This window comes from Schistocerca americana, unplaced genomic scaffold, assembly GCF_021461395.2.
Source record: "Schistocerca americana isolate TAMUIC-IGC-003095 unplaced genomic scaffold, iqSchAmer2.1 HiC_scaffold_23, whole genome shotgun sequence".
In the NCBI taxonomy this organism is placed as follows: domain Eukaryota; kingdom Metazoa; phylum Arthropoda; class Insecta; order Orthoptera; family Acrididae; genus Schistocerca; species Schistocerca americana.
The window spans coordinates 2,912,808-3,056,986 of NW_025725939.1; positions in this window are offsets into that span (position 1 = coordinate 2,912,808).

Consider the following 144,179-nt stretch of genomic DNA (forward strand, 5'->3'; position numbering starts at 1 on the left):
CTTTGAGTCTATCCTCTCCTGACGTGTTTATCACCACCTTAATCAGCACCACCTCTTTCCCCGTACCCAGTGTGGTTTCCAAACCTCTTCCTTAGCCAATAACCAGCAGTTTAAGCTTATCAATCTTCTTTCCCTCCAATATAAGTCCTATTGTTCCTCTTTCTATGTCTCCTTCGACCTCCAGACTGCCTTTCACCATGTCTGGCATCCCAGGCTACTCCTTAAACTCCAGGGCTTTCTCTGTCTCGTTGCTTCCTTCCTCTCCTGTCGTCCCTCTTATGTCACTATCCACAATACCAACACCTATGCATTCTATCCCTCCATGAGCGTGCCCGAAGGCTCCATCCTTTTCCCTCTCCTCTATCACCTTTATGTTGCAGATACACCCAAATCTTTTCCGCCTCACATCTTCTACTAATTTGCTGCCAATTTGCTGATGACACCGTCTTTCTGGACCTGTATCCTCCCCTTGAACAGGGCCAAAGTATTCCTTCAAACCCACCTCAATCAGTTCACTGCCTGGTGCAACGAGTGGCCCTTCACATCAACTCTTCCAAACCCAGGTCATACCACCCGCACTTTCTGGCTCCACAATTTTTACCACACGTTTATGGTTGTCCTATCCACCTCCCTCATACCTTGACCTCGACCGTCACCTCACCTGGACTCCCCATCCTCTTATGATCCAATACAAAGCCCACAACAGACTCCACATTCTGAAACTGTTGTCTTGCTGGACATGGGGCCTGCATTCTTCCTTTATCCTTCACACCTACAAATCCTTGATCAGCCCCATCCTTCCTTATACCATAGTCACCATGATCTCTACCCCACCCATATTCAATAAAGCCTTCTAAATCCTCGAACGCCATGCACTCTGCCCTGCTTTCCACATCAGTCTCCCATCCCCGATACAAATCCTCTATCACATCAACCCCTTCCCATATCTTCTCCTTTTCCTCAAACACATCCACACCCTGTACATTGTCCACAGACTGGATTGCTCGGACCCCCTGTTGTCTCTTATCCTCCCTACCCAGAGCCTGTTGCTGTGCCTTTACTGTTGTGTGCCACCCTCTCTCCATCTCCACGTTCTCAGCCTCCTTTACTGACGTGCCTTCCAGTGCATACCCCTCCCAGATGATAAGCTTCGCCCTTATGTCTACTCCTCCTACGAACTCTAACTTCACCATCCACCCCCTCCTCATGGCTCCTACTCCCATTCTTTTGTCTTCCCATGAGTAGTTTTTTTCTCCCTGCCACGCGCTCTCCCTTTCTAGTGCATCTCTTCCGCATCTCTGCACTCCCTCCTGATTCGCCTTCTCTCTCCCTTGCTATCGCGCTCGTCTCCTGGCCCTTGCTATGCCCCGCGACCAATTTCCTTTTCCACTACCTTCTCTAGAAGCCCTCTACCACTGCTCTCTTTTGTCCCATCTTTCTCTCCTCTCAGGATGTCCCCTCCCTCGGCCGAATCCTCCTGGCACTGTTTAATCTTTGTCGTGTGTCCTTCATCTCGTGCTGTTGTTAAAGTGTCGTCGTTCTGGCGCTTTGTAATACTGTGGCCAACTTTTGACTTGTTTGTGTGACTTCCGTGTATTTTTATGTGTTACAAAAATCGCCAACTGTGCTTTTTTATCTTTATGTGGACTTTTTTAGCTGTCCTATAATTAACGTCTCTGTGTAAGTGTGTATTTTAACCCCCATTGTCTCTCCTTATTATGTTTTTATGTCTCCCATCTCATCGCCTTTTCTATGTTTTATCCATTTTAACTGTATCATTCGGTTGATGAGCAGCGGATTGTGCCAGCCCTCCCTTACCCATATGGGGCCGTAGGAATGAAATTACAGTATAGAAAAAAAATTACGAAAGGTGAAGTTTTGGGTTTCGCTAGTAACTCAAAGAGCTTATTTTGTTATGTATAGCTCTACAATCCCATACTGTTATACACGATCGCAATGCATTCCGTGTAAGTCCGAAACAGTATGACCAATATTACGATTGCCTAGGCATCAGTTTTTGTCACCAAATGATCCTAAATTTACATCTTTGGTCACAATATGCTAGGACGTTTTGGATGTCCTCAACCGTCAGCTTAAGGAGAGTTGTTATACATGCACGATCTAACACTAAGTTAAATAGTATTAAAAAACAAAAAATACCCATTTATTGCGTAATACATCTTACATTTCAAGTTGTAACCACTAATCTTAGCTCATCTAAATGAGTCTGTTATGTCATTTCATTACATTTTGTGACAATTATGTACATTTATTTTGTGATGCTTGTGAACTTATTCGTTATTATTCCTTCTTTACTTATTGCTCATATTGATTTTACATTTATATTGTACCTCACCAGTTACTGGCTAAAATTGTCTTCTATTTCGATTACTGACTAAAGACTACCTCTGCAACGTTTTTTACGATGTTACCTAACGACGCACTTTTCATGGCGTTAGTATGAGTATCTTTTCTATAAGAGTTACAATTTTTTTGTCAAATTTGTTCACGCGGTGTTGACATGTATTTAATCGCATTAGTAAGTAAACTTAATGTTTGATTCGCATTCTTCAGTCAATGCTAGCACCACCTACAGGCCATCGTTTACCTCTCGTAAGTTCAGTCGCCACACACTGTTTGGCACTGGTTCGATTCGATAGACGATGGGACTGAAAAATATGCCTACATGACATGAGATTTCTACTGTATTCAGTTCATGTGCTCGCTTTCGTGAACTTGTACTAAAATTTGTTTTTTATGTAAGTACGATACTATTTGGAACATCTGTGTACTGCAATACGTACTTAGATACACGCTTATGTATATTTTCTGTCATTACTTTCTTGTACAGTTCATTCCACAGCTTCAGTCTGACGATAAAATATTTAAACGCATGACGCTTAATAAAGGATTGTGCGATCAGGACTTCTCTACTTTCAAAAGTTGAGCCAAATCTGAATGGTCATCTCCCTCTACTATAGAAGTATTTCTAAACAAAATAATGGATAATGAATTCGGCAACACCTGTCTTTGCTTGTTTTTTGTGTAAGACCTTGGTCCTCTCTCTATCCATTCGGGTCCCGCCAGTAGAAACCAAATACCAAGAAAAGAAATCTTCTGCTAAGCTAAATTAATTTTGGAAGGCTTAACAGCAAGACCAGTGGCAAGAATTCGGCACAAAACCTCCTCCAGGTGTTTCAGATCTTGTTGGAAGGTAATATTGTAAATTACAACGTCATCTAAGGTTTAAATTTTACATCTCCGGAAACGTTATCCAAAAGTCTAGAGAGAACAGCAGCCCAAGTTGATATGCCAATTAGTGTACCGATAAAGTCGAATAAATTCCAATCCATACAAAACGCTGTCACCTGTCTACAGTTTTGGCTAATGGGGTCTGGTGGTAAGCCTAATTAAGCTCGAGAATAGAAGAATACCGAGCACCGGGAAAGCAGGTGAAACTGTGGTGCAAGTTGGATAGTGGCATAGATTCACGAACACACTTCTTATTTAATAGTATGATCAACCACCAGTCACCCATTGGAACTAGAAAGATAAGAGAGGTGTAAGGTGAGGTAGGAGACATAATAACCCCATCACAGATCATCCGCTCCACCAGCTGACGCAATATTTTCATTTCGGGTGGTGTCAATCTATATTGGGGTTGACGCACTGAAAATCGTCAGCAAGGCAGATTCTGTATTGTATCGTGTTGATAACACCTGGTTTGTCAATTAACGACTCCGAAAACTCGTCCAGAAGGAGCAGCATCGCCTCAGCCTCACAATCAACAAAATGACCTGCCTGAAATTTACAATCCTGCACAGTAACGGCGTTGGTTCCTTTGACAGGAAAACACTGGTACAACTTGAAGTTTTAGTTGGGGTAAAATTTAAAAGAAACTTCCTTTCTACATAATAGAAGACAGAACCAATACGCTGAATTCAGTCGCCGCCCAAAAGATCCTTAACCCTCAGCTCACAAGGTGTGGTCTCTCAATGGCGTGAAAATTTTCGAACTCTCTCTGTAAGTTCAGCTGTGATGGAATGCTTCTATACTGTTCCCAATCCCCCATAAATTGCCAACTTTACAATGTTTTACAGTCGGTTGCGTTATTGCGTTCTTTGTTTGTTGTTACACGTGTTACTGACAGGTGTTACGGTCTCCTAGATCTAGCCTCGCGAACGAAGTGCCTGTTTTCTTCAGTACGGTGTGTTACAAAATTTGGTCGCAGGAACGTGACACTTTTAATTTCCTCGAGTTTGATGAAATTGTTAGTCGGTGGATAGAGAAATGTGTCACTGATACAGGTCAAGAAATAGACGAAAAAGATGATCACAATTCTGCTGTGGAACAAGAGCATTATTCAGAGGAAGAACCTCAGGACAACTGTGGCGGGGATTTGTCTGTTTCTCCAATTAAATACTTAGTGTGTCAGTTAAAATCAAATGCAGTTCTGTAGAACCCAGCATTTAATATCCATCGTTGGGAGTGCAAGAAGGAGGCGTACGTTATCTTCGATCAGAAAGATTTTCAACATATAGTAATAAAATGGTATTTATTAAATACGAAGAAATACTCGACTTAAATGATGCTTCTTCATGTGAAATGTCCAGCACCATTAGACATTTGAAATTATTGCAAGTCCTGTAAAATATTGAAGTTCTGTCACTGTGCCTCTGAGTGATGCCCATGTAGAGTGCAGAAGTGGCCTATGATGCTTTTGGAGCCTAAATTCCGGAGACGACGGACGAACAGTGCAGCTTGTAGACTCGGCGGTAACTGGAAGCTGTACAAGACTCGGCGCACTGAAGAGAACTGCCTGCTATAGCTTTTTTTCCCCTCCTGTCTGGCATCCAGTCCCTCGGTGGTTTTTATTCTACATGAGTGCTCCATCGTTTCCAGCGTTTTCCTTTTTTTTTTTTAACTGTCTCGCTCTGTGTGATTTTTACACTTTTAACTTGTACAGGGGGACACAAGAGGGTAGGGATATCGAATCGGTGGACAATGTACAGTGTGCGGATGTGTTCAAGGGAGAGAAGAAGGTGGGTAAGTGGATGAGGTCATAGAGGATTCGCATGAGGGACGGAAGGCGTTGCGATGTGCATGGTGTTCCAGGATTTTGAAGGCTTTATAGAATCTGGGGGGATGGGGGGGGTGCAGAGATCCAAGCGACACTAGCATAACAAAGGATGGGGCGGATCGAGGACTTGTAGGTATGAAGGATGATGGAAGGGTGCAGCCCCCACATCCGGCCAGACATGTATCTATTGTGGCTTTGTGTTGGATCATAAGGAAATAGGAAGTCCAGGTTAGATGACGATCAAGACTGAGGCCAAGGTATTTTAGGGCAGGAGTGAGGTGAATAGTACGATCATAAATGGTTCGGTAGAAATCATGGAGATGGAAGGAGGGGGTGGTGCAGCCAATGACGATTGACCGTGTCTTGGAGGGGTTGATACGAAGGAACTACTGGTTGCACTAAGTAGTGAACTGGTCAAGGTGGGTTTCGAGTGTACATTGAGACATTTACCTTTGAAGGTTAAGATAAAGGGCCAGGAAGGTGGTGTAATCACCAAATTGGAGGAGATGGACAGGTAGGGAATGTTTGGGCATGTTGTCAGAATTCAGGAAATAGAGGGGAGGGGGAAGGATGGAGCCTTGGGTCACTCCAGTGGGCTAGAAAGTACAGGAGTGGGAATTGTGGATATTGACATAGATGGGAGGAAGGGAGAGCAAGGAAGCAACGAGACAGACGAAATTGATAGGGAGAGCATAAGCATGGAGTCTGAAGATGAGCTTGGGATCCCAGGCATGGTCATAGGCATTCTTGAAGTCGAGGGAAACAAAGACAATGGAGCAGCGGGAGTTAAGTTGGAGGGAAAGAGGATTGGTAAGGTTAAGGAGTTGGTCATTGGCTGAGAAGGAGGGCCAGAAGCAACACTGGGTAGAGCGAAGGAGGTGGTGCTACTAGTTTAGGTGGCGATGAATCTGGCAGGAGAGGATGGATTCTAAGACCTTACTAAACAAGGAGGTGAGGCATATGGGACGATAGGAAGAGGCGTCAGAGGGGGGTTTGTTGGGTTTAGGGAACAGTAGGACACAGTAAGTCTTCCACAGGTCAGGGTAAAAGCCAGTGGAGAGGAGGACGTTTTACAGGGTAGCAAGGGGACCAGGAAGGACGGGGGGGATTTCTTGAGGTGGCCGTAGGTGACATCATCGTAACCAGGGGTGGTGTTGCATTTGGAGCAGAGGCCGAGTGTGACGCCATGTGCGGTGATGGGAGTGTTTATATCTGAGAGGGTAACTGATCCAAGAGCTGGAAACTAGGAGCGAGCTGTGGGACAGAGATATCAGTTCATTCAAGGACGGTGGGGAAGAGGGGGTAATCAAAATGGGGATCAACAGGAATGAAGAATACCTCAAATAAGTGGGAAGCAAAATGGTTAGCCTTACTGAGGTGGTATGATTGTCGTGGAGGACAGAGTAATGTGGGTTGCAATGGCTACCAGTAAGGCAGTGGAAGACTGAGCAGTACTTGGAGGACTTGACACGGAGAGTGGAGTTGAGGCATGTACGTGTGTGGCGCCAGTCCCGGCGTTTCTTTGCTGTAAGAAGGTTCCAGATGTGTCGCTGTAATTGCCACTGGCGGAGGAGTGTATCCTTGTCACAGGTGTGGAGGAAGGAGCGGTAAAGCCTGCAGGATCCACAAAGAAGAAGGGCGGCCCGTGGAGGACACATAGGGTGGTGAGCTTGAGTGAGTCTGACCGGAACCGGGGCCTCCACAGCGTCAGTGATGGCCTTCTGGAGGAAGGAAGAGGCATGGGTGATGTCAGTGGCGCGGTGAAAGGTAAGGGTGTAACTTTCGACCTGTGAGGCAATGGATTCCCGGCTGCCACAGCTCAGTGCTCCGGTGTTTAACGGGGCATCGACCAATCTCCATCCACACACGTGATGCCCATGTTTGGCAGCTGCGGCCAGCGATAGTCCTCGGTGTAGTGCCAACCCATACAGCTGGTGCACTGAGAGTGTTCCGAGAGCGAATTATCGATTGTGATGCGCTACTGTCTGGAGTCGTGAGTACCATCACCCCAACCATTTTGTATGCTTTGATTTTGTACCTATTGAGAAGAATTTTTACGTCCAAATTTAAGCATTGGAATTTAGTTTTGTATGGAAATTTACTTGCTACAGACTCGTATAACGTTTCAGAAAGAGTAAATCAGTTCTCTAACAGTCCATTTATGTGTATTATTTTAAAAATCGCAAAGAAGTATGTGATTTTGTGTGATAAATAGTGAAATTCTACACGCTTTATTTAGAGGAGTAAAATAAACAAGGAGAAGTCAAGCATCACTTTAGTAATGCTTGACAATAACGAACTAAACGGGCCGAGAAAATCCTTGCACAGAAATACTCGCCTTACAGCCACCATTCATAAGCAACACTTACCCACTGGCAGTACGACATCCCTGCAAGACCGGTTGTAGGCTAGGAAACTTACAAATGCTGCGATTACAAATATCATACTCAAGCAATGAGAGGCTACTGCCTGAATCAATTATATCACACACAGGTTCCTGATTTACTACAGTGTAAACATGGGGCAAAAATGAACTGACGGAAGCTCTAATCCCGCTGTAGCATCCAATAGGAAATTTGAATTTCAAAGCGCCCGCACGCTTCTGGCGTCAGCTGGCCACACACGCGTTACATGATGTGGGACACCGATTCACCGACTGTCTGGGATCACCACAACGGAATTCCTGCTTGGTCTTAACCAACCCAGCATACCGACTACACTCTGCTCCCTGCCCACCGGTCGGTTTTTCTGACAACCGATCCCGGCCCTCCTTCCCACTTCGTATCGACATAACGAAAAGAAAAAAAAAAGAATTATGTTAACCACTAATCCGTCTAATTGCGCAAAAGCCATCGGCTTATTTCAGAGCTTTCAAGTGCAATCGATCTTCTGGCTTAACCCCATCGAGAATGCAGTAGCTCTAATCGCCTCCTCCTCCTCACTCACATCAATCTCTAAATCCATAGTGGCACTACAAACCACTTTTACACTGACGAGCCAAAGAACCTGGCACATCTGCCTAATATCGTGTAGGGCCTCCTCTATCACGCAGAAGTGCCGTAACACGACGTGGCATGGACTCGACTAATGTGTGAACCAGTGCTGGGGGGAACTGACACTATGAATCTTAAAATTAAAGTTTAGAACAGTCTAGATTGCAATCTTGTTAAAATATCTTTTATTGGGGTGAGTGATCGGTTTCGACTCTATGAGAGAGTCATCTTCAGACTCTGTAAAGATATATTGCCAAAGTAGTATAGACGTTATAATAAGCATATAAAATATATATCTAAAAATAAGGTAAATAGTAATAAGTTATAGCCAGAGCGGTGGATGGACACTGCTCGATGAGTTCCGTCGACCCTGGACGCTCGTGTAACAGCTGACTGTGCATGAATTACCACTCACCCCAGAGGAACTACAGAAAGACAGACTAATATTGAAGCAGACTGCTAGTGTAAATGATTTCAGTCCCAATGACATTGACTTCATGTTTAATAAGATACAGGATACACATAGTGCACCTGAATCCGGTCATCGAAAATAGTCCAAAACTACATACATGGGGTATATCTCTGATAAAATAAATGAATTATTTAAAATTACCGAGCTCACAATAGCATTCGTCACCAATAATCAGCTTCAAAATAGACTCAGACATAATATTAATCAAAAGAACAACACTAAATATCAAAATTCAAGAATGTATAAAATACAATGTGATGAGTGCGAGAAACAATACAGCGGACAAACTGGCCGTAACTTTGCTATTCGTTTTAAAGAACATGTGGCTGGTACCAGTCGTAGTAAATCCTTGTTTGGCCAACATTTGCATGACTGCAACCATTCCGAAGGATTAATTCATGCGAATTTAAAAATCCTTCACTGTGCCCCAAAAGGACCGTTACTTAATGCATTAGAGAAAATTGAAATCTATGCACATCGTAAAAGTGAACTCCTAGCTCTACTCAGTGAAAAGCTAGACTTTAGGGTAAAACATTTTTATGATCTTTTTGAAGACCTATTATAAAGAACTGCTCTTTTGTTTTCGTATTGATGTAGTTGTGGTCTTCAGTCCTGAGACTGATTTGATGCAGCTCTCCATGTTACTCTACCCTGTGCAAGTATCTTCATCTCCCAGTACTTACTGCAACCTACCTCGTTCTGAATGTGCTTAATGTATTCATCTCTTGGTCTCCCTCTACGATTTTAACCCTCCACGCTGTCCTCCAATGCTAAATGTGTGATCCCTTGATGCCTCAGAACATGTCCTACCAACCTGTCCCTTCTTCTTGTCAAGTTGTGCCACAAACTCCTCTTCTCCCCATTTCTTTTCAATACCTCCTCATTAGTTATGTGATCTACCCATCTAATCTTCGGCATTCTTCTGTATCACCACATTTCGAAAGCTTCTATTCTCTTCTTGTCCAAACTATTTACCGTCCATGTTTCACTTCTGACGCTTGTTTTATCATTAGTATTTTACAACTACGTTTTTAACTACGTGGATCTCATTTTTCTAATGGCTTTTATACTAAAAAGCACAACACAACAACATGTAAAATGTCACTTCACACTTTTCTTATTTTTTATTTTGTTATCCATATTTTACCATCAAAGGATGCTAGTCGTCGCTTATTTTTGATGTCCGGTTTGTACTTCGTCATAGCGGTATCAGGCACCTGGTTCCCACCGATCACCATACACATTCATTAGCATCCTGTTACCAATATTGGAACCTATACTATGTCCAACCTGACATAGGAAATTTCTTGTGAACAGATTTTAGAAAATAACGTAATTTTAAGCTTTTATGACGTATAATTTTGTCATTATGACGTATACTACGCTAATATTGATAAAAGGCGTCAAATGCTGGCAATTATAACCTTGTTACGGCACCATACATTGTCGCAGTGAGAATAAGACGCTATTTCCATGGCAACCGCGGATATATCTACGCAGACACTGTTTTCGTTGTCGAATTGTCAACCCTTGAGATATCTTTCGCAGTACCCAATAATCTCTGATCATCTGATGCCTACCTCACCGGGCTAGGGCGCCGTTTCCACGGCAACTATCGATGCACTTTAGTAACATCGTTCCGCTGTTATTACAGAAAAGTTGGTGTGGTTCCGCGATAGTACAGTTATTTTCTATGGCGCTGACATCAGAAGAGAGCTAAAATCTGTGGTGTCACCGCCAGACACCACACTTGCTAGGTGGTAGCCTTTAAATCGGCCGCGGTCCGTTAGTATACGTCGGACCCGCGTGTCGCCACTGTCAGTAATTGCAGACCGAGCGCCACCACACGGCAGGTCTAGAGAGACTTACTAGCACTCGCCCCAGTTGTACAGCCGACGTAGCTAGCAACAGTTCACTGACAAATAAGCACTCAGTTGCCGAGACAATAGTTAGCATAGCCTTCAGCTAAGTTATTTGCTACGACCTAGCAAGGCGCCATCACTAAGTTATATTAAAATGGAGATTATATCTGTACAAGAGCGATGTACACCAATTATGGATTAAAGTTAAGTATTCCAGCAGCTACGTACTTTTCTTTATAGCATTCATTTCGTATTCCGTTTCGGACCTCACGCCAGCCTGCGTGAGTTTAAGCGCGTGCATTTCGGCCTTCTCTAGCAACACAGTGTTGGCTCTTCTGCCAACACTACAAAATCCACGTAAACGCTGGGGCAACGACAGTATTTGGTGTAGATTTTGTAGTTCTGAGTTTAGAAAGCTGGCAGCATGCTCTAAGACTTATTTCATACCAATAAACCATTTCAATAGCATAATTTATATACACTGACGATTAATGATCAATAATTTACATTACGATTTACTCCAACTGTAAATGTTCCTTTATGGTTATGTTTTAAGTTATGTAATCATGAACGTGTTTTCTGATGATGTCCTACTCAGAACGGTGTCTGTGACCACCCCTATTAATACCCGTTCCCTCCATACACAGTCAGCAGTTGCACGAGCGTCGAGGGTCGACGGAACTCATCGAGCAGTGTCCATCCACCGCTCTGGGTATAATTTATTACTTTTTATCTTATTTTTATATATTTTTATATGATTATTATAAGGTCTATACAACTTTGGCAACATATTTTTACAGAGTCTGAAGATGACTCTTTCATAGAGTCGAAACCGGTCATTCACTCCAATTAATAAGTATTTCAATAAGACTGCGATCAAGACTGTTGTAAATTTTAATTTTAACTACTTTCAAGATCGCTGACTACGTTTTCTAAAATCTGACCATCTTGGAGGGCCGTCCATAAATCCGTAAGAGTAAGAGAGGATGGAGATCTCCTCTGAACGGCACGTTGCAAGGATTCCAGATATGCTCAATAATGTTCTTGTCTGCCGAGTCTGGTGGCCAGTAGAAGTGTTTAAACTCATGAGACTGTTCCTGGAGCTACTCTGTAGCAATTCTGGAGATGCGGAATGTCGCGTTGTCCTGTTGGAATTGCCAAAGTCCGTCGGGATGCACGATGGACCCGAATTGATGCAGGTGATCAGACAGAATGTTTACGTACGTTCCACCAATCAGAGAGGTATCTTGACTTATCAGGTGTCCCATATCACTGAAACTGCAGACGCCCCACAGACAGTGGAAATTAAAATGTCCTGTGGTGCCTCTCCTGCTCCAAGTCGGCCCGTCTGACGTCTTGCCACCCCCCCCCCCCCCACACCCTTAAATATTGATAACCTGCTATTGTAGCAGCAGTAACAGATCTAACAACTGCGCCGGGCACTTGTTGTCATATATAGCGTTGCAGACCACAGCGCAGTATCCTGCCTGTTAACATATCTATGTAATTGAGTACACATGTCTATACGAGTTTCTTTGGCGCTTCAGTGTGTGACATTCCTTCAGAGTGTCGCCACCAATAGGTCGCTATAATGCAGCACAGCATCTCGCAATGGTGGATGGAACACATTATGCGCCGTCGCCTGGGGCATAAAGACAAATCAGCAGCGGCTAAACACAGCCTCGACGAGGGGCGTACGTTCGAATTTGAGAAATCAGATATGTTGTGTAGAGTTAGTTGGTTTTGGGAGAGTATCAATAAAGAATTTAGTGAAATATGACTTCAGAACCGTCTCGTCAATAGGCGAGGGCTATGAGCTATAAGAGGGTACCTTCAGCTTAAGGTGGCTGATCACCAAAAATGTTCATTGATGTCAGTTTTCCAGAAACCTTCTCTATAGGCTGCAAAACTTGTAATCACGTAATGAAATACCTACCACCAGTATGCTTCCGTATTTACATTAGTTAATCCAGTTAGATTACAACTAAAAGTGAAGGATACTAACATAACCCATACTGTCGGAGAAATGACGCAAAACGGACTTAAGAACACAACCATTCTCTCTGTACGCATTCACATTTGCCAGATAGAAGGTAGATATCGCGTATAACGCAAACTGGCGTGGCCCATTAAAAGGGAAAGACAGACGAAATGCAAGTAAATATTCTCAAGCAACTGCGTGGCTGCAGTAATTTTATACTGTAATATAAAAACTTGGGACAAATACGTAGGAAAATAAATATTGCAATGAAACTGTCAAACATCTATCTAAAATGGAAACGCAACAAATTTAGACTTAAAAATACGTCTGCTTCAGCCTGATACTACTCAGCTCGCTACAGCAGTCACCTATAGTGTGACGTAGAATCGTAAATTTAAAAATCGTTAGCGCAGCAGAGTGGGAGGGCACTGCAGCATCCTGGCATGTGCTCTGCTTTCCAGATTCTTGACGCGCATGTGTCTGCATGTCGAAGGGCAACTAATAATAAGTAAACTAATTAATTGTCATTACCAGAAAGTAATCTTTACTATTAAATAAATGGATACATCTTAAACTTTTTATTAGTATATTAGTGTAATATGGGAATTTTAGTTTAAAGAAATAAATGAAAATTTAGAAGTGTCATGCCAGTCACACATTCGTTATGTGTTCTAGTAGAAGGTTGTCGCTCTATGCATTAAAAGTGCAAACTCCCTACTGGGTACTTCGCTGGGCGGTTATATTTCCGGTAGTATGCTGCGGGGTTAAATACCTGACTGAAGGTAACGTCTTTGAGAAAAGATGATGTATGGAGTAAAGTACGCGATCAAATGAATTGAATAGCAGAGAAAACGTATGGAAAGGCGTTTATCTCTTCGTATTGATTCCATAGTCCGTGCGAAGGCTGTTAAAGTGACAGTCGCCTGAAGAAAATCACCTCCGTCCTCCGCCATGTCAGTTTCTGACTATTTCCACTTTCTGTATAAATCATTCTCATCCATTACGAATGTACAGCTGAGTGATAGCCCAAACGACCAGCGTCGTTGGCCAATCGAAACATAGATATCTATCTGCCGCCAGCTTTTATGCCTTATTTCTGCGATCACAGCTGCAGAGGAGCATGGAGTAAGGACACAAAACCTTTAACTGTGGATCAAAGGGGCTCTCTGGAAACAGGTCAGTGCCTTTCGTAAGAAGTAATATTCAGCGATAATTACCACCCATGTTCCGTTTAATTGAATACTTTAGATGAAATGTTCGCCTCTGGCACTTTGAATTGCTGCTTTTAAATGAAGTTGATTACCATTACAGTGCAAAAATACAATGTAAATAGCACAAACGCCAGCTGCATTCTGTGTACAAGGAAAGGTAATGCAAACGGTTTCTTATCCAAATATCGAATGTTGGTTGCTGTACGTCGTATAACAAGGAGGACTGCCTACCAACACATCTGCAGCAGTATCATGACCTATCGGGTCTGCAGCTACGCAGTGTTACTGCACGCATTGGTTGGTATTCAACGATTGCCACGTAAATACGAAATTAGTACGTCTTTACTCAACACCACGCAAGATCTCAATGGTAGCATGGGACTAGAGCGCGAGAGAATTTGCGCGACCCTACAGCATCGCACTGCAACATCACGTGCCCTGAGTCAAGAAATGGGCCTGCTTCCAGCAAGGCAAGAATGTATAGCATACTGCGACGACATCTGGAGCATCATGGGACTGCAGCACGGTGACCATTGTTGGAGCAGTAGAGAGGGATACGCCAGTAGAGGTATGGCAGCAATAAACACAAGAGTGACATTACGGCATCTTTTGATACGAGTCTCTATTCTACGTGTAGTGGCTCCATGACGTTGTATCTAAACAAGATACTACAAAACTGCAGTCTGCCAGTTCCATCATGACCTACGATGATACTGTTCGAATGTAACAATTGTCCAGCTCAGCATGGTCTGGGATGCATCACTCAGTGATGAGTTACCGAGAGACTGGCATGCCGTCGTCATTAACCAACCACAGTGGTAATGAACTCCAGGACAAAGTGGAAGCACGATGGAATGACGTACATCTGTCATCCAACTCCATTTAGACCCGGTACCCTGAGAGTTTAAAGCCATTGTTGCCATTAGCGGTGGAAGCTCAGTGCTCTAAATGTCACTCTTTTGTTGTGTCACGGTTTCATTGCATGTCTTGTGGCAGAGTTTTTGTTAGATTAGCAGGAGAAAGAAGGCCGCCGATGCGTTCTTTGTCAACAAATTCTGGATGGCCTGGTATCACAGCAAAAGTCACCATTCAGGCCTTGCCATATACAAATTCACCTCACATCTAGGACTCACTGCCTCCATCAGAGCCGAACACTGCTGCAGTAAAGGAGACAGTCTGTAGCAATGCCGACCCGCGTTACCAAATGTCACGGCGCGACGCCTCGCTATTCCCTGTCCTAAATGACGAGATATGCTGGCTCAGAAGACCATTCGTGGGTAAAACCCCCATCAATGCTGCCCATTTTAGCCAGGCAGCATTAGCCACTGCCGGCAGATTTCCAGAAATCGTCAATGCCCCTCACCAGCCAGATATGGTTCATCTGGCTGCCACTACTGGACGTGGCCTCCACTGGCTGCTACAGGCCGGGTCTAGGTCCGATGCTGCAGAGCGTCGACCTGGCATCTTCAGCCAGGGGACCACCCACTGGCTGACTGCTGCCGACTTTACGACGTCCAGCCGAGAGATCGGGGTTCTCACCGCAGACTGACCGACTGATGAGTCACTCCTTCCCTACTGCCTGCACACTCGGCTGCTCTCTTTTGCTGGGTCACTTGTTCTGCAGGCCACTGTGTTGCTGCCCACGCTGGGGTATCTCAGCGCACTCACTGTACCGCGGCTGCGTCTCCTTGCTTCCTTAGGAGAGTGACCCCTGGGCGAGGAGCCTCACTTTGCACTTCTCCACCTGCCGAAGTACTGACGCCACGACTCCTCACCTGGGTCTAACGACACTGTAAACTGGCCTGTTAGTGAAGGCTGCTTGCTGAGTTCAGCACTTTACTAACACTCTGGGGCCAACGTCTGACACTCGTTGCTGAGAGCGACAACACATCCGCTATAACTAATGGAATAAATAAATGAATGTTTCTGCCACGCGTCCCTGACTTACCAAATGGCATCCCTTGCCTCTAATTCTGCTGTCCAAACAAAAAATACTCACCACCACCATAATCGGTAGCAGGGTACAAGAATACTAGCCCCATCCTGCCGCCACTCTGTACCTTGTGCGTCCTCAAATAATGAACAAATTTGATCAAATATTCTTCTGCCATACTGTATTCGTTCTGTCTCACTACAAACAGATTTAAATTATTTGCTATACTTCCTGTTCTACTGTTTTTAATGCCGAGCAGCATATTAGTAGTACTTAGAATATAGCCAACCGACCGAGTTAGTACAGTGGTTAGCACAATGGACTTGCATTCGAGAGGACGGCGGTTCATTCCTGATTTACGTTTTCTGTAATTTCCTTAAATCGCTTCAGGCAAGTGCCTGGATGGTTCCTTTGACAGGGCACTGCCGACTTCCTTCATCATCCTCCCCTAATACGATGAGATCGATGACCTCGCTGTTTTCTCTCTTCCCCTAAAGCAACTCAACCAGTATAGGTATGATACAATGAGTTCCTAATATCAAATAAGAAACGACCATACTTTCTTCACCGCCTCACTGTATTACTGTGGCTTGTATGTTTCTCTGATACTTTCATTGACAAACAGTCATTACTAAGACTCTTAGCAGGCTTGAACGTATGGAAACAGTTACCAGTTCACATCCAATTGGCTTCAAATCCTCCATCTGGGTAAACAACGCTAATGATCACTATAACTGGTTGTGAGGTACTTGATCCAAGCCCCATCCCCATGTTCCACTACAACTCTTGTGAGAAGTGCTGGAGCCACCGCCACAAATGATTACAGAATTATTTGGAACATGTCTACAGTCGCATCACACGTCGTCATCACGACTGTAGCGCCAGTCCAGAGACTCTTCTTTCGCCTTCTCGGGTTGATGGCAAGTGTGATGGTTAAACTTTAGTTGGCATTGGAATTTAAGGGTAGCGTATAGTATGCCAGAGTCACACATTAGGGTTCCTTAGTTTTGGGAGAATACTGGGGAGGAACATCAAGGCATGTGTCCTGTGTGGTGTGCACCATGTAAACTGTTAGGCTACAGTGCTTCCTGTACACTATCAGCCCCGGTGATGCGTTGTACATGCTATAGGCATGGTCACAATGGCTGCGACATCAGTCTGAATGGCTTATGGCCCGCCACAAGCATTGGAAGTAGTGCTTGAATCTTACTATCACCTATATATTAAGTCTTCATGTTGGTATTTACTGTTTTCTCCGATCGATTTTTGTTATCTCTATTGTATAAAAACCACGCAATGGTTGAATGAGGAACACAGACAGTTACCACTGAGGAAGCAGATCGGTTCTTGTAGCAGTACCTAGCTTATTTAAGAGAAGAGAATAAAGAAGTGCATAAAGAGTTGAGTACAGCAAAGGAGGAAATAATCTCGTCTTTTGGACTGCTCCTGGCAGGAGAGGATGTACTGGCATTTGTAGGTAATCTACTAGCGGTTGCAAATACGGGATTCTGGACTGATGCGCAGTTGTTAAAGATCATCAAGTTGCGTTACCACGATGGCTTAAGAAGCTAGGTTTGAGGAACTCAAGAAAAGTGGGTACAATGGTATTAGAAACTGGATAACACGAGGTTCTACCAGAGACATTCAACGTTGTATCACAAAAGCAGAAGGATTCTGTCGAAACTTGTAGATAAAATATGGAGGATCCATGTTGATACCTCCCAGTGGCCGTGCGGGATTAGCCGAGCGGTCTAGGACTGTGCGGCTAGTGGCGGCGGAGGTTGGAATCCTCCCTCGGGCATGGGTGTGTTTGTCCTTAGGAAAATTTAGGTTAAGTAGTGTGTAAACTTAGGGACTGATGACCTTAGCAGTCAAGTCCCATAAGATTTCACACACACACACACACACACACACACACACACACACACACACACACACCTATTAGTGTAGAGATAATGTTGAAGCAAATGGAATCATTCAAAAGCAAGCAGAACATAAACAAATAGTAGCGTTCATCTGCAGACTACCACGTAGTGCGTTAAGGAAGGTGAATGAAGTATTTCCGAAGGACCTGACTAATCCTGTTCACGTACCCAGTACACTGGAAGAAATAGGTATAGCGACAAAGGTCCTCGATAGGAGAAATGCATACTCTACTGATGTGAATTTCTATCGCTGAGAACGTTTGGGTCATATGTGAAAGGAATGTCGCCAGCCACAACGTATAAAATGTGGGCAAGTGGAACACTGGAAGTTGGACTGAAGGAGTAAGACGTACAATGGTAGAAGATGAAGTGCAAATAATCAACTGTTAAATGAGAATGGCAACTTCAAATCCACTGAGTGGCGTTCCCAGTAATATTTGATGCTGTAAGAAATGGGGCGTTTCTTGACTAGCACAACAGACAGAAGGTTCATATGTCAGTGGCGAGTCGACTTTACACGTTATACGTTGTGTGGTTTGAGGATTATAATGTGCAATCACAAGAATCAGCAATGTTATGTTTTTAGGTAGGAGTGGAACGATGGAAAGGTTGGGGATCAGGGAGTGTAGCCCCACAGAGGTGAAGGGTCCTGCACATCATGCTAAAGTTGATATTTGGAGATGCATGGTGGAAACGGAGAACCATTGTCACTATTAGAGGAAACTGTAGTCAATGATGTATAGTTTCACAGTTTATCTGTCATAAAGGAAAAACGAATTAAATTCCATGCGTAGTCGTTAAGGTCAGTTTATGTGGTAAGGTACCACATAATACAAGTGAGCTACTTTGAATGAATGTAGGAACAGAGCTAACTGCAAAATTATTGTGTGTGCTACAAACAGTGTGGACAGCTATGGGTATGGAATGATGATGTAGAAAAGTGTTGGGTTAAATTTTGGCTGTAAAAGGAGGTGCGATACTTATGCCGGTAATAATAGATATCTAGCGTGTAGTAACAAGGAGAAACGTACCCACCCGGATATCCGAGCGCGTTAATGCACCGCTTCAGTTTGCCGGGAAGGTGACTGAGTCTCAGATCGAATGCTCCTCGCTCTTCAGCCAGCCAGCCCAGAGGTGGCTTTTATGCGGTTTCCCACATCCACCGAGATAAATACTGGCCAGCAGCCTCTGTCCCGCGCCATATACCTGCTAAGTAAGCATTCAGGAGAAACTTCTCACACTTGAACATGAGCTGTACACTAGATGCAGACAGATCTGGTAAGCAGACTTTGTCCACAGGGAGTGGTGGCGTCAAGAAGGGTATCCAGTCTCCAACAGTTACCAACATTGCTTCAACCCACGTAACAATGTCGATCCCCTAGGGAACTAGTAAATGGAAAAAGTGAAGAGGAAGAATTAGGAGATACGCGGTATTTCAGTTCTGGTAAACGAGTTGGTGACCGTCTACTTCGAAATCGTTCTGCAAACCTTCGCCACACTTATTTCGCCGGCAGCACAATTTCCAGTAAGCTTGCAAACATTCATCTCTGCAAAAGTGAGAGTCTATCAGCAATAGGCTCTAACAATCTGAATTAAAAAACGGGACAAAGTTAAGATTCTTCACCGCCTGCTGTGGCCGAGTGGTTCTAGGCACTTCAGTCCGGAACTGTGCTGCTGCTACGGTCGTAGGTTCGAATCCTGCCTCGGGCATGGATGTGTGTGATGTCCTTAGGTTACTTGGGTTTAAGTAGTTGTAAGTCTAGTGGACTAATGACCTCAGATGTTAAGTCCCATAGCGCTTAGAGCCATTTGAACCATTTTTAAGATTCTTCACATGGTTTGACTCACCCTATAGATTTGGTTAATATTTAATTGTCAAACGTGAGTACTTTATATACAAAGGTAAAGATTACATTGAATGATCTCAGATTCTACAAAATCATTTGTATGTTATCTTTGTTAAGATAATATCTTACATGGGAATGTATTTCAACAACAGACATTTATAAAAGCATTCGAAAAAGTTCGATGAATTTTTTCACTCCGTCTCTTTGTTCCAAGCAATGACAGGATGTTTTGTCCAATATGTGAAACTTCATATTACATCTAAAATATTTAGTTGCCTATGTTTTTCACCAGTGGCTGGGACTGCCAGCCATTGTGTTATGTCACTGCCTGAGTTTCTGTAGCTGAAGGTGTGAACCAGATGAAGACAGTTTCATACTAGTGAATTTCACGCCTTCTATGAACACTGTTTCGAAATATTTCTATTAGTCCTGTGTATGTTATACCATGGCAACCGCATTTTAATTTATGCACTCCTGAATTGGTGAATTTACAGCGTTTTCCCCTAGATTGACAAAATTGCGTTTTGTTGTGAGTTCTGATACTTATTCTCAACTTGGAATTTTGAGAAGAACGGTTGATATTATCTGATAATTTCCCAATATGAAAAATATGTGTAGATTTGTGAAAAAATAGGCACTAACAGTGCAATAGTAATTGACACGAGAATGGAAGAGTAGTATTCAAAATAGTCTGTATAAAAAGAATCATCGAGTCTGCAACGAAAGTAACATCATTTGCAAAGAAAACTAAACCACTCACCCATTTGACACCTGTCACAATTAAAAATCCCTAAACGGTACTAAATATTTACTTGAGAAAAGAGAAAAAAATATTGCGCCATGATGAACCGACCCGCAAATGTAGGGTATTTTACACACCTACTCAGGCTGTACATACAAAACTCAGCATACAGTGAAAAGTTTGAGTGAAGTGATACAAAAAGCTACAGACGTCGACATCTTATCGCACCTAAAACATTTTCTTGGATGTTATCACCATGTACACCAACAGAAAAATTGAAGAGACCATTCAAGTTGTCGAACATAATACACCGACGTATCATAAGAGCAACGCAATAGTAGTAGACGAATTTTATTGCTTTACTAGGATTACAACTCTCCCATAACTATTCCAAGTTAAACAACCAAATACATGTACTAGAATATGGTTTAGTAAAGTGACACTATCTTGCTGGTCTACTAGCTCATATTTTACTGCACCATATTGAGAACTAATTTCCTTATAACAATCCCAAATGGATAAAAAATTCTTTGTAGATAACACACTAATATTACAAGAGCGATGAGAAAAATAAATATACTCCATTGAATTGAATAAATAATCCAAAAATATGAACAGTATGGAAAGGATACATCGCTACTCACCACATTATGAGGCGATGAGTCACAGAGAGGTTTCATCCGAAAGACTGCTAACATACTGAGCTTCAGAACAAAATTCTTCTTCTGTAATAGGAAACACGCCCACGTTCACACAGGTACAATCCACACAGACATGGCCACTGTCTACAAGCGCTGGAGCACGACTTAACGTGAGTCAGGCTTCAGTGTCCAGAGACAATGGCCATTACTGTGTGAACTGTGGCTCTGTGAGTATGTGTGTGTTTCCTATTTTTGAAGAAGAACTTCGTCTTTAAGCTCGGTATTTAGGCTATTTTTTCATTGTGCATGTCTGCAACTCAATGCCTCTTCTATATGGTACTGCTGTTATTCCATTATTTGATTTCATGCAAAAATAGATTTACAACTGAGAGTGAACATCATAATAAAATAAACCATTTAGATCTAACTTAAATAGCACTTTAGACGACTAAACAGATATTAAAAAGCTACACGTAAGTAGAAGTAAAATAAAAGACAGCATTACGGTAACAAGGAAACATGATAATAAAAAAGTTCAAGAAAAATTTGAGTTGCTAAACTTGTATATGGGAGGAACGGAATATGAATTTTCATTCTTCCAGATGATTTAGGTTTGCTAGGCTTATCTTGATGACTGTCGACAGTACTCCTTCAAGTGGCAATCTCTAACGTGTATAATGCGAGGTCTGTACTTTTCCCCATAACTATTCATTATTTCCACTTATTTTTCCTTCTTTACTGTCTTACTTATTTTCATTTATTTAGTTACTTAACCCAAAATTATTAAATACTTAAGGTTCTGTCTGAGATGCAAGCAAGACTCCTTAAAGACATTCATAACAGTAGACTTTGCAATGTGCTTCATAGGTGGTTCTTATGTAGCAATAATAATGGTTGTAGTAATTAATAAACTTGTTACGGCGAGGCCATTCTCATTAATTTTATTAAATGAACATAAGTACTTTGCGATGAAACAACCAATACTTACATACTTGTCATACTCAACAAGTTATGGGTGATTCGAGTTCTCAATTCCCACAATTTGCGATGTGTAGAGATGCGGCAACTGTGTTGGTTGGTCAAGTTTTTGTTTTGTCATAACTGTTGTAGCTTTGTACAGATTTCAGATGTAGGAAAATAATGACTATGACGGTGTTTCTAATCATGCCTATGGTTACTCTATCATTCTCCTAATCGTTCGTGAAAACAAGAGTTCAGGAAAAATCATTTGTCGTAGAAGTGTTCATGGCTGAGTTTACTCTGTTAATTAGTTCTATGTAGAGAATTATAGATTAATTCTTTATGTAATGCGAGCATCTTGCCTACTACAGCTGCATAACTTTTTCTTTCTTCTCAGGCAACAGAGGTATCCTGGAGTGCTAGCCGATGTTGACATGACGAATAGAAGAGACCTCTTAACATCTGCAGCATCATACCACGCCATCTGCAGGGTTTTCGGGCTGACGCCGTTCACAGTGGACACTGAGAAGTGTGAGCTACGGAGGACACGTGCTGGTACGCTATACGCGGCTGTTGTTCTTGTCATGAGCCTAGTAATAACAGCGCGTGTGGAAAACCGGCTGCAAGCTGTGAACGCGAGAAAAAAGGATTCCATCACCTTTGTGTGGTTGGTTGCTTATATCACGACACGCTTCGCTACCACCGTGATGACTGTCGTCGCAGATCTTTTTCTGAACACCCGCAAGTACCAGAGGATCCTCACTCTGCTGTCTTATCGGGACAGCGGCGTCTTGGAGTCTCATCTTTCCTCCAGTGGGCCAGTAAAGATCTCCTGCGTTGCAGTTTACGTCATGTCTTTTGCTCTGATTATAGCTGTTGTTACGCTGGATTGTCCGAGCAACGGCACCCTCTGGTCATTTTTCCCATTATTGTTCACAAATAGTATTGTACCAACAGCTGTTTTCAGGTACGTGGGACTTGTCCTTCTGGTGAAGGACGACTTAAGTCAACTCAACCAGTGTCTGGGAGGTTCGGATCAAATGATGTGCCAGAGCCGACCACTTGCAGACCGCTACCGGAAACTGAGGAGAGTCCACTCAGCACTGTGCCACCTGTCCCAGGAGGTTCTTTCGGCACATGAGACATTCTTGGTTTCATTCATCGTGACAGCACTGTGCACTGATTCTTGGAACGTTGTGGCGATAACCTTATCACTGCCGCATAGACGGCCAGAGGTGGTATATATTTTGGTTCTGTCGTGGCAGTCGTCGCATTTGTTAATGGTGATAGCTGCCTCGCACGCGCTGTCCAGGGAGGCGGCGCAGACAGCTCCCGTCGCGTGCCGATTACTCCTGGGTTCGACTCTCCGCTGCTCAGAAACTGTAGAGCTGCGCCACTTCTGCCGCCAGGCCCGCAGCCAGAGTCCCACTCACCGACTTTACGGTGTCGTTCCTTTGGATATGAGGATGTTGGTGGCCTCATTGTCTTTCATTACAACTTATACCGTGGTTTTGTTAACTTTCTGGGAAGCGTTCTCAAAAAGAAAACAGTGTGCTATAATTATTACAGCAGTGTTGATGAATATGGACTGTTGTACACTAAGATCGGTAACTGTGTTGCTATGAATACGAGCTTGTAAAATTCATGCCTATTAAATTAACTTTTACCTTAACCATAGATAGCTATTAAAACTCTGTAGTATTGTGAATGATGAGACCTCTCTGCTTGAAAATTTTTCCTTGCTTACTATTGCACAATACAACCAAGGGGTACGAGGATGGACGTATTCAAGTCTATATATCCTCCCAACGGTGGAAGCTGAAGGAGACAAAACTGCAATATTTTCTTCACTACGTTTAACTTTCACGCAAGGGGTAATTATTAATAGCAAGAAAAATGATTTACTTAGATCAAGATGTAAATTGCACGAATTTGTAATTATTGAGGCGTAAAAAGTCACTGCATTTAAGTGAAAGAGAAAAAAGGTCTGGAGCAACAACTGGAATGTTCTTAATGGGCACAGAATGTTGCAAGAGAGGCTATGTTTCTCAAAAGAAGGCGGAAGTTCGACAAAGCGGTGGCAATACGACACGGAGCTACAGGAACCAACAAGAGGACGTGGCAACACAAGAGTGCCACAAACACTATCTGTCCTAGGTGAATGTAAACGGTGTTTCGTCGCTGTCTTCTATCGCACGGTAATTATGAGTTACTGCAGCTCGAAAAAGCTACCGCTACTAAAATTATACTAGTGTTAATCTCGGACATAAAGATGACTACTACTCGCTTTGTTGCATAGAGAAATGGGACCATCAGAGTCTGATACGCCACGACAGCCTGCAGAAACCATCGTAAAACATAGTCAAGCATCAGGGAAACGACGTCCATATCGAGACCGTAATCAGAGTTATTACTTCCCTTGATACAACCCAATGTGTCTCACGCAACCGAATGAACCATTCTACTTTTGTATCATGTGACGTACAAATTTTCTCGTAGATGTCCAACCTTATTAAACAACTCTCACACCAAGACAGTGATTGTAATAGAGCTACAGACATTTAAACATAGGACAGAACTCGAGCAGGAAACAGCACAGAAAATGAATGTCAAAATGTGCACTGCCTTGGCAGGAGTGACCTTGACCTTGCTACACTCATCATGCACACAGTCAGAATGAGCCGCTGGGCGCTAAGATGATAAACTCACTACACATTACATTCACTTTCATCCTCAGAGCGTATCGACCAAACGAGGCATTTTTTACATCATACACTAATCTCACAGACCAAGACAACCACTGCAAATCAAAACTCACTTTCCAGCCTACTAGGACTGCAGCATCTCTTCAAGCAGAAAACTGTGTAATCACACAGCTCTAATTGAAACTTTTGAAAATATACGATCCACAACATGTCAGATCGTGCATACTCGACTTGCAAATGGATTGGATTCTATCAAAGAAGAATGTCACTCATTCAAAGAAAACATCATTAAATAAAACATCCGATAAAGGCTAAACATAACTTGCCTAAATCCTCTTACATATGATTCTCAGCATGTACTGGAGCTGCTCACTAATAGAAAAAATGCGCTCATAAACAAGTGTCACTGTGTCAGCTTCACAAAAAACAAAAGTTGTTTCTCTGCATCATCTCATTAGAACATACATTATTCACATAATTCTTATACCAGTACATCAAAATATTCACAAAAATCATATGATGTGACTTATCATTCATCAAATCAGACCTGACACTCCAAGAAGAAACTGCGCAATGTATGTAGAAAATTACCTCATTAGTGTATATGTGGTGTCACCGCCAGACACCACACTTGCTAGGTGGTAGCCTTTAAATCGGCCGCGGTCCATTAGTATACGTCGGACCCGCGTGTCGCCACTGTTGGTGATTGCAGACCGAGCGCCGCCACGAGGCAGGTCTAGAGAGACTTCCTAGCACTCGCCCCAGTTGTACAGCCGACTTTGCTAGCGATGGTTCATTGACAAATTACGCTCTCATTTGCCGAGACGATAGTTAAGTATTCCAACAGCTACGTACTTTATTTGCTAGACTCAAATCCTTTAACTGTTCCAGACCTCACGCCAGCCTGCGTGAGCTTAAACGCGTGCCTTTCGGCTTCATCACCTAGTGGCTTCGCTGTCTTGCCAAGTCACAACAGTATAAACGAAATGTAAGAAAAAATATGTATATGAGTATTACATATGGTAACTACATCTCTAATGTCATCGTGATCTTTCCAGCGCTGCACACTGTCTCACTCGTCCTCATAATTAACATCATTGTACACTCTCATCCGTAGTACTCCTCAAGAATACTAAATCCCTCATTACAAGTTGCCACTATAATAACAATAATTATATTGTGCAACAGCCGAGTCCAAGTCTTCCAAATCCACTGGCGCCAGGAATACCAGAAAAAATATTAAATTTGTGGTAATATTAATCAAAGAAACTTAACTAACACATAAGCAGGAACACTACATATTTTACACTGCATACCTGAATATCAGGAAATATGGTACCTCCACACTACCACACACTGAGGTCTTCACTTGGTCATGCGTAAGTTCTAAAGGTTCTAACACTTAGTGTTTAACTTGCCATTGACATTGACGTCATCGGAGATGGTCATCTCGTAACAGAAACAGATTCATGTTAGTTTGCAGGAATAAAATTTCGGTTTTGAAACTTTACTCCTTGTTGGGACAGCATGCACGAAACCGCTGTAGGTGGGGAGTCGCATCTCCTCACTGAACTTTGGACTGCTGGCTCCTAATTTATTAATAATCCACTTTCAACAACACCAGTGACATTTCAGTGTCAATAAACTTCACCAACACCCGTATACTGTAAGATATTTTATTTTATTCTGAAAGCAACTGGTCTTGGCGAATCATTTTGCCACATTCAGGACCCACACGCTTTTATCCAAATAAACGGACTTACCGTATAGCGCCATAAAATATTGGGTATCGTGAATTCCAATCGTTATGCAAATGCTTCATACAAAGACGTGACATAAACATGTTGTCTATATACTGAAAATAATCTTACCGTAGATTCATCTCTCAACACTGGTTTGACATGTGCCTTGTGGTCGCCAGGTGCTCCCAACACACTGTGAGCTCAGTCACAAACACTGGAGTCCAGATTACTGGGCTATCCAAGCTCTGCTTACAGCAAGTAGCCAGTTGGGCTACAACAGTAACAACTTCATCAGCCGTTTCTGTTCCCTCAAACATTATTTCTAGAGCAGTTTCTAGCCTATGATGTAACTCAGATTGTTCTCTTCTTGCATAGATTCTATCTTCTTGGCCTTTCATTTCTTATCTACTGGTCTATGACTGTTATATTGCTTAAGATTGTCGTCCTCAAGTGCTATTAACCTGTTTGGTTGTAACACTTCCTTGTAGTCCTGTGCAGTCTGTTGTAACATGGGAATGTCATCCCCTGTAGAATGCAGAAATTTTGCAAACAAAGTTCTAATGAGGGATAACTTGGGGACTGAAGTAACATAAAGTACATTGAGCTGAATCCAACCGAACGTCCCACAACATAGCATTAGTTTCAGTGCAAGTGCGCACTAAAGCGCAGCGTGATAATTCACCAAGGCGTTAATATTGAACACAAGTAGTAGACAATCGGTATTAGAAATCTGAAACAGTTCAGCTTTGTAGCTTTAAGTTGCTCATGCGACAACGTTTACAAAGTCCAGTATACACTTTCTCCAAGCAAATGAATCAAGTCATCAGATCAATGGATTGCAAAGTATTTAATATTCTTAAGAAATATGAAGATGATTATAAACTCCACTTTGTCAAAATTAAAGTTAGCATAATCGAGATGGGAGGGTGCTGGGAAGGCGGGAGGATTGAAGGATGGGGACTGCTCCATTATTCTAGCTACGACTTGTCATCACTGCAAATTACAACGATGAAATTGGCAATCAAAGCTACTCATAGTATTCCATTCTAATTAAACTGCCTATTACAACAGCCCACAGCAACCCAGTAATAAGTTTCATTACAGATACTATAGCCACCAACGGGGAAAAACATATCTACAGTCAATAATCGTCGAAAGTTTTAGACTAAGGTTCCGTACAATTATATACGTTTGATCCACAGTAATAGTTCATAAAATTAGCAGAAGAGAAGGATTTTGCCTGCAGAACTTCAATACAGATATCCACACAGCGAACCCCAACGTTAAATACAGTGTTCAGTTTCAAAAATTATTGATCACAAATGCTTGTTTAATGTATAACTAAGTTAGTACCGATTCCACAAGATCGAAATATCACACTCCTAATAACATTCAAAACCATCGTAAATGCCACGAACCTGACGAAGGATTTCTCTACGGGGACTAGTGGCCTAGCAACTCACAGTTGACCACTCAACGGAGCTACAAGTTCCTTTTGCAGGGAAGCACACGAACATTTGCCTCTCCCAATTAACCACAAATAGAAACGATAAAAATATCCCAGTACATACTTATCACTTCAGTACTATCTAAAAACCTGGTTTCATGAAGTCAGCCCAACATGCTAATATGTCAGCCCTGATAGATAGTAATTTATCTGCTGATATACGTATGTTACCACAAAAGAACAGAAATACAATAGTTTAGCAATAAGCGGCGTAATTGCACTTCGCCAAATGTGAATGTAACATTCCACTTACAGTTTACTCAACAGACTCGACTAACAGCGGAGAACAGAAGTGCATACGCATGTTTATCAATTAATGTGTCAGTACTTAATGAGCAATAGAGTCAGTAACATTAGAAGTTGTGTAAGGATTAAATCAAAAAACCACGAATTTAACAGTTATTCAATGTTGGTTGAAAAGAATTTGTTCCAATCTTGGTCTCCGTGTGCTGATCTAGCACTGTGAATACGAGAATGACGTACAGAAATGATTACATATATAATGCCCTAGTGAACCCGGCAATGCTTCACAATTGCTAAATGAAAGGACGGTCATAGGTTTCTTTTGCTTTATTTTAGGGCGAAAAAACAACCAAGGTCATACGCGACCATGTCAGAACCTTAGTACACATATACGAAAAATGACTTGAAAATTACTACACGTTAAGCTCAATCGATTGGAGGAAAGAACGTTAAGAAGAAGGAGAAAGGTCCATAAAATGCTCAGTAGAGACAGTGGAGGTTCCGAACTAAAGATTAAATGTGCTTCGCCATACTGCTGCGACGGATAGAAAGTAATACGCATGTGGCAGCTCGCGCGTCGCTCGGTTGAACGGCCGATAATTCAGGCGGCATACATACATTAGAACGAAAGTGGTTTAAAAAGGGGGCATTCTGTCAGGAAATGGCGAACTGTCAATGGCTGATGACAACGAGCACAAAGCAGTGGGGGATCACCACTTAACCAATGGCGATGGCTAAAACGACAGTCTTCAATACGGAATCTGGCTAAAACGATCTCATCACGGCGAGAGGGCCGAGAGGACGTCGGCCAAGCCCGTTAGGATATTTTTATTCCCCAGAGCTTGTTGCCATGAAGGAAAGACTTGTAGTGGTGCCAAAGTGACACCAACTGCTGACAGATGGCAACGCGGAGTTCATGGGAAGGAATGGAAGAGCTAGCGGCGCGGGGTAGGGGGACTGCAGGCTTGGCAGCAGCGTCAGCGGCCTCATTTCCCGTCAGACCGACGTACCAAGAACCCACATAAACGTCACGATGGTTCCCTCAAGAGGGAGCAAGTGGAAGCTTTCTAGGACCGGTTGCACTGAAGGGTGGACGGTGGACGGCAGTTAGAAGCTCTGAAGGGTACAGAGAGTCAGAGCAGATGACACAACTGAAAAGTCTGTGTCGCGTGTTGTACTGTGTGGCGTGATACAGGGCGAAGAGTCCTGCTGTAAATAGTGAGTAGTGTTCCGGAAGCCGATACCGAAAATCGTCGGTGCCACTGATAGAGGCACGCCCGACACCATGGCGGGTACGAGAGTCATCAGTGTATACAAATGTGCTATCTGTGAGTTCTGAGAAACTTACAGCGATAGATCGAACCTTGAGTAGTTTCCTTACGAAGTGAATTAAGTCCAAGGTGAACACGGGCTGCCGTACGTAGGCAATGTGGTGAAGGGTTCACACCAATCGGGAAAGTGGCAAGTAGCGTCTTCCTGAGCTGCTGGAGCAATAGCCGAGAGCGAACTCCAGGAGGTAGCAGAGAGGAGGGACGTGCTGCATACTGGCAGTCAAAGGTGTCATCGAAGGAGGAGACACAGGATGGGTGGCCACGCACGGCACACAAACGGCATGCGTATCTGCAGAGGAGAAGTCACGGCGGTAGGAGAGAGGTAGTTTAGCAGCTTCAGCATAGAGACTCTCAACCAAGGTAGTGTAAAAGGCCAAACGGATTCCACGATTGTGGAGTGTAATCAGAAGGTGTAAGATGGAAAGACGTGCAGATGCATAGACGAAACACCTATAGTCTAGTTTCGAACGGACTATGGATCGGTACAAATGGAGTTTAGTGGTCCCATACGCTCCCTAGGAAGTACCGCTTACGACATGTAGGACACTGCAGAGCGGGTGCAGTGGGCGGTCGGATCAGATACATGGGAGGACCAAGGACGTTTTATATCACGAATGAGTCACAGGAATTTCGTAATTTCATCGAACGTATGGGTAATGGGCCCAAGGTGAAAACACCCTGGAAGAAACCCATTTCGCCGCCAGAAATTCATACAAACTGTTTTGTCAGTAGAAAAGCGAAAACCGTAGTCGATACTCCACGAGTAAAGACATCGCTAAAGACGACGCTCAAGACGACAGGTCCGTGGAGAAATGCAACAGATAGCAAAATCGACGACGTAAAGGGAGAAAGAGATGTCCGGTGGGAGACAATTCAAAACGGTTTAATGGCTACAGCAAAGGGGACGACGCTTAGGACAGAACCTTGATGCACCCAATTTTTCTGCATGAAGGTGTCCAACAAGGCAGAATCCACCCGGACCTTGAAATCTCCGTCTTTTAAAAATTCCTGACGGAGATAGGACAGGCAACGTCGGAAACCCCAAGTGTATAGAGTACACAGGATACCAGTCGTCCAGCAGGTCTCGTAGGCTTTCTCCACATCAAATAACACAGCCACAGTCTGGTGTTTCAGCAGAAAACCGGAAATGAAATAGACTGACAGAGTGACGAGATTGTCGAATGCAGAATGACTCGCTCGGAATCCACACTGGGCAGTGGTTAATAAACTGCGAGATACGAGAAACCATAACAGCTGGGCATAAATCACATGTTCCGTCACCTTGCAAACACACCTGGTGAGAGAAATGGGGCGGGTAAGTATGAGGAAGGTGTTTGTCCTTACAGGAATTAGATATTGGTAAGACAGTGTCTGGGAAACGTGCAATCTGCTCAAATACGACTTTATGTATGAAGGAGAAAGTGCTTGCCCACAAGAGAAAGGTGCTGCAACATCTGAATGAGAACATCGTCCAACCCCGAGGCAGAATATTGCGGTGGTTTAGCTTCTTCGTAGTAAAGGCAGCATGGTAGTGTTCACGATTCTGAGAAGAAATGGGTATCACCCGGGCCTCCTCCACTCGTTTCAGATGGAGAAAGGCAGGGCGATAATGGGTAGAGCTCGAAATCTCCGAAAAATAGAGGTGTAGGGTGTTACAGAGAGCAATGCGGTCCACAGTGAATTCCGTTACGGTCAGGCCGGAAATTGGGGAATGGGTCTTGGTCCCAGAGAGCCGCCGGAGGTTGGCCCACACGACAGAAGAGGGAGTGGAACTGCCAAAAGATCTAGTAAATGAAATACGACTATCTTCTTTGCTGTCCCTAAGTATAGAATGACACTGCGCACGCAACTGCTTATAATGGATGCATTTCTCCATTGTAGGATGAGGGTTAGAAAAGCAGAGAGCACGTCTTCGCGCGCAAATGGCGTCGTGACACTCCTCAGTCCACCAAGGGACCGGGACACGGAGAGGTAAAGATAAAGTGCGAGGAATAGAGCATTCTGTGGCGGTCAGGATAACGTGTGTAAGGTATTGTACCTGTTCGTGAGAATTGGGAAAATATTGCTCGGAGAAGATCGGCAGGGAGGAGTAAAGCCCCTATTTAGCCTTAGAAAGCTGCCAGTTGGGTTTACACATTGGTGGGGTAGGAGGAGTAAATGGATAACACACGGGAAATGATCGCTCGAGTACATGTCCAAGAGAACAGACCACTCGAGACGACAGGCACAAGGGGTGAGGCAGCTGACCAATAAGCTGGAGGAAGTCTTCCCCGGTGACACCTTATACCGGTATTACCTCGGCGTATCATAAAACACCCAAACGACTAAGTGGAAGGAGTGGACCTTTGGGCAGGGAAGCATTCACCTTTTATTGATCACAGTATTTATGGAAGTCAATCTACACAAATAACAGTTGTCATAAACTTCAAGTGGGAGAACATTTGTACATGAAGCTCCTAAGTTGGCTTTAAATACCAAAGAAAGTGTAACAAATTTTCAAATCAGAAAGATAATATCCTTTTACAAAAAATAGGATACACTGAACGCCCAAAGGGCTACCGTAAGTTCACTTAGAGACAGATTTAAAAGCTTTACCAGACATATTCGTTTATAAAAGAAAGGGTAACTATGTTTTATATTAAAAATAGTGAAGAAATAACATTTATAATATTAAACTCCCAGTGAGAGATCATTTATACATGAAGCTTATCACTTGGCTTTAGTTACCAATGAATGTATAACAACATTTCAAATGAGAAATGTAATACCCTTTTTATAGAAAATAGAAAATACTGCACTCCCAAAGGGCTATCGTAAATTCACTTACAGACATTTTTGAATCCTTCCAGAAATATAATCGTTTAAAACAAACAGTAACATTACATACGGGCTCCCAACTAGACAGGAAATAATATACATCAGACACTTCTCTAACAAATATTTCCCAGCTCTCGGCATCGACCAAGTGCGGATATGAACGTCCGTCGGAGCGGCTAACGCGGGCCACACCTGGTTGTGCCGCTCGGGCCCGATTTGTCGGCCCGACGGAGGGCGCGAAGCACAGTGGGTGCGTCCGAATTCACTTTACGCGTGACCCTCCCCCCCCCCCCCCCAAACGGTTAACTCAGACGGATCTCATTGTGTGCACCTGGGAGGGGTGGCTCAGACCAACCACCTAGGCACAGGTGTAGAACACATTGTCAACAATTATAGTCCAAGGAATCGCGTGTGCTGATGCAGCAACTACATGCTACAACCAAATGTCGGTTACAGTGCTATGTGAATAACACCAAAATCAGTCACTTAAAACAACTTTAAATAAAAGGACATGGTAGCAGTATCGCAAGAATTAAAAGAAATTGCGACTGCTAAATATAGCTTACAAGTAATAATTAAAGAGGACTCCGGATGAGATATTTCAATTAACCGATTGAGATCACTTGCACACGTGATGCCCCAAAAAAACACCAAATGATATTATATCCTCACGTAAATCGAGCCCTTGGTTGGTACTGACATTCAAACCTCCGCACAAGTATCTCACGGAGTTAGCGTACTTTGGTACATCCTACAGTTCAAGATCTACAATAGTGTCTGGAACAAACTAAACACTCAGTTTTAAAACATTATACACAATAAGCCCCACGGCCCGGCTATTAAGGGAGAATACCGACGTCACTAGACACCGAGCAACAACAGTTCGATTAGAATTGTCCAACAAATTGCGTAGTGCCCGACCACAACATGGATTACCAACAGAATTTCATAACTGAGCACTTGCAATACGGAAGGTGAAAAGTGCGTGGCCAGTGAAAGACATAAACAGAATGATGTCACCTTATCACGCCAGCGAAATAATCGTCAGAGAAGTAGGTCGCCAGTACAGTCTTCCAATAAAATGTAATCGCTTAACGGCCACCAACTGCTTGGCTGTGTAGACCATCGCAAGACACAACCGTTACAACTGTCGCCTGTACAATGACTTTTCAAAACACCTCTTCACCGACCGGGTTACCTCCCTTCCACGGGCAGTCGCACCGCCTTCTCCCCACCTCAAAAGAACCTCTCCCGGTCGGCCGCCGATCCAGTCACCGCCGCGCCACCTCGCGGCCGAGACACAAGCGCCGAAAAGTCAGCATCTCTGAACGGATATCGATAGCTGCAAGACCGGCATGGCTCAACACCTGACGATGGAGGGATGTAGACATTACAAAGAGAAAAGTTTAAATGAGGAAGGAAAATGTGGGCTGCAACAGCATGCAACTGGGTGTTCATTGAGATGGTTTGACTATAATTGTAATCCTGGATGAGCAGCATGACTTCCCTATGAGACAGAATGCCGTCCTTGGGGGGAAGGTGTAAGACGACTGGAAAAGAATGCGAGAGGTCAAAGGAGTTGCAAGGACGCAATTTAGTTATCTGGAGGCAGAAAGGAAGTGGACCCCGTGATTTCAAGAGCAGCCGTAATTCCTTCCTGTTGGATCTAATGCTGTGAACATTCCATTGGGGAAGAGTCGCGACAGGGAAAGCGGAGGAGGGAAACAAATGAAGGTTTGTCACCTCGGCAGTCACCGAGTGCCAGCCTTCCAAGACTCAATGCTACATGGTTCAGGGGCTGGAGGATCCTGTTCCATGAGATCTACAAAGACATCAGCATCCTAACTGGGTTGGCCTGCGGGTTTCAGGGCGGTAAAGCGGTTGGCGGTGCGCACCATCGACACCGTTGTAGAGGATAGTCTATTCGGCAAAAGAGACCATTTGCCTTTGTAAGATTTCTGGGGGCCTTTGCGGTTGGCGGAGGACTACTCGCATGTTTGTTGGCCAGAGGGATGTAAAAAGTGTTCATGGGAGAGTTCCTTCTGTCCTTTCGAGGCTCTCGATTGTGTAGCAGTGAATTCGCCCCAAAAGGTGAAGGTATAGTTGCTTGTTGCACAGCTGGAGGAGAAGGAGATGGGGATGCTACCGTTACACTGGGCGATTTTACAACTCTGGTGCAGAATTTGAGGTCTCAAGCCAGCGTGGCTGTGTCTTTCGTGGAGCGAGGTGTAGCAAGAACAGTAGTGTAAGTGCCTGATTGTAAAACGCAGGGTTTTCTAGTAACCAACAGCTTGGGAGAGACAGCATAAGGACTTTTTCTTTATCCAGATCTCCCAGGCGGTCCCTTCATCGAGACACATGTGACATTCTCGGGATAATGCTGCATGGTTGCCATTGCAGTTGATATAGTGGGATGAAGGAGGTGGGCGATCGCCCTCATGAGCATCCCTAACACAAGTAACACATTTTGTTCTGTTTCGACAGGACCTTCGAGTGTGGTTGTAAGGTTGACACTGGTAGTACCGCATCGGAATTGGAATGTGCAGTTGGTCTTTGATGACTTCATAGCCTGCTCTGATCATTGATGGGAGCACTATCCTGTTAAACGTGAGAAAAAGAGTGCATTTAGCCACTAAGGTTGCATCAACATTTTACATTACCTAATGGACCTCATTGACGATGGTCAGATCATCGAGCAACTGATTGCAAATAACAACACGCGAAAAATTCAGCTTTCGATGGGCCTCAACATGAACAGGTGAGTCATGGAGAAGCGAAGCTGCCACTAGTCTTTGGGCTTGAGTAACACAATTAGTCTTCCTAAGCGAATTGCCATTACATAAACGAGAGCAGGATCTCACAGGGCAACTAACGGCATCAGCACCTCTCTGAATATTAAATGGATTAACTGTAGAAAAGGAATGACCTTCTTCGGTATGTGACACCATAAGGACCTGAAGTGAAGCTGAGAGAGTCTGGGAATGCTTATCTTCATTCCACCTGCATTTAGTAGATATAGACTGAGATCGTGACTGGCTCATTGTGAACAAATCCTCCGTGCTTGCCAGCGTCTCAAATGCAATGGCGTCCTGCTTCCAACTGCCCCCCCCCCCTCAGAGGGGTGGCATGCCCACTTCAGGTGATCGTTCACATCTCATGTCACACCTCCCAAGCTCCTGACAGAGGGGCCAGTTGGAAATTTGTGAAGGTACGAGGGTCACTCCAAAAGAAATGCACACTATTTTTCTAAGAATACAGTTTTCATTTTGCATGTGTGAATGTCTTACAGTGTGTAGATACATCCTTCCTGCTTGTTTTCAGACTTAGTTCATCCTGTTCCCGTGAGTGGTGTCGTCACAGCATGTCTTCAAGATGGCTGCTACACTTGATGTTCGTCAGAAGCAACATGCTGTCACAGAATTCTTGTGCTGCGAAAACGAGACAGTGGGAAACATCCACAAGAGGTTGAAAAAGGTGTATAGAGATGCTGCTGTCGATCGCAGTACAGTTAGTCATTGGGCAAACAGGTTATGTCATGAAAGAGGGCACGGCGATATTAAGGATTGTCCTTGCAGCGGCACGTCTCGTACTGCACACACTCGAGACAATGTGCAGAGAGTTTACGGAATGGTGACTGCTGACAGACGCATCACAGTGCCGGAAGGATGTATCTACACACTGTAAAACTGTCACACATGTAGAATAAAAGATGGATTTATAAAAAAATAGAGTGACCCTCGTAATAGCTCAGGCAGTCAGTCACCTCTCTCTGGGACGGTCCTGTACCAGGGAGTACATGCGGACCCTAAGTGTCTACCCAGGGCTGGGAATTACGCGTTACCCAGTCACCTGTCACGTGGCAGAAGCATGGACTAGCTTTCAGGAGCACCCAGGGAGGGAGGAGAAACAAATAAAGAGGAACCTCAGGCGTTGAAGCGGATGAATAATAGGAGATTGAGTACGAAGTGGAAACAAAGAAAAAAAATTGTGGGGCCTGTTCCGATGTCAGGCTACTGAAAATTCAGAACACGTTCCAAAAAATATCGCAGACAGGTTCTCCAAAGATGCGGAAAAAGGATAGCAGGAGCATGGACATGCAACACAGAAGGCTGAGGCCCCATGGTAGCCAAACAAGAACTGACCAAAGACTGGTGTGCCCTGTGTGTGGTGACGACGAGGGGGGGGGGGGGGGCGGTCATAGGGACAGTTCAGAATACAAGGCTATGGAGTGGGATGGTTAGAGCAGAAACGGCAATATCATTCACAGTTTGGACGATAATTCATTTGTAAAAGTTTAACCAGTGAATATGTGGACCAATGCAGCAAATTACTTCCTGCATGAAATACACCAGTGAAGTATTTAGTACACAGTAAACCGTTTGTAGTTAATATTCTTCACAGTACTCCAAAATGCTGATGTTCGTAAGAATATAAATGAATTTTAGGCTTAAGAAAATATCCGCCTAGCGCTCACTAAACCACCTGTCTATAACAATTTATCTTTTAAAAACAATTTGAACAATATTTGCAATTTTTGAAAAATACGCGCCTGGCTCTTACTAGACTATGTTAATAACCTTCCCATTAACAATTGTAATTAAGAAACATGCGCCCTTGTGTTCACGAAGTGTAAGATATTGAAGACGAAACGCGCCAAGACGCTCAACAAATGATTCATTAAACACCAAGACATCAGTGCGAAATAAGGTCCGAATTTAAACGTTGGCGGTCGTCTGAGTAAAGCCATATGTGTATAAGAGAGTAAGGTACATACAGTAAACTTTTTACTGTTTCACACTTCTTACCTCCAACTGCCATCAGGCCGAAATGAGATGGCTCGGCATTTTCTAACACCAGCACCTCACTGTCACTAAGGGAGCAGCATCAGATCCGTGACCGGCCATGGCAGCGGAGATCTGCCCTAAACTGCCGCCTGTCAACTACCCAGATCACCAGGCCCCCAGATGGACTCAACTACGGCACACTAAAACTCTAAATGAACATATTGTTGCATACAAGGATGAAAAATTACAAAGAGGGAACAAACCAATTCCACCTAAGGGAAGTGAGAGTAAAGTTCCTACATTACTCTGTACAAAAACTGCCTGTTCACATTAGCAATTGCTTTGAATTGAAGCTACAACAAACTGGGGACTCCACCAAAAGCCAGGCAATGAATATTATTGCTGGAACATTAATAATAGCCACCAAACTCAAGGTAAAATATTGGGCTAATAAGAGCAAAGCGATCTGTCTAACAGCCACAACTCTGTAACATTTTGACTATCACATATTACACTCCTTCAGAACATTAGCTGTCTTAAGTGGAGGCTAATTACGCCTCAACAAATGCTGGAACTCTTGTCCATAAGTTTCACTAGAACTTTCAAGCAGAGCACGACGTTGTCCTTTACATGTAAACATGCCGTTATCAGGCGAAGTGTCTTACCACATTCAGAAACTGGAATTGGTCACATAGGTCACCGAGAGGTTCTGGATGAAAATCAGCAGCTGAAGGTCTTCGCTCCTCCCAGTAGTGAGATCGGCGTCCAAACACCACACAGGCAGGCAACCTCACCGACCAGGGCACAACACAGTCCCTCTGCTTGACTCCACACACGCCACTCGCGGCACCATCTCTAAGTTCGCAACTGCTGCTGCGCTCCATAGCGCAGCTCCGCTTCCTCATTCTGTGGACTCACTCGATGCCGACATACCACTCGCCTCATCTGTGGGACTTGCTTCATACCATCAGCCACACAATTTGCCATGCAAGGATCGGGAGCCTGCCCACTAGTGATATATCGAATCAAGCGCCACAGCTCATTATTCCCCATCAAAATCTCCACAACTCCCGTCCGCTAATTTATGTCAAACGAGGACGGAGAATTTACGTCCATCCTTTGACCTTGGAGATATGTACTCTAGAAAACTTCCCAGTATCAATGTTACGAACCATTTGGGTGACCGCCTTAAGAACCTGGATTACCTCACAAGGTGCTGCAAAGCACAGTGCCAATGTATGAGAAATTGGGTCATATCTTCACGCCCGGCAGAAAGGTTTTAGATGAAACCTTATCACCCACAGGCACCTTTAACTCGCTTTGCCCCTGACTGTAACGGCGCACCTGCCTCTAGTGTGTGATACTAATATTTCGTCACACTTGTTTCCAGTTCTCTTAAATTAGGCCACGTGTCCATTTCTGAGGGAGCAGGGCATTAACTGACCACAGATTGGCCAAGGAAAGTTGAGACCATGCGCAAACATCAAGGAAGTGGGTGCTTTTAAGGACTTCATGGTAGACCGCCAAATTAAACCATGGTACATAAGGAACCCACTTGTGGAGTGAATGAGAATGGTAAATAATAATGGCTGCCTGCAGATTGTAGTTCACTCCTTCAACAAATCATGCTTTCGGTCAGTATGGTATAGTCGTCGAATGAGATCGTGCGTTGTCGAAGCAGAATCTGTAACCAGTTGTAGAAAAGAAGACAGGAACATTGCACGGTAATGGTACAGGGAGTGACATTTATGAAAAACATCGATGACAAGTGAAGAACAGTTCACCCAACAGTCACCCTACTTCTTGGTACAAACCAAGCAAATCTGAGCAGGCATCAACACATGAACAGAATGTACCGGTTGCTGTCACTATTACATGGGAGGAGCGGACGTAATCAACTAAGAGCGTATTCATGAGAAAGTGATCACTTGACGATTTCAAAAATCCCCTGCAAGTATTGGAACTGGTGTTGATAATTCTTGCGGGTTATATGGCCGTGGTCCATGGTATTCTTCTGTTCCTAACGTTTCGTCCAATACTACGTTGGACATCCTCAGAGGTATGGCTGGTCCTGCTGAGTCCTGCCGACTGACGAGTCGGGCGTCGGAAAGCGGCCTAAATACCGAGGAAAGTGGGCGTGGTCTATCTTGCACATAGTAGCAGAGAGAAAACCAGTCAAGGATAAAATATAACTATCCATAATAGTCCGTCATAGATAAAAATCACTTATCGATTCTGTAACGCTACTGTCGATATCTCGCTTAATTTCAAGGCCTCTTCTTTTCTATTAAAATTATCTTCATGTTTATAAATTTCAATAGCCTCCCTATACAGTCGTGGATAATAGTTCGAGGTAGCACTTAAAACTGTAGTTTCAGAAAACTTAACTACATGGTCACCTGACTGAAGTGCATGTTCCGCAACGGCCGATTTATCTATTTTCCCAGTCGGCATAGACTTTTATGCTCCTTTACCCTTGTATTCACACTTCTTTTCGTAGTACCAATGTCGACCTTGCACAAGTACACGGAATTTCATCCACACCGCTAGATGATAATGGTGGCCTTCTATCTTTAACAGAACGAAGTACTTGTCCTCTTTTGCTGGTAGGTTTGAATACCGGTTTCACTTTATGTTTCAGCAAAATTTTGCCGAATTGATCTGTAACCTTACTAATGAAAGGTAAAGACACCGTATTCTTCCATTGCTGTGTACCATGCTTGTCCTTTGGCCTGCTGTAATTTGATCTTAAAACTCTACTAATTTCTTTGTTTGAATACCCATTCTTTTCGAAGGCCTGTTTCAGATGATTCAGTTCCGTATCCAGATGTTCCGGCGTACAAATCCGTTTTGCTCTGTCCACTAAACGTTTGATTACACATCTTTTTTGTTGTCGGTGATGATTGAAGTTCTTATATAAGTATCTATCAGTATGTGTGCTGTTCCGAAACACTTTATGTTTTAGACTGCCATCGGTCTGTCTCGTGGCTAACACATCGAGAAACGAAATAGCCTGGTCTTTTTCCACTTCAATGGTAAACTGAATTTTAGGGTTTATGCTATTAAGATAATGAAAAAATTCTTCTAAGGCTTTTTTACCGTGTGTCGAAACCACGAATGTGTCTTCTACATAACGATACCAACAACATGGTTTCTTATTTGCTTTATTCTACGCTAATTCTTCATGTAAAAATTGGCAATCGCAGGGCTCAATGGGTTACCCATGGCAACACCATCCACTTGCTCATAAAACTCCTCATCTCACTTAAACTGGCTAGATGTGAGACAGTGTCTAAACAGAGTGGTCAAATCTTCAGGGAAAACTTCCGTTATGTGAACCATAATTTCATTTACCGGAATCATAGTAAACAGAGATACAATATCAAAGCTGACCAGAATGTCTTCAGGAGCTAAGGTTAGAGCTTCAATTTCCTAATAAAATGACGTGAATCCCTCACATAAGAATCAGTCTTACCAATGTATGGTTGTAGAAGAATACCTAGATACCTAGATATTTGATAAGTAGGGGAATCAATCGCACTAACAATGGGTCTCAGAGGGAGATTTATGTTGTGAACTTTAGGTAAACCATAAAGTCTGGGACTCTTAGCTTCACTCTTTAGCAAAACGTTTTTATCCTTGTGTGCAATGGAAGCAGAAGACTTTATCAACGTATTAGTTTTCCTCAAAATAACAGCCGTCGGGTCTCTTCTAAGTTTATTGTAATGTCCCGCCACTAATGGATCCAAAATCTTACATCTGTAGTCCTCTTTGTTCATCACCACAGTGGCATTGCCTTTATCAGATGGAAGAACAACTATCCCTTCATCCGCAGTTAAATCCCTGAGGGCCTTTCCCTCCTCCCTAGTTAAATTGCTCTCCAATGGCTTAATATGGAATATGACCCTTGTGATTTCAGAACGAATTTTATTAGCAGTTGCCTTAGGGAGAGTTCGAATCCCTGCTTCCACATTCACAATAATCTCTTCCACTGGTACATGCGTAGGAGTGATCGCACTCAGCAGGACCAGCCATTCCTCTGAGGATGTCCAATGTAGTATTGGACTAAACGTTAGGAATAGAAGAATTCCATGGACCACGGCCATATAACCCTGAAGAATTATCAACAACAGTACCATCTGGTCGTGAAAGCCTTCATTGTATATTGGAACTGGGTTTAGCAATTTTACATTCATGGCACTGTCCCACCAAATGCTATATATCTTGATACAAGCAAGGTCAACTAAGAAATTCCCTAACCCGGCCAAGGATCCGACAGATTGCTAAATGCCCTCCAATCACAGACTTATGAAAGCCATGGAAAATTGCGGCAACCAAGTCTTCCGTAACACAAATCTTGGTCTGCTTATCCTGCTTGCTCTAATAACAGAATATTACCTTTTGCATGTTATATTCGGCAATGATTTGGCGCTTAATAAATCTTGTTCAGCCTTAGACAGAGCAGGGTCTTGGTCTTGATGGTGCTCCAAATTACGAAATAACTTATGGACCATGGTTAGTTCCTCAGCATCCCAAGCTGGTTCCCTTATTCTCTGTTCCTTATTGTGGTGACTGCACCTCTGCTCGAACAGTCGACTCAGTGCTTCTTCTACTGCGTTGTCAGTTCCCCTAATATGCCAAATGGCAAAGCGAAACGCAGAAATGCCATGGCCCGCTGGACAATTCGTCCCGTGTTCCTGGGCCGGCGAGTACCCCACTTACGGCTTGGTTGTCCGTTTCAAGACAAAGTTCCCGGTGATCGACGTCGAACAAACTTTTCGAGGGGGAACACTACCACCAGGGCCTTACACTCGTAAACATAATATTGAAGTCCTACTGGCGAAAGGGACCTTGAAGCGCACGCAATTGGTCTACGTTCTCCCTGATTTCCGGGAAGAGTACCGCAGCGATACCCAATTTTGGACCGTCGGTCTGCACGACAAAACAGATATGCGTAGTCAGAAATAGCTAGCACTGGACGGTTAATCAGGGAGACAGCTGTGACACCCTGCACTCAAATGTCTGATTCTTCTTATGCACCGGGTTCAAGGGGGGACGCTATCTGGGCAAAATTAGGGATGAACTTTCGTCGATAGAAGTTTGCTATCAAAATGGACCGGGTGACGCCCTTTTTGGTCTTAGGTAGGGAAAATATCTGTAAGTAATTGCTCCTTTCATGATCTTCTCGGATCCGGCCAGCAGAAACCAAATGATCAGGGGAAGAAAACTCCTGCTCAGCTAAATTAGTTCTCGAAGGCTCTACAATAAGACAAGTGGCGTCTCAAAACCTCCTCCAGGTATTGTAAATGTCGTTGGATGGTAGTACTATAAATTGCATGTCATATAAGTAATAACAACCTGATTTAAATGTTACAAAAATGGTTCAAATGGCTCTGAGCACTACGGGACTTAACTTCTGATGTCATCAGTCCCCTAGAACTTAGAACTACTTAAACCTAACTAACCTAAGGACATCAGACACATCAATGCCCGAGGCAGGATTCGAACCTGCGACCGTACCGGTCGCGCGGTTCCAGACTGTAGCGCCTACAACCGCTCTGCCACTCGGCCGGCATTTAAATTTTACATCCCCCAATATTATGTCCGAAGTCTGGAGATATCAGCAGCCCCAATCCATAAGCCAAATGGTATACGGCTAAATTCGAACATAATACAATCCGGACGGAACGCTGTCAGTTGTCTAGAATTTTCAGTCAGTGCGATCTCGTGGTAAGCCTGATGATGATCGAGAATATAAAAAAGAACGATTACCAGAAAACAGCGGCACAGATTCAAAGACCGACTTCTTATTTAATAGCCTATAATCAACCACAGGTTGACACCGGAATCACTGACCTCAGGATCACAAACATGACCTACCTTACACTTACATCATGCACAGTAACGCTGTTTTTCCCTGTGACCGGAATACACTGGCTCAATTCGTAGCTCTTTTTGGGGTAAAATTTAAAAGAAAACGTCCTGCCCACATAATTCATGATAAAACTACTAAACTGAATCCAGTCGCTACACAAGACCATTAACGCAAAAATGCTTGACAATTTCGAATTGGACGGGCCAAGAAAACTCATAGCTACCAGTCAGAGGCAACACCTGCCCATTGGCAGTACGACCTCCCTGCAAGACCGGTTTTAGGCTAGGAAGCTCACAATTGCTGCGACTGAATATATACAAGTAATAATCAAGCAGTTAAAGGATACTGCCTGAATCAATTAAAGCACACACGAATTCATGGTTTACTGCAGCACAAACAAGGGGCAAAAGTGAATTTACAGAACGTCTAATGCGGCTGCAGCATTAAATAGGAGATTTAAAATCCAACGCACCCGCACGCTTTCGGTGTCAGCTGGTCAGACGCTGGTTACGTGACGCAAGACACCGGCTCACTATTAGTCCAGGATCACCGCATCGGAAACACCACTTGGCCTTAACCAACGTGGCATCTCGACTACTCTCCGCGCCCTGTCCAACTCTCGGTTGTTGTGAAACGCACCTCGCCCATTCCCGATTAGTATCGGTGAAACGAATCGAATCAACCTGATGCACTAATCTGTGTAATTCGGCAAAATTCACGGGCTTATTACAAAATATCAAGCGCGATCGGTCTTCGAGCTTAGCCCCTTGCAGAATACAGTGGTTTCGATCGCTTCCTCATCACTCAAGCTCCAAAGCCGTAACGGCGTTACGAACCCCTTCTATATATTCCTGAAAGTTGTATGTGTGTGTTTTGGCATGTAATGGGCGGCCAACAGCGAGGTTATTAGCGCCCTGACATTTATTGAAACAAACGAATGTGGATAAGAACTAAAACTGTCGTACAAACGTGCCCACGAAATGACCAGACAATCTCCCTATCGGACAGGCAATCTCACATGCACTAAAACCAGTGAGGAGGGAAGATCAAGAAAGACATAGAAAGTAAAACAGAGTGAAAACAAAACACAGAAGAGCTAAAATAACAACACAGGGAAATGTAACCGGCTGACCGCTTACAAAAATCTTGGGTGAGCCAGCCACATTGTTGATATATTAAAAACATCTCCGCAAAATCCTGAAGGGGGAGGTAGTATATGTTGGTCAATTCATTTTTCGTATGTGGAGACATTTATGTCTAACCATATTCTTCCTCAAATCCTGCACGGTTCCTTGATGCTGTAACACTTCCGCAAGATTAGAACTTGACCGCCCTTTCGCCAGAGGATATTATGATTGCAGAAAAACTGACGACTGACTAAACGTTGCTGCACCCCCACATTTTGTTTTCAAGCAAGACGCCAATAAGGCAAGGTTTATTGGCTTCATTATAGAACCACCTCAAAATGTGTGCGTGCAGCAGCTTGCTAGTTGAAATAAACTTATTGTTTATGTGGTGTCACCGCCAGACACCACACTTGCTAGGTGGTAGCTTAAATCGGCCGCGGTCCATTTAGTACATGTCGGACCCGCGTGTCGCCACTGTGTGATCGCAGACCGAGCGCCACCACAAGGCAGTTCTCGAGATACGGGATAGCTTTCGCCCCAGTTGTACGACGACTTTGCTAGCGACTACATTGACGAAGCCTTTCTCTAATTTGCCGAGAGACAGTTAGAATAGCCTTCAGCTAAGTCCATGGCTACGATCTAGCAAGGCGCCATTAGCCTTACATAGTTTGATAGTTAGCGTATGAAATGTCTCATCAAGAATGCTGTAAACAACAAAGAATAAAAGATAAGTATTCGAGGAGCTGCATACTTTTCTTATTAGATTTCACTACTTATCCTGTTCCAGAATTCACTCCCGTCTGCGTTAGATAGCGTGCATTAAGGCCGCCTCTATCTACAAGGTGTTGGCACATTTACCAACACATCAGTTTACATCCCAACCACAGCCAGCCACACGGTTCAAGTTCGCAAACTGCCGTTAGTATACCGTCTGTAATCAACAAGGCTAGCTGTTGTCTTCTTTAGCTCATAAACGACGCCGTTTGCAATTTCTAACGCAATTGTTTTTACATGGTGACAACGACCTAGGCCTAGTCATAGAGCTACATTTCTTCATCATGCATTAGTTTGCGAAAGAGTATACACAAGGGTAAAATATTACACCGGCATAAAGCCTTGTAAGAAAATTTGCGTATGGAACTCATTATATGAATGTAGAAAAAGTATATGACGGAATAACACCTGGAAGATTCTTGTACATGATACTATTGCACAGTGTAGTACCAATCAATAAACGGCAGTGCGTTGATTATTTAGTCGCTGGAAGGCTAGTAAACGTCAGTAGCCTTTATTCAGATGACCTTTTTCTATCACTGTAGTTTAATTCTTCACACATTCATAATGCACTTATGTTCGTGCTTCCTTAACTACTCACACAGCCACCTGCCCGCAGTCTCTCTGTGGCAGTTTCTGCGATATCAGCGGCCGAGTAGCGTATAGTAAGAACTTACAACAGGATCTACGAACTCTCGGTAGAAAGATTAGTGCTTGCTGGGCCATATGGTGAACAAAGACAAACGATGTCTGTGCGACATGAGATTTGGAACGGAAGAAATGAACGTATGTGTTTCTGCGCATCTAAAAACTTGGGCGAGCGAAATGTAATTTTTTTTTAAGTTTTTGCAAGCCACATATACGCAATGGGGGACCAGCACAACCAGTGTGGTAATGAAATAAGCCAATGGGCAGTACTGTTGACATTTTGCCAAATCAATCCGTACACATGAGGTTTGCGACAACAGTGACGGGTGAGGCACATAGAACCGCTAACACAGCGACAAAGTGTGACTCGGGGTGAAGTAGCTAGCTCGGCGGTGCTTCATTCCCCAACATCTTTCCTCCCATTTACCAAGGAATCGGAGAAAAGTATTAAAACAAGACATCCTGTAAACAGAGAGTTAAAAACATCCTCCCCTGCCCTCTCCCCTCCCAGTCCACTGTATCGCCAACTGTTCACAGCATAGTACTCCTTACCTCAGTCACAATACTAAAATTCCAAGATGAAGGAAACAGAACAATTCTCTCATCTTTCCAACCAGTGAGAGAGTAATATTTACATGTCCGCCTGCTTCGCTGGGTGGAAACGTGCTTGCCTCACCCCCCCTTCCAACGTGCAAGCGGACCCTGGTCCGATTCCCGGCCGGATTGGAGATTTTTCAGCGCTCGTGGACTGGCTGTTGTGTTGTCCTCATCATCATTTCATCCTCATCACCGGCGGGCAAGACACCCAGTGTGGCTTCTGCTGAAGTAAGACTTGTACTTGGCGGCCGAACTTCCCCAGATGGGACCTCTCCGCCAACGGTGCCATACGCTCTTCCCATTTTTTGTAATATTTAAATGACGTGTCAGAAATGCAGTAAAACATGCAGCCTACACTTGAAAGTCAAAAATATTCGTTATGTATTTGAAAGTCAAATATATGCATTATTTCCAATAGAAAATGGCATTAAAGTTACATAACTTACTTAGAGAGCGAATGTATCCTTTATAATTTACCTCTATTTCTTCGGACCAGTCATAGAGAAGTAACAAAATTCCAATATGGTGGAAATAGATGAGCTTTGTTCTTTATGCCCCCATAACCTCCAGTGAATGCTAAAAGGTAAACATAAAACATATAATGGTAAATGGTAAATGTGGTACCATAAACACTAAACATTAAATACTACCATAAGTGATAAACGCTAAAGTGTAAATGCTGAAAGCTAATCGTAAACAGTAAATGCTTGACTTTAAACACTGAACAGGTAACTCTAAAAGCTAAATGGTAGACACTAAATGGTAAGTGCTATATGGTAGACAGTAAATGCTAAATAACTAACGGTAAACACCAAATAGTTAACGCTAAATGGTGAAAGCTAAATGATGAACGCCAAGCGCTATTGCTATATGCAGTTATAATTACAGATCTCTACAAATTTACGACAGATGTGTGGTGTCACCGCCAGACACCACACTTGCTAGTTGGTAGCTTAAATCGGCCGCGGTCCATTTAGTACATGTTGGACCCGCGTGTCGCCACTGTGTGATCGCAGACCGAGGGCCACCACAAGGCAGGTCTCGAGATACGGGATAGCACTCACACCAGTTGTACGGACGACATTGCTAGCGACAATACGGACGAAGCCTTCCTCTCATTTGCCGAGAGACAGTTACAATAGCCTTCTGCTAAGTCCATGGCTATGACCTAGCAAGGCGCCATCAGCCTTACCTAGTTTGAGAGTTATCGTATAAATATCTCAAGAAGAACGTTGTAAACCAACAAAGAATAAAGTTAAGTATATTCCAAAGCTATGTATTTTCTTGATAGCAGTCATAATGTATCCTGTTCCAGACTTGACGCCAGTCGGTGTGTGTGTACGCGTGCCTTTCGGCTCCCTTCTCAGTGTGGCGTAACTAGCTTGTTACGCCTCAACAGATTGGCGTGTTCTTTCTGATTGCTTACATTTACTTGTGTCATGGCTTCGCCAGATGTACTGTCCGAATTTTATAGCTTGCAGAATCAGCAGACGCAGGCGTTATTGGATGCCCTTGGACAGCTCGCCCAGGGTCAACGTGCCTATCCAACCGATGCGGCAGCCGCCGCTTCACCGCTACCGCAGCCACAACTCGCAGTTGCACCACCTTCTAGGCACTACGATCCAGCGCAAGAATCGTGGCCAGAATGGTCCCGACAGTTTGGCTTTCATCTAGCCGCCTACAGAATTCAAGGTAATGAGCAACAGCCGTTTTTGTTTTCTTGTGTCGGTGTGTCCACCTACCGTGTGATAATGAAATTGTTTCCCCAACGCGACGTAGCAACTCTGTCCTACGAAGAAATTTTGTCTGCTTTAGACGCCTATTTCAAAGAAACAGTCAATGTAGTTGCAAAACGGTATACGTTTTTTCGTACAAAACGTACGGCCGGTCAAAGTAATAGGGAGTGGGTTGCAACTTTGCAAGGCCTTACAAGGGCCTGTGCCTTTGACTGTGACTGTGGCCTTTCTTATTCAGATACTATGGTGCGTGATGCAATTGCACAGAACGTTTCTGATGTTCGCATACGGGAGCAAATTTTGAAACTAGTTAATCCCTCCCTTCAACAACTTAACTCCACTTCATATATTCCTCAACAAAGGAAAAACCCAGAAGAATTACCCCACTTTAATTTTCGTAGCATGTAGAACATATCCTGAGCCAAAATATAATGAGATATTTCGAACAAAATGACAAAATGACCTGCTTCATACCAGCCAGCATGGTAACCGGCCCTCGCGCACTTCGACGCAGCTGCCGCCGCGCTCTAAGCCAGGTGTGCCGCGCCAGCACGCAAATGCAGTAAAATCATGCCCGCAGTGTGCTACTAGACATTCGCGTGAACATTGCCCATCACGCCAAGCTATTTGCTTTTTCTGCAATAGGAAAGGACCTGTTCAAAGTGTTTGCCAGAAAAAGCTCAGATCAGACAATCACAACCATTCCAGGCCCTTTGCTTCGCGCCGGAATCGAACCAAGGACACTCAGGATCGTGGACCTTCGCTAAGGGACATTCATGTCGTTAATTCCGCTTCGTCCAATGCCACTTTCTCTAACAGTGACTGTGTTCGTCCCACAAACACTGTGCGTCGACGTCGAAGGAAATCACGTCAATTAGCAAGTGATGCTGTACCAGTATCCATTCAAATTGCACAAAACAGTCGCTCTTGTCGTCAGTAGGACAATAAACTTTTTGTAGATGGCAAGGTCATACCATTCCAGCTCGATACCGGAGCTGCAGTTTCATTGCTCAATCACGACACGTACAAACAACTGGGCACACCTCCGTTGCGTGCCGCAAATGTTACGCTAAAGAGTTATTCAGGACAGCTCATCCCTGTGTTAGGACAGTGCACTCTTCTTGCAACATATAAAGGACAAACAAAACTTGTGTCATTTTACGTTCTTCGTTCTTCTACTGCAGTGAACTTGTTTGGTTTGGATTTATTTCAGTTGTTTAACATGTCTATTGTAAATCAGGTCCTATCAGTGAATCAAACTGTGCCTACAGACAGTGTTTCTAGTGTAGGTGAAGAATTTGCAGACATTTTTGCATCGGGCCTTGGTTGCGCTAAAAACTATGCAGCACATTTGGAACTGCAAGTCAACGCGCAACCGAAATTTTTCAGAGCGCGCAATGTTCCTCACGCATTGCGTGATGAGGTCGCAAGAACATTACCTGATTTAGAGTCACAAGGTGTGGGTGCATGTGCGCAATGCCTTTTCTCTTTAGCTCCGCTTCATCGCTTACGCCGTACAGGTGTTCCGTTCGTCTGGACGACGGAATGCGAACGCGCCTTTCGCCAGTTGAAATCGGCGTTGCTTTCAAATACTTGCCTCACGCCTTTCGATCCCCAGAAACCCCTTTTGTTGATAGTATATGCATCGGATTTCGGGATCGGTGCTGTGCTTGCGCACAAAGTTGGCTCGCATGATCGCCCTATTGCCTTTGCGTCAAACTTGCCCTCGTATGCGCAAAGAAATTATTCCCAGATAGAAAAAGAAGCTTTGGCTCTCGTGTTTGGTGTTACTAAGTTCCATGATTTCTTGTATGGTCGTCACTTTACCATCATCACAGACCACAAACCTTTGACATCGCTTTTTCATCCGAACAAGCCTGTACCTCCACGTACAGCGCAGAAATTCATTCGCAGGTCTATTTTCCTCTCGCAGTACCGCTACGATATCTTGTATCGGTCCACTGCTAAGCACGGAAACGCCGATGCGTTGTCCCGTTTGCCTGTTGCTGAGGATACAACATTCGATTCTTCTGAACTTGCTTGCGTGTTCATTGATTCGGAAACCGACGAAGTGGTCGAATCGTTTCCGATTGATTTTCGTCGTGTAGCTACAGCCACCGCTGCTGACCCTGTCCCTGCTACCGATTTGCGTTTTGTTGCTACGCAATGGCCATTGTCAAAGTCATGGATCGAGGATCCGTTGGTTCGCCGATTTTTTGCTCACAAGGAGAGACTTTTTGTTCGATGTGGTGTTTTGTTGTTGCGTTCTGATAATGATCAGTCCCGAGTCGTGATCCCACGTTCGTTACAGTCCTCTGTTTTACGGCTTCTTCACCAAGGACATTGGGGTATAGTGCGAACGAAACAACTTGCTCGTCAGCACTGTACTTGGTTCGGAGTCGATGCTGCGATTACGATTATGTGTTCTTCTTGCATGACGTGTGCCGAACAACAATCCGCGCCGCCGCGGAAAGTCTTTGCGTGGCCAAAAGCCACTTCCCCTTGGCAACGCTTGCACATGGATTTTGCTGGTCCATTCTGGAATACTCGATGGTTGGTTCTGGTCGATGCCTTCAGTAATTTTCCTTTTGTTGTCCGGATGTCTTCCACGACGTCCTCTGCCACCATCCAAGCGTTGTCTGCTATATTTTGCATTGAAGGTCTTCCACAGACTATTCTATCCGACAATGGCCCACAATTCATGTCCGTAGAATTTCAGTCATTCTGCCAGGCCAATGGTATTCAACATCTGACATCCGCGCCGTTTTCCCCTCAGTCAAACGGTGCCGCTGAACGATTGGTCTGGACTTTCAAGTCACAGATGTTGAAGTTGAAAGAGTCGCATTCTCGGGAGGACGCGTTGTTGCTCTTTTTGTCATTGTATCGCTCTTAGCCCCGAGATGGTCGCTCGCCGGCTGAGTTGCTCCACGGTCGTCCTCATCGAACCTTGATGTCTTTGCTGCATCCGCCGCATCAGGTTCCTGTGCAGCGGCAGACTCCTGCTTTTGCTCCTGGAGACGTTGTATTCTATCGCAACTATCGAGGTTCACGGCGTTGGCTCGCAGGCCGCATTCTTCGCTGCCTCGGCCGCGCGATGTAATTGGTTTTGGGGGCCTCTGGTGAGGTGCGTCGGCATCTCAATCAGCTGCGCCTCTGTCGTCGCACGGGTTCTGCCGCTCCCCGTCTGCTTTCAGCGACGGTGCCGTCCGGTGTCAGCGCCCTGGGGACCCACCTACTGGCTCGCCTCATCCCCAGGTGTTCCCGACGATGCCTTCCATTTTTCCCCATGGCGACGCGCTGCTGCAGCCTCCGCCGCCGCCGCAGCTGCCGGTACTCCAGCCGGCGCCGCCCGCATTCGACGCTTCGCTGCAGCCGCCGAACGCCTCCCTGGGTCACGCGCCGCCGATCGCTGCCCGTGACCAGGTGTCCTCCGCCATGGACCTCTTGCCCGCTCCGGACCACATGGCGTCTTCGCGCGTCGGGTACCCCGACGCAATGGAGGTCGACCCTTCGGCCCCTCCTGTCTCTTTACGGGCGCATACACCGCATGTTGACGTGCACCCTGGACTAGGTTTTCAGGCGTTTCCTAGCTCCCCTCGGACCGAATGGCCGGGTGCGGGTGGCACAGCCTCGCCTGTTGTTAGGCTCCCCACCTCATCGCAAACGTCAACATGGGGTCCTCCCCACGGCGGGCGGAAGCCTTATAACACGACCGTTCGCCGATTTGCGGGGGAGGAATGTGGTGTCACCGCCAGACACCACACTTGCTAGGTGGTAGCTTAAATCGGCCGCGGTCCATTTAGTACATGTCGGACCCGCGTGTCGCCACTGTGTGATCGCAGACCGAGCGCCACCACAAGGGAGGTCTCGAGATACGGGATAGCACTCGCACCAGTTGTACGGACGACATTGCTAGCGACAATACGGACGTAGCCTTCCGCTCATTTGCCGAGAGACAGTTACAATAGCCTTCTGCTAAGTCCATGGCTACGACCTAGCAAGGCGCCATCAGCCTTACCTAGTTTGAGAGTTATCGTATAAATATCTCAAGAAGAACGTTGTAAACCAACAAAGAATAAAGTTAAGTATATTCCAAAGCTACGTATTTTCTTGATAGCAGTCATAACGTATCCTGTTCCAGACTTGACGCCAGTCGGCGTGTGTGTACGCGTGCCTTTCGGCTCCCTTCTCAATGTGGCGTAACCAGCTTGTTACGCCACAACAAGATGAAAATGGTATTTTAGTTATTTCTGTGAAACACAGTGTTGACTGTATACATTACCACACCTCCGTAATAATGTGAAAAGTGATTCTAGGATCAAAATTATGCATCATTTATGTAAAGACGTATTTGTATATCTAAAACTCTAAGCTCCAAAATACTGTACAACCTTATATTGCCCTCTTTTCCAAAGTAATCATTTCTTCTCTTCCTCTCTCTCTCTCTCCCTCTCTCTCTCTCTCTCACACACACACACACACACACGAACATACGCATACAGACATGGGCGCAATCTGTTTCATAATTACTTCATTATTTTATAATACATTAGTGAGGAATAAACAATAAATTGGAAAATTAACAATTTTACAATATAAAACTTGATCAGATAATTACTGCAATTACTGTGGAGACATACCAATCTTATGGACAGTCTATATCGTTTTCCACATCTTTCTCAACACTGTCTGTTGCAAAGAGTAGTTTTTTTTTTCAATTTGAGATCATATTCAGAACAACCCCATTAGATAACCATGATTTCACTGCTGAATCTGCCTTAATAAAATTGAAACACAGCTGAACAGCATTTTACGGGCAAACTGTTCAAATGGTTCAAATGGCTCTGAGCACTATGGGACTTAACATCTTAGGTCATCAGTCCCCTAGAACTTAGAACTACTTAAACCTAACTAACCTAAGGACGTCACACACATCCATGCCCGAGGCAGGATTTGAACCTGCGACCGTAGCAGTCCCGCGGTTCCGGACTGCAGCGCCTAGAACCGCACGACCACCGCGGCCGGCTGGCAAACTGTGCACATCACGAGTAATGTAGCTATCAAGCAGTTATTTATGCTGGAACAGAAAGTGGTCTGCCATTCGTAACTACCGTATAGTGTTCGGGATCGGTAAAGCACTGTCCCTGAAGTTATTGCCTTACGTGCTCACTGACTTCTCTAAGAGCTTTTAGTCTACCAATGATTTTGTATCTGAGAAGTTGTTGCGAATATAGCAAGGGGTCACATAAATCTTGTTTTTAGAGATTTGATATTAACATCTCTTACCCTTGCATTGTATGATACTTTGTGAAGGGAAACTGTCATTTTTTTCACAAAAAAATACCGAAGAACAGTTTCAAAATCGACTGTATCTGTGTTATTCCCTCTTACAGGACAAACTATGCACACTTTACCACCGTTGAGGAAGTGTTGTTTAGCGGGACTGATGGTCGAAATTCTTCATGGGAGGTATACCTTGCGGCCCTTCAGATGAACCAGCACCATCTCTGTCCTGAATGTCGGGTGCCGCTACCCTTACTCCCCTGCTGACAGTGTTACTATGTGAACTACACTCCTCGGACTCTTAAAGCTGTCCTGTTTCTTACAGGTTCCACACATGAGCAATATTCTAGAATTGGTTTTCACAGGATGTGCAGATGTTGTACTGGGTCAAATACTTTTCGGAAATCAGGAAATACTGCATCTGTCAGACTGCATTGGTTAAAACTCTGACTATATCACATGATTAATGTGTGAGCTGGGTCTCCCATGTTCCATGTATACAGAAACCATGCTGGCTGGTATGAAGCAGGTCATTTTGTCATTTTGTTCGAAATATCTCATTATATTTTGGCTCAGGATATGTTCTACATGCTACGAAAATTAAAGTATGGTAATTCTTCTGGGTTTTTCCTTTGTTGAGGAATATATGAACTGGAGTTAAACATTTTAGCTTTTGCTTTGGTAGCCTAAATTTCAGTTCCTGTCTCACTCACGTGTGACTGTACACAAAAGTAGGTGTACAAGAGTTCGTTTCCAATCTTTAGGTTCTAAGTAGTTTTCGAAGAAGGGATTGCATAACATTTCCAAGGATGAATTGTCATGATCGTTTCTACCAAAATTGTAATTTTACAATTGGGTTGTTGCATGACCAAAATCTCCGTCAAAGATTACCGTGTGATTGGGGAACTTACGTGCAAACAAATGAGGTTTCCTCTGAACTTTTCGCTTACAATAGGAGTGTAGGAAAAGGGAGAGAAGGAAACATAGTGGGTGAATATGGATTGGGGCTAAGAAATGAAAGAGGCAGCCGCCTGGTAGAATTTTGCACAGAGCACAACATAATCATAACTAACACTTGGATTAAGAATCATGAAAGAAGGTTGTATACATGGAAGAACCCAGGAGATACTAAAAGGTATCAGATAGATTATATAATGGTAAGTCAGAGATTTAGGAACCAGGTTTTAAATTGTAAGACATATGCAGGGGCAGATGTGGACTCTGACCACAATCTATTGGTTATGACCTGTAGATTAAAACTGAAGAAAATGCAAAAAGGTGGGAATTTAAGGAGATGGGACCTGGATAAACTAAAAGAACCAGAGGTTGTACAGAGATTCAGGGAGAGCATAAGGGAGCAATTGACAGGAATGGGGGAAGGAAATACAGTAGAAGAAGAATGGGTAGCTTTGAGGGATGAAGTAGTGAAGGCAGCAGAGGATCAAGTAGGTAAAAAGATGAGGGCTAGTAGAAATCCTTGGGTAACAGAAGAAATATTGAATTTAATTGATGAAAGGAGAAAATATAAAAATGCAGTAAGTGAAGCAGGCAAAAAGGAATACACACGTCTCAAAAATGAGATCGACAGGAAGTGCAAAACGGCTAAGCAGGGATGGCTAGAGGGCAAATGTAAGGATGTAGAGGCCTATCTCACTAGCGGTAAGATAGATGCCGCCTACAGGAAAATAAAGAGACCTTGGGAGATAAGAGAACGACTTGTATCAATATCAAGAGCTCAGATGGAAACCCAGTTCTAAGCAAAGAAGGGAAAGCAGAAAGGTGGAAGGAGTATATAGAGGGTCTATACAAGGGCGATGTACTTGAGGACAATATTATGAAAATGGAAGAGGATGTAGATGAAGATGAAATGGGAGGCATGATACTGCGTGAAGAGTTTCACAGAGCACTGAAAGACCTGAGTCGAAACAAGGCCCCCAGAGTAGACAATATTCCATTGGCACTACTGACGGCCGTGGGAGAGCCAGTTCTGACAAAATTCTACCATCTGGTGAGCAAGATATATGAAACAGGTGAAATACCCTCAGACTTCTAGAAGATTATAATTATTCCAATCCCAAAGAAAGCAGGTGTTGACAGATGTGAAAATTACCTAACTATCAGTTTAATAAGTCACAGCTGCAAAATACTAACACGAATTCTTTACAGACGAATGGAGAAACTAGTAGAAGCCAACCTCGGGGAAGATCAGTTTGGATTCCGTAGAAACACTGGAACACGTGAGGCAATACTGACCTTACGACTTATATTAGAAGAAAGATTAAGGAAAGGCGAACCTACATTTCTAGCATTTGTAGACTTAGAGAAAGCTTTTGACAACGTTGACTGGAATACTCTCTTTCAAATTCTAAAGGTGGCAGGGGTAAAATACAGGGAGCGAAAGGCATTTACAATTTGTACAGAAACCAGATGGCAGTTATAAGAGTCGAGGGACATGAAAGGGAATCAGTGGTTGGGAAGGGAGTAAGACTGGGTTGTAGCCTCTCCCCGATGTTGTTCAATCTGTATATTGAGCAAACAGTAAAGGAAACAAAAGAAAAATTCGGAGTAGGTATTAAAATTCATGGAGAAGAAATAAAAACTTTGAGGTTCGCCGATGACATTGTAATTCTGTCAGAGACAGTAAAGGACTTGGAAGAGCAGTTGAATGGAATGGACAGTGTCTTGAAAGGAGGAAATAAGATGAACATCAACAAAAGCAAAACAAGGATAATGGAATGTAGTCTAATTAAGTCGGGTGATGCTGAGGGAATTAGATTAGGAAATGAGGCACTTAAAGTAGTAAAGGAGTTTTGCTATTTGGGAGCAAAATAACTGATGATGGTCGAAGTAGAGAGGATATAAAATGTAGGCTGGCAATGGCAAGAAAAGCGTTTCTGAAGAAGAGAAATTTGTTAAAATCCAGTATTGATTTAAGTGTCAGGAAGTCATTTCTGAAAGTACTCGTATGGAGTGTAGCCATGTAAGGAAGTGAAACATGGACGATAAATAGTTCGGACAAGAAGAGAATAGAAGCTTTCGAAATGTGGTGCTACAGAAGAATGCTGAAGATTAGATGGGAAGATCACATAACTAATGAGGAAGTATTGAATACGATTGGGGAGAAGAGAAGTTTGTGGCACAACTTGACTAGAAGAAGGTATCGGTTGGTAGGACATGTTCTCAGGCATCAAGGGATCACCAATTTAGTATTGGAGGGCAGCGTGGAGGTTAAAATCGTAGAGGGAGACCAAGAGATGAATACACTAAGCATATTCAGAAGGATGTATGTTGCAGTAGGTACTGGGAGATGAAAAAGCTTGCACAGGATAGAGTAGCATGGAGAGCTGCATCAAACCAGTCTCAGGACTGAAGACCACAATAACAACAGGACGTGAATCTGCTGCTCGATCGAATGATACAATTGCCATTTTGCCCAAGGAGTCTTGCCCAAAGAATCTCTCATTCAGCTTCAAATTCTGTCTCGGCGGGTCTGAGTTCCTCGTTTACTAAGACAAATACAACAACCGCATTTCCCACTACCCTATCTTTTTTACAGTAAGTTAAATTTTCCCGAAAACGTTATAGCTACCAATGTCAGGCGCAACCATGTTTCTGTACCTCAGATTCCGTAGGCTTCATTGCTTTCCAGATGCACATCGAACTCAGGCGCTTCGCTGCAAATGCTTTGGCAGTTAACTACAGCCGCGCGGGATTAGATGAGCGGTCGGACATGGGTGTGTGTCTTTGTCCTTAGTATAATTTAGGATGAGTACACTACTGGCAATTAAAATTGCTACACCAAAAAGAAATGCAGATGATAAACGGGTATTCATTGGACAAATATATTATACTAAAACTGACATGTGAGTACATTTTCACGCAATTTGGGTGCATAGATCCTGAGAAATCAGTGCCCAGAACAACCACCTCTGGCCGTAATAACGGCCTTGATAGCCTGAGCATTGAGTCAAACAGAGCTTGGATGGCGTGTACAGGTACAGCTGCCCATGCAGCTTCAACACGATACCACAGTTCATCAAGAATAGTGACTGGCGTATTGTGACGAGCCAGTTGCTCGGTACCCATTGACCAGACGTTTTCAATTGGTGAGAGATCTGGAGAATGTGCTGGCCAGGGCAGCAGTCGAACATTTCCTGTATCCAGAAAGGCCCGTACAGGACCTGCAACATGCGGTCGTGCATTATCCTGCTGAAATGTAGGGTTTCGCAAGGATCGAATGATGGGCAGAGCCACGGGTCGTAACACATCTGAAATGTAACGTCCACTGTTCAAAGTGCCGTCAGTGCGAACAAGAGGTGACCGAGACGTGTAACCAATGGCACCCCATACCATCACGCCGGGTGATACGCCAGTATGGCGATGGCGAATACACGCTTCCAATGTGCGTTCACCGCGATGTCGCCTAACACGGATGCGACCATCATGATGCTGTAAATAGAACCTGGATTCATCCGAAAAAATAACGTTTTGCCATTCGTGCACCCAGGTTCGTCGTTGAGTACACCATCGCAGGCGCTCCTGTCTGTGATGCAGCGTCAAGGGTAACCGCAGCTATGGTCTCCGAGCTGATAGTCCATGCTGCTGCAAACGTCGTAGAACTGTTCGTGCATATGGTTGTTGTCTTGCAAACGTTCCCATCTGTTGTCTCAGGGATGGACACGTGGCTGCACGATCCGTTACACTTATTCCATATTATGCTAACACTCATTGGATCTCGACCAACGCGAGCAGCAATGTCCCGATACGATAAACCGCAATTGCGATAGGCTAGAATCCGACCCTTATCAAAGTCGGAAACGTGACGGTACGCATATCTCCTACTTACACAAGGCATCACAACAACGTTTCACCAGGAAACGCCGGTTAACTGCTGTTTGTGTGTGAGTAATCGGTTGGAAACTTTCCTCATGTCAGCACGTTGTAGGTGTCGCCACCGGCGCCAACTTTGTGTGAGTGCACAATGTGGAAAGCTAATCATTTGCATATCACAGCATCTTCTTCCTGTCGGTTAAATTTCATGTCTGTAGCACCTCATCTTCGTTGTGGAGCAATGTTAATGGTTAGTAGTGTACGATGCGCTAGTGGACTGATGAAACCGCGTCGAATGCTGGAGTGTGATTTTCTCGAAAACTATTGACTGTAAGTCGAAGTACGTGTCCCTTTATTTTCGCTCCTCTTTCAACCTACCAAGTTTCCACTGTGTCAGAGAGCAGCCTACGGCGGGTTGCCCTTGTGCCTGTAGCCGGACGAGTTGTCTAGCGTTGCGGTAATAAATATTAAACACAAGCCTTCCTTGTAAATAAAACAGTTTGTCTATCAGTGCGAACCGTATCAAAATACCTACAGTGGTTCTCGAAATTATCCATCAGATAAAGATTGAAAAACGCGACGGGGGACACTACATGTGTGAGACCAAATCAGCAAGTCCAAGCCCCTACTTTTTGTAGCCAAATTAGGTTATAAATGCGAAGTCAACATGTCCTTTCCCAGCGTTGGACCCATCTTGGTTCGTTCCGGCCTTATCTTCCGGTAGCTCCGCCGCACGACGGTTGTGGTTCACACGTCCGTGGCGTTAGAGCAACGAAGCTTGATTTGTTTTCTATGGAGCAAGGGACGAACACCCATCGAGATCTACAGGGAAATGCAGCCCACATGTGGCGAAAACTGATTCATTTTGAGAATTGTGACGTCGTGGTGGTGCTGTTAGTTCGATAAAGGCCATGAAGTCTAGCATCTCAATGAGCGATCGTGGAGGCCGCGTTTTTTGCTGACTGATGACCATATTCCCGCGCGGATGCAATGTTGAAAGCAGATCGGTGCGTGAAAATCACGGCCATTTCCCGACATCTTGGCGCATTGTATGGGAGTGCTTACGACATCGTTCCAGGAGCGCTATGGTACCGGAAGGTTTCATGTCAGTGGGTGCCTAAGCAGTTGGACGACATGATGGAAGGCAAGCGAATGACGTCTTCACTGAATCATCTGCAATGGTATTCCAAGGAGGGTCAAAGTTTCCTGGACCCCCATATTACTGTCGATAAAACGTGGATACTGCATTTCATAACGAAATTCAAGCACCAGAGCATGCTGTGGAAACATCCAGGTTCGCCTGTGACAAAAAAAAAAAATCCGTTCAGCGCCATCTGCTTGGAAAGTGATGTTAACAACATTTTGCCGGCCGGAGTGGCCATGCGGTTCTAGGCACTACAGTCTGGAGCCGAGCGACCGCTACGGTCGCAGGTTCGAATCTTACCTCGGGCATGGATGTGTGTGATGTCCTTAGGTTAGTTAGGTTTAATTAGTTCTAAGTTCTAGGCGACTGATGACCTCAGAAGTTAAGCCGCATAGTGCTCAGAGCCTTTTTAACGACCTTTTGAGATAGGCGTGGACTGCTCCTGATGGATTTCACGCCACAAGAATGTCGACAGTATTTGTTCCACACTGTCACATCCGAGAGCTGCCGTTAGGTGAAGGCCGAGGGATTCTCGATGTGGACAACGTGATTCTGCTGCACGACAATGCGAGACTACACGTGGCACTCAGAACTGCCAAAAAGCACCAGCCATTCCGGACTACCCACCATACAGTCCAGACCTCGCCCCCTACTGATTTCCACGTTTTAGCACCATTGAAGAAGTTCCTGGTTGAACAGCCATTCACAAGTAATAAAGAATGAAAACAGCAGTCCGAAGGTGGTTCCATAATCGGCCAGACAAATTCTGTTCCAGGGGCACATCAAATTTACTGCTGCAATGGGACAAATGTATGAATCGGTGTGTGAGCTACGTAGCTTATAGAAAATAGGGGCAAAGACTTTCTGATTTGCCTTCGCACTCGAGTGACCCAGCCCGACTACGCACAGGTTGCATTAAGTATGTACAGTCAGACAGCTTGTGTGGCGTAGCGTATTTTGCTAGCAGGCTACTGCGTGGAGTTATGAATAAATTTCAGAGAACAACGTTAACAAATTAAATATCGTCACTTTCATATAACTTATGCAATGTAAGTGGCACACGACAGGAAAGTTGACTGGAAGCATGAATGCTACGTGTTCCATATTGAACTGGAGGTTGGAGTGATATCTCATGGGAATAATGGGAGTACAACGTGATGTTAGAAATATGTTTACAACGAATGCAAAAACTGTATGCGAATCATGGGTGTATGTGTGTGTGAATGATTCAATTTGTGTCAGAGGCTGGCAGAGGTGACGCAAATAAATAATAATAATAAACCACGCATGACAATACAAGTTTAGCTCGTTTATGGAATGAATTTTCACCCTGAGGTGGAGTTTGCGCTGATATGAAACTACCTGGCAGGTTAAAACTGTGTGCTGGAGTGAGACTGGAACCTGAGGCCTTTTACCTTCGACGTGCAAGTGCTCTACCAACTGAGACGATTGGTCATGACTCGTACTTGGGTAGCTCAGTTGGTAGAGCGCTTTTGCGTGAAGGGCGAAGATCCCAGGTTCAAGCCTCGTTCAGGCACACAGTTTTAACCTGCCAGGAAGTTACATATCGGCGCACACTCAACTGCAGATTGAACATCCCCCAAGTTTTGGCTTAGCAATTTCTCCGCAGTACACTTTCTCCAAGTTACGCAGGAGAACGTCTGTGAAGTTTGGAAGGAAGGAGATGAAGTACTGGCGAAATGAAGTTGTTTATTTTGTGTTACAGTACTTCCTCTGTGAAGCTTGGCACGCAGTGTGATGCATTGTAGAGGCTCATTGCTGCATTTGTTTGTCGTGGACTCTTTACACCGCATAGAGAACTGCGTCCATATATGGGTTTGATTAAAGAAAGGTAGAAAGCTGAGAGTAACGATGGCGATTATTTGGCTGAAACGACGGGTTTTCGGTTATATCGGCTTTTTCAATGCCAGTTTAACTGAACTGTGAAAAGCGCTCAAAATAACTGGTTTAAGAAACAACCGATATACGGTTTTTTCTTCCGTTTATGATCTGTAAATAGGGATGGATATCGATCAAAGATTGAATCATTTTTTCTCCCTCAATTTCAAAACACAAAGAATCACAATATTGAGCTAATAGTCAAAGAAAAAAGCCCCTTTTCTCGAAAAGTGAGACGTGGTTGGGTACTACTAAAAATCCCCAGTGTTATCCTACTGATTGGAAATTTTTGTAACTCTGCTCAAAAATCGTGTTGTAATAGCGGTTCATACCACTTCTTGGGCATTGCAAACAGTCGGTGCTATAGGGTGAAAACTGAGGTTGAAGAACTCTATTTTTCGTGTTAATTTGTCCGTTTTCATTTGTTAAAAGCAGATAAAGACATGTTGTGTATACGGGCATTAGATGAGTTGGTTTGTGGTTTTATTTTAAACTGAGAGTGATTTGTTAGGTTCCAAGTTTTCCCCTTATATGATGTCTCAAATTTGTTGTGACTTCTCCCACTTTTAATCTTTTAAAGTAATGGACTAGCGTAATTCACTGATATCACACTTCAATACCTCAGATGAGGAATGGTTCCATTTTGTAATACGAGTGATGTTCGACTATGACAATGAGAAACTGCCGTATAGACCTGATAGCCCAGGTCCTGCACACTGCTTCTACACGCATACCATCTGATAGCCCACGCCACATGGTAACTGGTACATTATAGACCCAGCAAAGCTATACCGATTCTTATACTATTCGTTTGATGTCCGTTTCTGTCTTATTGTTATTAATATAGAACTGACCGTTTTTCTCGTTTTGTATTATTACACAATATTTCAAAGCAATGCAATTTTACGAATAAAAAACACTCGTTGCTTTAAAAAAAGCCGGCCGCTATGACCGAGCAGTTCTAGGTGCTTCAGTTCGGAACCGTGCTGCTGCTACTGTCGCAGGTTCGAATCCTGCCTCGGGCATGGATGTGTGTAATGTCCTTAGGTTAGTTAAGTTTAAGTAGTTCTAAGTCAAGCGGACTGTTGACCTCAGATGTTAAGTTCCATAGTGCTCAGAGCCATTTCAACCATTTGAACCTTAAAAAACGTTTTATTTAAAAACGGACGGGTTTAGCATTGTTGCAATGGGTAATTGGTATTGCGACTATTTTATCCGGTTATTAATTAAAAATAAAAGCACCTGACATGACAAAGGCCAAACAAATACCGAAAAATATCCGTACCGGTTTTAGCCAGTCAACGAAGCAAAGTTGCTTTTTGGAAAAAATTTTACTCCTAGAAAAAAAATAGAACATCACATATTTTGGATTCGCATGTTTTCTCCGCAATGCAATTGTTCTCAAAAGATTGGAGGGGATTTATTGGTTCATTATTTCCAACTGTGTCTCATCACAACCTGATAATGAAGTGGTTACCTTTCCGTCATTGCCGATATTTACTACGATGCTTTAGTGTAGAGTAACTGACTGCCCATTGTTCAAGGAATTTGCAGTGAATTGAGCGTGCGAATCTGAGGGAAGCAGCAATTGGCAGATTGAAATTTTAGTCATATTTCGAAATGCGTATCGCTAGATCATTCAGAGGTGATACTCGGTTAAGGCACAGAGTGGAGAAAGGGAACTCTTCCAGGATATGATCCCACAACCTTTCCGCTTCCAGCCACACGTTCTACTGCTCGCTCCGGGATATGATCCCACAACCTTTCCGCTTCCAGCCACACGTTCTACTGCTCGCTACACCACCACATGAGATATTATGAATTAGGTCCTGCTTGCTGCATTCACGAGACACCGCTGCTGTGTCTGGTTAAGGCGGCTGTTTGCTAGATGGCAATGGTATCGTTTTCACAATTTCATTTCAATTCGCCCTAATTCAGACAGTATGTATCAAATGTATATAAACTAGATGCTAAATCCTTCCTCACGAATCAGCGTATCTGTTAGTAAAAATCGGGTAAAAAGCGCCACAGAATTTCGTGAGACTAGCCTGCCTACACAGACGGACGCAAGCAAGCGACTTAGTCATGGCGTACCTCCTAATATCGTGTCGGAGCTCTTTTTCTTCGGCGTAGTGCAGCAACTCAACGTAGCATCGACTCAACTGCGAAAGTGTTGCCGACGCAGGGTTTTGTGCACGAACTGACCTCTCGATTATATACCATAAGTGTTCGACGGAGTTCATGTCGGGCTATCTGGGTGGCCAAATCGTTTGCTTGAATTGCCCAGAATTTTCTTCAAACCAATCGCAAACAACTGTCACCCGCTCACATGGCGTATTGTCTACCATAAAAATTACGTAGCTGTTTGGGATCATGAAGTTCATGGAAGGCTGCTAATGTTTTCCAAGTAGACGAACATAACCGAGTAGCCAGTCGATTCCATATAAACACAAACCACACTATTATGGAGCCACCAACAGCTAACACTTGTTGACACCTTGGGTCCACGGATTCGTAGCGTCTGCACCACACTCGAACTCTACCACGAGCTCTTATCAACTGAAATCGGTATTCGTCTGAGCAGGCCACAGATTTCCAGTTATCCAGGGTGCAACTGATACGGTCAAGAGCACAGGAGAGGCGCTGCAGGCGATGTCGTGTTGTTAACAAAGGCACCCACGTCGGTCGTCTGCTGCACATAGCCCATTAAGGCCAAATTTCGCCGTATTGTCCTAGCGGGTACGCTCGTCGTGCGTCCCACATTGATTTATGCGGTTATTTCACGCAGTGTTGTGTGTCTGTCAGCATTCACAACTCTACGGAAACGCCGCTGCTGTCGGTCGTTCAGTGAAGGCTATCGGCCACAGCGTTGTCTGTGGTGAAAGGTAATGACTGATTATATATATATATATATATATATATATATATATATATATATATATATATATATATATATATATATATATATATATGAAGAACCTATCTTTTGTATGCAAGTGTAGCTGTATCAATGTATTATAAGAAAATATTAATTTACGTGCTTCTTATGTTCCGAATCTTAGATCCTTGTCCATCTTTTATTCTCAAGTCCGTAAGTCCCGATATTTTCAAACTGGATTTGACAACATCTTGCATGGCTAGTAAAACCCCACATATTAGTAACCGGAATAACGCCAGAGCAATGTTCTATTGACATATTGCTTCTCTGCAAATTACTTTAAGAGTGCAATTTGACACTAATGTTTCGTATTGTTGTCACGTCGAAACCATAGTCAAGTCCAAATCCGTAGGTAGGGTCATTAGCGAAATAGACCACTTAGAACTAAAGCAATTTTTATTACTGACGTCAACGTGGAGCTACAACAGAAGTGAACTCCTGCACGGAGAGTGTAGCTATTTATACAGACATCAAATATTGCAGAATGCTGGTGTTGATATAAACAACGAATACTTCAGAATGCTGGTATTCATACTTACATCGAATATTCCATAATACACAAACATCACAAACGTTACACATTTCAAGAACCTTCCTAAACTTATAAATACTTAATAGCAAATTAATGCTATAGGCTGTGTTTGAACTTGTGATCTGCAGCACGAAATGCTATTAGCTACGCTGCAGTATTGTGCCACTTGCATGTTAAATGATTTGAAAAAGAGATTGAAGAGGGCAGGTCCTGACAACCTAGCAACGTAGCACTCACTAACAAGTGGGGAGACGACCAGAATCAGTTAGTAGTCGTCTAAAGGATAGTCACAGTCAATACAGTCATGGCCGAAATAGATAGATTTCGAGGAAATAAATGCAGCGATAATGTCCGTGTGTAACATTGGTGCAACTAGTGCAGGCGTTATGATACTGCAGCAGTTAAACTTTCCATTCTGTCTAATGGGATAAATATGTCACAACAGAAATATCTTCCAAAAGTGAGGTAACAACTGTTCCAGTACACATAAACATCATAACAATGTGGGCCCAAGAAAACCACGACGTCAATAAGTTTGCCATTTCGAGCCTAGAATATGTACTGTTTCACAATGTTTAGTAATTTCATTGTATTACAATTACACAAAATGAAATTTCTTGACTCATTTGCGGGTCCCAGAACCTTCCTCGTGGTTTCAATGGAATACGATTAATGTACTGTGAACGACAAATTATTGTTCATTCGGTACTGTGATTCTGGCCAGCCCTGAATTCAGTTATAGGTGTTCGGAACCAGAATCGATGCGATACCTCGATAATATCGGAAAAGTTAACTAGTACCGGAGCCGACGAAACGTATTGATTGCTTATTTATTTCTAAGCTTTTCTTATTAAGAACGAAACGCTGCATGTATGGAAATAGTCTATGTTTTAACGATCCAACATTAACTTCATACTGAAAGCAAATGTAAGAAGCAAACTTGCCAAACATTGTAAGCTATCAACCTATATTATTAGTATAGCGCACCATAACAACTTTCTCTTTAAGACAAAAGCTCTCCATATCAATACAAGGTCAAGTGCAGTTTCGTAATTATGTTACGTTTGTATGGAACAAATGAATGACTGGTTTCCAGGTGTTTCTACCAAAATACCGTGCTCTGCTGATCGAATTGGTTCTGGATGTTTCAATTACTTCTATACGACTATAAGTCCTTAGTTAATTAATAAAAATCATATTACAGTCATTTAAGAATATTCTCCCCTCAGACTCGTTTACACTAAGGTGACAAAATTGGCGTAGCGATATACATATATACAGATGGCCGTAATATCAAGCACACAGGGTATAAAATGGCAATGCTTTGACGGAGCTGTCAGTTTTAGTCACCTGATTAACGTGAAAAGGCTTCCGCCGTGATTATGGCCGCGCGACGGGAATTAACAGACTCTGATCCCTGGAGCTAGAAACACGGGACATTCCATTTCGGAAATTGTTAGGGAATTTAATATTCCGTGACCCTCAGTGTCAAGAGTGTGCCGAGTATACCAAAACTCAGACTATTGAACATATTTTCTGAAAACTGTCTTGAGCACCTACTTCGGCAGACCACACGCGATGGAGATCTCTCAGACCCTGTAGGTACAAACAGGCCGGACCTTGCCGATAGCGTTAGTATAGAGACGGGGATCATGATGACATCATAACGACTATGGTTACGGAAGTTATTTCATCAGTCAAGAAGGCTAGGAGATTATTTCTGCTACAAAGAGCAGATAAACAGTCGTTAGCATCTCACTTAGTCAGTGATCTGACATCATGTAATTCCAGTAAGATCGATGTAAAGTTTTTATGGACAAAGTGTAAGCGGACTGTAAATCGTGGTCTGGAGAACTATGAACGCAGAAGGTGGATTGAGGGCGGAAAAGACTAACAATTTTTTTAAGAACGAACTTCTGAAAATGATGCAGAGGCAGAGGCTGTTGCACTCTGGGTTCAAAGTGGAATGCGCAATGACGACACTAAAGGTTAGTACAGATTCGGAGAAGCTGTCGAAGTCGATTGATTGTGAGAGGATACGAGATGAATAAGACAAAATTTCTATCTGGTGTGATGGAAGGCAGCTGGCTCTAAATGAGGATTAATGTGACTTAATGTGGATGAAAAGGAAAGATGAACGTGTAGTGTTCGGATACAGCATTAGTAGTGTGCTGCTTGACACAATCACATTGTTTGAATGTATAGGAGTAAAGTTGTAAACCGACATTAAATGGAACGATTATGTGAGGACTGTGATAGGGAAGGTGAATGGTGAACTTCAGTTAATTGGGAGAATTTTGAGAAAGTGTGATTAATTTGTAAAGGAATCCGCATATAGGACACTAGTGCCTTGTATTTTTGAATACTGCTAGAGTGTTTTGGATACGTACCAGGACAGATTGAAGGAATAATCGAAGCAATTAGGAGGCACGCTGCTAGATTTGTTATCGATAGGTACGAAAAACACGGAAGTATTACGGAGATGCTTATGTAACTCAAATGGGAATTAATCATAACATGTAAGCTTTCACGGCCGGTGTCTTCATTAAATAAAACTTCCGGGCTGAATTACCGTGGTCCATATGTAAAACTTCATCTCCTTTCTGACGTTTCGTTGCCTACTGCGGGCAATATCTTCCGAGGTGAGTCGGGGACTGGCTGCTAGGCGCTGGAGGCCCCTCTTGTATAGAGCGCTTAGATGGCGCCACCACTCATCACGTGCTTTTGACTTTAATACTATCTCTGGGTAGTGCCATCTCTCTCAGTTACAGGTAATCGATTGTCACTTCGTCGGTGCAAAGTCTACTGCCATATCTTGTCTAGTTTTAAACCTTCTTCTTTTTTATTAAAATTATTTTCGTGCTTGTAGATATCTATAGCTTCTCTAAACATGCGGGTATAATAATGTGTGGTCCTAGCTATCACGTTTGTCTCAGTAAATTTTATTTCGTGATCACTGTCTTTGAAAACGCGTTCCGCTACAGCTGATTTGTCAATTTGTCCCAATCTGCAGTTCTTTTTGTGTCCGTTAGGCGGGTATTAACACTCCTTTTAGTTGTTCCAATATAAACCATGCCACAACTACACGGAATTATCATCCTAGCCAGAAGAGAGGAGTCATAAAAACTTTTGTGGACAGAGCTAATAAAATCTGTGAGCCTATTTATTTGCAATATGAATCAAGCCACTTACGAACGGCTTTCAAGAGAAATGAGTACACTGACAACGAGATAGATCGAGCACTCCACCCTAGAAGAAAAGTGTCCGAAAAAACACGACAACAACAAACGTCGTCTGGAAAAGTTTTACTTCCATTTATTCATAACACCACGGATCGTATTGGGAAAGTGGAGACAATCTTTCGACCTACCAAGAAAATAAGGGAAACTTTAAGATCGGTGAAAGACGCACGACACCCGTTAGCTACCCCAAGTGTGTATAAAATTCCGTGTAGCTGTTGCATGTTTTATATTGGAACAACTAGAAGGAGTGTTAATACCCGCCTAACAGAACACAAAAGGAACTGTAGATTGGGACAAATTGACAATTCAGATGTAACGGAACACGTTTTCAAAGACGGTGATGATAGCTACGACCTCACATTATTATACACGCATGTATAGAGAAGCTATAGAGATCTGCAAACACGAAAATAATTTTAATAAAAAATAAGAAGGAATAAAACTAGACAAGATATGGCGGTCGACTTTGCACCTACGAAGTGACAATCGATTACCTGTAGTCGAGAAAGATGGCACTAGCCAGAGATAGTTTTAAAGGCGAAAGCACGTGATGAGAGGTGGCGCCATCTAATCTCTCTGTATAAGCGGGACCTCCACCGCCTAGCAGCCACACGACGCACGCACGACACACGCGCTTACGCACGCACTCGAGTGCTGCTCGAAATATCGATGAGAGAGGTGTATCGCCATGCGAAGGGTTGGCGGATCTTCGTCCGTGGGGCCAGCTCAGGCGACTGAGCTGATCCTGAAGGCGGACCCGTCCGGCCCCCCACCTATGACGAACCGGCAGTCGACTCCTGACTGCGCTAACGATGACTCTTTTACTTCTGACCTGCGCTCTCGTGACCGAGCGTTCATTCTTATGAACAAGCTCCCTCACGGGGGGTCCTATCTTTGCCGAGACCACTCGAGAGGTCGTAGTGCCCCGCGTCGCTCCTCTGGCCCCAGAGACACAGGAAGAGCCCGTGCCTGCGCCAGTTGAAGCCCCGTCCTGCGCTAGGGGAAACCCCGCAGTCTGGACGGGGGCACAGTCCGCTGCAGAGGCCACCGAGGTGGCCGCCATCGAACTGCCGGGCGCAAAGCTTACTGAGGCGATTGCAGAGGCAGAGCGTCGCGACATCGACGCTGACGATGCCCGCGCGCCCAGAAAACGCCGGGCTGTGACACACGACGATTCCGACAACGCCTCCCTGACCTCTAACACCGCGAGTCCGCGGAAGAAGGCGTCTAGGGCCTCCCGAGCCTCCACCATAGAGGCTGTGAAGACGGTCGCGAGCTCCTCCCGGAGCACCGCCAAGCCGAGGCTGGCAACGAAGACGCAGCGACCCAGTCGTTCGCCTGCTGCCTCCCGGCAGCCTGATGCGGACGCGGCAGAGGACGACGACGCCCCAGAAGAAGCCGCCGCCCCCGCCGCCCATCATTCGTCCAATGGGACGGCGCCTACATGGATTTCCAGCGGAAACTTGACAGGGTGGCAACGTCCACTACTGTCAAGGCCGCCGGCCGTGACCTCTACAAGGTCACAGTGACGTCCAATGAAGAGTACCGCGCGGTGATGGACACCACCTGCAAGGATGGCCTCCCGTGCTACACGCACCCTTTCCGACCCCCTCAGACTTCTGAATGTGGTTTTCCACCACCTTCCCCTCAAGTTTGTCTCGGACTACCTCCGAGAGGAGCTCGAGGACATCGGCTCTGGCATCCGGTCCACCGGCCCGATGAAGTCCCTGGAACTCACCGAGACATGCCACTGTACCAGGTTGCCCTCATCGACAACCTGGAAAACCGGAAGATTTTCCAGGTGCAGCGGGTCGGCCGTGTCGAGGTCGCGGTGGAGCCGCTTCGGGACAAAGGCGAGAGGCGGCGGGCAGCACGTTGCCAGTTACAGATGCTGTTCGGCCTCCAAACGGGGCCTCAACCAGCAACGGCGCGTGGCTGCTCCTTCTCGTAAAGTGCACCCGTCCACTAGTTTTGCTGCCGCCACCGAAGGCGGACCGTCTGCCTCCTCCACCCAGCGAACGGAGCAGGCCGTTGGCGTGTGGTAGCAGCCGACTGCACCGTCCGCGGCTTCCCCCGGGCGAGTGGCAACCGCGGCAACCACGCCTGGCATACGCGATGCCGCCCCACGCAGGAGTCGCCGGCGCGCGGGGCGGGCCACCCCTGCCGCTGCGCAACGGACTGCCGCCGACACTCTGCCGTGGCAGCAGCCGGCAACTCGTGCTGCGGCGCCACTGCAACTAGCTGCCGGTGATACACGGCAGTCGCCTTCTACGGCGCGGTCGCAACTAGCCGCCCCCGTAGCGGAGGCCGCCCCAACGGCACCCTCGGATCCCGATCGCTTTTGCGGTCGTTGAGGCAGCTGCTCGAGCAACTCTCGGTGCTCGTCACCGCAGTTACGACGGCCCTCCAGGCTGGCCTTGCTGCTTCTGCCCACCATGGATAACCGCCACATCCGTGGCCTCACCGTATGCGCCCTCAACACGAACAGCTCGGTCCCCCAGCAAGAGGAATTCATGGCGTTCTTGCGCGACGAGGCAATTGACATTTACCTCGTGTGCGACTCATTCCTGCTGCCGGGAATTCGTGTGAAGGCGGCCAACTATCGGTGCTATCGCACCGACAGGCTGACCCTTGGTGGCGGGACGGCCATCTACGTCAAGGCTTCCCTCAAACATCACGAAGTCCAGCTAATAAAATAGCACAGAAGCTGAAATCGTTATAGCTGCAGAAAGCTGGCTGAAGCCTGAAATAAGTTCGGCAGAAATCTTTCGAAGCCTCAGACGGTGTTCAGGAAAGATAAATTAGGCAGAGTTGGTGGTGGAGTGTTTGTGTCTGTCTGTAGTGGTTTACCTTGTAGTGAAGTCGAAGTAGATACTCCGTGCGATTTGGTATGGGTGGAGGTTATTCTTAACAGCCGAACTAAGTTAATAATTGGTTCCTTCCACCGGCCCCCAGACTCCGATGGTGGTGGAGTGTTTGTGTCTGTCAGTGGTGGTTTATCTTGTAGTGAAGTCGAAGTAGATGCTCCGTGCGATTTGGTATGGGTGGAGGTTATACTTAACAGCCGAACTAAGTTAATAATTGGTTCCTTCCACCGGCCCCCAGACTCCGATGATATAGTTGCTGAACAGTTCAGAGAAAATTTAAGTCTTGTAACAAATAAATACCCCACTCATATGGTTATAGTTGGTGGGGACTTCAACCTTCCTTCGATATATTGGCTAAAATACTTGTTCAAAACCGGTGGTAGGCAGAAAACTTCTTCAGAGATTGTCCTAAATGGTTTCTCCGAAAATTATTTCGAGCAGTTAGTCCACGAACCCATGCGAATTGTAAATGGTTGCGAAAACACACTTGACCTCTTAGCCACAAACAATCCAGAGCTAATAGAGAGCATCATGACTGGTACAAGGATTAGTGATCACAAGGTCGTTGTAGCTAGGCTCAATTCCGTTTCTTCCAAATCCACCAGAAACAAACGAAAAATAATTTTATTTAAAAAAGCGGATAAAGTGTCACTAGAAGCCTTCCTAAGAGACAGTCTCCATTCCTTCCGAACTGACTATGCAAATGTAGACGAGATATGGCTCAAATTCAAAGATATAGTAGCAACAGCACTTGCGAGTTCCATACCTCATAAATTGGTAAGAGATGGAACTCATCCCCCATGGTACACAAAACAGGTCCGAACGCTTTTGCAGAGGCAACGGAAAAAGCATGCGAAGTTCAGAAGAACGCGAAATCCCGAAGATAGGCTAAAACTTACAGATGCGCGAAATTTGGCACGGACTTCAATGCGAGATGCCTTTAATAGGTTCCACAACGAAACATTGTCTGGAAATTTGGTACAAAATCCGAAGAAATTCTGGTCGCATGTAAAGTACACAAGCGGCAAGACGCAGTCAATACCTTCGCTGCGCAGTGCCGACGGTACTGTTACCGACGACTGTGCCGCTTAAGCGGAGTTATTGAACGCAGTTTTCCGAAATTCCTTCACCAGGGAAGACGAATGGAATATTCCAGAATTTGAAACACGAACATCTGCTAGCATGAGTTTCTTAGAAGTAGATACCTTAGGCGTTGCGAAGCAACTCAAATCGCTTGATACGGGCAAGTCTTCAGGTCCAGATTGTATACCGATTAGGTTCCTTTCAGATTACGCTGATACAATAGCTCCGTACTTAGCAATCATATACAACCGCTCGCTCACCGATAGATCTGTACCTACATATTGGAAAATTGCGCAGGTCGCACCAGTGTTTAAGAAGGGTAGTAGCAGTAATCCATCGAACTACAGACCTATATCATTGACGTCGGTTTGCAGTAGGGTTTTGGAACATATACTGTATTCAAAGATTATGAATCACCTCGAAGGGAACGATCTATTGATACCTAATCAGCATGGTTTCAGAAAACATCGTTCTTGAGCAACGCAGCTAGCTCTTTATTCGCACGAAGTAATGGCCACTATCGACGTGGGATCTCTAGTTGATTCCGTATTTCTAGATTTCCGGAAAGCTTTTGACACCGTTCCTCACAACGCGACTTCTAATCAAGCTGCGGGCCTACGGGGTATCGTCTCAGTTGTGCGACTGGATTCGTGATTTCCTGTCAGGAAGGTCGCAGTTCGTAGTAATAGACGGCAAATCATCGAGTAAAACTGAAGTGATATCATGTGTTCCATTGGGAAGCGTCTTGGGATCTCTGCTGTTCCTGATCTATATAAATGACCTGGATGACAATCTGAGCAGTTCTCTTAGGTTGTTCGCGGATGATGCTGTAATTTTCCGTCTAGTAAGGTCATCCGAAGACTAGTATCAGTTGCAAAGCGATTTAGAAAAGATTGCTGTATGGTGTGGCAGGTGGCAGTTGACGCTAAATAACGAAAGGTGTGAGGTGATCCACATGAGTTCCAAGAGAAATCCGTTGGAATTCGATTACTCGGTAAACAGTACAATTCTCAAGGCTGTCAATTCAACCAAGTACCTGGGTGTAAAAATTACGAACAACTTCAGTTGGAAAGACCACATGGATAATATTGTGGGAAAGGCGAGCCAAAGGTTGCGTTTCATTGGCAGGAGACTTTGAAGATGCAACAAGTCCACTAAAGAGACAGCTTACACTACACTCGTTCGTCCTCTGATAGAATATTGCTGCGCGGTGTGGGATCCTTACCAGGTGGGGTTGACGGAGGACATCGAAAAGGTGCAAAAAAGACCAGCTCGTTTTGTATTATCACGTAAGAGGGGAGAGAGTGTGGCAGATATTATACGCGAGCTGGGATGGAAGTCATTAAGGCAAAGACGTATTTCCTCGCGGCGAGATCTATTTACGAAATTTCAGTCACCAACTTTCTCTTGCGAATGCGAAAATATTTTGTTGAGCCCAACCTACATCGGTAGGAATGATCATCAAAATAAAATAAGAGAAATCAGAGCTCGAACATAAAGGTTTAGGTGTTCGTTTTTCCCGCGCACTGTTCAGGAGTGTAATGGTAGGGAGATGAACCCTCTGCCAAGCACTTAAATGTGAATTGCAGAGTAATCATGCAGATGTAGATGTACCGCCCCTCACCGCGGTGGAGGCCACTGGGGTGGCTGTCACCACTGCGGCGGGGGTCCTCACCTTCGTTGCGGCCTACAGGCCGCCGAGGGGACTGCTCAGGGGGCTGACTTCGACGCCCTGCTGGCGTTGCGCGGGAAGATCTTCACTGCTGGCGACTTGAACGCCAAGCACACGCAAGCACACGCATCACCAACGCCAGCGGCCGCCGCCGCCTCCTTCGCGCCACACAACGGCAGGGCGCGATAGTACTGGGGCCCTTGGGCCTCACCGCCTTCTCCCATCGCGGCCAGCCTGACGTGCTCGGCGTCGCCGTACTGAAAGGTGTCGGGCACTTCACGTCTGTCACCGTTAGTTTTGTTTTTATTTATTTCATTTATTTATTTATTGCCAAAGTATAGACCTGTTACCGGATGTTTATAACAGGTCGTACATCTTACAATTTTCGTTTTTCATCTTTTTACAGCATTCTTTCCTTTTGTTTTATCTACAACATTTACACAGAATGATACTTTTCAAAATAACAATAATTTAAGGTTGAAATATAAATAAAATTTTGTTGTTTCTTAAGAAGAATATAAAAGGAAGATAGGATAGATGAGAGATATGTTAGTACCATCACCGAATGGGACTGACAGCGAATACCTCGGAATGGTTTCTTCGAGCCGTTAACCGCCAGTCACACACATACACACACACGCACACACACACACACAGTCACACACACACACACACACACACACACACACACACACACACACACACATACACTCACAAATGGTTATTAGTAGAGATATTATGTTGCTTATCCTATTTATTACTAATCCTACGTATTAACTACTTTAGGTGCCCATCCATGTACACCATTTGGTTTTTTCTTGGCTAGATTGCCAGCACTTTTGCTTATTTACTGTCACATCTCACCTTCCTCCTCCTGTTCCTCCTCATTGTCACTATTTTCGTTGTCACTGTGGGTATCGCTGTCCATCCTCTGGAGATTACTGTTACACTGCACATAGGCATGTCTGTAATCTCGTGTCCGCATATACCCTTCATGTGTTGTTTTTCAAATACTGTTTGTCAGTGCGTTCAATTGTGCCCACTGTTCTTCGTCTCTTATTGCTGTGTATAGATCTATGTCTGTATCTGTGTAATCTAAGTGTAGTGTATGTCTATTGTCTGCGTATTGCCCGCAGAAATAGACAGTGTGTTCTGGGGAACCTTCTTCCCGCATGTGCATGTAGGTGTCTGCCTCAGACTCACGCGGTTTAAGTGCGTGGGACAAGTTCCGTGTCCGTTTAAGAAATGTACCATACCGCGGCTGGGATCCATATGTTTCATTCTCAACCTCTCCCTTACGTCAGGGAGGAAGTCGTGCAGTCTACGTCCCTTATCACTTACATCCCACTCACCTTGCCATGTATAGCCTAAGTAGGACACTTCTCTGCCCTCGTCTGACGGATGCTTTGTTGGTGACCACGTTCAGCCTATGTGCCCACGTGCTAGCTGCGAAGCTGAGTACTGATTCGAAGAGCGCACAGTGGCATGTACGTATGACTGGTAGAGGTAGTCTGTACTGTTTTGAATTTAGCCTCACCAGTTTGTGCAGTATTTTTTCTGCTTTGTCTGTTGTTAGCCTTATGTGTTCGTGGAAATTCAATTTTTCATCTATGTGTACCCCAAGATAGCGCGTAATGCGTGCTCGTTTGATGTTTGTGTCCCCAACTTTAACCGAAGGATTCCTTTGGAGTGATCCTTTCAGTAAAGTGTATGTTGTTTTGTTTCCGGCTATCCTGAGTTTGTTGTTGTGACACCACTGTGTAATTGTTTGTTGTATTCCACTGGCTTTCTCTTCTAACTGGGCTCTGTTATTTGCAGTTACAACAACTAATAGGTCATCTGCGTAGGCGACAATTACGTCTAACCTCTCATCCCCATCCAGAAGTTGTAGGAGGGGTTCGAGAAATGTCGCACCAACTCCCGCCGACCATTTTAGAGAAAATTACGCACAAAAATCGCCTCTTTCGAGAGCGGCAGCTCACGCGGCTGGCCGAGACGAATCGCCGCCTCAACAGGGCGCGGCGTGAGATTCCGGCCGCCATAGATGATCACCGGATCGTGACTGGGCAGGCCTTGTGGCCACCCTAACGACGACAGATGGCAGTTCTTGGCGGCAGCCAGGCGCTTCCTTCGCCGTCACCAGCGAGTCCCGCCCCTCCACGTGGTTGCGAACGTTGTCTACGAGCCGGATGCGAAAGCCAGCTTCCTCGCGGACACGTTCGCGGAAAATTTCCACCCCGCCGATGACGTGTTCGATGACGACCACGTGCGCCCAGTGGAGGACCGCCTCCCTGTTTTCCTCACTGCGCGTGAAGAGGACGACACGATAGAGGAAATCACGGCTGCAGAAGTCGATCTGCAGCTCCGTCGCTTCAACCCCAAGAAGGCGGGTGGCACGGATGGTGTCACCAACGGCCAGTTGAGATTGCTACCGCCAGAGGTACACCAGTCTCTGGCGCTCATCTTCAACAGCATCCTTCGCTCTGGGACTTTCCCTTCCGCGTGGTTGTCATCCGCAAGAGCAGCAAGGACCCACGTCAGGCAGCCAACTACCGGCCGATCAGCGAGCTCCAGTCCCTCTCAAAAGTCTTTGAGAGGTTGTACGTGGAGTGGCTTTTACGCCAGGTGACGGAACAGCAACTCATAACCCAGGAACAGTTCGGGTTCCGGAGCGGCCGCTCGACCACCCAATAGCTGTTGCGCCTCCTGGAGCAGGCGATGCGAGCGCAGGACACGCGGGAGTACCTAGGGGCGGTGCTTCTCGACGTCTCCGAGGCCTAAGAATGTGTGTGGCACGACGGCCTCGTGTACAAACTTTTTGTACACGGGGTACCGACGTCGCACGTGGTCCTACAGCGCTCGTATCTATCGGGCCCACCCTTCCCCGTCTGAGCAGATGGTGGTACATCCGGCAGATTCGAGCGGGAGTGCCGCAGGGGTCGGTACTCGGCCCCCTGCTATACTCTCTGTACATCGCCGACCAACTTCACACAAGCTCTCATGTGAAACCTGCAGAACTAGCACTCCTGAAAGAAAGGGTACTGCGGAGACATGGCTTAGCCACAGCCTGGGGGATGTTTCCAGAATGAGATTTTCACTCTGCAGCGGAGTGTGCGCTGATATGAAACTTCCTTCTTTCAGGAGTGCTAGTTCTGCAGGGTTCGCAGGAGAGCTTCTGTAAAGTATGGAAGGTAGGAGACGAGATACTGGCAGAAGTAAAGCTTTGAGGACGGGACGTGAGTCGTGCTTGGGTAGCTCAGTTGGTAGAGCACTTGCCCGCGAAAGGCAAAGGTCCCGAGTTCGAGTCTCGGTCCGGCACACGGTTTTAATCTGCCAGGAAGTTTCATATCAGCGCACACTCCGCTGCAGAGTGAAAATCTCATTCTGGAAACCACGGTGTCACACTGGACAGGTTCCTGACGTGGCTGCCCCACGTCCGTGACAGAGGGAAAGCAGTAGGGAGACTAGGTGCGTTGTACCCGCTGCTCAACCCCTCGTGTACACTTCCTCCACTCCACGGCCTCTCCATGCACCTGGCCACGGTACGGCCGGTTCTGGAATATGCGGCCGTGGAGTGGGGTAACGCAGCAGCGACACACATTGCGACGTTCCAACGCGTCCAGAATAGGGCGCTGCGACTTGCGCTCCACAAGCCGCCTCGCTACCCGACGAGGCTGCTCCATGAGGAAGCAGGCATCCCTTTCCTGACGATATCGCTTCCGGCAAATCGCCAGAGTGTTCTACAAGAACGCAGAACACTCTGACTGTAGTCTAATTCGTGGGCTGGGCCAACAGATCCACTAAAGGCCTACAAGACGCTGGCCCGACCTACTGCGGGAGTAGCCCTCTCCCACAGTCCCGATGAAGATACAAAGAGCGTCTCTATAGCCAGCGACGCTCACTGAGGACAGCTCGTCAAGGTAGGTCCCACTGCCAACACCACAGGTCAGCGCAGGAACACCAGCTCCGCTGCTTACACTGCCTCTACACCTGGCATATGTCGCCAGTGTTTTACAGCGAGCGAGCGAGCCTAGCAGCCAGTCGCCGACCCACCACGGTAGATGTTGACCGCAGTAGGCAACGAAACGTGAGGAAGGAGAGGAATTTTTATATATGGACCACGGCAATTCAGCCCAGAAGTTTTCATTAATCAAATGGGAATTCCTGGGGCAAGGCGACTTTTTTCTCAAGGCACACTCTGAGTAAGCTTAGAGGACCGGCATTTGAAGCTGACTGCGCCTAAGTAGATGCAGATGTAGATGTACATTTCTTTGGTCGGCTTCATGGTACCTGCTAATATGTTTCACACAAAACGAATACGTTTTCCAGACGTAATCTTTGAGAAGTCTTAAGCTGCTCTGCGGTCTCGCATTTCTTCCTGACTTCCATACCACCGAAACAAACGACAAATTTCACAGTTGGATTTGTTGTGCGATTGCAGTGCCATAGAATTTGTTTAATGGCATCACATTCACCATTCACTGTACTATTTATTATGATTTCCACGCTTGTAATTTCCACCTTCGGGCATTTTATAGTCGTTAAAGGTACTGACAACACAGCAATAATCAACGTTAATAAAATGAACGTAGGCTTAAATCCATTTTATCTGTTTTATTGACAGTTGTTGTATTTTCAACACATTTAACCACTTTAAAAAGACCGAAGGTCGAAATTACAATCGTGGTAATTGTAACAAATAGTATCGTCCATAGCTAAAACAATGAAATTAAATAAAGGTAGAGAGAGAAATTATTTCGTAACTATTAAGACAATCTTTTCCTTACTATTGCATACAATAACCTACACGACTAGGGAAGAGTTGCCAAAATTTAATCACTTTTGAGATTTTGTTTACTATAGTCCAAACAGCCAGTTATAAAGATATTTAAACAATGCCACGCTCAACTGTGGGACGCTGTTCTTGGTATCTGATTTAAGGAACTAAAAATCTTGGAAAACTAAAACACACTACATCTAATTTTCTAAACATCTGCAAATGATACAACTTAAGTAATTGGTTTCTTAATATGTGTAAGTGTGTGCATGAACTTTAACATCCTTATAAACTATATCCCTGACCTGAAAGATATCTATCAGTCTAAGTTTAAGGAAATGTCCCATGCTTTAGTTCTCACAACACCATTTGCTGCCATCACGACACAACTTCCTCCCTCCTTTCCCCATCCCCGTCCACTTCGCAGGAGTGCAGGAGTCCACATTTCTTTACTTCATGCGTCTGGTCACTTCTTCCTTTCGCTGTTTCTAAAAAACTCACGGCACCATTCCTGTATTTTAGGAATGATTTTCTGTGGGGGTTTCCGCACAGAGTCTCGAAAATACTTCCTTTTCACAGGTCGAGCTGTAGCTCCATTCTCATTCTCCTTTGCTTGGACGGAAATCTTCAGCCCACTTTTTGTCTGCCATTGCTTCTTCTGCACTGAAATTCTGGGGCAAACCGACTCGTTGAGCAAAGTCTAACGCAAGTTTTCTCACGCCCAAAAATGCGAATCCAACATTATCTCTTGAAATGTATGATCATATCATTGCAATTCGTTTTCAGTTTCGCTGGAAAACATTTTAGTATCCCCGTTTGCATTTTCTTTTCATTTTCAGCATGCCTCTCCATAGTTAGCTTAGGAACATTTTATATTCGTTCACATACATTCAACCCGTGATTGCCAGTTAAATATACTGTTACAACTACATGCAATTTGTGGTGTCACTGCCAGACAGCACACTTGCTAGGTGGTAGTCTTTAAATCGGCCGCGGTTCGGTAGTATACGTCGCCACTATCAGTGATTGCAGACCGAGCGCCGCCATACGGCAGGTCTACAGATACTTCCTAGCACTCGCACCAGTTGTACAGCCGACTTTGCTAACGATGGTTCACTGACAAAATACGCTCTCATTTGCCGAGACGATAGTTAGCATAGCCTTCAGCTACGTCATTTGCTACGACCTAGCAAGGCGCCATTATCATTTGCTATTTATCTTGTGATGTATGTACCGTGAGACCGATGTTCACCAATTATGGATTAAAGTTATGTATTCCAGAAGCTACGTACCTTTTTTGCTAGTCTTAATACCTTGTCCTGTTCCAGACCTCACGCCAGCCTGCATGAGCTTAAACGCGTGCCTTTCGGCTTCCCGTCATAGTGGATTGGTTGTCTTGCCAGTCCACAACAGTTGGCGACGAGAATTCTGCGTTCGTAACTATTTTGCCCTGATTTACTTCTGTCATGGCTTCGCCACGACCTACAGATTTACTGTCCGAATTTTATCGCTTGCAGAATCAGCAGACGCAGGCCTTATTGGATGCCCTTTGACAGCTCGTCCAGGGTCAACGTGCAGTGCAAAACGATGCGGCAGCCGCCGCTCCACCGCTACCGCAGCCACAACACGCTATTGCACCAACTTTTCCCCCTTTTGATGCTGCACTGGAAAGCTGGACGGAGTGGTCACGCCAATTTGGTTTCCATCTCACCGCCTACAGAATTCAAGGTAATGAGCGGCAGCCTTTTCTCATTTCCGCCGTTGGCGTCCAGACGTACCGTGTGATAGTGAAATTATTTCCCCGACGCGACGTAGCAACTCTGTCCTACGACGAAATTTTGTCTGCATTGGATGCATATTTTAAAGAATCAGTCAATGTAGTTGCAAAAAGGTATACCTTCTGTCGTACAAAACGTACGGCAGGTCAGACTGATAGGGAATGGGTTGCAACCTTGCAAGGCCTTACTAGGGATTGTGCTTTTGAGTGTCAATGTGGATTCCCTTATTCAGATACTATGGTACGTGATGCAATTGCACAGAACATTTCTGATGTTCGTATACGGGAACAGATTTTGAAACTAGTCAATCCCTCCCTTCAACAAATGATAATGGCGCCTTGCTAGGTCGTAGCAAATGACGTAGCTGAAGGCTATGCTAACTATCGTCTCGGCAAATGAGAGCGTATTTTGTCAGTGAACCATCGCTAGCAAAGTCGGCTGTAAAACTGGGGCGAGTGCTAGGAAGTCTCTTTAGACCTGCCGTATGGCGGCCCTCGGTCTGCAATCACTGATAGTGGCGACATGCGGGTCCGATGTATACTACCGGACCGCGGCCGATTTAAAGGCTACCACCTAGCAAGTGTGGTGTCTGGCGGTGACACCACACAATTCTTCTGTGCCTCACTTGCCATAACGCCTATCTGTTTCCGTACTATAATACACAATGATTGTTCGATTAATAACTTAGCATAAAGAACGCATGATAAGATTCACCACGTGATTTCTAAAACTTATGTTGCACTAATAATGCGGAACACATTTTTAAAGCACATTATGCGAAAAAGTTTCATAAATTCTACCAGTGGAATATAGGAAGCTTCTAGCGGTAGATTGTAAGCAACGTCACTATTGTCAGTTTCCTACAAATAATGAGAGAATGGTAACGTGTAGGACAGCAGCTCAGGCCGACTGAAACATAAAATGAAGTGGACTGCAATGTCGGATCATAGTTTCGAAAAATGTTATAGTACTAAAGATATACCAAGCAATTGGATATTAATCGATACGAGATAGATAGTACTCTACTCTTGCTGAATAACTGTAAGGTAATAGACATAATGTTACATCAAAATAAAGTCCAAAATGCAATTATGGTAGCAGCTTATTTAATAGCTTTTAGTTGCAACAGGTTCCATGCCAATGATAATCTTCTTAAAAGCTATTTATTTCGTCCACTGGTTGTTGGTTTATATCCATTTTATTTTTGCTTTGTACACCACGACGTTTCCTCCTTGTAGCAATTTTCAGTATAATGTTGGACGCGTTAAACATATATGTTTTGAGATACAGCCTTATAATTTCATGAACTGTCCGTAACTGGTCGGGCTTGAGAGCTGTTGCCATGGCAATCGGTTTAGCACGAACAGCAGCTCACAGCCAAGCCGTTTACTTGTGTGGGCTGGCTCTGAGCTGTATGCAACATTACAAACGAATTGTTTAGCACGAGGAGCCGATGTACACAGTTCAGCGCTCCCCTGGCTGTGTACTGCTGTTAGAACATATTTACAGCTTTCAAGCTCTGTCAACTATGTGCTGTTCAATAAATTATGTAGCTGTAACCAAAAATATATCTCAACGAGATATTTAATATTTCAAACCTCGTCACATTTCCAAATCGTTTGCGCATTTACTACTGAGCACTTAATGACATTAAACTACAAAATCCGCCTCTTGTAGGCCACTAACTGAACATACGGCAATAATAATAATAATTTTGCACATCAACACTGTAAGACAGAAAAAGGGTGTTAGATGTAGGAGTAGATTTCTGAATGTTACTTCTTAGGTCTACAACTTTGCCAGCGCTGTTTTTTCTCGAAGGTAGAGACTTTATTGTGAAAAACTTACAAAAAATTTACGATTGGAAGTATTGGCCACCGCGGATCGCTACTTTCTCCCATCTTCCAGGTACGTACGAGCCGCTTGGCAGAAGAACTGGGCGTCTTTAGAGGAGATCCATGAATCGATCTAATTTTGCACTTGGTAATAGGGCCGGAAGTGCTCGTCAGCCAGGTCTTGTGCCACTGTTCGAGAAACATGCTAGTCAGAGGGAGCAATGTCCGGCGATGAAGGAGAATGGGCAGGACTTCCCACTTCAACCTTTCCAGGTATGTTTCGACGGGTTTTGCGACAGAAGATCGACAAAAGTTATGCTGAAAAATCACGGTTTCGTTTCTGTCGCTGTATTGTAGCCATTTGTCTTCCAGTGTTCGGCTCAAAGGAGTCAAGTGGTTTCGATAATTGTCCCCTGTGACTGTTTCCGTAAGTTTCAGCCACCTCGAAAATATTCTCTCTTCCACCGCCATGTCGGGATCGACGTCAAACATTTTTAAAGCGCTTAAATCATTCTGTGCAAGTTCTCTCACTAACAGATACCTCAACATATATCTTGCCCAGTATTTAATGAATCTCAACCGCAGATTCCTTTATGTTAATTCAGAAAATTCCATCTTTCTGCAAACGACGAGAAGTGAGCTCGTAATTTGACATATTCAATGGAGAATAATTTTATAATGTAATCACAAATTGACAAATATTTTGGCTGAGTTATGTTTACAAATGCTTAAGATTACTTTATGACAGTTACGACTTATCACCTGCACTAATGATTGTCGCCACTGCCATCTACTGCAAACGGCGAAAGCAAAGCTGTAGACCTAATGCAATTGTTTATGAACGACGAAGAGGGCCATAAGACATCAGTTTGAAACGGCACAGACAAGAAACACACACACAAGTACTCACAGCTATACAGTTAGACTAGACTAATCTTATGCGCCGTGGTTCAAATGGCTCTGAGCACTATGGGATTCAACATCTGTGGTCATAAGTCCCCTAGAACATAGAACTACTTAAACCTAACTAACCTAAGGAGATCACACACATCCATGCCCGAGGCAGGATTCGAACCTGCGACCGTAGCAGTCGCGTATGCGCCGTGTTTGACCGATCTGTCTCAAATGTTCAGATGTGTGTGAGATCATCTTACACACTACTTAAACTGACTTATGCTAACAACATCACACACACGTATGCCCGAGGGAGGGCTCGCACCTCCGGCAGGAGTGGCCGCGCAGCCCGTGGCAGGACGCCTCAAACCGCGCAGCCACTCCGCACGACACCGATATGTTTCACTTACGTCTTTATTCGAGGCATCTTTGAGTATTTCATTTTATGCCTGACTGATACGTTAACCACCAAACGCCAAAAAAGTCACATAAGAGACAGGCGGAGATAATCTAACAGAATTTCAGTCAAGTTCGTTTGATAACGAAACACAATAGTGATGAAAAAGTAGTTGATGGGGAACTGTTTCCAACTGTCAAGACAGGAAAGCACACCAAGTGACCAGGAATGTTAGCCATATGTCACAGAAACGTATCTTCGTTTTTTTGTGCAACTAAACAATTGTTTTGTCATTTTTTGCTTTCTGTACAGGTTTATGCACCGCACTGAGCTTTTATTTTCACGTCTAAGAAAGTACGTATTAGCCTTCAATAATTCGTGCGTTGTAGCGTAAAAAGAACGATACACAGTTTAGATAATTTATAACACAGAAGTAGTATGTCCTTTACCTTCATCAGCACGCATCCGGTGTCCAAAAGTTGACAAAAATTCTACGATGTATAACAGCGAAGCTTCTTCTAAATGCGGCGAGACCAGCTCGTTTCACCAGGTCAGAAGAACGTTGCCCAGCAACGGACGAGAGCTGCGTAACAATGACAGCAGCTGGCGTAGAAGACTGAAGTTTGGGACACAGACAACTAGTTGTGGGCTGTGAGTATTAACGAGGCACCGATTCAAGAATTATTGATTGCAGTATCATTTAGAGGGCCACTTTAAACTGCACGGGAAGATTTATTTATTCATTAGTTTCGGACGGAATTTTCATCATTAACTCACCCAGGTCTTGCGTTACAACCAGACGAGCATCTTAGTTACTGGCCACAAAACATATAAACGGGGCAATACACAACATAGCGTCCATACATGAACGTCGGTGCGCACTCCCTGCAAACACAGGACATTCCTTTGCGCCGGAGTTCCATTGCAAGGGAGGGCAAGAGCGGCGGACGACCACTGGGGCTGGAGGCGTTATGTGGCTTTGTTTCGCAAGCATCGCCGTGCAGAACTTCCGATTAATAACGTCTCCATTCTGAATGGCATATTACGTTCAGAAATACCGTCCTTGACTCTTGCCCATATCTGCACTGTAGGATACAATTAGGGGTGAGACGGAGGTGTTCGTACATCAATATGACCATGTTCGGTTAAAATATTGTCTGTTTTATAAGTGATGTACCCTGGTTTGTTCATTTTATCAATAAATGCAACTAGGGCCCCAATACATTCTTCTTTAAAGAAATTCCCTTTTCTGTTAACCAAGACGTCATTTCACTCCTCGTGGACTTTGATGTTGTAGCACGAGGCAGATGCTAACTGCGATAAAGGGCGTTATATCTAGCAAGGACATTATGAGGAAGTAGATTAGCTATCAGTTTCTCCCTGAACCACTTTTCATACGTTGGGGAATCTATGTCGCTGTGATAAGCCCTTGTTGTCCGGCCTGATTTTAACCTCATGCACACATCAGTACAAAACCGTCCCGCCCGCCAACATGAATGATGTCAATTCTACTTCCTTTCGAAACACGTCTTAAAAGACCGTGTAGTGGATTGTCCCTCCCTCTTTACGATTATGTGTGACAGGTGTGAGCAATTGTCTCATCCATCTGAACAGTCAGCTTTGTATCCCACAACGGCCTGGATCGTCTTCAGACAGGTCTCCGCTGGTCACCGAGACTCTTCACTGAAGACAATTCTTCACCAATCAATGCCATTTCAGGCAGAAGAAGTGTCTGGAGACGCCCATGACAGCAGTGGAATACCAACCTGAGTGTCGCTCGCCATTTGGTCCGACAAGCAGTAGTGATTGTCTCGAGTGTCATTTCTTTTCTAAGAGGACTGCTTTACTTCTAATTCATGGCACCCTTACAGCATAGCCGTTGGTTGACGATACTCTACACCCCGTTTTGTTGCCCTTCATGGCAAGCCACCCTGGCCTTACATTTCAGCAAGATAACGCCCGCTAAACACTGTGAGAGTTTCTACTGCTTGCCTTCGTGCTTGTCAAATCCTGTCTTGGCCAACAAGGCCTCAGTGTCGCTCCCCAATTGAGAACGTCTGGAGCGATCTGGGCAGGACACTCTAGCCATCTGGTGATTTTTCTTACCCAGTGCGCCACTTCTACAGAATCTGGCACAATATCCACCAGGATGACATACAACTACTCTGTCAGTCAGTGCCATGTAGAATAACTGCTTGCGTAAGGACCACAGGTGGACCAACGGGTTACTGCTCAATTTGTGATGCTCTATGTCCTGAATAAATCATTCAGTTTTTCTGAAATGGTGAACATTTATTAGTCTGTTCATGTGTAGCACATCTACTACTGTATTTACGTCTCATTCAGATAATTCCTTCATAATCATGTTCTTTTTGTTTTTCTTGTTTTTTTTAAGCGTGTATATTTAAAACAAGAAACTAACTGGTTAGTAAATGCTCTTTTTAAGACATTTTACGTTGTCCAATACCTTTCAGCGGCTAGCTTTCATCTTCGAAGTGTGATTCTGTGTGTGCATAATATCGCATTTCATTCTAAAACAATTTCATTCACAGATTTTTTTATACGTAGGAACGGGTAAAATTCATAAGGTGTCAAAACGGCAGGATGGAAGTTCCAACTATTCATAGTTAAAAATGTTTGTTTTACCACTGACAAAGCATTTCCTTGTCCAGGTGCGCTATCGTGAGGGAGGTAGATTTTTTCCAGTCCTGTCTCTTCTTCCGCAAAGCATGTGACAACTAAGGTTACTGCTTTTATTCAGGGTAGGGTGAGGTGGGGGTAAAGCGAGCAATGGTAGGTAGAGGATGGAAATGGTCACATTCGAAGCATTTGTTCGGAAAAATGCTTCATACAAAGACGTGACATAAACATGTTGTATATTTAATGAAAATAATCTTACCTCGGATTCATCTCTCAACACTGGTTTGACATGTGCCTTGTGGTCGGCAGGTGCTCCCAACACACTGTGAGCTCAGTCACAAACACTGGATTACAGATTACTGGGCTATCCAAGCTCTGCTTATAGCAAGTAGCCAGTTGAGCTACAACGGTAACAACTTCATCAGCCGTTTCTGTTTCCTCAAACATTATTTTCTCTGCTGACTTTCAGTAGTTCTACTCCCTCCTCATGATTTGCCATAATTGTTGTATGACTAGCTACTTGCTCCTTGACCTGACTCGCAAGAGTCTGTCTTGGAGCAGTTTCTAGCCTATCATGTAACTCAGATTGTTCCCTTCTTCCATTGATTCTATCTTCCTGGTCTTTCACTTCTTGTCTACTAGTCTATGACAGTTATGATTGCCTAAGATTGTCGTCCTCAAGTGCTATTAATCTGTTTGGATAAAACACTTCCTTTTAGTCCTATGCAGTCTGTTGTAACATGAGAATGTTATCCCCTGTGGAGTGCAAAAATTTTGCAAACAAAGTTCTAATGAGGGGTAACTTGGGGACTGAAGTAACAAAGTACATTGCGCTGAATCCAACCCAATGTCTCACAACAACATAGCATCAGTTTCACTGCCAGTGCGCACTAAAGCGCAGCGTAATAATTCAGAAAGGCGTTAGTATTAAACACAAGCAGTAGACAATTAGTATTAGAAATCTGAAACAATTCAGACTTGCGGCTTTAAGTTGCTCATGCGGCAACATTTACAAGGTGCAGTATACACTTTATCCAAGCAAATGAATCCAGTAGAGTCATCAGATCTATGGATTGCAAAGTATTTAGTATTCTTAAGAAATATGAAAATGATTATACACTCCACTCCGTCAAAATTACAGTTAACATAATCGTGAGGGGAGGGTGGTGGGAAGGCGAGAGGTTTCAAGGATGGGGATTGGTCCACAATTCTAACTACGACTTGTCATCACTGCAAAGTACAATGATGAAATTGGCAATCAAAGTTACTCATAGTATTCCATTCTAATTAAACTGCCTATTACAACAGTCCACAGAAACGCAGAACAAGTTTCATTACAGATACCTAAGGCCACCAACCAGGAAAAACATATCTACAGTCAATAATCGTCCAAAGTTTTAGACTAAGATTCCGTACAATTATAAACATATAATACACATTCAGTAGCTCGTGGTCTCGCGGTAGTGTCCTCGTTTCCCGAGCACGGGGTCCCGGGTTCGATTTCCGGCGGGGTCAGGGATTTTTCCTGCCTCGAGATGACTGGGTGATGTTGTGTCGTCTTCATCATCATCATTCATCCCCTTGCCTAGTAAAGCGGAGCGGGTCTCCCCCATCGTCCCGTCGCTCTGTAAAGAAGCATGGGACTTCCTTTCCATTTCAATAGTTCATATAATTAGCAGAAGAAAAGATTTTTCACGCAGAACTTCAATATAGGTATCCGCACAGCAAACACCAACATTAAATGCAGTGTGCAGTTCCAAAAATTATTCTTCAGAAAGGTTTTTTTAATGTATAAGTAAGTTAGTTCTGATTCCACAAGATCGAAATATCACACTCCTAATAACATTCAAAAGCATCAAAAATGCCATTAACCTGACGAAGGATTTCTCTATGGGAACTAGTAACCTAGCAACTCACAAATGACCACTCAATAGAACTACAAGTTCCTTTTACAGGGAAGCACACGAACATTTGCATTTCCCAATTAAACACAAATAGAAACCATAAAAATATCCCAGTACACACTTATCACTTCAGTACCATCCACAAACCTGTTTCATGAAATTAACCCAACGTGTTGATATGGCATCCCTGATAGATAGTAATTTATGTACTGATATACTGGTACGTATGGTACCACAAAAGAACAGAAAGACAGTAATAAGCGCCGTAATTGCACTTCGCCAAATTTGAATGTAACATTCCGATTAGAGTTTACTCAACAGACTCGACTAACAGCGGAGAACAGAAGTGCATACGCATGTTTATCAATTAATGTGTCAGTATTTAATGGGCTATATAGAAAAAAGCCAGTAACATCATAAGTTGTGTAAGGATAAAATCAAAAAACCACGAATTCAACAGTTATTCAATGTTGATTGAAAAAAATTTGTTCCAATTTGGTCACCATGTGCAGATCTGGCACTGTGAATACGAGAATGACGTACAGAAATGATTACATATATAATGGCCTAGTGAACCCGGCAATGTTTCACAACTGCTAAATGAAAGGACGGTCATAAGTTTGTTTTGCTTCATTTTAGGGCGCAAAAACAACTAAGGTCATATGCGACCATGTCAGATCCTTAGAACACAAATACGAAAAAGGAGTTAAAAACGATTACACGTTAAGCCCATTCGATTGGAGAAAAGAGAGTTAAGAAGAAGGACTTACTCTTGGAGAAAGTTCCATAAAATACGCAATACAATAGAGTTTCCGAACTAAAGATTAAATGTCCTTCGCCATACTGCTACGACGGATAGAAAGTAATAAACAGGCGCCACCTCGCGCGTCGCTCGGTTGAACGGCCGGTAATTCAGACGGCATACAGACATCAGAACATAAGTGTTTAAAAAAGGGGGCATTTGGTCAGGAAATGGCGAATTGACAAAGGCTAATGACAACAAGCACAAAGCGTTGGGGGGTCACCACTTAACCAATGGCGATGGCTAAAACGGCAGAGTTCAATACGGAATCTGGCTAAAATGATCTCCTCACGGCGAGAGGGCCGAGAGGACATCGGCCAAGCCCGTTGGGATATTTTTTGTTCCTCGGAGCTTGCTACCATGAAGGTGGTGATGCCAAAGTGACACCAATTGCTGACAGACGGCAACACGGATATCATCGGAAGGAATGGAACAGCTAGCGGCGCGGGGTAGGGGGACTGCAGGCTTGGCAGCAGCGTCAGCGTCCTTATTTCCCGTCAGACCAACGCACCAGGTCCAAATGGTTCAAATGGCTCTGAGCACTATGGGACTTAACATCTATGGTCATCAGTCCCCTAGAACTTAGAACTACTTAAACCTAACTAACCTAAGGACATCACACAACACCCAGTCATCACGAGGCAGAGTAAATCCCTGCCCCCGCCGGGAATCGAATCCGGGAACACGGGCTTGGGAAGTGAGAACGCTACCGCACGACCACGAGCTGCGGACGAAGCACCAGGAACCCACATAAACATCACGATGGTTCCCTCAAGAGGGAGCAAGTGGAAGCTTTCTTCGGCCCGTTGCACTAAAGGGTGGACTGTGGGCAGCACGCAGAAGCTCTGAAGGGTACAAGGAGTCAGAGCAGATGAGACAACTGAAAAGTCTGTGTCGCCTGATGTACTGTGTTGCCTGATACAGGGTGAAGAGTGCTTCTGTAAATAGTGAGTAGTGTTCCGAAAATCGTCGGTGCCAATGACAAAGGCACGCCCGACACCATGGTCGGTACGAGAGCCATCAGTGTATACATATGTACTATCTGTATGTTGTGTACAACTGTTGAGAAACTTACAGCGATCCATCGATTCTGGAGTTGTTTCCTCATGAAGTGAATTAAGCCATGGTGAACACGGGCTGTCGTACGAAGGCAATGTGGTGAAGGGTTCACTCCAATTGGGAAAGTGGCAAGTAGTGTGATGTTAAATTGCTGGAGCAATAGCCGAGAGCGAACTCCAGGAGGTAGCAGAGAGGAGGGACGTGCTGCATACTGGCAGTCAAAGGAGTCATCGAAGGAGGAGGCACAGGATGGGTGGCCACGCACGGCACACAAACGGCATGCGTATCTGCAGAGGAGAAGTCACGGCGGTAGGAGAGAGGTAGTTTAGCAGCTTCAGCATAGAGACTCTCAACCAAGGTAGTGTAAAAGGCCAAACGGATTCCACGATTGTGGAGTGTAATCAGAAGGTGTAAGATGGAAAGACGTGCAGATGCATAGACGATACACCTATAGTCTAGTTTCGAACGGACAATGGATCGATACAAATGCAGCGTTAAAACTGTCACCTGTACAATGCCTTTTCAAAACACCTCTTCACCGACCGGGTTACCTCCCTTCCTCGGGCAATCGCACCGTCGTCTACCCACCTTCAAACAACCTCTCTCGCTCGCCCGTCGACACTCTCACCGCAGAGCCGCCTCGCAACCGACACACAAGCGCCGAAAAGTTAACATCTCGAAACGGATATCGATAGCTGCAAAATCGGCGTGGATCAACACCTAATGATCGAGGGATGTAGACATTACAAAGAGAAAAGTTGAAATGAGGAAGGAAAATGTGGACTGCAACAGCAGTTGAGACGGTTTGACTATAAATGTAATCCTGGATAAGCAATGCTGCTCATCCAGGATGAGACAGAATGCCGTCCACGGGGGAAGGTGTAAGCCAACTGGAAAGGAATGCGAGAGGTCAAAACTGTCGGGAGGACGCAATTTTGTTTTCCGGAGGCAGAAAAGAAGCGGACGCCGTGATTTCAAGAGCAGCCGTAATTTCTACTTGTTGGATCTAATGCTGTGAACATTCCATTGGGGAAGAGTCACGACAGGGAAAGCGGAGAAGGGTAAAAAGTGAAGCGTTGTCACCTCTGCAATCGCCGAGTGCCAGCCTTCCGAGACTCACTGCTACAGGGTTCAGAGCCTGGAGGATCCTGTTCCATGAGATCTACGAAGACATCAGCATCCTAACTGGGTTGTCCTGCGGATTCCAGGGCGGGTAAACGGTAGGCGGTGCGCACCATCGACACCGTTGTAGAGGATCGTTGATTCGGCAAAAGAGACCATTTACCTCTGTATCATTTCTTGGAGCCTTTGCGGTTGGCGGAGGAAGACTCGCATTTTTGTTGGCCAGAGGGATGGAATAAGTGTTCATGGGAGATTTCCTTCTGTCCTTTCCAGCTTTCCGGTGTGTAGCGGTTGATTTCGCCCCAAAGGTGGAGATACAGTTACTTCTTGCACAGCTGCAGGAGATGGGGATGCAACCGTGACACTGGGCGTATTACAACTCTGGGCAGAATTTGAGGTCTCAAGCCTGCGTCGCTGTGTCTTTCGTGGAGCGAGATGTAGCAAGATCAGTAGTGTAAGTGCTAGATTGTAAAACGCAGGGCTTTCTAGTAACCAACAGCCTGGGAGAGACAATATAAGGACTTTTTCTTTACCCAGATCTCCCAGACGGTCCCCTCGTCGAGACACACGGGATATCCTTGGGATAATGCTGCGTGGTTGCCATTGCAGTTGATACAGTGGGAAGAAGGAGGTGGGCCATCGCCCTCATGAGCATCCCTAACACTAGTAACACATTTGATTCTGTTTCGACAGGACCTTCGAGTGTGGTTGTAAGTTTGACACTGGTAGTATTGTATCGAATTTGGAATGTACAGCTGGACTTTGATGACTTTATAGCCTGCTCTGATCACTGATGGGAGCACTATCCTATCGAACGTGAGAGAAAGAGTGCATTTAGCCGCTAAGGTTGCATCAACCTTTTACATTATCCGATGGACTTCATTCACGACGGTCAGATCGTCGAGCAACCATGTGTAAATAATGACACACGAAAAATTCAGCTTTCGATGGGCCTCAACATGAACAGGTTAGTCATGAAGGAGCGAAGCTGCCAGCAGTCGTTGGGCTTGAGTATCACAATTAGTCTTCCTAAGCAAATTGCCATTACATAAGGGAGAGCAGGATTTCACAGGGCCGGTAACGGCATCAGCACCTCTCTGAACGGATTAACTGTAGAAAAGGACTGACCTTCTTCGGTATATGAGACCACAAGGACCCGACGTGCAGCTGAGAGAGTCTGGGAATGTTTATCTTCATTCCATCTGCATTTAGTAGATGTAGACTGAGATGGTGACTGGATCATTGTGAGAAAATCCCCCGTGATTGCCAGCGTCTCAAACGCAGTGGCGTACTCCTTCCAACTTGGGCCCCTCTCAGAGGGCTGGCTTACCCACTTTAGGTGATCGTTCACACCTCATGTCACACCTCCCAAGCTCCTGACAGAGTGGCCAGTTGGAAATTTGGGAAAGTAATAGCTCAGGCAATCAGTCATCTCTCCCTGTGGCTGTCCTGTGCCAGGGAGTGCATGCGGACCCTACCTGTCTACCCACGGCTGGGAATTACGTGTTACCCAGTCACCTGTTATGTGGCGGATCCATGGGCTAGCTTTCAGGAGCACCCAGGGATGGAGGAGAAACAAATAAAGAGGAACCTCGAGCGTTGAAGCGGATGAATAATAGGAGATTGAGTACGAAGTGGAAAGAAAGAAAAAAAAAATATTGTGGGGCCTGTTCTGATGTCAGGCTACTGAAAATTCAGAACACATTCCCAAAAATATCCCAGACGGGTCCTCCAAAGCAGCGCAAAAAGGATAGGAGGAGGAAAGACATGCAGCACAAAAGGCAAAAGATGCTGCAAAGACTGAGGCCCCATGGTAGCCAAGCACGAACTGACCAAAGAGTGTTGTCCCCTGTGGGCGGGGCGGGGTGGGGGGGGGGGGGGGGCGGTCATAGGGACAGTTCAGTATACAAGGCTGTGGAGTGGGATGGTTAGCGCAGCACGCAGCAACGGCAATATCATTTACAGTTTGCTCGATAATTTATTTTTACGAGTTTAACCAGTGAGTGTGTGGACCAATGCAGCAAATATCTTCCTGCATGAAATACAACAAAGAAGTACTGATTACACAGTAAACAGTTTGTAGTTAATACACGTCACAATACTCCAAAATTTTGATGTTCATAAGAATATAAATGAATTTTAGACTTAAAAAAATATGCGCCTAATGCTAACTAAACGACCTGTAAATAACTATTTATCTTTTCAAAACAATTTGAATAATATTTGCAATTTCTGAAAAATACGCGCCTGGCACTTACTACACTATGATAATAACCCTCCCATTGTTGTTGTTGTTGTTGTGGTCTTAAGTCCTGAGACTGATTTGATGCAGCTCTCCATGCTACTCTATCCTGTGCAAGCTTCATCTCCCAGTACCTACTGCAGCCTACAGCCTTCTGAATCTGCTTAGTGTATTCTTAGCACTTGTAATTAAGTAACATGCACCACTGTGCTCACGAAGTCTAAGATATTTAATACCAAACGCCCCAAGGCGCTCAACAAATGATTCATTACACACCAAGAGATCAGGGCGAAGTAAAGTCCGAATTTAACCGTTTGCAGCCACCTGAATACAGCCATACGTGTATAAGAGAGTAAGACACATACAGTAAACGTTTTACTGTTTCACAGTTCCTACCTCCAACTGCCAGCAGACCGACATGAGATGGCTCGGCCTTATCTAACACTGGCACCTCAGTGCATCAGTCGCTAAGGGAGCAGCACCAGATCCGTGACCGGCCATGGCAGCGGAGATCTGCCCTAAACTGCCGCCTGTTAACTACCCACATCACACAGGCCCCCAGATGGACTCAACTACGGCACACTAAAACTCTAAATGAACATATTGTTACATACAAGGATGAAAAATTACAAAGGGGGAACAAATCAATTCCACCTAAGGGAAGTGAAAGTAACGTTCCTACATTACTCTATACAAACACTGCCTGTTCACATAAGCAACAGCTTTTAATTGAAGCTGCAAAAAACTGGGGACTCAACCAAAAGTCAGGCAATGAATATTATTGCTGGAACATCAATAACAGCCACCAAACTCATGGCAGAATATTAGGCTAATTAGAGCAAAGCGATCTTTCTAACAGTCACAACTATATAACACTTTCGTTAGCACACTGCTTCAGAACATTAGCTGTCTTAAGTGGAGCCTAATTACGCCTCAAAAAATGCTGGAACTCTTGTCCATAAGTTTCACTATAAATTTAAAGCACCGCAGGACGTTGTCCTTTACATGTAAACATGCCATTATTATTCAGAAACTGGAATTGGTCACATGGGTCACCGAGAGGTGCTGGATGAAAATCAGCAGCTAAAGGTCTTCGCTCCTCCCAGTAGTGCGACCGGCGTCCAAACACCACACAGGCAGGCAACCTCACCGACCAGGGCACAACACAGTCCCTCTCCTTGACTCCACACACGCCACTCGCGGCACCATCTCGAAGTTCGCAACTGCTGCTGCGCTCCATAGCGCAGCTCCGCTTCCTCGTTCTGTGAACTTACTCGATGCCGACATACCACTCGCGTCATCTGTGGGACTTGCTTCATACCATCAGCCACACAATTTGCCATGCAAGGATCGGGAGCCAGCCCACTAGTGATATATCGAATCAAGCGCCACAGCTCATTATTCCCCATCAAAATCTCCACAACGCCCGTCCGCTAATTTATGTCAAACGAGGAACAGAGAATTTAGATCCATAACTTGACCTTGGAGATATGTACTCTAGAAAACTTCCCAGTATCAATGTTACGAACCATTTGGGTGACCGCCTTAAGAACCTGGATTACCTCACAAGGTGCTGCAAAGCACAGTGCCAATTTATGAGAAATTGGGGCCATATCTTCACGCCCGGCAGAAAGGTTTTAGATGAAACCTTATCACCAACAGGCACCTTTAACTCATTTTGCCCCTGACTGTAACGGCGCACCTGCCTCTAGTGTGTGATACTAATATTTCGTCACACTTGTTTCCAGTTCTCTTAAATTAGGCCACGTGTCCATTTCTCAGGGAGCAGGGCATCAACTGACCACAGATTGGCCAAGGGAAGTTGAGACCATGAGCAAACATCAAGGAAGTGGGGTGGTTTAAGGGACTTCATGGTAGATGTAATTAACAGCCAAATTAAAACATGGTACATAAGGAACCCATTTGTGGAGTGAATGAGAATGGAAAATAATAATGGCTGCCTGCAGATTGTAGTTCACTCCTTCAACAAATCATGGTTTCGGTCAGTATGGTATAGTCGTCGAATGAGATCGTGCGTTGCCGAAGCAGAATCTGTAACCAGTTGTAGAAAAGAAGACAGGAGCATTGCACGGTAATGGTACAGGGAGTGACATTTATGAAAACCATCGATGACAAGTGAAGAACAGTTCACCCAACAGTCACCCTACTTCTTGGTACAAACCAGGCAAATCTGAGCAGGCATCAACACATGAACAGAATGTACCGGTTGCTGTCACTATTACATGGGAGGAGCGGACGTAATCAACTAAGAGCGTATTCATGAGAAAGTGATCACTTGACGATTTCAAAAATCCCCTGCAAGTATTGGAACTGGTGTTGATAATTCTTCCGGGTTATACGGCCGTGGTCCATGGTACTCTTCTGCTCCTAACGTTTTGTCCAATACTACGTTGGACATCCTCAGAGGTATGGCTGGTCCTGCTGAGTCCTGCCGACTGACGAGTCGGGCGTCGGAAAGCGGCCTAAATACCGAGGAAAGTGGGCGTGGTCTCTCTTGCACATAGTAGCAGAGAGAAAACTAGTCAAGGATAAAATATAACTATCGATTATAGTCCGTCATAAATAAAAATCACTTATCGATTCTGTAACGCCACTGTTGATATCTCGCTTAATTTCAAGGCCTCTTCTTTTCTATTAAAATTGTATTCATGTTTATAAATTTCAATAGCCTCCCTATACAGTCGTGGATAATAGTTCGTGGTAGCACTTAAAACTTCAGAAAACTTAACTACATGGTCACCTGACTGAAGTGCACGTTCCGCAACGGCCGATTTATCTGTTTTTCGCAGTCGGCAAAGACTTTTATGCTCCTTTACCCTCGTATTCACACTTCGTTTCGTAGTACCAATGTAGACCTTGCCACAAGTACACGCAATTTCATCCACACCGCTAGATGATAATGGTGGCCTTCTATCTTTAACAGAACGAAGTACTTGTCCTCTTTTGCTGGTAGGTTTGAATACCGGTTTCACTTTATGTTTCAGCAAAATTTTTCCGAATTGATCTGTAACCTTACTAATGAAAGGTAAAGACACCGTATTCTTCCATTGCTGTGTACCATGCTTGTCCTTTGGCCTGCTGTAATTTGATCTTAAAACTCTACTAATTTCTTTGTTTGAGTACCCATTCTTCTCGAAGGCCTGTTTCAGATGATTCAGTTCCGTATCCAGATGTTCCAGCGTACAAATCCGTTTTGCCCTGTCCACTAAACTTTTGATTACACACCTTTTTTGTTGTGGGTGATGATTGAAGTTCTTATGTAGGTATCTATCAGTATGTGTGCTGTTCCAAAACACCTTATCTTTTAGACTGCCATATGTCTGTCTCATGGCTAACACATAGAGAAACGAAATAGCCTGGTCTTTTTCCAATTCAATGGTAAACTGAATTTTAGGGTTTATGCTATTAAGATAATGAAAAAATTCGTCTACCATGTGTCCAAACCACGAATGTGTCTTCTACATAACGATACCAACAACATGGTTTCTTATTTGCTTTATTCTACGCTAATTCTTCATGTAAAAATTGGCTATCGCAGGGCTCAATGGGCTACCCATGGCAACACCATCCACTTGCTCATAAATCTCCTCATCCCACTAAAACTGGCTAGATGTGAGACAGTGTCTAAACAGAGCGATCAAATCTTCAGGGAAAACTTCCGTTATGTGAACCATAATTTCATTGACCGGAATCATAGTAAACAGAGATACAATATCAAAGCTGACCAGAATGTCTTCAGGAGCCAAGGTTAGAGCTTCAATTTCCCAATAAAATGACGTGAATCCCTCACATAAGGATCAGTCTTACCAATGTATGGTTGTAGAAGAGTACCTAGATACCTAGATATTTGATAAGTAGGGGGATCGATCGCACTAACAATGGATCTCAGAGGGAGATTTATTTTGTGAACTTTAGGTAAACCATAAAGTCTGGGACACTTGGCTTCACTCCTTAGCAAAACGTTTTTAGCCTTCTGTGGAATGGAAGTATAAGACTATCAACGTATTAGTTATCCTCAAAATAACAGCCGTCGGGTCTGTTCTAAGTTTATTGTAATGTCCCGCCACTAATGGATCCAAAATCGTACTTCTGTAGTCCTCTTTGTTCATCACCACAGTGGCATTGCCTTTATCAGATGGAAGAACAACTATCCCTTCGCCCGCATTTAAATCCCTGAGGGCCTTTCCCTCCTCCTTAGTTAAATTACACTCCAGTGGCTTAATATGGCATAAGACCCTTGTGATTTCAAAACGAATTGCATTAGCAGTTGCCTTAGGAAGGGTTCGAATCCCTGCTTCCACATTCACAATAATCTCTTCCACTGGTGCATGTGTAGGAGTAATCGCACTCAGCAGGACCAGCCATACCTCTGAGGATGTACAACGTAGTATTGGACGAAACGTTAGGCATAGAAGAATTCCATGGACCACGGCCATATAACCCGGAAGAATTATAAACAACAGTACCATCTGGTCTTGAAAGCCTTCATTGTACATTGGAACTGGGTTTAGCAATTTTACATTCATGGCACTGTCCCACCAAATGCTATATATCTTGATACAAGCAAGGTCAACTAAGTAATTCCCTAACCTGGCCAAGGATCCAACAATTGCTAAATGCCCTCCAATCACAGACTTATGAAAGCAATGGAAAATTGCGGCAACCAAGCCTTCCGTAACACAAATCTTGGTCTGCTTATCCCGCTTGCTCTAATAACAGAATATTCCCTTTTGCATGTTATATTCGGCAGTGATTTGGCGCTTAATAAATTTTGTTCAGTCTTAGACAGAGCAGGGTCTTGGTCTTGATGGTGCTCCAAATTACAAAATAACTTATGGACCATGGTTAGTACCTCAGCAACCCAAGCTGGTTCTCTCATTCCCTGTTCCTTATTGTGGTGACTGCACCTCTGCTCAAACATTCGACTCAGTGCTTCTGCCATAGCGTTGTCGGTTCCCCTAATATGCCTGATGGTAAAGCGAAACGCAGACATGCCCACGGCCCGCTGGACAATTCGTCCCGTGTTCCTGGGCCGGCGAGTACCCCACTTACGGCTTGGTTGTCCGTTTCAAGACAAAGTTCCCGGTGATCGACGTCGAACAAACTTTTCGAGGGGGAACACTACCACCAGGGCCTTACACTCGTAAACATAATATTGAAGTCCTACTGGCGAAAGGGACCTTGAAGGGCACGCAATTTGTCTACGTTCTCCCTGATTTCCTGGTAGAGTACCGCAGCGATACCCAATTTTGAACCTTCGGTCTGCACGACAAAACAGATATGCGTAGTCAGAAATGGCTAGCACTGGACGGTTAATCAGGGAGACAGCTGTGACACCCTGCACTCAAATGTCTGATTCTTCTTATGCATCTGGTTCAAGGGGGGCCGCTATCTGGGCAAAATTTGGGATGAACTTTCGTCGTTCGCTGTCATAATGGACCGGACGACACCCTTCTTGGTCTTAGGTGGGGGAAATATCTGTAAGTACGTGCTATTTTTTTGATCTTCTCGGATCCGGCCAGCAGAAACGAAATGATCAGGGGAATAAAACTCCTACTCAGCTAAATTAGTTCTCGAAGGCTCTACAGTAAGACAAGTGGCAAGAAAGTGGCTCAAAACCTCCTCCAGGTATTGTAAATGTCGTTGGAAGGTAGTGCTATAAATTGCATGTCATCTAAGTAATAACAATTGGATTTAAATTTTACAAAAGTGGTTCAAATGGCCCTGAGCACTACGGGACTTAACTTCTGAGGTCATCAGTACCCTAGAACTTAGAACTACTTAAACCTAAGTAACCTAAGAACATCAGACACATCCATGCCCGAGGCAGGATTCGAACCTGCGACCGTACCGGTCGCGCGGTTCCAGACTGTAGCGCCTACAACCACTCGGCCGCTCCGGCCGGCATTTAAATTTTACATCCCCCAATATTATGTCCGAAGTCTGGAGATATCAGCAGCCCCAATCCATAAGCCAAATGGTACACGGCTAAATTCGAACATAATACAATCCGGACGAAACGCTGTCAGTTGTCTAGAATTTTCAGTCAGTGGGATCTCGTGGTAAGCCTGATTAAGATCGAGAATAGAAAAAAAAACGAGAACCAGAAAACCAGGTGAAACAGTGGTGCAAGTCGGACAGCGGCACAGATTCAAAGACCAACTTCTTATTTAATAGCCTATAATCAACAACAGGTTGACACCGGAATCACTGACCTCAGGATCACAAACATGACTTACCTTACACTTACATCATGCACAGTAACGCTGTTTTTCCCTGTGACCGGAATACACTGGCTCAATTCGTAGCTCTTTTTGGGGTAAAATTTAAAAGAAAACGTCCTGCCCACATAATTCATGATAAAACTACTAAACTGAATCCAGTCGCTACACAAGACCATTAACGCAAAAATGCTTGACAATTTCGAATTGGACGGGCCAAGAAAACTCATAGCTACCAGTCAGAGGCTACACCTGCCCATTGGCAGTACGACCTCCCTGCAAGACCGGTTTTCGGCTAGGAAACTCACAACTGCTGCGACTGAAAATATACAAGTATTAATCAAGCAGTTAAAGGATACTGCCTGAATCAATTAAAGCACACACGAAGTCATGGTTTACTGCAGCACAAACAAGGGGCAAAAGTGAATTTACAGAACGTCGAATGCGGCTGCAGCATTAAATAGGATATTTAAACTTCAACGCACCCGCACGGTTTCGGTGTCAGCTGGTCAGACGCTGGTTCCGTGGCGCAAAACACCGGCTCACCATTAGTCCAGGATCACCGCATCGGAAACACCACTTGGCCTTAACCAACGTGGCATCTCGACTACTCTCCGCGCCCTGTCCAACTCTCGGTTGTTGTGAAACGCACCTCGCACTTTCCCGCTTAGTATCGGTGAAACGAATCGAATCAGCCTGATGCACTAATCTGTGTAATTCGGCAAATGTCACGGGCTTATTACAAAATATCAAGCGCGATCGGTCTTCGAGCTTAGCCCCTTGCAGAATGCAGTAGTTTCGATCGCTTCCTCATCACTCAAGCTCCAAAGCCATAACGGCGTTACGAACCCCTTCTATATATTCCTGAAAGGTGTATGTGTGTGTTTTGGCATGTAATGGGCGGCCAACAGCGAGGTTATCAGCGCCCTGACATTTATTGAAACAAACGATTGTGGATAAGAACTAAAACTGTCGTGCAAACGTGCCCTCGAAATGACCAGACAATCTCCCTATCGCACAGGCAATCTCACATGCACTAAAAACAGTGAGGAGGGAAGATCAAGAAAGACATAGAAAGCAAAACAGAGTGAAAACAAAACACAGAAGAGCTAAAATAACAACACAGGGAAATGTAACCGGCTGACCGCTTACAAAATCTTGGATGAGCCAGCCACTCTGTTGATACATTAAAAACATCTCCGCAAAATCCTGAACGGGGAGGTAGTATATGTTGGTCAATTCATTTTTCGTATGTGGAGACATTTATGCCTAACAATATTCTTCCTCAAATCCTGCACGGTTCCTTGATGCTGTAACACTTCCGCAAGGATAGAACTTGACCGCCCTTTCGCCAGAGGATATTATGATTGCAGAAAAACTGACGACTGACTACACGTTGCTGCACCCCCACATTTTGTTTTCAAGCAAGACGCCAATAAGGCAAGGTTTATTAGCTTCATTATAGAACCACCTCAAAATGTGTGCGTGCAGCAGCTTGCTAGTTGAAATAAACTTATTGTTTACATCGTAACCACAGCCAGCCACACGGTTCAAGATCGCAAACTGCCGTTAGTATACCGTCTGTAATCAACAAGGCTAGCTGTTGTCTTCTTTAGCTCATAAACGACACCGTTTGCAATTTCTAACGCAATTGTTTTTACATGGTGACAACGACCCAGGCCTAGTCATAGCGCTACATTTCTTCATCATACATTAGTTTACGAAAGAGTATACACAAGGGTAAATTACACCGACATAAAGCATTGTAAGAAAATTTGCGTATGGAACTCATTATATGAATGTAGAAAAAGTATATGACGGAATAACACCTGGAAAATTCTTGTACATAATACTATTGCACAATGTAGTACGAATCAATAAACGGCAGTGCATTGATTATTTAGTCGCTGGAAGGCTAGTAAACGACAGTGGCCTTTATTCAGATGACTTTTTTCTATCACTGTAGTTTAATTCTTCACACATTCATAATGCACTTTTGTTTGTGCTTCCTTAACTACGCACAAAGCCACCTGCCCGCAGTCTCTCTGTGGCTCTGTGGCAGTTTCTGCGATCTCAGCGGCCGAGTAGCGTCTATTAAGAACTTACTACAGGACCTACGAACTCTCCGTAGAAAGATTTGTGCTTGCTGGGCCATATGGTGTACAAAGACAAACGATGTCTGTGCGACATGAGATTTGGAACGGAAGAAATGAACGTATGTGTTTCTGCGCCTCTAAAAACTTGGGCGAGCGAAATGTAATTTTTTTTTAAAGTTTTTGCAAGGCACATATACGCAGTGGAGACCAGCACAACTAGTGTGGTAATGAAATAAGCCAATGGGCAGTACTGTTGACATTTTGCCAAAACACTCGGTACACATGAGGTTTGCGACAACAGTGACGGGTGAGGCACATAGAACCTCTAACACAGCGACAAAGTGTGACTCGGCGTGAAGTAGCTAGCTCAACTGCGCTTCATTCCCCAACACGTCTCCTGCCATTTACCAAGGAATCGGAGAAAAGTATTAAAACAAGACATCCTGTAAACAGAAAGTTAAAAACATCCTCCCCTGCCCTCTCCCCTCCCAGTCCACTGTATCTCCAACCGTTCACAGCATAGTACTCCTTACTGCAGTCACAATACTAAAATTCCAAGATGAAGGAAACAGAACAATTCTCTCATCTTTCCAACCAGTAAGAGAGTAATATTTAAATGTCCACCCGTTTCGCTGGGCTTGCCTCATCCCCCGTTCCACCGTGCAAGTGGACCCTGGTCCGATTCCCGGCCGGATTGGAGATTTTTCAGCGCTCGTGGACTGGCTGTTGTGTTGTCCTCATTATCATTTCATCCTCATCACCGGCGGGCAAGACACCCAGTGTGGCTTCTGCTGAAGTAAGTCTTGCACTTGGCGGCCGAACTTCCCCAGATGGGGCCTCTCCGCCAACGGTGCCATACGCTCACTCCCATTTTTTGTAATATTTAAATGACGTGTCAGAAATGCAGTAAAACATGCAGCCTACACTTGAAAGTCAAAAATATTCGTTATGTATTTGAAAGCCAAATATATGCATTACTTCCAATATAAAATGGCATTCAAGATACATAACTTACTTAGACAGCGAATGTATCCTTTATAATTTACCTCTATTTCTTCGGACCAGTCATAGAGAAGTAACAAAATTCCAATATGGTGGAAATAGATGAGTTTTGTTCTTTATGCCCCACATAACCTCCAGTGAATGCTAAAAGGTAAACAAAAAGCATATAATGGTAAATGGTAAATGTGGTACCATAAACACTAAACATTAAATACTACCATAAGTGATAAACGCTAATGAGTAAATCATGAAAGTTAATCGCAAACAGTAAATGCTTGACTTTAAACACTGAACAGGTAACACCAAAAGCTAAATGGTAGACACTAAATGGTAAGTGCTATATGGTAGACAGTAAATGCTGAATAACTAACGGTAAACACCAAATAGTTAACGCTAAATGGTGAAAGCTAAATGATGAACGCTAAGCGCTATTGCTATATGCAGTTATAATTACAGATCTCTAGAAATTTATGACAGATGAAAATGGTATTTAAATTATTTCTGTGAAACACAGTGTTGACTGTATACATTACCATACCTCCGTAATAATGTGAAAAGTGATTCTAGGATCAAAATTATGCATCATTTATGTACAGACGTATTTGTATATCTAAACCTCTAATCTCCATAATACTGTACAACCTTGTATTGCCTCTTATCCTAAGTAATAATTTCTTCTCTTCCTCTCACTCTCTCTCTCTCTCTCCCTCTCTCTCTCTCTCATACACCCACACGAAAATACGCATACAGACGCGGGCGCAATCTGTTTCATAGTTACTTCATTATTTTATAATATATTAGTGAGGAATAAACAATAAATTGGAAAATTAACAATTTTACAATATAAAACTTGATTAGATAATTACTGCAATTACTGTGGAGACATACCAATCTTATGGACATTCTATATCGTTTTCCACATCTTTCTCAACACTGTCTGTTGAAAGCAGTAGTTTGTTTTTCAATTTGAGATCATATTTAAAACAACCCCATTAGACAACCATGATTTCACTGCTGAATCTGCCTTAATAAAATTGAAACACAGCTGAACAGCATTTTACGGGTAAACTGTGCACATCACGAATAACGTATCTTAATGTAGCTATCAAGCAGTTATTAATACTGGAACAGAAAGTCGTCTGCCATTCGTAACTACCGTATACTTCTAAAACAACGTAGTGTTCGGGATCGGTAAAGCACTGTCCCTGAAGTTATTGCCTTACGTGCTCACTGACTTCTCTAAGAGCTTTTAGCCTACCAATGATTTTATATCTGAGAAGTTGTTGCGAATATAGCAAGGAGTCACATAAATCTTGTTTTTAGAGATTTGATATTAACATCTCTTATCCTTGCATTGTATGATACTTTGTGAAGGGAAACTGTCATTTTTTTCACAAAAAAATACCGAAGAACAGTTTCAAAATTGACTGTATCTGTGTTATTCCCTCTTACATGGCATACTATGCACACTTTACCACCGTTGAGGAAGTGTTGTTTAGCGGGACTGATGGTCGAAATTCTTCATGGGAGGTATACCTTGCTGCCCTTCAGATGAACCAGCACCATCTCTGTCCTGAATGTCGGGTGCCGCCACCCTTACTCCCCTGCTGACAGTGTTACTATGTGAACTACACTCCTCTGACTCTTAAAGCTCTCCTGTTTCGTACAGGTTCCACACATGAGCAATATTCTAGAACTGGTTTTGATAGGAAGTGCAGATGTTGTACTAGGTCAAATACTTTTCGGAAATCAGGAAATACTGCATCTGTCAGACTGCTTTGGTCAAAACTCTGACTATATCACATGGTTAATGTGTGAGCTGGGTCTCCCATGTTCGATGTATACAGAAATGATGCTGGCTGGCATGAAGTAGGTCATTTTGTCATTTTGTTCGAGATATCTCATTATATTTTGGCTCAGAATATGTTCTACATGCTACGAAAATTAAAGTGGGGTAATTCTTCTGGGTTTTTCCTTTGTTGAGGAATATATGAACTGGAGTTAAACATTTTAGCTTTTGCTTCGGTAGCCTAAATTCCAGTTCCTGTCTCACTCACGTGTGACTGTACACAAAAGTTGGTGTACAAGAGTTCGTTTCCAATCTTTATGTTCTAAGTAGTTTTCGAAGAAGGGATTGCATAACATTTCCAAGGATGAATTGTCATGATCGTTTCTACCAAAATTGTAATTTTACAATTGTGTTGTTGCCTGACCAAAATTTCCATCAATGATTACCGTATGATTGGGGAACTTAAGTGCAAACAAATGAGGTTTCCTCTGAACTTTTCGCTTACAATAGGACGTGAATCTGCTTGTCGATCGAATGATACAATTGCCATTATGCCTAATAAAGAATTGTGCGATCAGGACTTCTCTACATTTCAAAGTTGTGCCAAATCTGAATGGTCGCCTCCCTCTACTGTGGAAGTATTTCTACACAAAGTAATGTATAATGAACTCGGCAACACCTGTCTTTGTTTTTTTTGTGTAAGGCCTTGGTCCTCTCTCTATCCACTCAGGTTCCGCCAGCAGAAATCAAATACCAAGAAGAGAAATCTTCTGCTCAGCTAAATTAATTTTGGAATGCTAAACGGAAATACCAGTGGCAAGAATTCGGCTCAAAAACTCCTCCAGGTGTTGTAAATCTTGTTGGAAGGTAATACCGCAAACTACAACGTCACCTAAGACTTAAATTTTACATCTCTGGAAACGTTGTCCAAAAGTCTAGAGAGAACAGCAGCTCAAGTTGATAAGCTAATTAGTACACGGATAAATTCGAATAAATTCCCATCCATACCAAATGCTGTCACCTGTCTACAGTTTTGGCTAAGGGGGTCTGGTGGTAAGCCTGATTAAGATCGAGAATAGAAGAAAAACGTGTATCAGAGAACCAGGTGAAACAGTGGTGCAAGTTGGATAGTGGCATAGATTCACGAACAAACTTCTTATTTAATAGTCTACTCAACCACCAGTCGATAACCGCATTCTTCAACCATTGTAACTAGAAAGATAAGAGAGGGATAAGTTGATGTAGGAGACCTAATAACCCCGTCACAGAGCATCCGCTCCACCAGCTGACGCAATATTTTCATTTCGGGTGGTGTCAATCTATATGGGGGTTGACGCACTGAAAATCGTCAGCAAGGCAGATCCTACATTTTGTCGTGTTGTTAACACCTGATTTGCAAGTTACGGCATCCAGGAACTCGGCCAGAAGGAGCAGCATCGCCTCAGCCTCACAATCACCAAAATGACCTGCCTTAAATTTACAATCCTGCACAGTAACGGCGTTGGTTCCTTTGACAGGAAAACACTGGTACAACTTGAAGTTTTAGTTGGGGTGAAATTTAAAAGAAACTTCCTTTCTACATAATAGAAGACAGAACCAATACGCTGAACTCAGTCGCCGCCCAAAAGATCGTTAACCCTCAGCTCACAAGGTGTGGTCTCTCAATGGCGTGAAAATTTTCGAACTCTCTCTGTACGTTCAGCTGTGATGGAATGCTTCTATACTGTTCCCAACCCTCCATAGATTGCCAACTTTACAATGTTTTACAGTCGGTTGCGTCATTGCGTTCTTTAATTGTTTTTACACATGTTACTGACAGGTGTTAGGGTCTCCTAGATCTCGCCTCGTGAACTAAGTGGCTGTTTTCTTCAGTACAGTGTATTACAAAATTTGGTCGCAGGAACGTGACACTTGTAATATCCTGGAGTCTGATGAAATTGTTACTCGGTGAATAGAGAAATGTGTCATTGATACAGGTCAAGAAAAAGACAAAAAAGATGATTGTACAATAGCCAGTGATCACAATTCTGCTGTGGAACAAGAGCATTATTCAGAGGAAGAACCTCAGGAAAACTATGGCGGGGATTTGCTTCTCCAATAAAATACTTAGTGTGTCAGTTAAAGTCAAATGCAGTTCCGTAGAAACCAGCATTTAATATTCATCGTTGGGACTGCAAGAAGGAGGCGTAGGTTATCTTTGATCAGAAAGATTCCCAACATATAGTAATAAGATGGTATTTATTAAATATGAAGAAATACTCGACTTAAACGACGCTTCGTCTTGTGTAATGTCCAGCACAATCATACGTTTGAAATTATTTCAAGTCCTGTAAGATATTAAAGTTATGTCTCTGTGCCTCTGAGTGATGCCCATTTAGAGTCTAGAAGTGGCCTATGATGCCTTTGGAAATGATGGACGAACACTGCAGCTAGTAGACTCGCCGGTAACTGGAAGCTTCACACGGTGCGGTGCACTGAAGAGAACTACCTGCTATGCCTGCTATAGCTTTTTCCCCCTCTTTCTGGCCTCCAGTCCCTCGGTAGGTCCCTATCAGCGGTTTTTATTCTACATGAGTGGGCCATCGTTTCCAGTGTTTTTCTTTTTCTTTGGTTTTGTTTTCTTTTCTTTCCTTAAGTGACTCGCTCTGTGTGATTTTTATACTTTTAACTTGTACAGGGGGACACAAGAGGATAGGGGTATCGAGTCAGTGGATAATGTACAGGGTGTGGATGTGTTCAAGGAAATGAAGAAGGTGGGGTAAGGGGTCATAGACGATGCGCGTGGGTGACGCAGTTCGTTGTGAAGTGCATGGTGTTCCAGGATTTGGAAAGCTTTATGGAATCTGGGGGGGGGGGGGGGGGTGCGGAAATCCAAGCGACACTGGCATAACAAAGGATGGGGCGGATCGAGGACATGTAGGTGTGAAGGATGATGGAAAGGTGCAGCCCCCACGTCCGGCCTGACAGGTATCTATTGTGGGCTTTGTGTTGGATGATAAGGAGATAGGGAGTCCAGGTTAGGTGGCGGTCAAGACTGAGGCCAATGTATTTTAGGGTAGGAGTGAGGTGGATAGTACGATCATAAATAGTTAGGTAGAAATCATGGAGACGGAAAGAGGGGGTGGTGCAGCCAATGATGATTGCCTGTGCCTTGGAGGGGTTGATACGAAGGAACTATGGGTTGCACCAAGCAGTGAACTGGTCAAGGTGAGTTTCGAGTGTACACTGAGATCTTTTCCTTTGAAGGTTAAGAGAAATGGCGAGAAGGTGGTGTCATCAGCAAATTGGAGGAGATGGACAGATAGGGAAGGTTTGGGCATATTGGCAGTATACAGGAAATAGGGGAGAGCAGAAAGGATGGAGCCTCGGGGCACGCCAGTGGGCTAGAAAGTACAGGTGTGGGAATTGTGAATATTGATATAGGTGGGACGTAGGGAGAGGAAGGAAGCAACGAGACAGACGACATTTATAGGGAGAGCATAGGTATGGAGTCTGAAGATAATCTTGGGATTCCAGGCATGGTCGTAGGAATTCTGGAGGTCGAGGGAATTGAAGATACTGGAGCGATGAGAGTTAAGTTTGGGCGAAAGAAGATTGGTAAGGTTAAGGAGTTGGTTGGTCGCTGAGAAGGAGGGCCAGAAGCCACACTGGGTAAGGGGAAGTAGGTGGTGCTAGTTTAGGTGGCGATGAATCTGGCAGGACAGGATGGACCCGAAGACCTTATTGAACACAGCAGTGAGGCATATGGAACGATAGGAAGAGGTGTTAGAGGGGGGGTTTGTTGGGTTTAGGGAACAACAGGAGATGGGAACTCTTCCACAGGTCATGGTAAAAGCCAGTGGAGAGGAGAACGTTGTACAGGGTAGCAAGGGCAGCCAGGAAAATGGGGGGATTCCTTGAGGTGGCAAGAGGTGACAGCATCGTGACCAGGGGTGGTGTTGCGTTTTGAGCAGAGGCCGAGTGTAACATCATGTGCGGTGATGGGAGTGTCTATCTGAGAGGGTAACTGAACCAAGAACTGGAAACAAGGAGTGAGCTGTGGGACAGAGATATTAGTGTATTCAAGAACGGTGGGGAAGAGGGAGTAATCAAAATGGGAATCATCAGGAATGGAGAAGACCTCAGTCGTGGAGAATAGGGTAATGTGGGGTGGAATGGCTACCAGTAAGGCAGTGGAAGACTGAGCGGCACTTGGAGGAGTTGAGAGGGAGGGTGGAGTCGAGGCGTGTACGTGTGTGGCGCCAGTCCCGACGTTTCTTTGCTGTAAGAAGGTTCCAGATGTGTCGCTGTAATTGCCACTGGCGGAGGAGTGTATCCTTGTCGTAGGTGTGGAGGAAGGAGCGGTAAAGCCTGCGGATTCACAAAGAAGAAGGGCGACCTGTGGAGGCCAAATAGGGAGGTGAGGTTGAATGAGTTTGATAGGAACTGGGGCCTCCACAGCGTCAGTGATGGCCTTCTGGAGGAAGGAAGAGGCATGGGTGATGTCAGTGGGGCGGTGAAAGGTAAGAGTGTAGCATTCGACCTGTGAGGCAATGGAGTCCCGGCTGCCATAGCTCAGTGCCCCGGTGTTTAACGAGGCACCGACCAATCTCTGTCCACACATGGCATCTGCGGCCAATGGCAGTTCTCGGTGTAGTACCAACCCATACAGCTGGTGCACTAAGAGTGTTCCGAGAGAGAATTATCGATTGTGGTGGGCTACTCTCTGGAGTTGTAAGTACCATCACCTCAACTATTTTGTAGACTTTGTTTTTGTACCTATCGAGAAGATATTTTACGTCCAAATTTAAGCATTGGAATTTAGTTTTGTATGGAAATTTACTTGCTACAGACTCGTATAACGTTTCAGAAAGAGTAAATCAGTTCTCAAACACTCCATTTATGTGTATTATTTTAAAAATCGCAAAGAAGTATGTGATTTTGTGTGACAAATAGTGAAATTCTACAGGCTTTATTTAGAGGAATAAAATAAACAAGGAAAAGTGAAACACCATTTCAGTAATGCTTGACAATAACGAACTAAACGGGCCGAGAAAACCCTTGCACAGAAATACTCGCCTTACAGCGACCATTCGTAAGCAACACCTACCCATTGGCAGTAACACATCCCTGCAAAACCGGTTGTACGCTAGGAAACTTACAAATGCTGCTATTACAAATATCATACTCAAGCAGTGAGAGGCTGCTGCCTGAATCAGTTTCTGATTTACTACACTGTTAACACGGGGTAAAAATGAAGTGACGGAAGGTCTAATCCCACCGTAGCATCCAATAGGAGGTTTGAATTTCAAAGCGCCCGCACGCGTCTGGCGTCAGCTGGCCACACACGCGTTAAATGGTGTAGGACACCGATTCACCGACTGTCTGGGATCACCACAACGGAATTTCTGCTTGGTCTTAACCAACCCAGCATACCGACTACACTCTGCTCCCTGCCCACCGGTCGGTTTTTCTGACAACCGATCCCTGCCCTCCTTCCCACATCGTATCGACATAACGAAAAAAAAATATATGTTAACCACTAATCCGTCTAATTGCGCAAAAGTCATCGGCTTATTTCAGAGCTTTCAAGCGCAATCCATATTCTGGCTTAGCCGTTTTCCAGAATGCAGTAGCTTCTATCGCCTCCTCCTCCTCAGACAAATCAAGTGGCATTACAAACCACTTTTACACTGACGAGCCAACGAAACAGGCACACCTGCCTAATACCGTGTAGGGCCTCCTCGAGCACGCAGAAGTGCCGCAGCACAACGTGGCATGGACTTGACTAATGTCTGAAGGAATGCTGTGGGGAACTGACACCATGAATCTTAAAATTAAAGTTTACGACATTCTGGATTGCAAACGTGTAAAATATTTTTTTATTGGAGTGAGTGACCGGTTTCGACTCTATGAAAGACTCATCTTCAGACTCTGTAAAGATATACTGCCAAAGTAGTATATACGGTATAATAAGCATATAAAGTATATATAAAAATAAGATAAATAATAATAAATCTTACCCAGAGCGGTGGATGGACACTGCTCGATGAGTTCAGTCGGCCCTCGAAGCTCATGTAACTGCTGACTGTATAAATCACCACTCACCACACAGGAACTACAGAAAGAGAGACTAATATTGAAGCAGATTGCTAGTGTAAATGATTTCAATCCCAATGACATTGACTTCATGTTTAATAAGATACAAGGTACACATTGTTGCAACTGCGACCAGGAGGGTCGGGGTTGATACTGACGCAAGGCGCGGCGGGACCCGCGGAGAGGCCCGCGTACAACAGAACGGGAGAGGACGGACACGACCAGCGTAGGACGGAAAGAATACGACAAGATCGTTTTGTGGCGGTGTTCGTAGCGACAAACAATTCGCTGTAGAAACGGCTTACGAAGTCACCGCCACACTTTTAATAGCGGGCCGACCGGTCCGCTGGAACAGTGAACAGAAAGATGAAAACCCAAACACTCTGATTAAATAAAAGTCGGTACTTATCTTTATTAACGAAGATACAGGAACACAGTAGTGAACTCCGTGTCTACAGAGATCTGTCTAGTTCGAGTCGGAGCGGCTAGGTCAGCGTCGGCTGACGACAAACAACAACTCTGTTGCGATGAACACACAACTGACTAGCAAGTACACAATTCGGTGGCAAGTATACAACTGAGCGGCGAATACAGAACTGTCCTAGCGCTCGCGACTCCAGCGCTTAAGAACCCAGAAGCCAGCAGTGGCGCACGCAGACTTGCGGCGATTTCCTGTCTCGCTGGCGCTGCTCATGCGGACGGCGTCCGGACTTTGATGCTGCCAGCCTTTTTGGCAGCGGGCTCGGGTGGCATTACTGGCTAGGATATAACAGACCGAACAACAGAGTTACGAGGAAACAAACTCGTACACGAACCAGGAAGAAAGCAGCCTAGCGCAAGTGACGTGTAAACCGACGTAAGCACGATAAGACTGAATTAATGTTTCTTTTTTCCCTTTATTGATTTTCAATTCCCCGCGAAGGGGGAGAGCTGGCAGCAGCTTACTACGCTGCTCTACAGCCTACAGACTTTTGTTCAAAAAAGGAAGAAGAAAGAAACAAGGAAAAACAGGCGATAAAATGGTGATTTAAAGTGTAAAATGACGTAAAAATGCGGAAAGTTAAAACAGAAAGCAAAAGGGGTTAGCAAGGTTAATAAAATACACAGGAATCAGACAAGTAACATGTGAGACACACAATTAAAAAACATGGCGACAGTCTGGTTTCTGTTCGCGAGAGATAAAAAAAAAAGCACACCCAGTGACAGTATGATGGCTGTTCGCTACACTTCCCAAAAGACACAACACGGAGCACTCACTGGAAAAACACACCGTAAAACACTGCACGAAAATGGCGGCACAGAGATGGCACTCCCGATCCAAGGCAGATGGGGGACCTGGAGTAGGGGGAAAAACGAGGAGGGAGGAGAGGAAAAAACGAAAAGGGGGGGAACCAAGGAGGGAGAGGACTAATAAAGGCGGAGAAGGGCAGACGCAAGAGGGAATGAGAGGAGGCAGAGGAGGGAAATGTAAAAGGACTCGGGGGTGAGAAGGGGGCAAAGAGAGGGGAGGTGGGGAAGAAAGAGGATGGAGGGGAGGGGAGAGGGAGCCCGGGAAAAGGACAGAGGAAATGAGGGGGAGTGAGGATCAGAGTTGATAGGAGGGATAAATGGAGGGAGAGAGGGCATCATCCAGGAGGGGGAGTTGATGGAAGCCACCTTGGGAAAGGAGATGTAGGGTGTAGAGATGGAGGGTAGGGGTGACACAACGGTGAAGACGTGGCAGGGGGCGGGGATCGGAGAGGAGAGGACCAACCAGGGGGTGAGAGGGTTCAAGACGGCGGGAGATGTAGAGGATGCGGATATGTTCGAGGAATAGGAGCAGATGGGGGAAAGGAATGAGATCATAGAGGATCCGCGTGGGGGACGAGAGGCATATACGGAAGGCGAGGCGGAGTGCATGACGCTCAAGGATCTGGAGGGTGAATTAATGGGCGAGTGGCCGGCGCTTAAGTTCGCTCTCGGGGGCGCCGCTATTGGCCGCTGTGACCACGTGTTCCACTGTGGCGCCCCCACACTAAAAGTGGGCCAGGAGGCGCGCGCCGCAACAGCTTACGGCGCGATGGTGCAGAGACCTCTATGGGTCTTCGGCCTCCATGACGTCTGGCGTGGATTCAAATTCCGCGGCGCGCGGTACCAGACACATAGTGCACCTGAATCCGGTTATCGAAAATGCTCCAAAATTACATACATGGGGTATCTCTCCGATAAAATAAATGAATTATTTAAAAATACCGAGCTCACAATAGCATTCGTCACCAACAACCATCTTCAGAATAGACTAAGACACAATATTTATCAGAAAACAACTCTAAATATCAACATTCAAGAATGTATAAAATACAATGTGATGGCTGCAAAAAACAATGTAGCGCACAAACTGTCCGTTACTTTGCTATTCGTTTTAAAGAACATGTGGCTGGTACCAGTCGTAGTAAATCCTTGTTTGGCCAACATTTGAATAACTGCAACTATTCCCAAGGATCAATTCATACGAATTTAATAGTCCTTCACTTTGCCCCAAAAGGACCTTTACTTAATGCATTAGAGAAAATTGAAATCTTTGCACATCGTAAAAGTGAACCCCTAGCTCTACTCAATGAACAGCTAGACTTTAGGGAAAAACATTTTATGATCTTTTTGAAGACCTGTTATAAAGAACTGCTCTTTCGTTTTCGTATAATTACATTCTTATATACACTCCTGGAAATTGAAATAAGAACACCATGAATTCATTGTTCCAGGAAGGGGAAACTTTATTGACACATTCCTGGGGTCAGATACATCACATGATCACACTGACAGAACCACAGGACACATAGACACAGGCAACAGAGCATGCACATTGTCGGCACTAGTACAGTGTATATCCACCTTTCGCAGCAATGCAGGCTGCTATTCTCCCATGGAGACGATCGTAGAGATGCTGGATGTAGTCCTGTGGAACGGCTTGCCATGCCATTTCCACCTGGCGCCTCAGTTGGACCAGCGTTCGTGCTGGACGTGCAGACCGCGTGAGACGACGCTTCATCCAGTCCCAAACATGCTCAATGGGGGACAGATCCGGAGATCTTGCTGCCCAGGGTAGTTGAGTTACACCTTCTAGAGCACGTTGGGTGGCACGGGATACATGCGGACGTGCATTGTCCTGTTGGAACAGCAAGTTCCCTTGCCGGTCTAGGAATGGTAGAACGATGGGTTCGATGACGGTTTGGATGTAACGTGCACTATTCAGTGTCCCCTCGACGATCACCAGTGGTGTACGGCCAGTGTAGGAGATCGCTTCCCACACCATGATGCCGGGTGTTGGCCCTGTGTGCCTCGGTCGTATGCAGTCCTGATTGTGGCGCTCACCTGCACGGCGCCAAACACGCATACGACCATCATTAGCACCAAGGCAGAAGCGACTCTCATCGCTGAAGACGACACGTCTCCATTCGTCCCTCCATTCACGCCTGTCGCGACACCACTGGAGGCGGCCTGCACGATGTTGGGGCGTGAGCGGAAGACGGCCTAACGGTGTGCAGGACCGTAGCCCAGCTTCATGGAGACGGTTGCGAATGGTCCTCGCCGATACCCCAGGAGCAACAGTGTCCCTAATTTGCTGGGAAGTGGCGGTGCGGTCCCCTACGGCACTGCGTAGGACCCTACGGTCTTGGCGTGCATCCGTGCGTCGCTGCGGCCCGGTCCCAGGTCGACGGGCACGTGCACCTTCCGCCGACCACTGGCGACAACATCGATGTACTGTGGAGACCTCACGCCCCACGTGTTGAGCAATTCGGCGGTACGTCCACCCGGCCTCCCGCATGCCCACTATACGCCCTCGCTCACAGTCCGTCAACTGCACATACGGTTCACGTCCACGCTGTCGCGGCATGCTACCAGTGTTAAAGACTGCGATGGAGCTCCGTATGCCACGGCAAACTGGCTGACACTGACGGCGGCGGTGTACAAATGCTGCGCAGCTAGCGCCATTCGACGGCCAACACCGCGGTTCCTGGTGTGTCCGCTGTGCCGTGCGTGTGATCATTGCTTGTACAGCCCTCTCGCAGTGTCCGGAGCAAGTATGGTGGGTCTGACACACCGGTGTCAATGTGTTCTTTTTTCCATTTCCAGGAGTGTATTTTTATACTAGCTGACCCGGCGAACTTCATACTGCCTAACAGTCAATGACTGTCGTGTTACCTTTTAGCTGAACTAATTTAGGCTTTGATGAACGTAATACAATGATACAAAATAATATTAATATAGAGAGAAATATAAAAGTATTTTATTTTGATGAATGATGATGAATACATACAGAATGAGAATAAAAATTAAAAAAATAGTAATAATTAAGTATTTCAAACACATGCAAGAAAAAAATCATTGAAAACTATTTTGTGCAGGTTGTGATACACTCTGATTAGTTCATTAATCGGATTTTCATTCAAGCACCTTGTGGTAAACGACATTCTTTGTTTTTCGGTCAGGTGTAAGAACAAATAATGCGGATGGATTGCCGACACGTGAGCATGCCACGTACTATTGACCATGAGAAAAACACGCATTTTCTAGATTGAGGCCACAAACAGTCAAGGATTGGCCCTGTGATTTGTTGATCGTCATGGCGAAGGCAAAGACGAATCGGGAATTGAATTCGTTTAAACTCAAAGAGCATATCTGTTGGGATCATCGGAATCCTTGGAATAAGACCTTCCTCATCTTTAAATTTTCCTTTAAGTATCGAAGCGTGAATCACATTGCTCATCAATTTTCTTATCACCAAATGCGTTCCATTGCACAGTTTGGTTGCTTTAAATTTCTAAGCATGATGACTACCGAGCCAACCTTCAGTTGTAAATTGTGCGGTGGTAAACCAGGCACATCCAAGGAGTTCAAAAATTCAGTTGAATAATTAGTGGCTTCTTCTTAGTTTGTTACACAGTCGATAGATTTGAATGAATACAGAGTACCTACGATTTGATTTTGAATTATAAAATTGAGGTCATCTACATCTTTATTTTTAGCCCCCAAAATTGCTCGCTCACTTAACCATTTAGTATTTTTGTGGTTAGCAATGATATCCGGAAATACTTTGTTGATAAGCTCGTCTTTTGATGAGACGAAATTGCAAAAATTTGGAGGAAATGAGATCAAACCGCTCGATTCGTCAACAGGAACACGGCCATTACCGATGGTCAGCAATTGGTTCGCGAAATCATCAGCAGATAGATCGTTCAACAATGCAACTCTTATATTTACAGACAGTTGAAGTTTGTTTACATATCGCCACAGATTTGATGCTTTGAGGCAAGCGTTTATTTCGTTGGGAGCAGTAGATCTTCGAATTACTGGTAGTGTTTGTCGGAAATCGCCAGACAATAAAATCATTGAACCACCAAAACATCTCGAGTCATTGCGCAGATCTTTTAATGTTCGGTCTAGTGCTTCCAATGCGCGTTTGTGCGCCATTGTGCATTCGTCCCATATGATGATTTTTGATGCTACTAAAACTTTGGCCATTGCGGAGTGTTTCGAAATGTTACATGTCGGTTGTTCAGTAGTTTGAAGGTTTACTGGCAATTTTAACTTTGAGTGAACCGTACGGCATCCGTCTAACAATGTGGCCGCTATTCCAGAAGAAGCAATTGCTACCGCAATTTCGGATCTCGCACGTACAGTGGCCTAAATCAATGACATGAGGAATGTCTTCCCAGTTCCACCGGGGGCATCAAAAAAAAAAAAAAGCCACCATTTCCATCATTAATTGCATTAATCAGTGTATCATAGACTTCCTTCTGCTTGGGATTCAACAGTGGTACACTCGTTTGAGCTGATTGGATTAGTTCATGTGGATCATATTCACGTTCACGTTCCAATTCTCTATTAAATGCGTCATTCATTCCGCGATCTGGCGCTGGCATTCCTAACCTAACTAACAAACTGCCGCACATGAGGTAACACATATCTTCGATCAAGAGCAAAGCCTGGTTATGCATCTCCTCATTCGCCTCAAGATCGGGATTTCTTGAGCTGACACGAATTCGATATAAAGTGTCTTCTGACTTGTTATCTTTGTATTTGTTCCACAGGTCACGTGGGTTCGATGGGAAGCATGTCGACGTGATGATAGCAAATAATGTGCGTATCTGACTTGGAGATGCAGAAATAATTGCTTCAGCGATTGTCGTGTCCCAATGAGTATCGTTTTCAAGCAAATTCAGTTCTTGACATGCTGCACGAAATGTGAGGCACACTATACCATTAACAGTTCGTAGTGATGCAAATGATGTTGGCCCTCGAACATGTACCAGCAACAACCGCAAATAGAAACATTCATCATTCTTCGGATGAACTGTGTAAATACGACCAAGAGCATCAGCAGAACGCATATCTGGATGACCAGGAACTGCATCGCCTTGCTTCCGACGTTGAAATTTCTTCGATGTAGCGTTCCAAGTGTAATAACGTGGCATTTCCGAGTAAAGCAACGTTCGTGCGAACGGATCGTTTTGACAAATCGCAAAGAAACTGGTCAGTGTTGCCGCTGGAGGTGTTTCGGCACGTTGAGCAGCATTCGACGCTGTGAAATATACTCTCTGACCGTTCTCTAGATGTACTCCCAAATGTACAACAGTGGGATAACGTTCGCGAATAGGGAATGAGAATATACGCCAAATTGCTTCATTGCAGTTCACATATCTACCAACTTGATAGCGCGTGATTTCATCGTTGATATTGGATGTTTGGATACCAAAAACCGCCATGTCACTCCCTTTCGTGACATATTTGCAAATTTATTTAATAGATTTGACCGAATTGTAATACTCAACATTACAATGTGCCTTCAATGTTTTGGAAAGAAGTAGCGAATAGGGAACAATCCAACTGTTGTCAACTATGAAATCGTTTCCTTTCACTTTAGTTGTGATAGTTCTACCATTATCATCGGGCGATCGACGCCGATACAATGGATAACCATCGTTGCCTGTAATGGTCTCTGCCGTGAATTTTCGCGGATACCGTTTGGAACACTTGCCGTCGACCATGCACGGTGATTGGCGGTTGATAGTGCCACATGGTCCATGAATCATATTCGTGATTACAACATCACGTAGGTCTGGATCGGTTTCAGGAGCAGGAATCTCCGCACATATGATGTCATCTATTTGACCTGGCCGAATTCTGTCTACTAACCAAATTAGAATGTGAGCTTGCGGTAGGCCTCGTTTTTGTCATTCGACTGAATACATCCAGCATCGAGTAATCCCAAAGACGTGTTGCTTAACAATGTAATTTATTAGTGACCGAATTTTTTGCTTGAAAACCCGTGCGGTGATGTCGTGTCGATCACTTGATGTTTGTCCGGGAAGCAGCAATTGAATAATTTCCATCCATTTCGGATTACATGTAAATGTAATGAATAGATCTGGCCGACCATAATGACGAACATATGTCATTGCATCTTGCGCATATTCATGCATATGACGCGGGCTACCTGTGTATGTCGCTGGTAAAATAGTCAATCGACCAACATTTTCTGGATCTCCTTCTGTGCTTATTGCATCGCGTAAATGAATATACTCTTCCGAACGCAAGTTAGCTTGATTCAACCGGATGAAAGTCAGGCGCTCCGTTTCGATTTTAACGTACATGTCAACGAAGTATTGTTGAAGCAGTCGACGAAATCGCAACAAATAATTGTCAGAATTTTCACGGATCATCAAACGATATGCGTAATAATTCATCGAACTAACCTTCTTGGTAGTTTCCTCACCTGAAATAAATACAGTAAAAATTGTATTTTAGAGCCCCTAATAGGTTAACGACTCTTACAGCAACTCTCTACTAAATTAGGAGTGACAACTTTTTTTGTGTACCAAAAGCAAACAGAATAAAATGTATATCAAGTTAAAATAAAAACAATGATATTGATCTTACCATTCAATGGATTAATCATTTTGATATTAAAGTGATATCCATCGTCTCCTTGCCAAAACATCAGCGGGTATTGTAACGCGTCATATGAACGGTGTGTTTCATATATTCTTTGTAGTTGCCCAGTATTGCGTCGTGTAAGCACAATATCACGTGTTTCCAAGTTTTCACCAACAATCAGGATTGCCACTTCATCGATTGTTGGAGCATTAAATGTGCGTTCATGTGTTCCAGCTGGTCTTTTATCTGCTCTGATTACAACTTTATAGTCATCACTTGGCATGCGCTCTAAAGCAGTCTTGAACAGCCTGACCAATGCATGATGTTCATGAAGCATTTGCTGCAAATCTTGGAGAATTGCTCTTTTCGTAGCTGTGTTGATCCCTTGACGCCGGTCAAGTTGTTCTTCCATATTGCCCATGAAGTATATTTGCAAGAATTTGTGCTGTGCACCTTCAATAGGTTGCAATGATCCAATGCGATGGCAAATCTGGCCTTGAATCTGTAAATTCAAAGCCATAGTTATAGTTAGATTCACAAACACTTTTTTTTCAAATAATAACATACCATTTTTATTTTAGAGACAAATACAGAAATCTAACAAACTACATTCCAAATTTTTTTCACAATCATAGAAAGTAAAGTTTTTAACGTAAATTACCTTAAATGTCGGATTATATCCGTGTTCTTCGATAATTTCCGTCCCAAATGAAGTCATTTGGAAACAGACATTGTATTTTTGAGTGTTCGCTAGAAAATGTCGTAAGTCTAGTGTTTCACCATAAAGCAGGGAACGCAATGGCTCTGGTGGCGGGATCACTAATGGCAATGACACTTTACCACTAAGGCAGCACAAACCAGGCGTTTCACCAGCAAACTTCAATGCGCCACAATGCTGGCAAACAACGTCCATTGGACCAATGCAAACTACACGATGCAAGCTGTAGTCGATGGTGCAATCGTATCGAAACGCTGCTCGATTCAAATCAATACTTGAACCATTTCTTCTTGCATTTCGAAGATTATTCCTCTGTTCATCTGTACGATAAGCTCGACGATATCTCGTTTCTAATCTAGCCGTTTCACGGGCTGCCTCTCTTTGCTCTTGTGTTTGAGAAGCACGAATTAAGGCCCTTCTTTGCTCCATCCTAACGCGGCGCTCTTCTCGGGCAATTTGTCGTTCTTCGTCAGATAATTGACTCGCGATATTCCGTTGCCTAATTGCATTACGGCTCCTCTGGGAAATATTAGATCTTCTAGGATGCGGCATTTTTAGTAATAGTACTACTGAATATGCACTCGCACAAAACCACATAAAACAATCGAGACATAGACAATAGCTTATCAAGAAAAGTCATAGACAACCTATGAAAAGACATTTACACTTTTGTTAACCTGTAGAATAAATCTTTAATTAATTTAATAAATAATTTACACAAATTAATGTCTAAAACAAACAAATATAACAATACCTACCTGAACTTTCGAGACATTTTACACAAAATAAATTTCTGAACGCACACATAAATAGTTGTTACAGTATTTGACAGGATTGGACAACAAGTGTTTGACATGTAATAAACAAATGAGCATTTATTGAAATGATTATGTATTCATTACACATTTCTGAACGCATGCGTAATATTTTGCAATCTTTTTTTAAAAAAAATACACATAATAGTTTATTCATCCATTTTAAATAGTTTATGAACGCATGCATAAATGTCAATCATTACTTACAGATTTTGACAAAAAAAATTGACAGCTCTGAAACTAAAGAACTTTTAGGGAAAATAACGCATTTTTCAAGTATTCGTCAATTTTTCATTATTTTTAAGATGTATTCTGCTATTCGGGGCGGAGACAAATCCAACAAATCAAAAACCATGAAAATTTTTATTCGTCAATTTTTCATTATTTTTAAGATGTATTCTGCTATTCAGGGCGGAGACAAATCCAACAAATCAAAAACCATGAAAATTGGTCCAGCAGATCTCGAGTTATAAGTGTTGTAACAAACCCGACTTTGTTTTCTGTATATAGATTATGCTGACGCTTGTTTTATCATTAGTATCTCACAACAACGTTTTAAACTATGTGTATCTCATTTTTATAATGGTTCTTATTTTAAAAACCACAACACAACAACATGTGAACTGTCATTTCACACTTTTTTTATTTTTTATTTTGTTATCCATATTTTTCCATCAAAGGGTGATAGTCGTCGCTTAATTTTGATTTCCACTTTGTACTTTGCCATAGCGGTATCAGGCACCCGGTTCCCACCAATCACCATACACCATCATTAGCATCATGTTGCCAATATTAGAACCTATACTATGTCCAACCTGACATAGACAATTTCTCGCGAACAGATTTTTGGTGAAAACTTAATTTTAAGCTGATTATTAACCTATAATTTTATCCTTTTTGACGTATAATTTTGTCATTATGACGTATACTACGCTAATACTGACAAAAAGTGTCAAATTCCAGCAATTATTACCTGGTTACAGCACCATAGATTGTCGCAGTGAGAATAAGACGCTATTTCCATGGGAACCGCCGACATATCTACGCAAACACTGTTTTCATGGTCGAATTGTCAATCCTTGAAATATCTTTCGCAGTACCCAATAATCTCTGATGCCTGCCTCAAAGGGCTAAGACGCCGTTTCCACGGCAACTATCGATGCACCTGAGTAACATTGTTCCGCTGTTATTACAGAAGTGTCGGTGTGGTTCCACCATAGTACTTCAGAAGAGAGGAAAAGTCCACTTAAACTCTGGGGAACGACAATCTTTGATGTAGATTATGTAGTTCTAGTATAGAAGGCAGGCAGCATACTCTAAGCCTTATTTCATACCGATGGACCATTTTAATAGCATAATTTATATTCACTGACGATTAATGATCAATAACTGACATTACGATGTACTCCAACTGCAACTGTTCCTTTGTAGTCATGTTTTAAGTTATGTAATGATGAACGTGTTTTCTGATTGGCTACTTATGATGTCCTACTGAGAACGGTGTGTGTGACCACCCCTATTAATACCCGTTCCCTCCATGCACAGTCAGCTGTTACACGAGCGTCGAGGGTCGACGGAACTCATCGAGCAGTGTCCATCCACCGCTCTGGGTATAATTTATTACTTTTTATCTTATTTTTATATATTTTTATATGATTATTATAAGGTCTATACAACTTTGGCAACATATTTTTACAGAGTCTGAAGATGACTCTTTCATAGAGTTGAAACCGGTCATTCACTCCAATTAAAAAGTATTTTAATAAGACTGCGATCAAGACTGTTGTAAATTTTAATGGTAACTACTTTCAAGATTGCTGGCTATGTTTTCAAAAATCTTACCATGAATCTTGCAGGGCTGTCCATAAATCCGTAAGAGTAAGAGGGGATGGAGATCTCCTCTGAACAGCACGTTGCAAGGATCCCAGATATGCTCAATAATGTTCTTGTCTGCGGAGTCTGGTGGCCAGTAGAAGTGTTTAAACTCATGAGACTGTTCCTGGAGCTACTCTGTAGCAATTCTGGAGATGTGGAATGTCGCGTTGTCCTGTTGGAATTGCCGAAGTCCGTCGGGATGGACGATGGACACGAATTGATGCAGGTGATCAGACAGAATTTTTACGTACGTTCCACCAATCAGAGAGGTATCTTGACCTATCAGGTGTCCCTCACCATTACAGACCCTCCAATACCCTGAACAGTTCCTTGCTGACATACAGGGTCCATGGATTCATTAGGCTGTATCCATACCTGTACACGTCTATTTGCTCGGTGAAATCTGTAACGAGACCAGTCCGATTGGGCAACATTTTTCCAGTCATCAACACACATTGTTGATGTTGTGGGCCCAGGTGAGACGTCATCAAGGTAGACGAGTGGGCCTTCGGCTCCGAAAGCCCATATCGACGATGTTTCGTTGAGTGGTTCGCAGTTTGACACTTCGTGATGGCCTAGCACTGAAGTCTGCAGCAACATGCGGAAGGGTTGCACTTCTGTCACGTTGAACGATTCTCTTCAGTCGTCATTCGTCCCATTCTTGCAAGATCTATTTCCAGCCACAGCGATAATGGAGATTTCATATTTTACTGCATTCCTGATATTCACGGTACCCTCGTGAAATGATCATCCGGGAAAATCCTCACTTCGTAGTTACCTCGGAGATGCTGTGTCCCGTCGCTCTTGCACCAACTATAACACCACGTTCAAATTCACTCAAGAGAGGTAGGACGTCAGCCTCTCCTGCTCCAGGTTAGCCCGTCTGACGTCTTACCCCCCCCCCCCCCACCCTTTAAATATTGATAAACTGCCATTGTAGCAGCAGTAACAGATGTAACAACTGCGCCGGACACTTGCTGTCATATATAGCGTTGTCGACCACAGCGCAGTATTCTGCCTGTTAACATATCTATGTAATTGAGTACACATATCTATACGAGTTTCTTTGGCGCTTCACTGTACGACATTACTTGAGAGTGCCGCCACCAACAGGTCGTTATAATGCGACACAGCATCTCGCAATGGTGGATGGAACACGTTACGCTTGGTCGCCTCGGGCATGAAGACAAATCAGCAGCGGCTAAACACAGCCTCGACGAGGGGCGTACGTTCGAATTTGAGAAATCAGATATGTTGTGTCGAGTTACTGGACTTTGGGAGAGTATCAATAAAGAATTTAGTGAAATATGACCGTCTCGTCAATAGGCGAGGGCTATCAGCTATAAGAGGATACCATCGGCTTAAGGTGGCTGATCACCAAAAATGATCATTGATGTCAGTTTTCCAGAATCCTTCTCTATGGGCTGCAAAACTTGCAATCACGTAATGAAATACCTACCACCAGTATGCTTCCGTATTTACATTAGTTAATCCAGTTAGATTACAACTAAAAGTGTAGGATACTAACATAACCCATACTGTCGGAGAAATGACGCAAAACGGAGTTAAGAACACAACCATTCTCTCTGGGCGCATTCACATTTGCCAGATAGAAGGTAGATATCGCGCATAACGCAAACTGGCGTGGCCCATTAAAAGTCAAAGACAGACGAAATGCAAGTAAATATTCTCAAGCAACTGCGTGGCTGCAGAAATTTTACACTGTAATATAAAAACTCCCCCCATGAACCATGGACCTTGCCGTTGGTGGGGAGGCTTGCGTGCCTCAGCGATACAGATAGCCGTATCGTAGGTGCAACCAGAACGGAGGGGTATATGATGAGAAGCCAGACAAACATGTGGTTCCTGAAGAGGGGCAGCAGCCTTTTCAGTAGTTGCAAGGGCAACAGTCTGGATGATTGACTGATCTGGCCTTGTAACACGAACAAAATCGGCCTTCCTGTGCTGGTACTGCGAACGGCTGAAAGCAAGGGGAAACTACGGCCGTAATTTTTCCCGAGGGCATGCAGCTTTACTGTATGGTTAAATGATGATGGCGTCCTCTTGTGTAAAACATTCCGGAAGTAAAATAGTCCCCCGTTTGGATCTCCGGGTGGGGACTACTCAAGAGGATGTCGTTATCGGGAGAAAGAAAACTGGCGTTCTACGGATCGGAGCGTGGAATGTCAGATCCCTTAATCGGGCAGGTAGGTTAGAAAATTTAAAAAGGGAAATGGATAGGTTAAAGTTAGATATAGTGGGAATTAGTGAAGTTCGGTGGCAGCAGGAACAAGACTTTTGGTCAGGTGAATACAGGGTTATAAATACAAAATAAAATAGCTGTAATGCAGGAGGTGGTTTAATGATGAATAGAAAAATAGGAATGCGGGTAAGCTACTACAAACAGCATAGTAAACGCGTTATTGTGGCAAAGATAGATACGAAGCCCACGCCTACTGCAGTAGTACAAGTTTGTATGACAACTAGCTCTGCATATGACGAAGAAATTGAAGAAATGTATGATGAAATATAAGTGAAGGGTGACGAAAATTTAATAGTCATGGGTGACTGGAATTCGGTAGTAGGGAAAGGGAGAGAAGGAAATTTAGTCGGTGAATATGGATTGCGGCTAAGAAATGAAAGAGGAAGCCACCTGGTAGAATTTTGCACAGAGCGTAAGTTAATCATAGCTAACACTTGGTTGAAGAATCATAAAAGAAGGTTGTATACATGGAAGATACTAAAAGGTATCAGATAGATTATATAATGGTAAGACAGAGATTTACGAACCAGGTTTTAAATTGTAAGACATTTCCAGGAGCAGATGTGGACTCTGACCACAATCTATTGGTTATGATCTGTAGATTAAAACTGAAGAAACTGCAAAAAGGTGGGAATTTAAGGAGATGGGACCTGGATAAATTGACTAAACCAGAGGTTGTACAGAGTTTCAGGGATTGCATAAGGGAACAATTGACAGGAATGGGGGAAAGAAATACAGTAGAAGAAGAATCGGTAGCTCTGAGGGACGAAGTAGTGAAGGCAGCAGAGGATCAAGTAAGTAAAAAGACGAGGGCTAGTAGAAACCTTGGGTAACGGAAGATATATTGAATTTAATTGATGAAAGGAGAAAATATAAAAATTCAGTAAATGAAGCAGGCAAAAAGGAATACAAACGTCTCAAAAATGAGATCCACAGGAAATACAAACTTGCTAAACAAGGAAGGCTAGAGGACAAATGTAGGGATGTAGAGGCTCATCTCACGAGGGGTAAGATACATGCTGCCTACAGGAAAATTAAAGAGACCTTTGGAGATAAGAGAACCACTTGCATGAACATCAAGAGCTCAAATGGAAACCCAGTTCTAAGCAAAGAAGGGAAAGCAGAAAGGCGAAAGGGGTATAGAGGGTCTATACAAGGGCGATGTACTTGAGGACAATATTATGGGAATGGAAGAAGATGTAGAGGAAGATGAAATGGGAGATACGATACTGCGTGAAGAGTTTGACAGGGCACTGAAAGACCTGAGTCGAAACAAGGCCCCCGGAGTAGACAACATTCCATTAGAACTACTGATGGCCTTGGGAGAGCCAGTCCTGACAAAACTCTACCATCTGGTGAGCAAGATGTATGAGACAGGTGAAATACCCTCAGACTTCAAGAAGAATATAATAATTCCAATCCCAAAGAAAGCAGGTGTTGAAAGATGTGAAAATTACCGAACTATCAGTTTAATATGTCACAGCTGCAAAATACTAACGCGAATTCTTTACAGACGAATGGAAAAACTGGTAGAAGCGGACCTCGGGGAAGATCAGTTTGGATTCCGTAGAAATGTTGGAACCCGTGAGGCAATACTAACCTTACGACTTATCTTAGAAGAAAGATTAAGAAAAGCCAAATCCACGTTTCTAGCATTTGTAGACATAGAGAAAGCTTTTGACAATGTTGACTGGAATACTCTCTTTCACATTCTAAAGGTGGCAGGGAGCGAAAGGCTATTTACAATTTGTACAGAAACCAGATGGCAGTTGTAAGAGTCGAGGGGCATGAAAGGGAAGCAATGGTTGGGAAAGGAGTGAGACAGGATTGTAGCCTCTCCCCGATGTTATTCAATCTGTATATTGAGCAAGCAGTAAAGGAAACAAAAGAAAAATTCGGAGTAGGTATTAAAATTCATGGAGAAGAAGTAAAAACTTTGAGGTTCGCCGATGACATTGTAATTCTGTCAGAGACAGCAAAGGACTTGGAAGAGCAGTTGAATTGAATGGACAGTGTCTTGAAAGGAGGATATAAGGTGAACATCAACAAAGGCAAAACGAGGATAATGGAATGTAGTCAAATTAAATCGGGTGATGCTGAGGGAATTAGATTAGGAAATGCGACACTTAAAGTAGTAAAGGAGTTTTGCTATTTAGGGAGTAAAATAACTGATGATGGTCGAAGTAGAGAGGATATAAAATGGAGACTGGCAACGGCAAGGAAATCGTTTCTGAAGAAGAGAAATTTGTTAACATCGAGCATAGATTTAAGTGTCAGGAAGTCGTTTCTGAAAGTATTTGTATAGAGCGTAGCCATGTATGGAAGTGAAACATGGACGATAACTAGCATGGACAAGAAGAGAATAGAAGCTTTCGAAATGTGGTGCTACAGAAGAATGCTGAAGATAAGGTGGGTAGATCACGTAACTAATGAGGAGGTATTGAATAGGATTGGGGAGAAGAGAAGTTTGTGGCACAACTTGACTAGAAGAAGGGATCAGTTAGTAGGACATGTTTTGAGGCATCAGGGCATCACAAATTTAGCATTGGAGGGCAGCGTGGAGGGTAAAATCGTAGAGGGAGACCAAGAGATGAATAAACTAAGCAGATTCAGAAGGATGTAGGTTGCAATAGGTACTGGGAGATGAAGGGGCTTGCACAGGATAGAGTAGCATGGAGAGCTGCATCAAACCAGTCTCAGGACTGAAGACCACAACAACAACAACAATGTGCAATCACAAGAATCAGCAATGTTATGTTTTTAGGTAGGAGTGGAACGATGGAAAGTTTGGGGATCAGGGAGTGTAGCCCCACAGAGGTGAAGGGTCCTGCACATCCTGCTGAAGTTGATATTTGGAGATGCATGGTGGAAACGGGGAACCATTGTCACTATTAGAGGAAACTGTAGTCAATGATGTATAGTTTCAGAGTTTATCTGTCATAAAGGAAAAACGAATTAAATTCCATGCATAGTCATTAAGGTCAGTTTATGTGATAAGGTACCACAAAATACAAGGGAGATACTTTGAATGAATCTAGGAACAGAGCTAACTGCAAAATTATTGTGTGTGCTACAAACAGTGTGGACAGCATTGGGTATGGAATGATGATGTAGAAAAGTGTTGGGATAAATTTTGCCTGTAAAAGGAGGTGCGATACTTATGCTGGTAATAATAGATATTTAGCGTGTAGTAACAAGGGGAAACGTACCCATCCAGATATCCGAGCGCGTTAATGCACCGCTTGAGTTTGCCGGGAAGGTGACCCAGTCTCAGATCGAATGCTCCTCGCTCTTCAGCCAGCCAGCCCAGAGGTGGCTTTTATGCGGTTCCACACATCCACCGAGATAAATACTGGCCAGCAGCCTCCGTCCCGCGCCAGATACCTGCTACATAAACATTTATGAGAAACTTCTCACACTTGAACATGAGCTGTACACTAGATGCAGACAGATCTGGTAAGCAGACTCTGTCCACAGGGAGTGGTGGCGTCAGGAAGGGTATCCAGTCACCAACAATTACCAACATTGCTTCAACCCACGTAACAATGTCGATCCCGTAGGGAACTAGTAAATGGAAAAAGTGAAGAGGAAGAACTAGGAGATATGTGGTGTTTCATTTCTGTGCAGGAGAAGTGATTGAGGTCTTCGCTCCTTACGGGACGAGGGTGCTGTATTAAAGTTAATATGATGCTTTGCCCTCTGGAATTACTTTTTATCTTGTAAGGTGCAGAGTAATAAAACTGAACTGGAAAAAGTTTGTTAATTGTTGGGATACGAAAGATGAATGGAATGTGCAAATATAATAAGGGTAGAAGAACAAACTTGTCTAGGACTGGTAAGAGAACGAGACTGTCATAAATTGTCCAATATATTGTATTCTTATTTATTTATTTCCAGACTCGAATTGGGACACACACCCACTAACTGTGGCACTAGCGCTGAAGAATACATTTACCTCTGGGGTACAGTGTCCCATATCAGTTAATTTTCATATGAGAATCAAGTTATGTATACTTTTTAGCATATGCCAAAAACCTATGTTAATAATTTACATGTTATCACCTTAGCACATGTCTGTGGTATTCAGAATATACAGGGTGAGTCATAACTATTTGAATACTTTTTGGGAGAATAGGGTCCCAACCTTATCAACACGATTAAGGCACTCATTCAACGTTCAACAGTACAGTTTAGTGATAATTGTCTGCTACTAATCCAGTTCTACAAACCTTCTGGTAAACGAGTAGGTGACCGTCTACTTCGATATCGTTCTGCAAACCTTCGCCACACTTTTTTCGCCGGCAGCACAATTTACAGTAAGCTTGCAAACATTCATCTCTGCACAAATGTGAGTCTATCAGCTATAGGCTCTAACAATCTGGATTAAAAAACAGGACAAAGTTAAGATTCTTCACCGCCTGCTGTGGCCGAGTGTTTCTAGGCACTTCAGTCCGGAACTGCGCTGCTGCTACGGTCGCAGGTTCGAATCCTGCCTCGGGCAAGGATGTGTGTGATGTCCTTAGGTTACTTAGGTTTAAGTAGTTGTAAGTCTAGTGGACTGATGACCTCAGATGTTAAGTCCCATTGCGCTTAGAGCAATTTGAACCATTTTTAAGATTCTTCACATAATTTTGACTGACTCTGTAGATTTGGTTAATATTTAATTGTCAAACGTGAAGTACTTTATATACAAGGGTCAAGATTAACTTGAATGATCTCAGATTCTACAAAATCATTTGTATGTTACCTTTGTTAAGACAATATCTTACATGGGAATGTACACTCCTGGAAATTGAAATAAGAACACCGTGAATTCATTGTCCCAGGAAGGGGAAACTTTATTGACACATTCCTGGGGTCAGATACATCACATGATCACACTGACAGAACCACAGGCACATAGGCACAGGCAACATAGCATGCACAATATCGGCACTAGTACAGTGTATATCCACCTTTCGCAGCAATGCAGGCTGCTATTCTCCCATGGAGACGATCGTAGAGATGCTGGATGTAGTCCTGTGGAGCGGCTTGCCAGCCCATTTCCACCTGGCGCCTCAGTTGGACCAGCGTTCGTGCTGGACGTGCAGACCGCGTGAGACAACGCTTCATCCAGTCCCAAACATGCTCAATGGGGGACAGATCCGGAGATCTTGCTGGCCAGGGTAGTTGACTTACACCTTCTAGAGCACGTTGGGTGGCACGGGATACATGCGGACGTGCGTTGTCCTGTTGGAACAGCAAGTTCCCTTGCCGGTCTAGGAATGGTAGAACGATGGGTTCGATGACGGTTTGGATGTACCGTGCACTATTCAGTGTCCCCTCGACGATCACCAGTGGTGTACGACCAGTGTAGGAGATCGCTCCCCACACCATGATGCCGGGTGTTGGCCCTGTGTGCCTCGGTCGTATGCAGTCCTGATTGTGGCGCTCACCTGCACGGCGCCAAACACGCATACGACCATCATTGGCACCAAGGCAGAAGCGACTCTCATCGCTGAAGACGACACGTCTCCATTCGTCCCTCCATTCACGCCTGTCGCGACACCACTGGAGGCGGGCTGCACGATGTTGGGGCGTGAGCGGAAGACGGCTTAACGGTGTGCGGGACCGTAGCCCAGCTTCATGGAGACGGTTGCGAATGGTCCTCGCCGATACCCCAGGAGCAACAGTGTCCCTAATTCGCTGGGAAGTGGCGGTGCGGTCCCCTACGGCACTGCGTAGGACCCTACGGTCTTGGCGTGCATCCGTGCGTCGCTGCGGTCCGGTCCCAGGTCGACGGGCACGTGCACCTTCCGCCGACCACTGGCGACAACATCGATGTACTGTGGAGACCTCACGCCCCACGTGTTGAGCAATTCGGCGGTACGTCCACCCGGCCTCCCGCATGCCCACTATACGCCCTCGCTCAAAGTCCGTCAACTGCACATACGGTTCACGTCCACGCTGTCGCGGCGTGCTACCAGTGTTAAAGACTGCGATGCAGCTCCGTATGCCACGGTAAACTGGCTGACACTGACGGCGGCGGTGCACAAATGCTGCGCAGCTAGCGCCATTCGACGGCCAACACCGCGGTTCCTGGTGTGTCCGCTGTGCCATGCGTGTGATCATTGCTTGTACAGCCCTCTCGCAGTGTCCGGAGCAAGTATGGTGGGTCTGACACACCGGTGTCAATGTGTTCTTTTTTCCATTTCCAGGAGTGTATTTCAACAAAGCATTCGAAAAAATTCAATGAATTTTTTTCACTCCGTCTCTTTGTTCCAAGCAATGACAGGATGTTTTGTCCAACATGTGAAACTTCATATTTCATCTAAAATATTTAGTTGCCTATGTTTTTCACCAGTGGCTGGGGCTGCCAGCCATTGTGTTATGTCACTGCCTGAGTTTCTGTAGCTGAAGATGTGAACCAGCTGAAGACAGTTTCATGCCAGTGAATTTCACGCCTTCTATGAATACTGTTTCGAAATATTTCTGTTAGTCCTACGTATGTTATCCCATGGCAACCGCATTTTTATTCATGCACTCCTGAATTGGTGAATTTACAGCGTTTTCCCCTAGAATGACGAGATTGTGTTTTGTTGTGAGCTCTGATACTTATTCTCAACTTGGAATTGTGATATGAACGTTTGATATTATATGATAATTTCCCAATATGAAAAATATGAGTATATTTGTGAAGAAATAAACACTAACAGTGCAATAGTAACTGACAAGGGAATGGAGTAGTAGTATTCAACATGGTCTGTATAAAAAGAATCATCGAGTCTCCAACGAAAGTAACATCATTTGCAATGAAAACAAAAACACTCAACCAACTGACACCTGTCCTAATTAAAAATCACTAAACTGTACTAAATATTCACTTGAAAAAAGAGAAAAAAATATTGTCCCATGATGAACCGACTCACAAATGTAAGGTATTGTATACACCTACTCAGGCTGTACATACAAAAGTCAGCATATAGTGAAAAGTTTGAGTGAAGTGATACAAAAAGCTACAGACGTCGACATCTTATCCTGCCTAAAAAATTTTTTTTTATGTTATCACCATGTACACCAACAGAACAATTGAAGAGGCCATTCAAGTTGTCGAACATAATACACCGACGCATCATAAGAGGAACGCAATAGTAGTAGACGAATTTTATTGCTTTACTAGGATTACAACTCTCCCATAACTATTCCAAGTTAAATAACCAAATACATGTACTAGAATATGGTTTAGTAAAGTGACACTATCTTGCTGGTCTACTAGCTAGTATTTTACTGCACCATACTGAGAAATAATTTCCTTATAACAATCCCAAATGGATAAAAAATTCTTTGTAGATGACACACTAATATTAAAAGAGCGATGAGAAAGATAAATTACTCCATTGAATTGAATAAATAATCCAAAAATATGAACAGTGTGGAAAGGATACATCGCTACTCACCACATTAAGAGGCGATGAGTCACAGAGAGGTTTCATCCGAAAGACTGCTAACATACTGAGCTTTAGAACAAAATTCTTCTTCAGTAATGGGAAACACGCACACGTTCACACAGGTACAACCCACACGGACATTGCCATTGTTTCCAGGCGCTGGAGCACGACTTAACGTGAGTCAGGCTCCAGTGTCCAGAGACAATGGCCATTACTGTGTGAACTGTAGCTCTGTGAGTATGTGTGTGTTTCCTATTTTTGAAGAATAACTTCGTCTTAAAGCTCTGTATTTAGGCTACTTTTTCGTTGTGCGTGTCTGCAACTCAATGCCTCTTCTATATGGTACTGCTGTTATTCCATTATTTGATTTCATGCAAAAATAGATTTACAACTGAGAGTGAACATCATAATAAAATAAACTATTTAGATCTAACTTAAATAGCACTTTAGACGACTAAACGGATATTAAAAAGCTACACGTAAGTAGAAGTAAAATAAAAGACAGCATTACGGTAACAAGGAAACATGATAATAAAAAAGCTCAGGAAAGATTTGAGTTGCTAAACTTGTATATGGGAGGAACGGAATATGAATTTTCATTCTTCCAGATGATTTAGGTTTGCTAGGCTTACCTTGATGACTGTCGACAGTACTCCTTCAAGTGGCAATCTCTAACGTGTATAATGCGAGGTCTCTACTGTTCCCCATAACTATCCATTAATTCCTCTTATTTTTCCTTCTTTACTGTCTTACTTATTTTCATTTATTTAGTTACTTAACCCAAAATTATTAAATACTTAAGGTTCTGTCTGAGATGCAAGCAAGACTCCTTAAAGACATTCATAACAGTAGACTTTGCAATGTGCTTGATAGGTGGTTTTTATGTAGGAATAATAATAGTTGTAGTAATTAATAAACGTGTTACGGCGAGGCCATTCTCATTAATTTTATTAAATGACCATAAGTACTTTGTGATAAAACAACCAATACTTACATACTTGTCATACTCAACAAGTTACGGGTGATTCGAGTTCTCAATTCCCACAATTTGCGATGTGCAGAGATGCGGCAACTGTGTTGGTTGGTCAAGTTTTTGTTTTGTCATAACTGTTGTAGCTTTGTACAGATTTCAGATGTAGGAAAATAATGACTATGACGGTGTTTCTAATCATGCCTATGGTTACTCTATCATTCTCCTAATCGTTCGTGAAAACAAGAGTTAAGGAAAAATCATTTGTCGTAGAAGTGTTCATGGCTGAGTTTACTCTGTTAATTAGTTCTATGTAGAGAATTATAGATTAATTCTCTATGTAATGCGAGCATCTTGCCTACTACAGCTGCATAACTTTTTCTTTCTCCACAGGCAACAGAGGTATCCTGGAGTGCTAGCCGATGTTGACATGACGAATAGAAGAGACCTCTTAACATCTGCAGCATCATACCACGCCATCTGCAGGGTTTTCGGGCTGACGCCGTTCACAGTGGACACTGAGAAGTGTGAGCTACGGAGGACACGTGCAGGAACGCTATACGCGGCTGTTGTTCTCGTCATGAGCCTAGTAATAATAGCGCCTGTGGAAAACCGGTTGCAAGCTGTGAACGCGAGAAAAAAGGATTCCATCACCTTTGTGTGGTTGGTTGCTTATATCACGACACGCTTCGCTACCACCGTGATGACTGTCGTCGCAGATCTTTTTCTGAACATCCGCAAGTACCAGAGGATCCTCACTCTGCTGTCTTATCGGGACAGTGGCGTCTTGGAGTCTCATCTTTCCTCCAGTGGGGCAGTAAAGATCTCCTGCGTTGCAGTTTACGTCATGTCTCTTGCTCTGATTATAGCTGTTGTTACGCTGGATTGTCCGAGCAACGGCACCCTCTGGTCATTTTTCCCCATATTGTTCGAAAATAATATTGTACCAACAGCTGTTTTCAGGTACGTGGGACTTGTCCTTCTGGTGAAGGACGACTTAAGTCAACTCAACCAGTGTCTGGGAGGTTCGGATCAAATGATGTGCCAGAGCCGACCACTTACAGACCGCTACCGGAAACTGAGGAGAGTCCACTCAGCACTGTGCCACCTGTCCCAGGAGGTTCTTTCGGCACATGAGACATTCTTGGTTTCATTCATCGTGACAGCACTGTGCACTATTTCTTGGAACGTTGTGGCGATAACCTTATCACTTCCGCATAGACGGCCAGAGGTGGTATATATATAGGTTCTGTCGTGGCAGTCGTCGCAATTGTTAATGGTGATAGCGGCCTCGCACGCGCTGTCCAGGGAGGCGGCGCAGACAGCTCCCGTCGTGTGCCGACTACTCCTGGGTTCGACTCTCCGCTGCTCAGAAACTGTAGAGCTGCGCCACTTCTGCCGCCAGGCCCGCAGCCAGAGTCCCACTCACCGACTTTACGGTGTCGTTCCTTTGGATATGAGGATGTTGGTGACCTCATTGTCTTTCATTACAACTTATACCGTGGTTTTGTTAATTTTCTGGGAAGCGTTCTCAAAAAGAAAACAGTGTGCTATAATTATTACAGCAGTGTTGATGAATATGGACTGTTCTACACTAAGATCGGTAACTGTGTTGCTATGATTACGAGCTTGTAATATTCATCCCTATTAAATTAACTTTTACCTTAACCATAGATAGCTATTAAAACTCTGTAGTATTGTGAATGATGAGACCTCTCTGCTTGAAAATTTTTCCTTGCTTACTATTGCACAACACAGCCAAGGGGTACGAGGATGGACGTATTCAAGTCTATATATCCTCCCAACGGTGGAAGCTGAAGGAGACAAAACTGCAATATTTTCTTCACTACGTTTAACTTTCACGCAAGGGATAATTACTAATAGCAAGACAACTGATTTTTCTTAGATCAAGATGTAAATTGCACGAATTTGTAATTATTGAGGCATAAAAAGTCACTGCATTTAAGTGAAAGAGAAAAAAGTTCTGGAGCAACAACTGGAATGTTCTTAGTGGGCACAGAATGTTGCAAGAGAGGCTATGTTTCTCAAAAGAAGGCGGAAGATTGACAAAGCGGTGGCAGTACGACACGGAGCTACAGGAACCAACAAGAGGACGTGGCAACACAAGAGTGCCACAAACACTATCTGTCCTAGGTGAATGTAAACGGTGTTTCGTCGCTGTCTTCTATCGCACGGCAATTATGAGTTACTGCAGCTCGAAAAAGCTACCGCTACAAAAATTATACTAGTGTTAATCTCGGACATAAAGATGACTACTACTCGCTTTGTTGCATAGAGAAATGGGACCATCAGAGTCTGATACGCCGCGACGGCCAGCAGAAACCATCGTAAAACATAGTCAAGCATCAGTGAAACGACGTCCATATCGAGACCTTAATCAGAGTTATTACTTCCCTTGATACAACCCAATGTGTCTCACGCAACCGAATGAACCATTCTACTTTTGTATCATGTTACCTACAAATTTTCTCGTAGATGTCCAACCTTTTTAAACAACTCCCACACCAAGACAGTGATTGTAATAGAGCTACATACATTTAAACATAGGACAGAACCCGAGCAGGAAACAGCACAGAAAATGAATGTCAAAATGTGCACTGCCTTGGCAGGAGTGACCTTGAGCTTGCTACACTCATCGTGCACACAGTCAGAATGAGCCGCTGGGCGCTAAGATGATAAACTCACTACACATTACATTCACTTTCATCCTCAGAGCGCATCGACCAAACGAGGTATTTTTCACATCATATACTAATCTCACGGACCAAGACAACCACTGCAAATCAAAACTCACTTTCCAGCCTACTAGGACTGCAGCATCTCTTCAAGCAGAAAACTGTGTAATCACACAGCTCTAATTGAAACTTTTGGAAAATATAAGATCCACAACATGTCAGATCGTGCATACACGACTTGCAAATGGATTGGATTCTATCAAAGAAGAATGTCACTCATTGAAGGAAAACATCATTAAAAAAACATCCGTTAAAGGCTAAACATAACTTGCCTAAGTCCTCTTACATATGATTCTCAGCATGTACTGGAGCTGCTCATTAATAGAAAAAATGCACTCATAAACAAGTGTCACTGTGTCAGCTTCACAAGAAACAAAAGTTGTTTCTCTGCATCATCTCTTTATAACATACATTATTCATGTAAGTGTAATACCAGTACATCAAAATATTCACAAAAATCATATGATGTAACTTGTCATTCATCAAATCAGACCTGACACTCCAAGAAGAAACTGCGCAATGTATGTAGAAAATTACCTCATTAGTGTATATGTGGTGTCACCGCCAGACACCACACTTGCTAGGTGTTAGCCTTTAAATCGGCCGCGGTCCGTTAGTATACGTCGGACCCGCGTGTCGCCACTGTCAGTGATTGCAGACCGAGCGCCGCCACACGGCAGGTCTAGAGAGACTTCCTAGCACTCGCCCCAGTTGTACAGCCGACTTTGCTAGCGATGGTTCACTGACAAATTACGCTCTCATTTGCCGAGACGATAGTTAAGTATTCCAACAGCTACGTACTTTATTTGCTAGACTCAAATCCTTTTAACTGTTCCAGACCTCACGCCAGCCTGCGTGAGCTTAAACGCGTGCCTTTCGGCTTCACCTCCTAGTGGCTTGGCTGTCTTGCCAAGTCACAACAGTATAAACGAAATGTAAGAAAATATATGTATATGTGTATTACATATGGTAACTACATCTCTAATGTCACCGTGATCTTTCCAGCGCTGCACACTGTCTCACTCGTCCTCATAATTAACATCATTGTACACTCTCATCCATAGTACTCCTCAAGAATACTATATCCCTCACTACAAGTTGCCACTATAATAACAATAATTATATTGTGCAACAGCCGAGTCCAAGTCTTCCAAATCCACTGGCGCCAGGAGTACCAGAAAAGAATAGTAAATTTGTGTTAATATTAATCAAAGAAACTTAACTAACACATAAGCAGGAACACTAGATATTTTACACTGCATACCTGAATATCAGGAAATATGGTACCTCCACACTACCACACACTGAGGTCTTCACTTGGTCATGCGTAAGTTCTAAAGGTTCTAACACTAGTGTTTAACTTGCCATTGACATTGAGGTCATCGGAGATGGTCATCTCGTAACAGAAACAGATACATGTTAGTTTGCAGAAATAAAATTTCGGTTTTGAAACGTTATTCCTTGTTGGGACAGCATGCACGAAACCGCTGTAGGTGGGGAGTCGCATCTCCTCACTGAACTTAGGACTGCTGGCTCCTAATTTACTAATAATCCGCTTTCAACAACACCAATGACATTTCAGTGTCAATAAACTTCACCAACACCCGTATACTTTAAGATATTTTACTTTATCCTGAAAGCAACTGGTCTTGGCGAATCATTTTGCCACATTCAGGACCCACAGGCTTTTATCCAAATAATCGAACTTACCGTATAGCGCCATAAAATACTGGGTATCGTGAATTCCAATCGTTATGCAAATGCTTCATAGAAAGACGTGACATGTACATGTTGTATATATACTGAAAATAATCTTACCGCAGATTGATCTCTCAACCCTGGTTTGACATGTGCCTTGTGGTCGCCAGGTGCTCCCAACACACTGTGAGCTCAGTCACAAACACTGGAGTCCAGATTACTGGGCTATCCAAGCTCTGCTTACAGCAAATAGACAGTTGGGCTACAACAGTAACAACTTCATCAGCCGTTTCTGTTCCCTCAAACATTATTTCTAGAGCAGTTTCTAGCCTATGATGTAACTCAGATTCTTCCCTTCTTCCATAGATTCTATCGTCTTGGACTTTCACTTCTTATCTACTGGTCTATGACTGTTATATTGCTTAAGATTGTCGTCCTCAAGTGCTATTAACCTGTTTGGTTGTAACACTTCCTTGTAGTCCTGTGCAGTCTGTTGTAACATGGGAATGTCATCCCCTGTAGAATGCAGAAATTCTGCAAACAAAGTTCTAATGAGGGATAACTTGGGGACTGAAGTAACATAAAGTACATTGAGCTGAATCCAACCGAACTTCCCACAACATAGCATTAGTTTCAGTGCAAGTGCGCACTAAAGCGCAGCGTGTTAATTCAGCAAGGCGTTAATATTGAACACAAGTAATAGACAATCAGTATTGGAAATTTGAAACAGTTCAGCTTTGTAGCTTTAAGTTGCTCATGCGACAACATTTACAAAGTCCAGTATACACTTTCTCCAAGCAAATGAATCAAGTCATCAGATCAAGTATTTAATATTCTTAAGAAATATGAAGATGATTATAAACTCCACTTTGTCAAAATTAAAGTTAACATAATCGAGATGGGAGGGTGCTGGGAAGGCGAGAGGATTGAAGGATGGGGACTGCTCCATTATTCTAGCTACGACTTGTCAGCACTGCAAATTACAACGATGAAATTGGCAATCAAAGTTACTCATAGGATTCCATTCTAATTAGACTGCCTATTACAACAGCCCACAGCAACCCACTAATAAGTTTCATTACAGATACTATAGCCACCAACGGGGAAAAACATATCTACAGTCAATAATCGTCGAAAGTTTTAGACTAAGGTTCCGTACAATTATATACGTTTGATCCACAGTAATAGTTCACATAATCAGCAGAAGAAAAGGATTTTGCCTGCAGAATTTCAATACAGATATCCACACAGCGAACCCCAACGTTAAATACAGTGTTCAGTTTCAAAAATTATTGATCACAAATGCTTTTTTAATGTATAACTAAGTTAGTACCGATTCGACAAGATCGAAATATCACACTCCTAATAACATTCAAAAGTATCTTAAATGCCATGAACCTCACGAAGGATTTCTCTACGGGAACTAGTGGCCTAGCAACTCACAGTTGACCACTCAACAGAACTACAAGTTCCTTTTGCAGGGAAGCACGCGAGCATTTGCCTCTCCCAATTAAACACAAATAGAAACGATAAAAATATCCCAGTACATACTTATCACTTTAGTACCATCTAGAAACCTGGTTTCATGAAGTCAGCCCAACGTGTTAATATGTCAGCCCTGATAGATAGTAATTTATCTGCTGATATACGTATGTTACCACAAAAGAACAGAAATACAATAGTTTAGCAATAAGCGGCGTAATTGCACTTCGTCAAATGTGAATGTAACATTCCACTTACAGTTTACTCAACAGACTCGACTAACAGCGGAGAACAGAAGTGCATACGCATGTTTATCAATTAATGTGTCAGTACTTAATGAGCAATAGAGTCAGTAACATCAGAAGTTGAGTAAGGATGAAATCAAAAAACCACGAATTTAACAGTTATTCAACGTTGGTTGAAAAAAATTTCTTCCAATTTTGGTCTCCGTGTGCTGATCCGGCACTGTGAATACGAGAATGACGTACAGAAATGATTACATATATAATGCCCTAGTGAACCCGGCAATGCTTCACAATTGCCAAATGAAAGGACGGTCATAGGTTTCTTTTGCTTTATTTTAGGGCGATAAAACAACCAAGGTCATACGCGACCATGTCAGAACCTTAGTACACATATACGAAAAAGGACTTGAAAATGACTACACGTTAAGCTCAATCGATTGGAGGAAAGAACGTTAAGAAGAAGGAGAAAGGTCCATAAAATGCTCAGTAGAGACAGTGGAGGTTCCGATCTAAAGATTAAATGTGCTTCGCCATACTGCTGCGACGGATAGAAAGTAATACGCATGTGGCAGCTCGCGCGTCGCTCGGTTGAACGGCCGGTAATTCAGGCGGCATACATACATTAGAACGAAAGTGGTTTAAAAAGGGGGCATTCTGTCAGGAAATGGCGAACTGTCAATGGCTGATGACAACGAGCAGAAAGCGGTGGGGGATCACCACTTAACCAATGGCGATGGCTAAAACGACAGTCTTCAATACGGAATCTGGCTAAAATGATCTCATCACGGCGAGAGGGCCGAGAGGACGTCGGCCAAGCCCGTTAGGATATTTTTATTCCCCGGAGCTTGTTGCCATGAAGGGAAGACTTGTAGTGGTGCCAAAGTGACACCAACTGCTGACAGATGGCAACGCGGAGTTCATGGGAAGGAATGGAAGAGCTAGCGGCGCGGGGTAGGGGGACTGCAGGCTTGGCAGCAGCGTCAGCGGCCTCATTTCCCGTCAGACCGACGTACCAAGAACCCACATAAACGTCACTATGGTTCCCTCAAGAGGGAGCAAGTGGAAGCTTTCTAGGACCGCTTGCACTGATGGGTGGACGGTGGACGGCAGTTAGAAGCTCTGAAGGGTACAGAGAGTCAGAGCAGATGACACAACTGAAATGTCTGTGTCGCCTGATGTACTGTGTGGCCTGATACAGGGCGAAGAGTCCTGCTGTAAATAGTGAGTAGTGTTCCGGAAGCAGATACCGAAAATCGTCGGTGCCACTGATAGAGGCACGCCCGACACCATGGCCGGTACGAGAGTCATCAGTGTATACAAATGTGCTATCTGTGAGTTCTGTGCTAGTGTTGAGAAACTTACAGCAATAGATCGAATCTGGAGTAGTTTCCTTACGAAGTGAATTAAGTCCAAGGTGAACACGTACGTAGGCAATGTGGTGAAGGGTTCACACCAATCGGGAAAGTGACAAGTAGCGTCTTGTTGAGCTGCTGGAGCAATAGCCGAGAGCGAACTCCAGGAGGTAGCAGAGAGGAGACACGTGCTGCATACTGGCAGTCAAAAGAGTCATCGAAGGAGGAGACACAGGATGGGTGGCCACGCACGGCACACAAACGGCATGCGTATCTGCAGAGGAGAAGTCACGGCGGTAGGAGAGAGGTAGTTTAGCAGCTTCAGCATAGAGACTCTCAACCAAGGTAGTGTAAAAGGCCAAACGGATTCCACGATTGTGGAGTGTAATCAGACGGTGTAAGATGGAAAGACGTGCAGATGCATAGACGAAACACCTATAGTCTAGTTTCGAACGGACAATGGATCGATACAAATGCAGGTTGGTGGTCCCACACGCTCCCTAGGAAGTACCGCTTACGACATGTAGGACACTGCAGAGCGGGTGCAGCGGGCGGTCGGATCAGATACATGAGAGGGCCAAGAACGTTTTCTATCCCGAATGAGTCACAGGAATTTTCAGCGAACGTAAGGGCAATGGGCACAAGGTGAAAACACCCTGGAAGAAACCCATTTCGCCGCCAGAAATTCATACAAACTGTTTTGTCAGTAGAAAAGCGAAAACCGTAGTGGATACTCCACGAGTAAAGACATCGCTAAAGACGACGCTCAAGGCGACAGGTCCGTGGAGAAATGCAACAGATAGCGAAATCGTCGACGTAAAGGGAGAAAGAGATGTCCGGTGGGAGACAGTTCATAACAGGTTTAATGGCTACAGCAAAGGGGACGACGCTTAGGACAGAACCTTGAAGCACCCAATTTTCCTGCATGAAGGTGTCCAACAAGGCAGGATCCACCCGGACCTTGAAAACTCCGTCTTTTAAAAATTCCTGACGGAGACAGGACAGGCAACGTCGGAAACCCGAAGTGTATAGAGTACAGAGGATACCAGTCGTCCAGCAGGTCTCGTAGGCTTTCTCCACAACAAAAAACACAGCCAAAGTCTGGTGTTTCAGCAGAAAACCGTAAATCAAATAGACTGACAGAGTTACGAGATTGTCGAATGCAGAATGACTCGCTCGGAATCCACACTGGGCAGTGGTTAATAAACTGCGAGATACGAGAAACCATAACAGCTGGGCATGAATCATATGTTCCGTCACCTTGCAAACACACCTGGTGAGAGAAAAGGGGCGGTAAGTAGGAGGAAGGTGTTTGTCCTTACAGGAATTAGATATTGGTAAGACAGTGTCTGGGAAACGTGCAATCTGCTCAAATGCGACTTTATGTATGGAGGAGAAAGTGCTTGCCCACAAGACAAAGGTGCTGCAACATCTGAATGAGAACATCGTCCAGCCCCGAGGCAGAAGATTGCGGTGGTTTAGCTTCTTCGTAGTAAAGGCAGCATGGTAGTGTTCACGATTCTGAGAAGAAATGGGTATCACCCGGGCCTCCTCCACTCGTTTCCGATGGAGAAAGGCAGGGCGGTAATGGGTAGAGCTCGAAATCTCCGAAAAATAGCGGTGTAGGGTGTTACAGAGAGCAATGCGGTCCACAGTGAGATCCGTTACGGTCAGGCCAGAAATTGGGGAATGGGCCTTGGTCCCAGAGAGCCGCCGGAGGTTGGCCCACACGACTGAAGAGAGAGTGGAACTGCCAAAAGATCTAGTAAATGAAATACGACTACCTTCTTTACTGTCCCTAAGAATAGAATGACACAGCACACGCAACTGCTTATAATGGATGCATTTCTCCATTGTAGGATGAGGGTTAGAAAAGCAGAGAGCACGTCTTCGCGCGCAAATGGCGTCGTGACACTCCTCAGTCCACCAAGGGACCGGGACACGGAGAGGTAAAGATAAAGTGCGAGGAATAGAGCATTCTGTGGCGGTCAGGATAACGTTTCTAAGGTATTGTACCTGTTCGTGAGAATTGGGAAAATATTGCTCGGAGAAGATCGGCAGGGAGGAGTAAAGCCCCTATTTAGCCTTAGAAAGCTGCCAGTTGGGTTTACACATTGGTGGGGTAGGAGGAGTAAATGGATAACACACGGGAAATGATCGCTCGAGTACATGTCAAAGAGAACAGACCACTCGAGACGACAGGCACAAGGGGTGAGGCAGCTGACCAATAAGCTGGAGGAAGTCTTCCCCGGTGACACCTTATACCGGTATTACCTCGGCGTATCATAAAACACCCAAACGACTAAGTGGAAGGAGTGGACCTTTGGGCAGGGAAGCATTCACCTTTTATTGATCACAGTATTTATGGAAGTCAATCTACACAAATAACAGTTGTCATAAACTTCAAGTGGGAGAACATTTGTACATGAAACTCCTGAGTTGGCTTTAAATACTAAAGAAAGTGTAACAAATTTTCAAATCAGAAAGATAATATCCTTTTACAAGGAATAGGATACACTGAACGCCCAAAGGCCTACCGTAAGTTCACTTAGAGACAGATTTAAAAGCTTTCCCAGACATATTCGTTTATAAAAGAATGGGAAACTATGTTTTGTATCAAAAATAGTGAAGAAATAACATTTATAATAATGAACTCCCAGTGAGAGATCATTTATACATGAAGCCTATCACTTGACTTTAGTTACCAATGAATGTATAACAACTTTTCAAATGAGAAATGTAATACCCTTTTTATAGAAAATAGAAAATACTGCACCCCCAAAGGGCTATCGTAAATTCACTTACAGACATTTTTGAATCCTTCCAGAAATATATTCGTTTAAAACAAACAGTAACCTTACATACGGGCTCCCAACTAGACAGGAAATAATATACATCAGATACTTCTCTAACAAATATTTCCCAGCTCTCGGCATCGACCAAGTGCGGATATGAACGTCCGTCGGAGCGGCTAACGCGGGCCACACCTGGTTGTGCCGCTCGGGCCCGATTTGTCGGCCCGACGGAGGGCGCGAAGCACAGTGGGTGCGTCCGAATTCACTTTACGCGTGACCCTCCCCCCCCCCCCCCGCCCCAAACGGTTAACTCAGACGGATCTCATTGTGTGCACCTGGGAGGGGTGGCTCAGACCAACCACCTAGGCACAGGTGTAGAACACATTGTCAACAATGATAGTCCAAGGAATCGCGTGTGCTGATGCAGCAACTGCATGCTACAACCAAATGTCTGATACAGTGCTATGTTAATAACACCAAAATCAGTCACTTAAAACAACTTTAAATAAAAGGGCATAGTAGCAGTATCGCAAGAATTAAAACAAATTGCGACTGCTAAATATAGCTTACAAGTAATAATTAAAGAGCGCTCCGGATGAGATATTTCCAGTAACCGATTGAGATCACTTGCACACGTGATGCCCCAAAAAAACACTAAATGATATTATATCCTCACGTAAATCGAGCCCTTGGTTGGTACTGACATTCAAACCTCTGCACAAGTATCTCACGGAGTTAGCGCACTTTGGTACATCCTACAGTTCAAGATCTACAATAGTGTCTGGAGCAAACTAAACACTCAGTTTTAAAACATTATACACAATAAGCCCCACGGCCCGGGTGGTAAGGCAGAATACCGACGTCACTAGACACCAAGCAACAACAGTTCGATTAGAATTGTCCAACAAATTGCGTAGTGTCCGACCACAACATGGATTACTAACAGAATTTCATAACTGAGCACTTGCAATACAGAAGGTGAAAAGTGCGTGGCCAGTGAAAGACATAAAGAGAATGATGTCACCTTATCACGCCAGCGAAATAATCGTCAGAGAAGTATGTCGCCAGTACAGTCTTCCAATAAAATGTAATCGCTTAACGGCCACCAACTGCTTGGCTGTGAAGACCATCGCAAGACACAACCGTTACAACTGTCACCTGTACAATGACTTTTCAAAACACCACTTCACCGACCGGGTTACCTCCCTTCCACGGACAGTCGCACCGCCTTCTCCCCACCTCCAAAGAACCTCTCCCGGTCGGCCGCCGATCCAGTCACCACCGCGCCACCTCGCGGCCGAGACACAAGCGCCGAAAAGTCAGCATCTCTGAACGGATATCGATAGCTGCAAGACCGGCATGGCTCAACACCTGACGATGGAGGGATGTAGACATTACTAAGAGAAAAGTTTAAATGAGGAAGGAAAATGTGGGCTGCCACAGCATGCAACTGGGTGTTCATTGAGATGGTTTGACTATAAATGTAATCCTGGATGAGCAGCATGACTTCCCTATGAGACAGAATGCCGTCCTTGGGGGAAGGTGTAAGCCGACTGGAAAAGAATGCGTGAGGGCAAAGGAGTTGCAAGGACGCAATTTAGTTTTCTGGAGGCAGAAAGGAAGTGGACCCCGTGATTTCAAGAGCAGCCATAATTCCTTCCTGTTGGATCTAATGCTGTGAACATTCCATTGGGGAAGAGTCGCGACAGGGAAAGCGGAGGAGGGAAACAAATGAAGGTTTGTCACCTCGGCAGTCACCGAGTGCCAGCCTTCCAAGGCTCACTGCTACATGGTTCAGGGGCTGGAGGATCCTGTTCCATGAGATCTACAAAGACATCAGCATCCTAACTGGATTGGCCTGCGGGTTTCATTGCGGAAAAGCGGTTGGCGGTGCGCACCATCGAAACCGTTGTAGAGGATAGTCTATTCGGCAAAAGAGACCATTTGCCTTTGTAAGATTTCTGGGGGCCTTTGCGGTTTGCGGCAGAATACTCGCATGTTTCTTGGCCAGAGGGATGTAAAAAGTGTTCATGGGAGAGTTCCTTCTATCCTTTCCTGGCTCTCGGTTGTATAGCAGTGAATTCGCCCCAAAAGGTGAAGGTATAGTTGCTTGTTGCACAGCTGGAGGAGAAGGAGATGGGTATGCAACCGTTACACTGGGCGATTTTACAACTCTGGTGCAGAAT